General features: G+C 31.5%; 4 protein-coding genes, 1 long non-coding RNA gene and 1 pseudogene across 16 annotated transcripts in view; 2 read left to right on the forward strand and 4 right to left on the reverse strand.

Annotated features, from left to right (window-relative positions):
- Positions 1–3,432: 3,432 nt before the first annotated feature.
- LOC145187661 (solute carrier family 35 member G1-like) lies at positions 3,433–100,744 on the reverse strand. 8 transcript variants are annotated; one of them, XM_090100189.1, is made up of 9 exons: positions 100,538–100,732; positions 43,213–43,225; positions 42,835–42,957; positions 24,315–24,394; positions 21,842–21,904; positions 19,181–19,259; positions 5,838–6,047; positions 5,417–5,646; positions 3,433–4,275 (listed from the first exon to the last, which is right to left on the reverse strand). In XM_090100189.1, the coding sequence occupies exons 1-9, from the start codon at positions 100,610–100,612 to the stop codon at positions 3,994–3,996; spliced, it is 1,155 nt and encodes a 384-aa protein (XP_089956315.1). In that variant the 5' UTR covers positions 100,613–100,732; the 3' UTR covers positions 3,433–3,993. The 8 variants fall into 8 exon arrangements, with proteins under 8 accessions (XP_089956315.1, XP_089956316.1, XP_089956319.1 ...); XM_090100190.1 differs by lacking the exon at positions 43,213–43,225 and having other exon boundaries at positions 100,534–100,744; XM_090100193.1 differs by lacking the exons at positions 3,433–4,275; positions 5,417–5,646; positions 5,838–6,047; ... (3 more) ...; positions 42,835–42,957; positions 43,213–43,225 and adding exons at positions 92,108–94,783; positions 96,173–96,241; positions 99,244–99,313 and having other exon boundaries at positions 100,538–100,653.
- On the forward strand, positions 82,274–82,694 carry LOC149883374 (uncharacterized). Its single transcript, XR_016444535.1, has 2 exons — positions 82,274–82,454; positions 82,538–82,694. It is a non-coding gene; the product is annotated as an uncharacterized LOC149883374 (long non-coding RNA).
- Positions 82,910–83,920, reverse strand: LOC149883375 (E3 SUMO-protein ligase ZBED1-like). The gene has a single exon (XM_090101209.1). It carries the CDS (start codon positions 83,867–83,869, stop codon positions 83,138–83,140), a length of 732 nt encoding a protein of 243 aa, XP_089957335.1. The 5' UTR covers positions 83,870–83,920; the 3' UTR covers positions 82,910–83,137.
- A 7,718-nt stretch (positions 100,745–108,462) lies between the features above and the next one.
- On the reverse strand, positions 108,463–127,161 carry LOC149883376 (uncharacterized). Of its 2 annotated transcripts, XM_090100300.1 has the most exons (6): positions 126,871–127,161; positions 122,728–122,740; positions 122,366–122,488; positions 121,750–121,829; positions 109,546–109,608; positions 108,463–108,970 (listed from the first exon to the last, which is right to left on the reverse strand). In XM_090100300.1, exons 1-6 carry the CDS (start codon positions 126,943–126,945, stop codon positions 108,875–108,877), a joined length of 450 nt encoding a protein of 149 aa, XP_089956426.1. In that variant the 5' UTR covers positions 126,946–127,161; the 3' UTR covers positions 108,463–108,874. The 2 variants fall into 2 exon arrangements, with proteins under 2 accessions (XP_089956426.1, XP_089956428.1); XM_090100302.1 differs by lacking the exons at positions 109,546–109,608; positions 121,750–121,829.
- On the forward strand, positions 116,636–119,553 carry LOC145192017 (uncharacterized; annotated as a pseudogene). Its single transcript, XR_016456293.1, has one exon. The product of XR_016456293.1 is annotated as an uncharacterized LOC145192017 (transcript).
- Positions 127,162–142,481: 15,320 nt separating the features above from the next.
- The window catches only part of LOC149883377 (uncharacterized), a 38,429-nt gene continuing 36,731 nt past the window's right edge, over positions 142,482–144,179 (reverse strand). Inside the window, exon 9 of one of the 3 annotated variants that reach the window (XM_090065526.1) lies at positions 142,482–142,963. In XM_090065526.1, coding sequence (XP_089921652.1) covers positions 142,955–142,963 — 9 coding nt within the window. In that variant the 3' untranslated portion in view covers positions 142,482–142,954. Of the gene's footprint in view, positions 142,964–143,980 lie in introns of those variants that run through there. The other 2 variants (XM_090065521.1, XM_090065520.1) reach the window with 2 other exon arrangements.

Raw genomic sequence — 144,179 nt, forward strand, 5'->3', positions numbered from 1 at the left:
TACAATGACGGAACGTATGGAATTCAGGCGGTGTCAAGAAAAATATCCTCCTGAAAAAACCTCCTAGGAAAAATGCCTAAATAGTTTTTTTTATATACTTAGATACGCTTTACTGTCATTTTATCATTGTATCAGCTTTTTTCCTGATACCGCTTTTAATGTGTAAATTTTAAAATTTATTTGTTGCTTTTTTATTTTTGTTTTATCGAATGATTTTTTTGGAATTAGTGCACAGAATGTACATATACATCGACTGATTGTTAAGGTGAGTTTCCACTCATCCGTTTTAGCTGAGGGAAAAGGAAAGGGATCGGAAAATTAATCACGTGAGCAATTTGGAATTTAATTTTGAAAATTAATCACTGCGCATGCTCACATAATTAATTTTCCCATCCCTTTTCCTTTCCCGTAGCTAAAATGATGAGTAGAAATTCACCTTAAGGGAGAACGTGCACAAAATAGTACACACAACAACTGACGGTAAGGACTAGGGGAGGCAGTCTTTTAATTTAAACAAAAGTTTGTTGTTTTTTTTTTTTGGATTGGAGGAGGGATTTTTTCGTGGGGAATTTTTTGTCAGGGGGATATTTAGGTGAGGTTCTCGGGTTTCTTTCTTAAACCAGTTTAGAAATAGCCTAAACATAGTAGTAAGGAGAAGACGCATTTACCCTGGGAGGCACCCATTTCGGAAGAAAAGATTCTTTGAAAGGCAAATTTATTAGTAGTTTTTTTTAAGGTTTTATATATAAATTTTTTTATTATCTAAAAACTAAGGAGGGACACTAAATATAATAAGGGCATATAAAACAGATTATAATAAGGGCATTAAAACTGGGCTGCATTTAAGGTTTCTCGCAACAAACATATCGATAAAATGACAATAGATATCTCTCCAAAAACATTTTTATGATTACGGCTTTCACAAGAGAGGTGGATTTACATCAAAGATGCCGCAGAAATCAGCGAGCTTTGCCAGTTTCAGACAAACTTGTATATATATATATATATATATATACACAAGAGATTGATTCCGAAACTTTTGATTCAAATTTGTTTTTGAAATTATCAGTTAAGTTCTTGTTTACACTTAGGTATGTTTACTCTTTTACCCGTATTTTCCTGGTTGTTTTTAAAAGTAGCGCAGTTTTTCGCTTTTGAAAGAAGCATTTCTAAGATGTTTTTAATGATTTGCTGAAGTGTTGGCTGCTTTGTAAAAGCTTTCTTCTAGCTCCAATCCAAAAGCTCCAATCAAATCTTCCGATAACATTAACGATAATCAATTTGTTTTTGTCTCGAAAAAATTTGTTTAGTAAACAACAAACGCATTTTAGTCGCTAAATCAGAGTAAATCAGAGAAGAAAAAGAGAGAGAGAGAGAGAGAGAGAAAAGAAAAGAAAAATGGAAGAAAAAAAAAACCCACACACACACAACACTATTAATAAAGAAGTTATCAAACAAATTGCATCAAAAAGTTTGATTAAAGATATTTTTATGATTTACTTAAAGCTAAGATTAGCAATTGAACTTATGTCAAGAGAGGACGGGGCAGGAGTTGCTATGCCTTTTGTAAGAGTTAGAATATGAGCTCTTTATTCTTTATCTTATGTAAAAAAAATTTTTTTGCCTCTTGAAAGATTTTTTTATGTAAAAGTTTTTTTGCTCTAACGTTTGCCTCTTGAAAGATTTTTCTAACATTTTTCTGAATTTATTTCTGTTAAAATAAATCATAAAAGTTGTTAACATTTTCTGATCAGCTCCTTTGTGCCGACCGCGATGATATTATCGCGACCGTATTATCCGTGTAATCGAATACAACGGAATAATACGAATACAACGGAATACCGTGGGCGTATAAGAGATGGAAGTACAACATTCTTGTTTTTTTTTTTGCGAACCATGCTCGTTGCGCATTCTTACAAATCTTTTGTTTTAAACAATAGAAATTAAATTATATTAAAGTCTGTCGGATTCGTCGAAAATATTTGGTCTCGTCTAACCAGTCACATCAACTTCCTTTTACTTATTAAAGATAATAGCAATAAAACCAAGTTTTAAGCTTGATTTTATACAGATAGACATTCTTAATATCTAAAGAAATAACGCTAATGATGATATAGAAATTGAGATCATTTACTTAACTACTTTAGTACATGTATAACTAGAGATATAATAAATAATACAAAATATCAACTAGTTTTGTAGCTACCTAGAGCACAATGGTTTCATGTCCAGGGAACTTCTCCATCTACTATATTGGTGTAGACTTCCAGTTTATGAGTATTATAGAGTCTTCTATGTTTATGTTTAACAACAAAATAATGCATAGTGGAATATATATTATGGAGCTTATAGAGTAGTCGAGGCAAAAAATGGCGACATCGAAAAAAATACTAAAAAATACACAAAATTAAGACCGGTGAATGAAGGACCAAGGAATTGAATAAAACCAGATCTTGAAAAAAAATTTTATTTAAGCCTTTTTATATTTCGCTATATTTTTTTATTCATTTTAAAATTATCCTTACAGGTCTATTTTATCATTGACAGACTTTGTTTACACAAAAAATATTCCCTAATTTACAAATGATTATCTTGAAAAAATGATGAAAATCTGTTCGTGCCGACAACTAAGTTCTTTTACCTTGGTGTAACTTGTTTAGTAATTTGTCGTCGCGTGAAGCAGTTACTTTATCCTGAACAGTCTTATTAAACAAATGCCATAAAAGTTTAAACTGATACCACGTGATCAGAGTTTCTGTTTTAAAAATGTGGGCAGCCATTTTAATAGATTTTTTTTGTTGATGGGTAAAAATTTGGAGTTTGTCTGAAACTGGCAAAGCTCGCTGATTTCTGCGGCATCTTTGATGTAAAACAATAAGTTGCACGTCCATCTTTTATACGTCCATGGGAATACAAGCATGTATCTAGTGCGGGCCACAGAATACAGTTTGTGAGAATCAGTATACAGCATTTTTTTTTACCTTCATGTTCAAAATAAGGGCTAATAATCTTTATAGCTTCAGAAAGTCTGATTTTTCGTGTATTAGTTACAGGATATTAAAAAATAATAATAAAAAGAACAAATTCGAACGAATTCAATATATCTATATTTGCTCCGTAATAATTTTTGAAAATAAAGAAAATAATCAAATATAAAATAGAAAGTTTATTTTTGGTTTTTTTAAATTGATTTATAATTCAGCATTAATATTAACAAAGAATTTTAGTTGAAAATCAGTTGTTTTATTATCAACAATGTATTGGCATCAACCAAACTATTGATACCTCCAGTTTCTTTTTATGTGGGATCATACGTCACTTTTCTATTTATCAACAGTAGTTTATGTGAATAATATAAGTAGTTGTTAAGCGAGTAATCGAGTCGAAACATCGAATTAATAAAATGTGAAAAGTACTTAGCAAATATATACATATTTTATTTTTACCATCATTTTTTTCTTTCGTGAAAGTTCTGCTGTCCAATTTTTACAGGTGTCGGTAATACCGCATAGAATATTAAAAGCTCGAATGCGCCAATATTCACAACGTAAATTATTTTTGAAAATGAAGAAAATCAATCAAACATAGAATACAATTATATAAAACAAATTCTTTATTATAAAGTGATAATAGAGGATTTTTTTGTTTGAAGAATTCACAAATCAAATTTTGGAAAGTATTATAAAATGTTGATTGAACATCAAACTACATGGGTTGGGTAATGATGCTGCTGCTGTAATAATAAGGGCGAGCAGCCAAAAATTCATTATCCTCTCGCAGATTATGTAAATTTTAACAACCGTAAACTAAACATACACTAAATTACACGATGCCATAACTCCTTCGATTCAAACTTAAAATTTTTATACAGTCCAAAATTGCTTTATCTTTTATCTTGAGCAGAAAGTGTTGTTCCAAACATCGCCAAATGGCGGGAATACACTTAAAAATGTTCAACTTGGTGTAGTATGGTAAAAATTTCAACCAGATTTTTCAAGTCTTTAAATTTTTAAAGGTAATCCTAGGGGGGGGAATGTCTAGCACGTAACCTAGAAGTTCAATCCAATCCGTATCTAAGTTGTCGTAAGTCTTTGGAAGGCGAAAATGTGCTCGACCATTAAACTCAGCAGGAATTTCTTTTTTTTTAACTCCATCAAGTAAAACAGCAAGCTGAAAAGAATGTTGACAGCTGTTATACAACATTGTTTTTATCAAGTTAACTTCGGTGTTGACCTTGCAAAATTTATCTTCAGTACCTTTCAATGTTTTTATTGCCTAAATCAAAAAGTATATAAACATATTTAAAAATTCTTTTTTTAGAAACTGCTGCATAAAATCAGCAACATTTGTAATTCAAATGTTGCTGATTTTATGCGTAAGTGACGTCGCGCAGGGTTTAAATTAAAAGGAAATTAGAATAAGTGGGAATCGTGCGCATTACGTGCGGTTTTACATGGGTTTACGTGCACATTACATTTTATCTCAAAGTAACTCACGCCAGTTTTTCGTTGCGCCGATAACAGTTCGCATTTTTCAACGAATAGAAAATTATACACTATTTTTTTCGCATTGTCCAGCAAAGAGGAAATTAAAGTTAGCTCCTAGAAAGCTGCCTGCTGATGGCAAAACTATATATACCTAAGTACCGCTGTATTTTAAAGCCTCAAGCTCTCCTCAAAATGGAATGGGAAAATTAGTTTTCATTTGATAAAATTATCCGCGCTTTTCAAACCCATGCACTCACGCAGTATATGGTCGAGTTTGAATAACCTGACCCCTAAATCAGAGAAGAAAAATTGCAAAAAACTTAATACTGAACTAAAATATTTAAAACTTTAGTTTTTATAAATATAAAGTTTTTAGTAAATTAAAGTTTAAACAGTACCAACAATCTCAAAGCGTCGCTAGGAAACTTGGTAGCGGTGGCAACGACATGTCAACTAAGAGAGATTTGGTCCTTAAAATTATTAATTCAAATTAAAACCTTAACTCTCTGATCAAGAAATATTGGCTTTATTACAAAACTATGGATTGCAATATTCTTTACCACTGTGCATTGGTAAATTCTTTCCCATAATGGATAGTTTCATTCCACTGTACATCGTGGCAATTAAAAAGACAATTTTCAATTAAGCTTAGCCTCACAAGCCTTCTTGAATTTACTTTTCTATTTCCAAAACAACGAATACTTAAAATCAAGAAGCTCTAAATATTTAAAAGTAGCCTATGATACGAATTGTTTAATATATTTATAATTATTATATTTATAATTTTTCTTTCTTTCTTTTTTTTTTTTTATTATTACATATTTTCAAATATTTAATGAGAAAACTGCCATAGTAACAAACGAGGATAAAAAATAGAAATGAGGATAAATACAAATGAAGAAAAGATAAATAATGAAAACAAAACAAACTTTTAAATACGATGGAGAAAAGATCATGATGATCTTGTCAGCAGCTGGTAAGTTTTCTGGGATCCATATGGATAGGCCTCCACTATCAATTATTGGATTTTGATCACAAAGATCAATACAAACCTTGATATTTGGAAAAGACTGAAGATGTCTTGATAAAGACAATACTTTTTCTATCTCTCCTTTTTTTGACGCGCAGTGAGAAATGTATACAGCTCTATCTTTGATTTCTAAATTCATATTAAATTTTTAAAATATAACATAAATATGGCAGTAATTATTTCCAGTTAAATAGTAAAATGTAAATCAAAGGACATCTTTTTCTTATCTGTTATTGTAAAAAAAGTCATCAAAGTGAAAATTTATGTATTTAAATGCTTTTAATAACCTCAAGTAAAATTGGTTCAAAAAATTCACCCACCATAGGAGGGAATTTCTGGCACCTCCTTATGAAAACAATTACGTCTGACTTTCAAAATGATAAACACAGTAGTAAGAGCTGTAATAAAGCCCAATACAGCCAAAATCACGACAAACGTTTTGTCTTGATGATTTGCTTTAGTGCTCGGAAGTTGCGGTGGTTTCGTTTGATATTGTTTTACGTCAATATCTTCCAAATCGCCGACATTATCTTAAGAGTTCAAAAAATATTTTATTTACAAACTAGAAATTTTTAAAATCGTTTATTAAAGAAAACATTCAACTGTGTGGCCCTAATGAATTCTTATTTTCTATTTCTTTTGCTGAACCAACTCATGGTGCTATTTTCATTTTAAAACTATTTTTTTTTATTGAAGATTACAGAAAATTGCCTAAATGAAAAAATATTGTAACCATTAAAAAGGCAAAAGGCATATTATAAGAGAAATTTTAAAATTACATAGAAATTTGAAAATAAAACTATAGTTGAATCCCGTTAACTCGGACCCTGGATAAGTCGGACTTTTACTAAGTTGGACGGAATTTCAATTCCCCTTGAACATTCTCTATCAACTTACTGTAAAATCATCCGCTTAAGTCGTACCATGGTTAAGTCGGACCATTCTCTAACTCGTACTGTATTTTGAGGTCCCTTCGGCAAAAAAAACTTCGCTCAACTAGGACTTTTATTTTGAATTTGCATATAAGTGCGTGTAATAACAAAACTTCCAATACTTCAAATAAACTTCCAACACTCAATAAAAATAAAGTTGAAGAAGAAACTCAAGAAGAACAAAAAAACGAAATGTCTGATGAAACGGTGACAAAGCCAACGACTGAAGAAGTTCGTAAAGCAATTGATACCCTTCTTAATTTTTCGATATTTACTCAAAGAGTAGTGAAATTGGAAAAGTAGCTTTGAACACTTCATAGCTGTTTGAAAAAGAATTGTCACTAAAACAAACATCAATTTTGGACTTTTTTCGTTTATAGTATATATTATATTTGCAAAAATATATATTTCACATAAGATTATATTGTTCAATATATGTGTAGGGGAGACCGGGGCTAGTTGTAACAAGGGTAAGTTGCAACATTGCGGTTTAAAGAATGGTTTTTATATACTTTTCCTAAATTTTTCCTAAATATTATAAATATAACTTTAACACGTCAGCTGTAAAAAACTTACAGTTATTAAATAAAAATTTCAAAAGTTGTTGATATTTTTTTTCTTTCGATATAAAATTCTAATTTTTGTTTTTAAAATTTTTTTGGGTTTTACTTTAAACTTTGAAGTATATGACGATAATAAAGTAATGGTAAGTTAAAAAAAACTTTTTCAAACACGAAAAGCTAAAAAAAATAGATTTTTTTAATATAAATAATTATATACAATGATTAGAGTGATTATGATGCCTATGGGGTTAGTTGCATCAAATTGCTTGGGGTAAATTGAGTCATACATTAGCTGCGGTTTTGTTAATTTTACGCTTTTTTCTAATTTTTTCTAAGATGATAGACGTTTATTTTATATAACAGCGTAACAATAAACGAAAACAAAAGTTTTATGATAAGATAAGTTTACATAAATTGTATATGTATATAATATATATGAAGCATAAATATATATGTATATATATTTATGTATTACATATTATGTATCTATACATGTATCTTATATATATATTATGTATAAATTTATATATATAAATTTATACATATTATACATATAACATACATGTATAGAAACGTAATATATAAAACATAAATATAAACACATATGCTTCATTTATATTATATACATATACAACTTATATAAAATTATCTTCATCATAAAATTTTTGTTTTAAATTTATATATATATATATAAATATATATTTATATATATATATATATATATATATATATATATATATATATATATATATATATATATATATATATATATATATATTTCAAAAACAGTTTTTAGTTTACTAAACAACTCAGGTCATATGTGAAAAGTAGCATAATAAATTTTATTGCAGCTCAAGGAAAATACTACTTTCTTTTATTGTAATTATAAAATTTTTGTTGTCAAATAGAAATTACAGATTAACTGGTAATTTTTCTGTGAACTCTGCAAGGCTTATTCTTTTAGAGTATTATGTTGCAACTTACCCCGTTCACTGTTGCAACTTGCCCCGATGCGGGGTAATTTGCAACATCTTTTTTTTCACTTTTGTTTCACTATTGCGGAATAACTAAGTTTTATATTATATTTATCAATGTTGGTTTAATATGTCACTAAGATCTATTTTATAACTCTGAAAAAAAAATTTGAAAAATGTTAAAGTTTAAGGAGATAAATGCAGTTTTTTAAATTTTGTTGCAACTAGCCCCGGTCTCCCCTACATAATATTTATATATTGAGGAACATTCGATAAGTCTCAAAATCTCAATAAGTCAGACATTTTCAAAAAGTCCGACTTAACGAGAGCTTTGCTAAATCAGACATTCGCTAAGTTGGACAAAAAAATATATACCCCTTCAGAATCTGAGTTAACTGGATTCTACTGTATTATCAATTTATTTTTTAACATTTTAAATTCAATTTAAACTTAAGTGTGAAATAACAAACAATAAATAAAAAGACAATAAATAATAAATAAAAAGACAATAAATAATAAATAAAAAGACAATAAATAATAAATAAAAAGACAATAAATAATAAATAAAAAGACAATAAATAATAAATAAAAAGACAATAAATAATAAATAAAAAGACAATAAATAATAAATAAAAAGACAATAAATAATAACTAAAAAGACAATAAATAATAAATAACAAAGGAAAAAAATATATTATCAATGTTAGATTGGATAGGTAATTAGAATAAAAAGTAATTAACAAGAATAATAAAAAATAAATTAATAAAAAATTTTAATTAATAAATTATATATTTAATTAATAAAAAATTATTAAATAATAAATTAATATAAAGAAATTATTAGAATAATAATTCAATAAAAAAAAAAAAAAAAAAAAAAATTCATAAAGCTATTTATTAGTGAAATTGGCATTAGTATGGTAATTATGCAACTAAATGCAAAAACACGTCACAAAAGAATGAATCGAGTTGCGATCTTTGTTCAAGTGTGATTATGCTGTCAAAAGGTTCATTAACCAGTCTCTAAACATATTAGAGTTAAATATGGAAAAAATATTAGAAATAATCCAAAAATGTTGAGAGTGCATAATAAAAAAAAAATTGAAAATAATGTGTTGATACTTTATGAAGCAAAAAAACATTGAAAGAAATAGTTTCAGATGGAGGATCCTGGTGGAAGTTTAATACCAGCTACTACTCGAAAGAAGATGATTCGTGAATTGTTCACCAGAAATAGATTCAAACAACTATCAAATGTGAAAGACTTCATGAAATTAATACACAATAATTTTAATTGAGAATAAAAATGATATTTGATGAGTATTCTACAATAGGAAGTTGACGATTTATAGGAATCAACTAACACAGTGTTAAGTATTGTTTATCTTCTAAATTGTCTTAGAAAAAAATTTGTATAGAAAATAATTCCTATACACTTTTAAAACATATGGTCTATTGAATTTTCTAGAAAAAAAATTTATAGAACTTTTGCAGAACTTCTATAGCAAAAACTAAAAATATTCTTTTAAATTCCTACAGGCCATGTGATTCAAAAGTGAAATCTATAGAATTTTTAAAGAAACTTCTAGAACAAGTAAAATTGATATAGAACTGCAATCTATAATATAAAAATAAACCTCTGTTTATCAGTCCATTTGTTTGTTCTTTATGCAAATCCACACCTAAGGACCAATCTGCACTAAACTTTACAGGTGAGGCATTTTCACCCCAAGTGCAAAGTTTAGCGCAGAGAATTTAGACCAGGTTCATCCCACCATGAACTTCATATTTAGGGTGCTTACAGCAAAAACCAAGATCTAGCCCCCTCCAACCGCCTCAAGGCAACTATGTGAGGATTGATCCCAAATGAGCTGAAATTTTTCACATTAGGGTAACAATACTCCTTGATTTCAATGGTGACATCCCTTTACTGACCATGGATATCCTTAAGTCAGTGCCCTAGTCCTGTAGGACTACAAGTTTTTGAATAACAGTAAAGAAACACTTATACAAAATCTTGTATATCTTCAAAACAAAAAGAGATACATTTTTTATTTCACAAACACCCATAAAATGTCCCATTTTACTTTATACTAGCTAGAATACCTAGCACTTTGCACTGGGTATTCCAGCTAGTATAAGCTATATGTAAATTCTATGGAATTTCAATCAAGCATTTTTAGAAATACCATATACCATGTCATAAATGTTAAACATAAGTTTGAAAAATTAATAAAAAATAGTGAGCAGTAAAAAAAAGTAGTTGTTAAAAAAAAAAAATTAAAAAAATGATAAAAAATTAGATGGCTTTTTGAAAACAGCCATTTTTCTGAAACCCCAGAAATATTTTAATGATAGCTCAGATTTTTATAACTTTAAAATGCATCATGGAAATGCTTTGTGTTGCATAGAGCTGACTTAATATTTGTTCATTTGATCACAATAGCTTCACAATAGGATTAAATATGGTGATCAACTCAACCTAGGTTTTAAGTTTATTAATGCTATTCTATCTTTAAGCTTTACCTATGTTAGCTGTGTATTGAGGACCCTCACTATTTTGGAACTGTTGCCATTCATCTTGACACCACAATCATAGGAAGGCAGTTGTAAGGTTAAACTATGAGGGAAGGACATTGCATTTAGAAATGTTATAAGATGAAAAGTGCAATGAACTGTTTGTTGCATTTAAAAAAAGCTTTCTTTCCGTAGAAGCTTTCATTGATGTCATAAAAGTTTTCGAAGAGGATAAAAGAGGATTAAAGTTCATTTGAGTTAAAACCAAGACCAGAACAAAGACCATTACTTTAACCTAAATCTGAGACAGCCTTTTGGTTAAACCTTTTTAATGTTGAGACTGAGGCCTCTGCTAGCACAAATACCACCACTGCATCTCCACATAGTTATGAGACTTAAGATATTGAAAAGACAACTTTTTGAAAATTAGAAATGAATGCATATAAAATGCTTCAAATATTAACTACTTCTCTATCATATTAACAAATTGAGTACCATGAGCAATTGTGATCACATTTTACTCCAGAGTGATCCCATGATTAGTTTGTTGATTCAATGTAATCAATATTTTGATCCTCATTTTTCTCAAAATGAAAGTGATACATAAAATAAAAAAAATTAAATAAAAAAAACAAAATGAAAATAATAAAATAAAAATAATAAAATAAAAATAATAAAATAAAAAAAAGTAAAATAAAAATAATAAAATAAAAATAATAAAATAAAAAAAAGTAAAATAAAAATAATAAAATGAAAATAATAAAATAAAAATAACAAAATAAAATAAAAATAATAAAATAAAAAAAAATAAAATAAAAAAAATAAAATAAAAAAAATTAAATTAAAGAAATTTAAACAGAATCATTTTATTTATTATTTTCAAATTTGTGAATCGACCCTTTAACACGTTCACTGCCGAGCTATTTTAAACTATGCGTTATAGCTTTGCCGACCCATAATGTCTGCAATGATTAATTTTTGCCGAGGCTGTTTTGCGTGGTTTCAATCTCATTGAGAACTTGAAAGTTGTAATTGAGAAACGTAAGATGTAATTGAGAAATACAACATGTAATTTAGAAGTTGCAATATGTAATTTAGAACATGGAAGATGTAATTAAGAAACGAAAGATGTAATTTAGAAGATGAAAGTTGTAATTGAGAAAAGTTTATAATATATATTTCAAATTACATATTACGATTTCTTATTTACATGTTGGGTTTCTTAATTACATATGCGACTTCTAAATTACATGTTGTATTTCTCAATTACATCTTACTTTTTTTAATTACAATTTTCAAGTTCTCAATTACATCTTGAAAAGGTGTAGTAATGTGGCTTATTTGATGCATTTTTATTATAAATAGTGTTTCAATTTTTTTATACATGCACATGCACATTGGCAGTTTTCATGAGTAAAAAAGGTAACTTATATTTCGTTTTCTTTATACTAAATTGTTGTGTTTTTTTTAGACTAGAAGCTAAAATATATTTGATAAATACATTATACTGTATGTTATTAAAAATGTGAAAAATAACTTGAAATACACAACAAGATGTTTTTTAATACATTAAAAGACATTTTAGTGTGCACTTTAAATTTTTTACACAGTATACTAAATAATGTGTTTTATAGATGATTAATTTCTTTTTTTATAAATAGATAATTTATAAATTTATCTATCTCCTATTAGCTCAACACAGATATTCCACAATTGGGTCAGCACATATGATAATGGAAAATTGTGAGGACAGTGAAGATGATGATATTCAAGATTCGGATTCATTTTTTGCTTATACTACTACCTCTTCAAGCTTGACTGCATCAGAATCAGATTCTGAAGATAATAACACTTAAGAAAGTGATGACAATCAGTTAACAGACGTTCATCTAGCAGCCACTGCAGAAGATTTTATTAATGCCGCCGAAAAGAGCTAAAACAACGGGTGGTCCATCTAGAAATTCAAACCAATGGAAAGATGAGCCGAATATTGTAAAACAAATTCAATTTACTGCCGATCCTGGTTTGAAGATAAATCAATAAACATACATTTGTGGTACTTTAAGAACTGACCGAAAGTCAAATCCAAAAGAGTGTACAAAAGCAAAACTGAAACAGGGAGACGTTATAAGCAGAAGCAGAGTGGGTGTAGTGGTTGCTAAATAGAACAACAAAAGAGACGTGCTAATAATTGGCAACTTGCATTCGTTGCAAATGATTGAAGTGACAAACAGGAAAGGAGAGAAGAAAACGAAACCCAACATTATTAAAGATTACAATCATACATTGGAACGCAAAAAAAGCCGCGTTTTGCGTTTGCGTTCCGAAATAAAAACTCACACGCAAACTCAAACGCATTTGACGCAATTTATTGCGTTTACTTACGTAAACGTAAACGCAATTCACGCCAATAACTGCGTTTACGCACGCATTTAATACGCAACTTACGCATATAAAATGTTTTTATAAACGTAACTCAAACGCAAACTTGACTCAAACGCGACATACCTAATCTATTTTAAAAAATGTGTCTTTTTAAGAAAACGCGAATTGTTAAGTAGATACTTTTTACTTTTTAACTCAAAGATATATAACTTTTTATTTAAACCGTTATTATCAAAATTATTGTTATTATTGAAACTATTGCATTATATATTCATTTTATTTTTGTGCTTTTCAAGTTCAAAAAATATATTATCTTTATATGATAAGTTTACATTTCACTATCTGAGTCATCGTCGTCCGAAAAATCATTTGAACTTTCAAGAAGTTTTAAGTTTACTTTTAGCAATGAGCGACTGATAATCAGATCAGCATTCATGTTGCCTCGTCTCTTTTCACATTCAAAACCAGAAGTACTAAAATATCTCTCTATAAAAGCTGCTGCTGATGGAATATTTAGTAAGATGACAAATAGCTTTCGTAACATTGGCATTTTAGAATTTTTTGAACCAAAAATCATAAGAAGGATACACAGATATAGCAAGTCCTTTCTCTTCGATTTGCTTAAAAAAGTAAAGTTTTTCTTTTTCGATTTCCAGTAAATAAAGTTGTAAATTAGGCTGCCGAGCTTCTGGGCAATAGTTATCATCTAGCATAAATCCGCTGAGCGAATCAGTTTGCTGATCATTTGAACTCAATCATTCTTTCGCTTGTGTAAGCTCACATCCTGGTTGCGATTCTAAAGCACTTTGATAAATATTGCGTGGCGTAAAGAATTTCAGGACTTCGTGTAGCTTTTCTACTGCTCCTAAACAATTTTGGGTTGTGATACAAACTTTAATATAATAAATTTATATATAAAAGTAGTTAAATTTATAAATTAGGTTTTGAAGAACTATTTTTTAAACTAAATTTTAAAACTTTTTATTTGTCTTAATTAAATAATATAATCTAATAACTAAATACCTTTAACAATAAATTGACAATCAGGTCTAAAGAACCATAATTTAAGCTTTGAGATATTCAACAGTGATGCTACTAAATAAATTCCTGAGTTAAGTTTGCACTGAAACTTTAATTTTAAAAGAAGAAATTAACAAGTTAGCAAATTCTTTTCCAATTTCTTGTAATTCTATTCTACTCCATTTTGAAATTATAATAGTCAATGCAGGCAAAACATCAGCAATCGATGAAAGATTCTTTTGTACAATTAAGTTGAACTGGTATGCGGGAAGAAGGATTTGTAGGTATAGTTCAATCTTATCTAATTCGATTGGGCATTGATTTTCCGAATCGAATGCATTTCTTTTGTAAGCACTTTGAAAACTTTGTAACATTAGGAAAGCAGCTGACCAATGAATTCCATCACAACTTGTTTGTAATTTAGCTTCATTTTTTATGTGGTATTGAACGCTATTTATAGAATGATTTATGCTTCTTGCGTACTTTGAAAGCGTCGCAAGAAAACGACACATATTTTTGTTTCTTAATAGCGTTTCTTAATAGCGATATTTGTTTTATGAGCTGCACAGAAAAACCGCGGTAGTTTCGATGTTCCCAATTCAATTTCAAGATCTTTTATTAGCTCAGCACTATGAAGATCGTATTCGTTATCTTCGTTAAAGTCATTAGTGATGTTTACTTCCTCAGCTATTTTGGCTAACTGAATAACATTTGTAAAAGTAAGCTTCCTTGATTCAGTTAATATCACTTTAAGATGTTCATCAGAGGTTTGAATTTCAATACTTAAGACTTCATCTTCACATATTTTTAGCTGCTCATTTTCTGCTTCTTCAATATAAAGGGCAACCTCTTGGTTCAGCAATGGATCATCTTCATATGCGCTATCGCCACCTTTCGTCTCTTCAACTCTATCTTCTTGAGACTTTTCAAATAATTGCTTAAACAGTCTGACAAATGAGCTCCCTTCATCACATGTAAGTCGCTGTTAAATAAATAACTTAAGTAATCAATAAATTCATTGTGTTTACAGTAATTAAAGCAATAAAATTTTAAAAAACTTACCATTTATTTTTGATTTATTGAAGGTCAAGGTATTTATAATCTTTTCAATCCCTAATTTAATATTTTCTGCATTGAGACGTTCCGTCATCTGTTCCATACCAATAATGATGATTTCTTTTTTTAAATCACTGTTCGTTAATGTTGCACCAACTGAAATAAAGTCCAACATTTTCAGGAGATGTCCATATATCACTAAATAAAGTGACAACCAGGGCATCGTCTAATTTTTCTTTAATTATGTTTGATAATTTTGCCATCGTTTCTGGTATCAAATTTTCTCTAAAACTTTTTGCACAAGGAAGTGGAACTTTCACTAGTTTCCTCAAAAAAGGATTAATCGCAAAAGGATTAAATGCATTAATCGAGCAGTTTGATGTATAAAGAACTTGATAGCGTTCAAAGTATCGGCATCTAGCACGTTTCGCTTTTTATTTGATTTGTTTAGTGTGTCGTATGAGTCAAACCATTTACCCAAAATGTCGTGATATTTTCTTTGTAAATGCTTCTTAATGTTGGATGTTCGACCAATACGAGCTGTAAACTATTGATTACACAATATGCAGAAAAACTCAACATCATTTTGTGATTTATTTATTTGAGTATCAGATGTAGTGAAATGAAGATACAAAGTATACTCCTAAGATATATAAAAATCATGCGCTACATTGTTCTTAATAACATTTTAGATCTAAGAAAAAGTAATTTAAATACCCGTTCAGTTAAATTTACAATAAACTTCTTTTTCGGAAAAATGTTTCTTTGAACAAAATCTTGCATTTTGTTGATCAAATTACACGAGTCTTTAGATAAATTTGCCAAAAGACTATTACCCTGAAACCTTAATCTCGGGTCTTGCTGAATAGGAGGAATAGAAATATTGGAAACTGAAGTATTATTTGAAGACTTTCCCGATAATGATGTCAACGCAGCACTTGTTGTCTGCATAGTAATTTCGTCGTTTTTATAGGATTTACAGATCTTGTTCTTTTTGAAATTGCTTCTCCAGATCTAGATGCAGACGAACTTTGAGATAAATAAGGTTGCAATTGCAACTGTTGTGATCGCAATATTTCTTCTTCATGTCGTTTTTTTGAACAAGACTTTATGATATCCTCATGATAGATCTTACTCTTGCGAAATTGATGTGTCATATTAAATTAGATATTTATGAAACAATTAAGTAAAACTTGGTTTTGTTTCCTAAACTAATTTTTTTTTATACTTTTATGTATAAGCTGCATATCATAAGGAAATGTCTATAGGAACTTCTTTATGCTATAAGGAAATGTCATTAGACATATCCCTTAAAAGAAATTATTACGTGTTTAACATGTTTTTAGGTCATTTTATAACGAATTTAAAAAATAATTATTAATTAAATTTGTTAAAAATGATATTTAATTTCTCATTATAATGGCTCCTTTTAAAATGAGTGTAATATGTTTTTAAATTGAGTGAATATAGCCAGATTTTTATAATAATTGAAATGAGCTTACCAGTTAAAGGTATTAAGCTATACTTTTTTCTAAAAATAGTTTTGATTAAAGTAATAGTACGGTACACAACTGAGTATGATTGCGTTCAATTTGTGAGCGGAAAATGAGTTTTCCTTTGTTTTAAGCAATTTTTAAAGTGTGCGCATGCGCTGACCAATCGCAAAGTGTTTTTGTGGTTGATTGCCCGTTTAAAGCGATCCTTTTTATATATAAAATGAAAAAACATACAATGGGACAATTATTCAAAGGAATTAATTGCCCATGGCTGGGAAAAGATCTACAAAACAAAAAAAAGTTATAATCTAAAAAAAAAATATAACAAATAGAATAACATAGTATTTAGTAAAAAGAGGAAAATGGCCTTTTATGCGTCAGGTAAAACGCCCTGTATATATTTAGTTTTAATATTTATGTTTTGTTTCAAAAGAAATAAACTTGTTGGGGGTAAAACGTCCTGTGATTAGTGTTAAAAAGTTTTTAACACTAAATAATCACAGGACGTTTTACCCCCAACATAAAAGGGCATTTTTCTTCATCCAAAACTAGCTAATTGCAAATAAACTAGTTTTATTGATTGAGTTTTAAAATTTTTAAAATTAGGAATATTGTGGAATAAATTACCCACAAAACAAATATTTCTTTACTATAATCACACAAATAATACAACTAATTTTCTGTAACTTTTAGTGGGGCAAGATGTTCCTAAAGTCAAGTCCCTTGTGCATTTGTGAGACCTAGGTAAATTAATAATGTTAACTTTATAGACATCTTGCCCCACCCTATCCTAAACTTGAAAAAATAAGAAATCAAAAGAAGAGAATAAAAACAATTGTTAAAAAAAAAAAGAAATGTAAAAATAAACTGTAAGGTGCAACGAACGAAGGGAGAGAAGACTGAGTCAAAGTAAGTAACTATATATGCTATATATACACGATATATATACAACATATATATGCTATATGTATACACGATCTTTCTTATTGTAAATTTTATGATACGCCAAAGGAAATGGAATATATATATATATATATATATATATATATATATATATATATATATATATATATATATATATATATATATATAATATGCGTATGTTCCGTTTCAGTTACGTTTGTAAACGCAATTATACGCGTAAGTTGCGTTTGAGTTACGTTTATAAACGCATTTTATATGCGTAAGTTGCGTATTAAATGCGTGCGTAAACGCAGTTATTTGCGTAAATTGCATTTACGTTTACGTAAGTAAACGCAATAAATTGCGTCAAATGCATTTGAGTTTGCGTGTGAGTTTTTATTTCGGAACGCAAACGCAAAACGCAGCTTTTTTTGCGTTCCAATGTATGATTACAATCAATGTATGTCAGGAGTAGATAGGGCGGAACAAATGGTATCATATTATGATTGCCTAAAGAAGACAATTAGATGGTATAAAAAAGTAGCACTTCATCTCTTTGATACTTTTTTGTTTAATGGTTACTGTCTAAACAGCAAATATGGAGTAGATAAAACAATTTCCTTGTTAAAGTTTAGAGAATTAGTTGTTAAGGCTTTATTGGGTGAAAGTTTGAATGAAATTGTGCCTTGAATCATCAATAATAGCTTCTACTACTTGTCTTCAATACCACCGAATGAAAAGAAAAAATTCCCAACCAAACCATGTCAAGTCTGCTCTAAAATAAAACGTAAAGAAACACGATATGAATGTGCTGTTTGTGAAAATAGACCTCCGTTATGTATTAGCGAATGTTTTAGAATGTATCATTTAACAGAATAGGTTTACACTTGAATTTTCATGAAATAAAATTAAATCAATATCAATGTTTTATTTTTATCTGTTTTAAGCTATTTCTGTCTTTATCCGCATTTTTTGTTAGGTTCCCTGGATTTTTAAAATAAAAACTTGAATGTAATATTTTCTGAAATCAAATGTGAAGCTAAGAAAAAAAAAAAAAAAAAAGAACAGACAAAGCCTGTCATGCACAAATGTTATTTGAAATAAGTTAGTATAACTACGAGTTTTCTCGTAGTTGGCAGGCTCATGACGCCAGCTTACTACGAGTATTCTCGTAGTTGGCAAATAAATGACGCCAACTTACTACGAGTATACTCGTAGTTGGCAAATAAATGACGCCAACTTACTACGAGTATACTCGTAGTTGGCAGCGAAAGTGTTAAATGCATTAACTATGATACATAGGTTACTAAGTTACAATATTCTCAAATATTTGGAAAATAGTTAGAAAAATCAATATTGTTTTTAGATTTTAATATTGAGTTTAGATTTTAGGGGTTTGGAACTTTATGCCAAATTATGAAAAGCATGCTGTAAGTGACATGATAATGGCTACTGCATATATACTGCAGAATTTTACCACCATTGCAGTTGAATGGGGATTTATTTATGTTACATGAAAATATTACAGCAAACTTACACATGTTCGGGGAAGGATGGTGAGAAACAAAACATGTGATTGAAAAAACACGGAATAAAGTATTTTTGAGATGTTTGCAAAAATTTTAATTCTTAGTTGCACTACTTATTCAGTCAATAACTGGTATCAAGTAACATGATTAATAAGAAAATTTCTTTTATTTAATTCCTTCAGTCAAACTTTATTTTGACCTATGAAATAAAAAGTGATCAGTTCTTATGCTTGAATAAAAAATTAAGTTTTACTTTTCATACAAAATTTATATTTTACATTTTCATACCTCTTCCACATTTCTTTCCATTAACTAAAAGCTGAAAATTTGGAGTGATCAGGCCGGGTGCTATTGGGTAGGCAACAATCTGAAAAAATTTAAGGTATAAATAAATAAATCAGAAATACTTCATGGGTTCTGAAACCATGACAATTTATAGGCATTTCAGTAAACATTTTCTAAAAGAGAATAAAATGTCACTAAACTTTTTAATTACTATTAACCCAAACATTTTGGTGGTCTTACAAATTGTTTTATTTACTCCAGAAAAACTTTTGTTCCTTTGCTCCTGTGATTTTGGAAATTAGAGTGTCTATACAAATGATTTTTTATAATCAATTAGAACTAATTTCAAAATAATCACTATTTATTGATACTTTTTTTAAATTTATTTATTAAAAAAAAAATTAATTTTTTAAAGAATATTTATTTAGGAAGCATCTCTTTCTTACTGCGAATCAATCTGACATATATGTTGAGCTTATAATTTTTTTTACCATTAAAGCCTTGCTGAAATTGTTGAAATTCCTTACATCAGAAAGTACTCAATATACTGAAAACTAAGTACTAGTAATTTTAAAAAATTTTACCAAAAAATGATGAAGCTTGAAAATATTATACATACATACATACATACATACATACATACATACATACATACATACATACATACATACATACATACATACATACATACATACATACATACATACATACATACATACATACATACATACATACATACATACATACATACATACATACATACATACATACATACATACATACATACATAGTTTATTATGTTTACAATTTTTGTCATTACAGATCTTAAAATATATTAAATGGAATACATAACTGGGGAAAACATTTACATAGTAATTTTTCATGAATCTATTTATACATTTATATGAATTTCATGGCTAATTTCTATAGCTGCACTTATTATTTCATTGGATATATAATAAAATACTTAATTTGCTGAACATTTTGTACATTTTATTAGTTAAACATCCAGCACGTTTGAAAGTCTGAAACATTCTTTTGGGTACACTTCAGACCAGATTCTTTAGAATATCCATTTCAAAACTCTTCCAGGCTTCCAAAATTGAAAACTTTACTTCAGCAATGCTATTAAATTGCTTTTTGTCAGTATAAATGCATCTTACAATAGTCCCTAGATATTTTCTACAAGATTTGATCCAGTTTACCAGCTGGCCACAGCATCAAATCAATTTTCTGACTGTTAAACCAGTATTTTGTAGTCTAACTAGTGTGAGTACCAACCTTATCTTATCGGAACATGAACTTATCTTACTGGAACATGAATTTTTTATGATAGGACTTTGCTTAGAATGGAACCAAACAGTTCTTCAGAACCTTGATATAATCTAAAGAGCTCATCTTACAGGATGCAAACGCCAAATTAAGTTTGCCTGTCACAAAGCTATGGGTGGAAAAATATTCATGTTCCTTCCGCAGATCTCTCCAACAGTCTGTAAACCCGTTGGGACAATCCAAATTAAACTTCTTTTCATCTGAAAACCTGCAGTTCAGCAAAATAAATTGAATTTTTAGATGTTGCAAAAAATTCAACCAGTTGTTTTGTTTATTTGTTCTATATTTAAAAAATAACAAAAAATTACCATATCCAACTGACAGGCCAAGTTCAGTTAAGCAAATTCTAAACATCTCTGAGTATGGGAATTAGATTTGGTCAAACAATATTAGAACTAGTGTGTAAAGCCTTTTGCATTGTTCCCTTACAAACCAGTAAGTTCAGTATAGGCTTGATCTTAAGCAGCGATATTGTTTTTTTTAAATTTAAAGCTAGTTTCACAATATTTTACCTGTCTCTAGCTGTTAGGATTGATTTTTTTGGCTCCCAGTTGTTTTTAATATAATTTTTTGAATCTTTTAAGTAATTTCTTACCACCTTATCAGATCTACTAAGCCTACATGTGATTTCTCTGATTTGCACCACTTCCTGTAAATCCAATACACTTCATTTTGACATTATGCATTATGAATCAATTTACTTAAAGTTATCCACATAAATTTAGGTTATTAAACAAACACTTCCTGTGCAGAAAAAAAACACTCAAAATGTTGAAAACTTATCTATATGACATGTATAACAAACACACAAGAAAGAAAACTTATCTATATGACATGTATAACAAACACACAAGAAAAAAAACTTATCTACATGACATGTATAACAAACACGCAAGAAAGAAAACTTATCTATATGACATGAATAACAAACACACAAGAAATAAACTTAAAAACAGCACATGCTCAACCAATACAAGCAAATTATTGTTCCATACATTATTTGAATATGGTTGTAGTGTGTGTGTGTGTGTGTGTGTGTGTGTGTGTGTGTGTGTATTGTTTAAGAAGGTAATAAGGGTTATCTTTACCAGGCATACCATAACAAAACAGATTACATTTTAGAGAACACTATTTGAGTAGGATAATCATCATTTATACAATCCACATCATCATACTTCCGTAGTTTAAATTTGAAGATCGTTGGAAAGCATAAACAATAAAAAATTTTTCTGTTCGTTTTCACTTCACTTAAGTTTTATTAACTAATCAACTTTGTGAAGAAAATATTTGAAGTTTTATAAACTTTTAAAACAAAAAACAATTCAAACTTACAAAAAAATCAATTAGTTCTCTTTTATATCCTATTTCAGGCATAAAATGAAATTGAGTGGTGTCCTGAAAATAAAACATTTAAAGCATCAATAGAGAAATTTAAAATAATAGGATCTATTGAAGTTTACAATCAACTTTATTAAACTATGCTTATACATTAAAGTGAGCTGAAAAAATACTTATTTGGAAGACTAAAAAGCAGTGAAAAATATATAAAGAGGTTTATATCTCGCGGTCAAGCATGTGCTATAAAGTTTACGAAATATTGGAAAAACTATAATTTTTACAATATTTTTTAACATTTTAAAATTATCCTTTTCCCAAATAATAGCTCAAACTCTTACAAGAAAATAATGTTCAAATATTTCTTAAATCTATCAACATCTTCTGATCCTGTATTGTCTTCATAGTTTTTTGAAAAATTTGAGAAAATTTACTGATAAAAGTAGATTAAAGGAAAAAAATGCTAAAATGCTTTTTTGTTTTTTTTTTGGTTTTCATTATTTAATACAAATTTAAATATTTAAAAAAAATTTTTTTTAGACCATTAGTAATATTTATAAACAGATTTATATATTGAAGAAACTAAATTTTAGTGTGAAGAAATCATAGTTACATGAATCTCCATTAAGTCATTCATAGCTAAAGGAAAAAATTTATTAAAATATATTCATGGGTGAAGCTAGAGATGGTTTGTGGGTGAAGTTAGAAAGGGTTGACCTTGACAGCAGGGTGTTGGTAAAACCACCCCAAGTCTCAGCTCCTCAAACTTTTCCAGAGGCTTCTGTCACAAGTTTTACACATCATTCAACAATTTGTGTGAACTTGGAATGTCTTGAATGTTATATTCTAATTAGGGACAACTCACTTTAAATATATAATTTTATCTCATCCTTACTAATATTTTTTAATAACAGGGAAAAATTTTTTTAATCATTGGGGAAGAAAATCACAGTCCATTAAGTTAATTACTACTTAGTATCCTAGAATCTTGAAGTTATGTTTTGGTGGCATGAATAATAGTTGTGGATAACATTTTCCTGTAAACTTTTTCAAACTTTTATCAAGGTGGAACCAAAAGAATTAAATTTTTTTTTCAAAAGTATGAAAAAATCTCAATACCCCATTTTATGTAGTTAAATTACTATAAAAAAATATCTCAATACCCCATTTTATGTAATTAAATTACTTTAAAAAAATCCACCACTTATTATTTTCATAAAAATCAAATAATGAGATCAAAATTTACTCATGTAAATAATGAGTTTTTACCCTGAAATGTCTTCCATTAAAACAAGTCATTGAAAAAATATCAAAACTTCTTGAAATTTTCAAAATCCAGTCTTCACTAACATGATTATGCTTTGAGCAAACAAAAAATAAAAAAAGATTTGTCAACTTTACAACACCCATTTCTCTCAATCTGAGAAAATATTAATTCAAGTACACGTAAAAAAGACACTGAATAGCCTTATTCTTTGTTAAATTTTTGAAAAGTGCTTTCCTCAAAATACTTTACGTAATTCAAACTAATACCGTTCACACTTTTCTATTCACTGATCTATAATCACCTAGTTAGATTCTGATCTATTGCATTCTTGAAGAACAAAACCTTATGTTCCAATTGTACTCAGTTCATGAAATTTTGAAAAACTGGATAGGACTCATTTTCTATGAAAGAAAATGTCTCAATGTCTATAATTGTAATACAATCAAAACGCTCAAAGCTGCAATACAACAATACAAAAAGAGCCAACTTTCGATAAAAAAAAAAAAAAATCCAGGGGTTATAATTAGATGATCACTTTCAGAAAACATAATATTTTCATTTAGGGTTTTGGTAGCAAACCTTTTCCATTTTCTTGCTCATAAACTATTGCTTTTTTTCAGAATCAATTTCAAGCAAAGATAGCTCTCATAACTTAAATAGATTATGGTATTTTAAACTGAAAGGTAATAAAAACTAATGGTTAAATCTTGATATAATTTTAAAGTTAAAATATTTATGTTGGAGCCTTAAAGTTAAAAATACTTTTATGGTTTTTAAAGTAAATAAAGAGGATAAAGGAAGGTTGTTAATGAAAACTATAAACCTTGATCAGTTTTTAAGACAGAGATATTTTGCAAAAGCATCTGTAAGATCCTTGCTACATTCTCAGAACTCTAAATCCATTTTATTAAAAGGTAAATTTTGTTTAAATATAGAACATTTTGGTCCTCAATAATATTTTTTTGTGATTTTCAAATAATTCCAAAAATGAGCACATGCATGACTGTAAGATATAATTAACAATTAAATAACAATTTTGTTAACTCTTTTACTTCTTTTTCTCTTTGTCTTGCAAATTTGCAACTTTTCACCAGTAATTTGACTTGAAAATAAAAATTTGCATTTTTTCAGGCTACCCTATTATATATATATATAAGGTGGAAAAATAAGCAATTTTAAAGTAATAAATTTTTATTTATTTACATTTTTTAGAAATATACATTGTGTTTCACCATCAATAGGGTATGCAGCAAACAACAAATTTTTGACTGTGTTATTGCCAACTTAAAAAGAAACTCATTAAAAAGTATATACAAATATTTTTTGCTTTGTTTTCAGCTGTATTCTTACAAAAAAAAAAAATTCACTGACAACAAATGTATTATGTTATATATCATTGCCTCAAAGCAAGAATGCACTATTTATTTCTTTATCAGTTGATTTTTTTTAATCAATTTCTATATTAGAGCATAAAACCACTCAGTTCCATATAAATTTTAAGGCAGAAATGCACCAATTATTGTATTTACATTAACTGATACTACTAGAATAAGCGGATTCTGGCGCATTGATACTTTTCTATACTTAAGGAATTCAAGATGGCGTCGTTTTTTTTTACTATGTGTAATCGTGTTCTGAGTTATATTTAATGAATTTGAAGATGGTGTAGTGTTTTTTGCGTGATAAAATGATAGTGTGATTGTATTAAGCGATGAATATGAGTTGAAATTGTTTTTTTTGCGATGAATATTAGATGAAGCTTTATGCTTCAGAGTTGTGTATGGGTTGATCATAGGCGAAGAGTTTAGTCCATAAAATTAAAACAAGGTTGAATGCCTATCGTCATGTCGTCATGTTGATGTGTCTTTTGTCGTCATCAGAGCCGAAGAGTTTATCATACTCCAAAAAATTAAAACAAGGTTTTAGTTTGTAGTGTCCAAGGGCTAGCGTGTGAATGCCGTCTTGTAAGATGTGTCTTTTGTCGTCGTTAGCGCTGAGTGCGACTTTGTTGATTTCTTCGGTGTAGACATCGTGATGACGTGATCGGAAGACGTTCATGGTGGTGAGTTTTTCTTGTTTAGTCATTAAGCAGTCGTAGTAGTTTTGATGAGTGATGTGATTTTTAACAATGCACTTCTTAACACCTTTGCATTTTTTATGTTCTTGATCATCTATTTCTTCAGGGATGTAGTAAGAGTAGAGTTTGGGTCGAAGACCAATAAACTGCGTGATTTGCTTTCCAGCGGTTTCATCTTTGAACTTGCCAATGATCTTTTTATTTTCGCCTACTTTGAATCCAGCGTTTTGAATGGCGGGATGATCTTTAGGAAAGTCGCTCGTGTCAAATTTTTCAAGTACGTCATCAGCAATGTCTTGATAAAAATCATCTGTTTTGATTTCGTAAATGAGCGAGTCAGTGTCAGTAATGAGTAGTTTTGCACGATCGTCGTATTTAGGCTTCATGTAGTCGTAATGATCTTCAAACATGAGTGTTTTGCTTATGTCTAGGACGCTCATTCCCAAGTAAACAGGCTTGTTGTAAAAGAGTTTTATTTTCTTCATGTGAACTGCGATTAGGTTTTCATCAAAAATGGTATTTTTCTCATAATTAGGTTTTTTGGATAATTGTAAGACTTCTTTTCTCGTGGTGATAAGCCTAACATCAACATGCTTTCGAATATTCTCCATGGTTTTTCCAAAGACGGAGTTGTTCATGAGCTTAAAAAATTCTTTTTCAAATTCGTTATTAGCTTTTGTTCTTAATTGAGTGTTGAGATCAATGTATGATTTCATGAAAGGTTCTTCTTCAAAGGTGATACCACGATGAATTTTGGTGGTGACAAGTCCTAACCGTTCATATAGTTTTAGGTTTTCATGGTGAATGACGTACTTTTCTTTGTTGTTTAAATTGGGAACAAGCTTGTCTACTTTTCCAATGGTTAGTCTTTCAGGAGCTAAAGGATAGTCGTTGTGTAAATCGTGAAGCTCTTTAGGATAGGTTAAATCGACTTCGAGAATGCAAGGTATGGATTTCCAATTGGAGAGTTCATCCTCAGTCATCCATCTGAATCCTCTAACAGGAAGAGGTTTACACATAGCCCATCCATATAAATTGTTAGCGTCTAAATACTGAATGAATGTAGATGGTTTTGAAGGATCATAATCACTCATGTATTTGTTATTAGCAGTTCCAAGTCGATTGGAGATCATGCATATTCCACCGCGTATACCTTTTTCTATCATAGTGAGCATATCAATATCAGTTAACAATTCCAAGTTAATTTTAGTTTTCTTTAACTTAGCATCCCAACCCAAACCGGGGGAGGTATAATACCAAGGAGGGTCAAGACTGTAATAGGTATAACACACGTCACTGAAATGTTCAAATACATCTGCAAGCATCAGTACATCAGAGACGTTATACAGCTCGTGATAATCTCTAAAGATTCTGCATTGAAACACGTCATAAACCTATTGCGCATGTGCATAGTCTTCAGAGCTTATTTCCTCATCATTCAGTTTAGAGTAAAAGGCTTCGATAGGAGGCAATTGCATTTCGGAAAACTTTTCAATCGAGTCCACCCATTCGTAAGGGTAAATGCCTTTTCTTAATAGCAAATCTCGTTTTGCTCCGCTGTGGAATGAATTTAAGTTTTTGCACATGATGTCTCCTTTTTTAGATTTTCTATGAGCGCAATCTTCACAATTGTCTTTACATTTGCATTTTTTACCTTTCTTAACCATACAGTCCTTTTTGCATGTTTTTGGATCTAATTTTGAGCACTCCTCACACAAATCTTTAACAAGGTTGTCAGTTAAATCTTTTAAAGAGCTTGACATGAACCTGTAGCTGTCAATAAACCTCAATTCTTTCCATACTTCCTTACGTCTGCCTTTCTTATTAGTAAATTCTCTCACTTTGATTTTTTTAGAGAAGCTGATGTATTTTTCTTCGTTATTAGGTATACAAGTGATCTTTCCACCTAATTTCTTGATGAACAAATGGCTGTCATAGCCAGATAAATTATGGAAAATGACTGGTATGAATTTTGGAATTTTTCAACTTGAACTACATTTCTTATGAGCAGCTCCACGATACTTTCCGGTCAAAGGGCAATGGTCTGAGACTTTATCACTACCAAAGTCTTTTTCGCAAATGTGACATAGGGTTGCATCCTCAAAATTCTTTTTATCCTCATCAGTTTCCACTTTCTTTTTTACTATATCAATCTTGTTGAAAATCTTTATAAGATCAGCTTCAAGACTGGTTATAAATTTTTGAGCTACGTCATCCTCATCGCTTTCTGCTATGTATGTAAAAGGTTTTTCTTTATAAAGACTTTCGTCAAAGCATTTGATATAATAGCAGAAGGAGCTTGGAACGTGCTTTTGGTGTTGTTTGGTGTATGATTCTTTCAAATTCGGTGTGCAAGTGTTGATAGGTTTGGTGAAACTTTCAAAGTCTGCATATACAACATACGGAACTCTCATGGATCTCTTGTAGTTTTTAAACTGAACGGTTGTTCCTTCTTTAGGAAGTTCAATTCTTACTGATATGTTATCATAACAATAAGGTTGATGCTGTTGAAGCTTTTCTTCCTGGTCATAACCTTGCAAGCAATTTCGGCAATAATGTTGTTTTCTTTTTGTTTTTGATGTTTGCGTAGACATAAATCGACTCAAACTTTTAATGAGACAGTAATGGTTATTGCTTTCGTTTGAAATATACATCAAGTCAACACAGTGCTTTCGATCTATAAATTTAGATATTTGCAAAGGGTAAGGTGTTTCATTTTCATACCCAAAGACGTTCACGCTGATGTCAGGATTATTTTTCTCAAACTTTTCGACTTGAGACACCTTCACAGGAAATTCTATTCCTTTCCAATGGAGCTCTTCTGATTTTAGAATCAATTCTTCATCAATTCTTTCGTTGTCTCTATTTTTCATATTCAAAGCTCGAGTGACTGCCCATTTAAAGCATTGATTGTCCTTGTTTTCCATGTTGATAACTGCCTTTTTATTTTTTAAGATAGGAGACAGCTCCATGTAAGAAGAACCGCTGAGAGGTTCGTAATCAGTAAAGTTAATGTCTATTCTTAAAATCTTTGATAGGGTACGATTAGATCCTAACGCATTGTATTTGTTGTTACTCTCCAAGACTTTTTCTTCCATTTCACCCATGAGCGTTCTTACATCTGTAGCTGCTAGAATAATCTCTGATCTTGATGAAAAGGTTGCTTCCCTAGTCACTTCTTCACCAGTGATGATGCTTACAGATTTCATTTCACACGTTAAAATAATTCTTACCTTTGTGTTTCTTTCTCCTTCCATGGTTTGAATGGCTGACTCTCTCACCAAATTAAAAAAGGATGCAATGTCTTGATATCGAGAAGATGGCTAGTAAGAAAATTGTCTCACAGCTCGCTCCGCTGAATGTTCAGTCATTTTAAACTTTACTGTAAATGGTTTTGACTTGGGATGTTTATACACTGTTCTTAATACAAGCGATTTGATAGACTTTATCTTTTTATCGATTTGTTCCACTGATTCGCTTACATTCTTCTTGACTATTTCAGGAACGTAGGGTTCTATCCATTCTTTAATATCATTAAACTTATTTGCAACATAGGACGTCACACTTTTTGCAAAGGTCTCTGTGGAATGACTGGTTTTGGTATAATGACAGGTTTTAAATCTGAAACAGGCTCATCAAGAATCTGTCTTTGCAAATGAATTGGTTTCGGAGCAATAGGAGGTTTTACAACAGCAGGTCTTGGTGGAATGATCGTTGGTTTAGGAGCAATGACAGGTCTCACAACAACTGGCAAAGGTCTCGCCTCAGTCGTTCGTCTACGAGGAGCAGCAGGCGCAGCGACACGAGGAGCAGCAGGCTGCAAAACCATTATAAGTTCCTCCTTTTTCATTTTATAATACCCTTTTATTTTTTGCCCTTTAGCAATTTCTTTTAATTCTTTCACCGTTTTGTTTTCCATTTTAATAACGTAAGATTTTTATTTATATCATTTTCAAATTTTTAAATTCAATATATAAAAGAATTTAAAAACTTCTCACGCTAAAAAATCTCATATCTGTATCCATCCACTACTTTTCCATTTCGTCTCGCAAAGTACTGCCAACCATGTCCAGTCTTTTTCTTTGATTCATAAGCAGACTTGTATTCTACCACCTCACCAGTATCAACATGAGTTATTCTCAAACCTAAAGGATTGTTTCTAATTAAACCAAGTCTCGCATATTTAGGATCAAGAGGTTTCTTTTCTTTTTTCTCATTTTTTCTAGGTCTTCCAACAGGTCTCACCTCTTTCGAGTTTTCCAAAAATGCATCTTTACTAATCAAGTTGTTTTCAACCGCAAGCATCATAAGTGACATTTTATTGTCAGACGTTTTGGAAACACCATTTTCTTTTAACAAATTTTTCAAAAGCTTTCTTGTGTAAGACATCTTTTATTATGCTAAGATTTTATTTAAATCAAATTCGATTTTTTCATTTCTGACATCTGTAGTATTTTAAAGTTTTCATACACAATGTCTTTGGAACCGAGTGAATGATTTAAAATTGCGCTTTTTAGATTTCCAGAAATCTTTTTTTTCTCCTCGAAATCGCAATCCAAACCAAGCACATACTTGTCAATCATTCTTAGCTTTTCTTCTTTAGACAAGCCTTTCCAATTACTGAGATGCTCTTTGATTTTCTTTTCCATTCGTGAATATTCTGTCACACCACCCCATAAAAGTCGGTAAAGCTTGTCTCTCTCTTCATCACTGTACTCTTTTGGAATATTAAAATCTCCGTTTTCAGTGACGTAAACAGATTCGCAAAACACACCTGTTTTTCCAAAAGCAAGAAGCTCAAGATGTCTTTTTTTATTTGCGTCAGTCTCTTTTATACTGCATTCTAGAAAAAACGGAAAAAACTGTTTCATTTTATTCTTCTTGTAGCCGATTTAGATCTATTTTGGATTAATGAAAATCTAAAGATTTTTAAGATCTATTTTGGATTAATGAAAATCCTTTTTCGGTCTACCCACTGGTCGCTCTTCCTTCACGTCTTTAATCCATTCGTTTTTATCAATCAAGTTGTTTTCAACCGCAAGCATCATGAGCGACATTTTATTGTTTGACGTTTTAGAAATTCCGTTTTCTTTCAGTAATTTTTTCAAATCCTTTTTCGTATATCTCATTTTTTATCAAAAAAAAATATTATTTTGAAGGACATCAATAAATTCGAAGAATTCATGTGGATGCTCTGCACCTAATAAACAGTATTCATTCTGCTTCCATCTGATTTAAGTCTAAGCAATTTATCGGAAATGAGGACAGCAAAGGCTTGAGTGTTTGCAGGAACGTTTGCATTGAATGTAGCTTTTATTTGTACATCTATCACTGAAGTTTTTAACCTCTCAGCTTGCTTGCTTACATCAAAAACAAAAAGAGGACAAATGTATCTATAATTTAAGGCAGACAAATTGGGTTGAGCTATAATTTCGTTGGTTCCATAAAGTCTATTGTCAAACTTACATGCGTCTCTATAAGCTCTTGAGTATTTGTTGTTATTAAAGTCTAAATTGTAATCGACAGCAGGATACCTTTCACTGTTTAAAGTAACGTACATGTTTTTCAAGTCGCAGTGATCAAAGACTGAAGGATTTAATTCTTGATTTCCAGATTTATTGGTTTGGAATCCAACAATGACATACCTCGGTCTTTCACTGGCAGATCTTGCGCTTAACCTCCAACTAAAGTTGTTTGATACAGGAACAGCGATGGTATCACATTGTCTAGATCTGAACGAAAATGGAACATCTACTTTTGATTCAATGATTTTGTAAAGATTGTTACTAGTTACAACAGAGGGTGTGACATGAGGCATAAACAAAGACAATTTAGTCAAATCCACTTTTCCTGCAGCTGTTGCAGCTGTTCTAAAAATAGCATCACTATCGCTCTTTTCTCACAAGAGCAAGTGTAGGCATAAATCCATAGAGCACTTTATCGTAATCGTCGCAAAATCCAAAAATGTGCTTTAAAGGAATGCAGAACGAAAACGTTCCTTTTTCTTCAGGCTGTGCAATGATGTAATTTTGTCTTTGCTTAAATCCAGTGTTGTTGACAAGATCTGCTAAAGCTGTTACGTCTCTTTGCCACAGCTGGTTCATACCCTCTGAAATTTGAAACTCTACTGGATATTTGAGGTATCCAATCATGGTCGTAGCGTGTCCAGGATCGTAAATGGTTTCCACCTCTTGATTCGACAACTGATAAGAAATCTGACTGAACATGTGCATGATACCATTGTTAACCATAGTAACGACGTCTGTATCAGCGTAGGAAGTTCCATCCGCTTTTAAAAGTCTTCCTTCAACCAAAAGGTAAGCCTCAGATGGAAGCGTAAACAAATCTTGCTGCTCAATATTGATTCTTATTTCTCCATCCACGTTTAGATTCTTATTCACTGGTTCGTATTCATGAAACTCAAATCTCTCAATTTCTTCATCAACAATAATCTCTTCTGTAAAATTTAAAACATCGGAATTTGCCATTTTTATATGTCGAAGAAAAAAAATTTTTTGGATCCTCATGCAATCAAAAGCCCATTTCCTTTTACCAGGTCTTGTATTCTTATCGCTTTGTTCTTCGACAATCCTGATCCAAGCATAGAATATTCATCTATAACTGGTGCGCTTTGAGTTGTTTTTCTGTTAACAATGCTTGAAATAATTTCTCTGCTTTTAAGGCTAAGATCATTCTTTGCAGCTTCATGTGGTTTTGGAGTTCCAGTCTTGGAATACAATTTCTCAATGGTCTTTTTACCTTTATCAATAGCCACATCTCTAGCAGTGGAAATGGCTGTAGAAGCTAGCTCTTTTCCTGCAGATTTAGTAGCCATGATTGCTTCTCTTCCCAGTTCAGTTTTTGCAATTTTATTAGCCAAAGTAGATGCTGCTCTTGAAGCGCTTGAAGCTGCTGCTCTTCTCAAGAAATTCTTAAGCGTGTCAATTACCCCACTTCCACCTACAATATGCTTCTTAACATATCTATTTCTATAAACAATCATTTTTATTTCCATAGATTTTTTTTAATTTCATATCGATATACGCGATCATAGCCTTGTACTCGTCTTTATTAATCCTATTCTGTCTCAACAGCTCATCGCAAATGGAAACAGCCACATTTCTCGACTCTTTATTTCCAGCATGCCATGCAGCGATACTATAATCACACCATGACCTTTTTTACCCTTTTTATTTATCATGAATTTTTCCCAAATAGGCTTTAAAATCGTAACGTATTTTTCAGCTCTCGAAGCTTTTGGTCTGTTTGGATTTACATCAGATTCCATTGCTTGAGTGTTAATAAATATATCTTCATAATTTTTAAGGTCTTCATCAGTGTACTTGGTTTTATCAGGTTTCGACCTTGAAATTAGTTCCCAAAGTCCTATTGTTCCATTATACTTTTCTCCACCAATAATGACATCGTTTTCATCGATGGTTACTTCTTCTTTACCGATATGCAATTTTCCACCTTCTGCATGAATTCTAAAAACTCTATCGCATAATTCTTTTTTCGATGCATATTTAGCCATGTAGTAACTCGCAATACCTCCTAAATTCATTCTTTTAATTGACGACGGCTCGCTTTCTGGATAAGTCAAAGCTAGTGGAGTGTTTTCAACCTCTGTGTATGCGGTACTCTTTAGTTCGTTTTGCATCTTTTCATTGCTTTCAATCAGAGGCTTGTAAAGCTTGCTCAAATCAGTCTGAAGATTAGCATCATAAATATTTTCATTCAAACTATCTTGATATATTCTTTTTCTTCTTTCAACAAATTCTCTCACAATTTCATCCCTCTTGTTTGGGTCTAGTATTTTAAAAAAGGACATTTTTTAAAACACAAGAAAAAAACTTAAACGCAAAATTATCTATGTTTTTTAAATTAGTTTTTCTTAGATTCTTTGAATCCGTTGAAAAATCTTTAATTTTTCTTAAACATATTATTGAACGCTTTTATTGCATCTTCTCTTCCTTTTTGGATCAACGACTCTTTGGTTATCTCGTCAATGTTGATTTTTGTTTTAGTTCTTATTTCTTTCATCAAGCTCTTAAACTTTTGAAGCTCGTCTAAAATCAATTCATACTCTGAATCGCTCACAACGTTGTCTACTAAAGCCTTTGAAATGTGACTGTTGACGGTGTTCAATTTTGACCCAACACTTTAATCTTTTCATGCTTCTCCGCTTTTAATGCTAGTTTTTTGTTGACTTGCCCTCCTACAATGGATAAAAACCCCATTCCAATAGCTACACCTTCACACGCAATCGCAACAGTGGCAGCAGCGATGGTGCTCAAAGTTCCAATTCCAACAACTCCAAGTGCAACACCACCTGCTTGCAACGTAGTGTCTACAAAAGAAATGATTCTGAAAGCGCGATGGTACTTTTTGCTCATATGTACTCTCTTTTTCCTCTCGTTGTCCATCTCTTTTTGGATTTCACTTATTTTCTGAAGACGGTAATTGTGTCCTTCATCTGCAGGAGCTGTTGGAAGAACTGGGTAAATTTTAGATTTAGCATCGTAATTGTATTCCATTTTTATATTAAGCGAAAAAAAATATTTTTTTTCACTCATTAATGAAATTGACAAAGCATAAACTTTCCCCTTTTTTAATAATGACATCTGACTTGCTGTTATTGTAAATTTCCATGATCACATTATCCACCGACTCTGATATTATGATGCTGTGATTGAAATAATCTAGTTTTGATTTTAGGCTTTCCCTCAAATTCACTAAAGCTAATCCGCTTTTAAGTTTTATTCCAAACATAAAAGTTATTTTCTGATGGCTTAACCGATTTAGTGTGATGTCTTTTTGAGCAAATATTTCATATCTAGTTCCTACTTTTGAGGGAGGATTTCTTCAAATACTTGTCGAATAAAATAAATGATTTATTACACGTCTTTCGATCATAATGAAAATATTTTTTATATACATTAGTTTCCATTTTATTACAAAAAAATTATTTTTTATGCGTAATAATAGACTTGTCCGAGAAGAAGGTAGTAGCTACCAGATTAACCGACTTGAATTCAATTTTCAATTCTTCAAAAAGAATTAAAAATCTAAATGTTTAAGCAACAGAAGCAAATACTCTATATTTATCCTTATGAAAACCTTTACGCAATGCTTCAATCTTTAATCTATTTCTTTTCTCCTCCTCCTCATCAATGTATTCTAGGCTTTCATCTTCGCTTTCTTCTTCGCTTTCATATCCATTCCACAAATACCTTATACTCTCATACGTTTCATTATCGATTTCCTCTTCTACAATGAATTCTTCTACGATGTATACTTCTTCATCACGAAGTATATACCTTGCATTCAATCTATTAATTTCATCTCCATCGATTTCATCTACATATTCTTCATCTTCTTCGCTTTCATATCCATTCCACAAATACCTTAAACTCTTAAGCGTTTCATCTACATTGATTTCATCTTCGCTTTCATCATCTTCGCTTTCATCATCTTCGCTTTCATCATCTTCGCTTTCATCATCTTCGCTTCATCATCTTCGCTATCATCATCTTCGCTATCATAACGATTAAGCCTTAAACTATATCTATAATCTTCTCTTAAATCTTCAAACATTTCAAGCATATCATCAGTTAATTCATCTTGTAAATCTAACATATCTCTTTCAAGTCTATCCAGATCTCTTTCAAGACTATACAGATCTTTCCACGGTATGTTTTGTCCCATTGAACTCATTAGTTCTTCCATTGCATTCATTCGTTCTATTATTTCACTCTGTCTCATCTTCAGTTTATATATCAATAGAAATTTATTTAAGTCATTTTCAAAAATTTTTTTTCATCCGTACATTAGGCGTAATAATAGACTTGTCCGAGAAGAAGGTAAAAGCTTCCAGATTGACCGACTTGAGCATCACCAGAGTTGAGCGTGACAACGAGTCTTCTACCAGCTGCGACAGTAGGCATAGAATCTGCTTCTCCAAAATTTCTGTAAAAAGAAATGGTGGTGGCTGAGCCGATGGATGAAGTGGATTGATACAACAGTCCAGTCGATTTGTTGTTAAACGATGTCACATTTGCTCCATTCCACGACGATAAGTAAAAATCTTCTAATCCAGAAGAGGAAAAGAAGCATGTGCTATCACCATCATAACCAGGAAAGTAGGTGTAATTGTTGGTGTTGAATGAAGTCCAAGGAGTTAGAACGGTTCCGTTGCCTGGAGGTAAATTTCCATCATACATTCTAACTCTAGACTCCCACCAGTTTCCAGAAGCCAATGATGTGCATCCTGATGTATTTCAACGACAAACCATTTCCTTTTCCGTTGCTGTTCAGCAAAACGTATTCGCTACCGTAAGTGGTGTTCAAATATTGAAACGTTCTGCAGTACAGCTTGTAAAGAGGGATGGTCGCAGGAATAGAAGCAAGTGTGGAAATAAAAGGTTGAATCCAATACGTGATGGTGGTGTTATTTCTGTTCACCAGTTGAATGGAGATGTCGTTTCTGAAAGGCATGTCCAACGTGAAATATCCTCCCAAGGAAGTGGTGTTATACATGTTGCATCCTTGCAAAGAATTGGCGTAAAAAGCTCCTCCCAAAGGAGAAAAAAGCAAATCAGTAGCGAGACCGGTAGCATCCACTCCGATTCCGTCAGTCACTTCTATATAGTTCCCCACATTGATCTCTCCGTCTGTAAAGATTCGAATGAAAACTTGACCTCGAACATTCGTGCCAGAGGCGCTGTATAAAGCCAGCCACAATCTTCTCAGCACACCAGATTTTCCAGAAAACGCAAACACAGGAGAAGTTGTTAACGCTGCTACCGTCTGAGACTTGAATCCTAAACTGGTGAAACTAGAGCTTGGAACGACACTGGTCAGACTTGATTTTTGCAACAGCAAGTCAACATAATTTTTTGTCGCTCCATCTTGTGCGTTGGTTGGATCAAGCACGTTAATTAATTTGTGCGAGTTCAAATCCAAATCTGTTACACCTACGGTCGTTCCACCTGAAGCATGCGTGCCTACGTAATTTTTCGTAGCTGAATCTGAAGCTGATGTAGGTTCAGCTAAATTAATCAATTTATGAGCTGCCATGTTAATGTCTACGTAAGAAATATTATTATAAGCAACTTTGGTGTCTACATACCCTTTTGTTGCAGCGTCTTTTAAATTGGTAGGATCGGAAACGTTGATCAACTTGTGAGAGTTCATGTCGATTATTCCCGTGATCGTACTAGATCCGTCTGTTTTAACACACTGACTCGTACTTACATCCACGTAATTTTTTGTAGCAGCGTTATGCAAATTAGTTGGTTCGTTCAAATTGATCGCCTTGTGAAAATTTAAATCCAAATCTGCAGCTCCAATCACAGCGCCAGTTCCTCCTGACGCATGCGTGTCCACATAATTTTTTGTAGCTGCATCGTGTGCGTTAGTGGGTTCACCCAAGTTGATTATTTTATGAGAGTTGTAATCCAAATCTGCAGTGATGGTGCTGTTTCCATCTGTTCTGACATAGAGGTCACCTGTTATAGCTGATGATGAAGAAGGATCATAAAAATACCTTCCCAATTCAGTACTACCAAATTTGTCAATCATTTTATATAGACACGACTTTTTTTTCACCAAAGTGTGTTAACAACGCTTTGAAAGTCATCACCTTCCTGTAATTTTTTCAAGACGTAAAGACACAAGTGACCGCAATAAGAAGTGTTACCAAATTGAACCCTTTCGCTGTTGTAAAAGACTGGACTTTTTAAATAATCAATGAGCTCTACAAGAGGAGGTTGAGCATAAGAGTCAAAGCTGTACTTTTTATCCCCGTCTTTATACCAGCACACCCAATGAAATCCATCTGTGCTAGAATCTCCTATGTTGACAATTCCACATTCTTTTTTCATTGTCTTTTTTGGTAAATCATCCCTCACAAAAACACCTCTAAAGTTTTTAATTTTGAGCTTTTTAACAGCATCTATTAATTGAAAGTTGGTTAGAGGTTTGTTCGGTAGTACAATTCCTTCAACGTTGATCATTTTTTAAAATTCAGAAAAATTTTAAAAATTAGAAGAATTCCATGGAGTTTACATTTCATCATCCGATTCTACTTCCCCTAAATCCAATCCTTCACCCATGATGCTATGAGAAAAAGTTGCATTTTTCACTATGACGGCTTCTACCAGCTTGACTTGAATAGACACAATAGAAGGACCTATATACACCCCCTCAATTCTAAGTCCTCCAATGGCATAACATTTTTGATTGAGGAAATTATGTCCAGAAGATTTGACTAAATTTCTATTACTACGTTCTCCTTTGATACCATTTTGTATATCAATATCTGTTTTCTTTCTATGAAATACAGAAGTAATTAGTATTTCGTCTTCATTATTTTTAGTAAACGTCTTTGCATAAAACACTGGCGCTAATTCAGAATGACCATCTTTATATTTTAAAATACTCAATTCGTTTGAATTAATTTGCTTTTTTCTTCCTCCTTTTTTAAGTTTGGCTGACAATTTATCCACTTCACCTCTAATAAACAAAGTAATCTTTTCCATTGTGCTAATAAACTTTTCTTCTTCTTCTGTCTTTCCCTTTTTAGCATCAAAGCAAACAAAGGACATGGAATAACTAGTCAATTTTTGTGTTGCTGGATCTTTATTCTCGCATACGCCATACGAAAATAATATAGGTGTTCGTAATACAAGAGGACCATCTCCAGTTGGATAAGAATATTTTACTGGTACTTTTTGATATACGACTGGTTTTGTTGCCGCGTAAATTTCTCCAACTGATAATTTGCTCTCATCAAAACTTTCAATTGTAATAAAACTCATTTCTTTTCTATATACAAGAAAATTATTTAACTCAAAATCAAAAAATTTTTTTCACTGTATTATTTGCTTGTGAATTTTTAACACCTAATCCGAATTTGGCTTTGGCTTTGATGATAGGCTCAATGATTTTTCGCTCGCTTATTTCTCTCTGAGTAGGGTTTTGTATAGAGTTCATTTCTTCAAGCATCATTCGATCTGCTAAATTTCTGTTTTGCTTGTCGTTAAAATACTTGTAAGCTAAATCATGGTGATATGCTGCATTGTCTACTCTATCCACCGGTTTGCTCCACTCTTGATACATGTCTGTGGAAGTGAGTCTTTTGTCTAAATTGGTGCCAGGTCCAGCAAAGTTAATACCTGGAACGTGCATTTCTCCTGGAAACTTTGCCCATGGAAGCTTTATTTTGTTTGAGAGTTTGTTGATCGATTCCACCAAGTCTCCTCCGCTAAGCGCATGCGCAGAAACAAACTTGCATTTAGTCGTTCTGCAGATGACGCAAGTTCCTTTAAGCATATTTCTATTGCTTTTGCTTATAGCATGGTGCAAGTTGTTCGTTTCAGTTATTCTTTTACATTTAACGCAATACATTTTTTATATTCAACATAATAAAAAATGGAAGTGATTGATTTGTCATGGAATGTAAATAAAAGCAAAAGAAAAAACAACAAACTTTTGCCTAGAAGTATACGCGGGATCATTATTGGAAAATCAGGTTGTGGTAAAACAACGCTGCTACTCAATTTACTTTTAAGACATGGATGGCTAGACTATAATCATTTGCAAGTCTTTGGAAAATCTCTTTTCCAACCAGAATATAAAATATTAAAAAACTCGTTCGAGAAGAAATTACCGAAAGAGGTTATTCTTGATTTGTTTAACATTCAAAGCAAAATTGAACAATTAAACGTGAGTCCTGAATGTGTTATTGATGAAATTTCAAAAAAATGGAATAACACAGAGGATATGGAATGTCAATTTTTTGAAACTGCTGACGATGTGCCTGAACCAGAAGATCTTGATTCATCCAAAAACAATTTAATGATCTTTGATGATTTACAATTGACCAAACAAAACAAGTGTGAAAAATATTATATCCGAGGAAGACATTCTAACGTCGACTGCTTTTACCTCGCTCAAAATTATTTTATGCTACCTAGACAAACCATCCGAGAAAACGCTAATTTCATTTGCTTGTTTCCTCAAGACTCGAAAAACATTAACCACATTTACCAAGATCATGTTTCAAGCGATATGAAAATAGAAGAGTTTAAAAAGTTTTGTAAATATTGCTGGTCTCAACCTCATGGATTTGCAGTCATTGATTTATCCTCAAAAAAGGATTGTGGAAAATATCGAAGCGGATTTGACAATTTTTATTTTCCCAACTCTATATAAAAAGATGAGCGGATTTTATCTCCTTGCAAAAGCAAAAAAAGAAACTCCAACCGTAAAAAACAGCGTCATCCAAACTGAGTTTGACAACCCTATCGAATTCGAACCTAATAAAAAGTATGAAATGGCTCTTGTTGGTTTTGACACTGTTCACAGTTACACCAACATCAATTCTACAAATAATATTTTCAGATACAGTCCCAACGCCGGTTCAAACAGCTACACCATTTACATCGAAGAAGGAGCGTATGAAATTAGTGAGATTAATGATTATCTTCAAAATGAAATGAAAAAACAAGTTGGAAACTTGTATAGAGCGGATGGTGTTGTTATCGATGCAAACCTAACCACTTTAAGATCTACACTGAAATTTGGAAAACCTGGATCTACAACAAAATATTGGGTGGATCTTAACGTGAATAACAGTTTAGCCACTGTTCTTGGATTTAACAAAGCAGAATATACCTATGTAGAGAAAAAGGAAGATCCAACAGATCCAAATAAAGTCACAAGTTATATTGACTATTACGAGTCTGAAGCACTTTCGAGAATAGACGATGTGACCATCATTAGAATCACAAACGATGTTATCGGATCATCTTATGATAACGGAAAAAGAACATCTGACATTTACTCTTTTCATCCTGACTCTCCTCCAGGCTATAAAATTAGCGAAAAACCTTTCCACTTGATATACTTACCCATCATGGTGGGTAGAATTTCAAGAAAGGAAACAAGAATTGTAGATCAAAACGGAAATTTAATCGACTTTAGAGGTGAAGACATTATCCTCAGATTTCACGTTGGAGAAAGAATAATCTCTGTGCTTCAAGACCTTTTTACGAGCAGCGCAGTACAACGATAATTTTTTTCTTTTATTTAAAAAATGAGCTACCAAAAAGTAAAAATAAACATTTCACAAAGTCAATCTGACAAAATAAAAAAAGCAATTCAAGAAAAGACTGATGTCAATATAAGACTATCCCATTCAGATCTAGAAGGTGAACATATTCTCGCTATCACTAATGCGCAATTGAACAAAATTAGAAAAGCCTATGAAACTGGAAAAGGGGTCACTCTTAAACTGAGCAAAAAACAATTATCATACAACTCGACCATTGAAGGCGGATTCATCGGAGCTCTTCTACCGTTATTAGGTATGATAGGCAGCACTCTTGCCACAAAGGTTGTTCCTGCTCTAGCTACTGGATTGTTAGCAGGTGTAGGTTCTTCTGCTGGCTCTGCTATGGTTGATAAAATTGCTGGAAGAGGAATCGTTTACTTGAAAAAGAATGGAAATGGAATGAAAATGACTGCTGCAGGATCAGGAATCTTTTTAAGACCTTGGGTAAAACCTACTATTGGAGAAGGACTCTTTGTTAAAAATGGAAAAGGCTATCAATCTATTGGAGCTGGATTATTGCTCGGACCCAACTCACCCTTCTCAAGCATCCCTTTTTTAAATTTAATTTTGTAAATTATACAAAGAAAAAAAAACTTTTTAAAATGACTTAAATAAATTTTTTCTTGCTATAAAAAAAATGACATACTCCTTTAAAATTTTTGACGCTGAAACAAACAGATACGAAAAATACGTATTCAAAAATTATGACCATTATATCAGAACCCGTATGCGCTTAGATAAAGGTTTCAAAGAATCCAATACTCAACTAAAAAATGATTGAAGAACTAGAATATAATTTTATATATTTTCACTGATATATAAAATTTATAAGATCTTTGGAATAACTTGACAAGGTTGGAAATAAAAATCAGAGAAAATACACTTTTACCGTTCCAATCTCTCCTATCGATGAAATCATCAACGACTCCCCCATATACACATCCAACACGCTTGAAAAAGAAACTATTTTTAAAACTCGATACAACTGCTCAGACCGACGCACTAAATCTATCTTCAATTCATCTTCAGTTTCTTCTCCAAACTTAAAACTCTCAGTAAATACACCGCATGTCTCCATTGAAAATATCAACACCCCTTTCTCTAAACACACTCTAAATTCAGAGGCCGGCTTTATCATCTTACACATATCTCTAAACCTCAAAGCCGAAATTCTTCTCTTTGTCTGAAAAGAATAGCGCTCACTCAAACTCACGTTTTGAACGCTTTCTATCACCACCTTAATATTATACACAAACTGGTCTAAAGATCTCACGGCGATTTCCAAACTTCCTACATTCAAAATTGATAATGTCAACTCGCAACTACTTTTTACCGTTTTAAACACCTTGCTTATATAACTCTCAACACCTACATACAACGGTCCTCAAAATCAAACACGTACTCGTCAAACCGATCTGCTAAAAGCTCTACTTCAAACATTAAATTTATCGTTGTTTTTGTTTTCACACAAATTCCTTCTTTACTTATCTTCAAACACACCATCCTCATATTATTGAACAAAAGATCAAACAACGCTTTCATCTCATCTGCATGCTTTGTTCTCGCTAAAAACATTTTTTTAATTCCATAAGAAATTTATTTAACTTAATTTTATAAATCTTAATCATCATGACGACATGACGATAGGCATTCAACCTTGTTTTAATTTTATGGACTAAACTCTTCGCCTATGATCAACCCATACACAACTCTGAAGCATAAAGCTTCATCTAATATTCATCGCAAAAAAAACAATTTCAACTCATATTCATCGCTTAATACAATCACACTATCATTTTATCACGCAAAAAACACTACACCATCTTCAAATTCATTAAATATAACTCAGAACACGATTACACATAGTAAAAAAAAACGACGCCATCTTGAATTCCTTAAGTATAGAAAAGTATCAATGCGCCAGAATCCGCTTATTCTAGTAGTATTGATTATTAAAAAAAACTCTAAATATTTCTTTTGCATTGAGTGTTTAAGTTTTATTTATCCTTTTAATGTTTATTTTCACATTTTCTCTACTAAACAAAAAAAACCAAGATGGTGTGTCCTTACTTTTAGGTAACAATATGATATAAACCATTACCATTATATTGTTTTAGATACATTTTTGTTTCAAAAACTTCAACAGCCTATATTGCTGTTATGGTTGGTTTTTTATTTACATTTCCTAAATGCTGTTTGAAACTTTGAACCAAGCTGCTTAATAATTTCTTTTTAATTTGAAAGAATTACCTTTTTAATTACAACAATAATATAAAAATACAAACAGTTTCCTCGTTTAATATAAGACATATTTAAAGGCATGCAAGAATTAAACTGGAATCAAGAAGTGAAGATAAGTTCAATTGAATTTGGTGCCAGCTGAATAATTTTTATTTTTTAAAGTTTTTATTTTAACTTTATTCTAAAAAAAGAATTATATTGGGTACTAAAGTGCAATCGGGATATTTGTAATGGGATGTTTACGTTGGAAAATCTCAAATAAAAAGTTCGCATAAAAACAAACTTACAAAAAGGATTTCCCCATTGAAATAAGGGATAAGGTTCTTTGTACAGTTCGCAAGACACTCTTAAAGTTTCAAACATCAATTGTCCAAATGCATTTGAATTTTCAAGGGATCCAGGGCATTGCTCTGAATATAAGAAGATGCAGCAACCAGGTAATAGTTAAGTAAAATGTTGTCTACGTTAACATAACCTTTTTTTAAACTTTAGTTTTATTTTTTGAAACCAAAAGAATTTAATGTAAATTATTTGAAATTATAAACACAAAAATAATTTAAATGTTTTGAAACTATGAATTAAACATAAAAAGGGTAGAAAGTGAACAAATAAAATAAGTTGAAACAAATGAAGGAAATACTCTTCTAGGTACTAAAAATACTTACCAAATCTGTAATCCTAAACAAAAAAACATAAAGAATTAATTTTAAAAATATTATAAGGTGGAATAACATTTTCAACAAAAAATAACATTGCGTAACTTTCAGTAAAAAGCCTATGAACAAAAGCTTTTATTTGTCAATATTTTAATTGGGCAGTGGTCTGATGGGATCTTAAGCACTCTTAAGTGGCGATGCAGCAGTGGTATGAATCGCTGTTGCATAGATTGAAAAACTGTATCATGCTTTTTCAGGTAACGAATGGTCCTTTTTCATCATTTGAAATTGAGGCAGAGTTTGTTTAAATATAAACTGAGTTTTGCCTCATGTATAACCTACTTTTTATTATTATATTTATGAGACATAAGTTTCATTTTGTTTTTGAATTTGGATATATCTTTTGACAGAGGGAAAATAACTTGACTTGTACTATCATTTTTTATATTGACTAAATTCTTATTTTAAATCATCAAAGGTGCATCTTTGAAATAATTTCTGCATCAACACCAATAGGTGTTGTGAAGAAAATTTTGAATATATAAGTTTATATGTCCTAGATACAATATTTCACACATCGAATTATGGAAATGCAAGACAGTCAAAGTTTAAGGTGGACATATGTATACAATCACAAGAAAGATCACTCCAACTCACATTAAGGCCGGAAGTCATGTGGCAAACTCCTTTTCTTTACTTGTTTCAACACTAACCTTAATATTAATTTTTCTGACCAAAAAAATAAATATTAGGGTTTTTGTTGAATACAATTGTTTTTGTATTCAAACATTGGTGCACTGTATGTATGCCATCCATATTGTCTAGAACAATGTGTAAATTTTGGCTGACGCTTATTCATCAATGCTTCATCATCATCATCATCATCATCATCATCATCATCATCATCATCATCATCATCATCATCATCATCATCATCATCATCATCATCATCATCATCATCATCATCATCATCATCATCATCATCATCATCATATCATCATCATCATCATCATCATCATCATCATCATCATCATCATCATCATCATCATCATCATCATCATCATCATCATCATCATCATCATCATCATCATCATCATCATCATCATCATCATCATCATCATCATCATCAGCAGCAGCAGCAGCAGCAGCAGCAGCAGCAGTATCATCATCTGAAATTTGTATAAAAAGAGTTCTTCTTCACAACGGCTATGTCCCCGTTCGTTCGTTCGTTCGTTCGTTCGTTCGTTCGTTCGTTCGTTCGTTCGTTCGTTCGTTCGTTCGTTCGTTCGTTCGTTCGTTCGTTCGTTCGTTCGTTTGTTTGTTCGTTCATATCCTTATCTGTCTCCGAAACTTAAAGGAAGTTCTTCATTGTATCCAATATGTTGATCACAAATGGGCTATCTGTGCTGACTTCAAAATTATTGTCATTTTGATAGGGATACAATTAGAATACATGAAATTATGCTGTTTTATTTGTCTGTGGGATAGTTGAAATCGTACGCGCGGAAAGATAGGCCACTGTGTCGAGTCTCAACACAGCCAAATTTTTTTTTAGTTGATAGGAAAAAGGCAATATTGCCATCTTTACACATAAAACTAGTTTTGATGAAGCTGCTGGTAAAGGCCCTTGATAAGAAAAATGCGACCTTCAAAATCCTTATTAAAAAAACGCCTTTCGTTTAGCTTAGCAAAAATCAAGGATAGAATTTTCGTGGGATCCGACACAAATCAGCAACTTAATGACAACACCTTTCAGCAAACATTGGATAACATTCAATTGGTGCAACATGTATACTGCTCGAGAATTACGGCCAACGCACGAAGCTCTTGGATTTAAGATGTTCCTTAAAGTCCATTTCCTGATGTCACACATCGACTTTTACCTTGCTAATATGGGTAGTGGTAGAGATGAGCACGGTAAATGGTTTCACCAGGATATTTCTATTAAAGAAAAACCGAAAAAAGGCAAATGGTCACAAAGAAAGGACCTGTACATGAATAATGTATAACTAATGATTTTGTGAACTAAAATATCTTGTTTTACAGCCATTTGACGTACGCAACATTGACAAATGCGATATTGATAATTCCAATTTTTATGGCAACACAACTTTTGAATATAAAGACGCAATTCAGTTACGAATATGGTTGGAAGCCACATTCAAAAGATGATTTACCAACTTTTAAACATGAATAAAGTAAGTGTTACTCATATGATGACTGCAACACTGGTGGCTAAAATAATTTAACTATGGTAGATTATAGAAAAGCTGTTGCATACAACAAGAGATTAGGAACTAAGTTGAAGACCGAGATGACCCAAATGAACTATCCTGAAAATCATATTGTGAAATTTGTCACAATAAATTTTTATTACAGAAAAATATTATACACAGATATAATAAGACAATTATGACTTTGATCTATCATATTATAGTCTGATTGTCTTGAAGGTTTTAACCTCAAAATATTGCAAGTTTTTGGGTTTAAAGTTGCGATTTGAAGACCAGAAAATGATCAAAGATGAGTTTACTAAAAATTTGACGAATTTAATAAAAACCTGAGATAAAATTTCAACCTAAAATTGCGTTGAAATTAACAACTATAAAACGTGTGACAGGTTCTGTTGAAGAGGAAGGGTGCTTGGAACAATGGTAGTTGGTATAATAAATAATCTTAGATTGAGATTAAGGTAACATATAAGGTACCTATAGACAGGACCTAAACATTTGCCTTCATTCTTAACTGGACGGATACACATATTGGAAGAGTTTTTAAAACAATCCAAATGCGAGTTTTTAATTGAGAACTTAAAACAATTATATATAATTACTTACGTGAGCGGAATATCTCGCATAATATTTATGAATGTCAGAGTCACCCAAAAACTTTGTCTTATCCCGTATGAAACTATTCCTATTAGTTGATTCAAAACTAATTAAATTGTCGAGAACAAATATGGTTTTGGTTACTGAGTATAAGTCCAAATGTGAAATAACGGTCACATGAACTTCTGATTTTTCAGAAAATTAGAATTACGATTTAGAATCTTGTGTACTGTGATAATCTGTACTGTGATAAGAGTGGCTTAAGCGCCAATAATAGATGTGCAGTGTTTGGCAGCTCAACGAATGTCTATTCCCTTTCCCGGAAAAAACCTCATAAAAACGTTTAACCTTTTTAACCGGAAAACAATCGTGGGTTTTAAATTCTCTCTTATTTGCTATTGTTACTTATTTCAGTGAAATGTAAGTAACGATGACTGGGCAACAATTTTGTTGTTTTCAGTCTGAAAATTGTAAAACAGGCTGAACATTGACAACTTTGTAATATCAGTTATTGGCGGTGATCACTAGCAAATGAAGTTATGTCATATATATTTGTATGTATTTGTTTCAATTGCGAATAACTCAAGAAACTTATATCGCAGCGAACCACCAAGCGCTCGTCGGAAAGGTGGCAGTTCAAGCGTTGCTTCGCGTGTCTAAATATCAAAATTCGTCCGGTTCATTCGTCTGGTTGAAAAGATGTTTGCATCTCTTCAAAATTCTCTTAATTAAATTAAATTATTTTCAAAAAGTCTGTAAAAACCACATGATTTAGTAGATCAAACGACAGAAGTTCTTCCCCGATGGCATCATGGTGAAAATGGCGAAACGTTACCGATGATAATGAAGCATATTCGGTTTAAACAAATTAATACTGTAAGAAAACCAGTTGAATTTTAAAAAAAACTTCTGAGAGCCAATATTTTAGAGTATACGTTTAATATTTTGCAACTGATGTCTTAAATTTTTAATTAAAGAAGATAAATATTCGATATCTTTAAAAAACATTTATCTTTACCCCAGACTTTTTATTTACCAAAGGTTTTTTCCCCTCCCATCAGTACTATATAATCTAATTATTCTAAATATTTAAAGTTTTAACAAAAGTGGATGGTGGACCTTGGATGGTGGACCTTGGATGGTGGACCTTGGATGGTGGACCTTGGATGGTGGACCTTTTGATGGTGGACCTTGGATGGTGGACCTTTGGTGGTGGACCGGGATTAAACCTTTCCATTTTATGTCATGTTTGTAATTAGTGAAAGATTTAAATCATCATAAATATTTTTTCCAAACATTTCAATTCTCTGGAATATCTTTGTAAGAAAAGAAGGCGTTTAAAACTGTTAAAAATTTAAACCCTTCTATTGAATTCTTTTATTAAATCTCAGATTAAAATATTTTATACTATCAAATATTTAACGCTTATAAAGGAATACCATCTGTCAAGGTAAGGGCTTGCAAACCAAATCGGCGACCATTTCGTCAGAATTTAAAATTACAATTTCAGGCTTCTTTTTTCATCAATTTTCTTGAAACTTTTAATTTACACACATGAACATAAGTACAAATAAACTATTCAATGTAGCATCCCTTAGCTTTAATGGCTTCAACCCTGGACCTGAAGGAGGTGCAGGCATTCACAATGAACTCCTTTTATATCGAAGCAATGTTCTCCTTGATGGCGTTTACTAGAGATGCCTTGGTATTATGAGCACATCGGTTTGTTTGTGCTCCATACAAAGTAGTCCATGGGGTTCAAGTCAGGACTGTTTGGAAGCCACCAATCCTTGCTGACAAAGTTGTAGTAATGCTCAGCCAGTTAATTCAGAAATCTGTCGACACTTTGTATGGGACAGAGCCTTGCTGGCATACCCGCGGCCTGTAACAAGCAACATGTTGGATCCAGGGCATAACTGTCTCCGCCATAACCTTCAGATAGACGTTGATGTTCACCCTCAGGCCCTTCTCGAAAATGTGCGGCGGTATGACATCACTCTCACTTGAAACTAGAGATGGGAAACGAACCGAACCCGAACCGAACGAACCAAACTAAAACCTTATCTACGATAGAACCGAACCAAACCCGAACTTTAGTTGCTACCAAACCGAACCGAACCCGAACTTTAAAACTTTTGGTAACGAACCGAATCAAAACAACTGTCCTTACCCTAACCAAGCCAAATAGAGGTTTGAAAAAGTGAAAATTTTGCAATTCGCACATCACTACAATACATAACATAATACATAACCTAATGCATGGCATACCGCGAGTTTAGAATTATTTTGTTCTATCTCTCATTTTAAGTGTTGGGAGAAAATGAGTTAGTAATTTTAGTAAGTAATAATTACTTTTAAAATGTATATTATTTTTTAAATTTTTTTCTAAATAACTTGTTTAAATCAAAATTATTTAAAGCACAAGTTATTATTTCTTTAAAAACTAAGCTAAAATTTTAAGTAATTTTTACTTTTAGAAAGAAATCAAAAACTTTAGTGATTGCGGTCATTCAGATCAGCTGCCTCCTTCAAAGAAGAATAAAGTTGACCCTGAATCGTATGATTTGCTGGCAGACTTTAAAACAGCTGCCACTGCATTGTCTATGGCCGACAGTAATGACTCAAGACATGACAAATACTTGGCACTGCCCGTGACAGCGTGTGATGCATTACAATTCTGGAAAAACAATGACCGTGAACATAAGCTTTTGACGATGGTATTGATTGGTAGAAAGTTGTTGGCTATTCCTGCTGCAAGTACTGCCAGTGAAAGAGTGTTTTCAGTGTGTGGGGTGACGATGAGTGAGCGTAGTGCTCGCCTAAACCCAGAAACATTGGAAATGCTGATCTTTCTCAAATACAGCATGCAGCCCTGATTACTAGACTGACAGTTACTGGTATTACTTAGTAGAACACACATATAACCTTTTGAAAATAGTGATCGAATATCACAATAATCGGTAACGTTTTGAGGTAAAAGAAGCAAAATAGTAACAAAGTGTAAACTAAAACTGCCATAAATCTTTAACCAGTAAACGAATCCGACTGAAACTTTATCCAATCTTTGGTGGGGCTATAGGCAACATTTGCACCAATTTTTATAAAAAATTTGTGCAAATTATCAAAAAGTGGTTTTAATTCTAAAGGTGTTTTTATTGGCGCAATACGTCCTAACTTCACTCAATTTGAACATTCAAATGAACTTATTTTTCGCGGACAAAATAAAAAGATTTCAAAATTTGCATGACAGGGTACCTTGATGAGTATGACTACTATAAAAAGCGGGTTCTGGCTCATTGACATTTTTGCGCAGACTCATTGACATTTTTGCGCATTATCATTTTTGCTTAGGATTTTTTTTGCGCATTTTCATAATGAGATGACATTATGAAAAAAGGGTGTGAATGACTTATTCTTTGTAGTAGTTCAAGTATGGAAAAAGATGTTTATATTTTTCTCTTCGCGTTTCTCTAATTCTTTGTGCATGTTGTTTTTGTCGTTGTTCTTCAAATCCATGTCGTAGTAAGAGTTTAGTATTGGTATGAATGGGTAAGGTATTTAATTTTTTAATTTTATTAATATAATTTTCATCAATTCTTTTTTTGTGATTCTCATCGTGGAATTGTATGGCCAATCTGTGTAATTCTGGGTCAAAAGTGTTTATTTCCTGTAGTTCGCTGTAAAGGAATTCCTCAAATTCTTCTTGTTCTGTAATACTCATTGTTATTTTTTATATGAAAAGAAATTTATTTAAGTCATTTTAAAAAAGTTTTTTTCACTGTACATTAGGCTCATGGAAATTCTTCGATTTTTTAAGCGTAATAATAGACTTGTCCTAGAAGAAGGTAAAAGCTTCCGGATTGACCGACTTGAGCATCACCAGAGTTGAGCGTGACAACGAGTCTTCTACCAGCTGCAACAGTAGGCATAGAATCTGCTTCTCCAAAATTTCTGTAAAAAGAGATGGTGGTGGTGGAACCGATGGATGAAGTGGATTGATACAAAAGTCCAGTCGATTTGTTGTTGAAGGAAGTTAAATTTGAGCCGTTCCATGACGACAAGTAAAAATCTTCTAATCCAGAAGAGGAAAAGAAGCATGTGCTGTCACCGTCATATCCTGGAAAATACGTGTAATTGTTGGTGTTGTACGGTGTCCAAGGAGTGAGAACAGCGCCGTTACCTGGTGGTAAATTCCCATCGTACATTCTAACTCTTGATTCCCACCAGTTTCCAGAAGCGCCAATGATGTGCATCCTGATGTATTTCAACGAGACACCATTTCCTTTCCCGCTGGTGTTCATCAAAACGTATTCGCTATCATAAGCGGTATTCATATATCGAAACGTTCTGCAGTACAGCTTGTAAAGAGGGATGGTTGCAGGAATGGAAGCAAGTGTGGAAATGAACGGTTGAATCCAGTAAGTGATGGCAGTAGCATTTCTGTTGACGAGTTGAATGGAGATGTCGTTTCTGAAAGGCATGTCTAATGTGAAATATCCTCCCAAGGAAGTGGTGTTATACATGTTACATCCCTGCAAAGAATTGGCGTAAAAAGCTCCTCCCAATGGTGAAAAAAGCAAATCGGTAGCAAGTCCTGTTTGATCCACTCCAATTCCTTCCGTTGTTTCTGCATAATTCCCTACATTGATTTCTCCGTCAGTAAAGATTCGAATAAAAACTTGACCTGGAATATTCGTACCAGAGGAGCTGTATAAAGCCAGCCACAATCTTCTCAGCACACCAGATTTTCCAGAAAACGCAAACACAGGAGAAGTGGTTAGCGCTGCCACTGTCTGAGACTTTAAGCCTAAACTGGTAAAACTGGATCCTGGAACGACACTGGTCAAACTCGATTTTTGCAACAACAAGTCTACATAATTCTTTGTTGATCCATCCTGTGAGTTGGTTGGATCAGTCACGTTGATCAATTTGTGTGAATTCAAATCCAAATCTGCTACACCTACAGTCGTTCCACCTGAAGCATGCGTGTCCACGTAATTTTTCGTAGCCGAATCTGAAGCTGATGTAGGTTCAGCTAAATTAGTTAATTTGTGTGACGTCATGTTAATGTCGGTGTATGAAATAGCGTTGTAAGAGACTTTGGTGTCTACATACCCTTTTGTCGCTGCATCTTTTAAAGCGGTGGGGTCGGAAACGTTGATCAACTTGTGTGAGTTCATGTCGATGATCCCTGTGATCGTGCTGGATCCATCTGTTTTAACACATAGACTCGAACTCACATCGACATAATTTTTAGTGGCGGCGTCATGAAGATTAGTTGGTTCGTTCAAATTGATTGCCTTGTGAAAGTTCAAATCCAAATCTGCAGTTCCCACTACAGTTCCAGTACCACCTGTCACGTGATTGTCTACGTAATTTTTCGTAGCGGCATCGTGTGCGTTGGTGGGTTCACCCAGGTTGATGATTTTATGAGAGTTGTAATCCAAATCTGCAGTGATGGTGCTCGATCCGTCCGTTTTAATATAAACGTTGCTGGCTGAGTCTGATGCAACACTATCAAAATAAACACTGATTTCGCTTCTGTTGAATTTGTCAATCATTTTTTAATGGGGTAAAAATTTTTTTAGATCTTTTAGATCTGTTGAAAATTCTTCGAATTTTTTAAATGAGTAAAACTTTTAAAAAATCACCAAAGGGTGTTGACAACGTCTTGAAAGCTGCCTCCCTCTTCGCATTTTTTCAAGACGTAAAGACACAAGTGTCCACAATAAGACGTGTTTCCAAATTGTACCCTTTCACTGTTGTAAAAGACAGGACTTTTCAAATAGTCAACGAGCTCGACGAGAGGTGGTTGAGCGTAAGAGTCAAAGCTGAATTTTTTATCACCGTCTTTGAACCAACACACCCAATGAAACCCATCTGTGCTCGAATCCCCTGTGTTAACAATTCCACATTCTTTTTTTCTTGGCTTTTTTGGCAACGCGTCTCTGACAAAAACTCCTCTAAAGTTTTTTATTTTTAGTTTTTTTGCTGCTTCCATCAACTGAATAGTGGATAAAGCCTCGTTTGGTAAAACAATTCCCTCCACATTTATTTTTTTGTTTCTCATTTTTTTATTTTGTTATTTTTTTAAATCTTTCATTTTTGTTACTCGTCTTTATCACTTACCTTTTTGTATCCGCGATTATCCCTCTGCACTCTTCGATCAACCTTTTTGTCTTACCTGAAATTTCTTTGTTTTCCTCGATTATCTTTCTGCACTCTGCGATCAACCTTTTTGCCTCTGTCTTTGGTTCTGGTTCTTCCTCTACACCGTGTTCTTCCTCTACACCGTGTTCTTCCTCTGTCTCTGTCGATTTTTTAAATTTGTAGTGACCATAAGCCAACGTGTGTATTCCATCTTCCAAAATGACTCTTTTGTCATCGTTAGAGCTGAGTGCGACTTTGTTGATTTCTTCGGTGTAGACATCGTGATGATGAGATCGTAAGACATTCATTTTTCTGAGCTGTTCTTCTTTAGTCATTAAGCATTCTTTATAATCTTGATGAGTGATGTGCTTTTCAACAACACATTTCTGAATTCCTTTACATTTTTTGTGTTCTTCTTTTTCATTAAAGACCTCATAAGAGTAGAGCTTAGGACGAAGCCCAACAAACTCTTTAATTTGCTTACCACCTGTTTCATCCTTAAACTTACCGATGACCTTTTTATTTTTAAACCCAACGTCAAATGCAAAGTTTTGAACGGCAGGATGATCTTTAGGAAAGTCGCTCGTGTCAAACTTGCTTTCAACGTCATCAGCAATGTCTTTGTAAAAGTCTTCCGTTTCTATTTCATAAAAGAGCGAATCAGTATCAGTCATGAGTAATTTCAGCTTATCCCCGTATTTAGGTTTCATGTAGTCGTAGTGATGTTCATACATGAGGGTTTTGCTGATGTCTAGGATGCTCATTCCCAAGAAAACAGGTTTGTCGTAAAAAACAAATGTCTTTTCCATGTGAACCGCGATTAAGTTTTCATCAAAAATGGTGTTTCGTTTATATTTAATTTTTTTAGATAATTTTATAGCTTCTTTTCTCGTGGTAATGAGTCTAACATCAACGCGTTTTAGAATATTCTCCATGGTTTTCCCAAAGACAGAGTTGTTCATGAGTTTGAAAAATTCTTTATCAGATTCGTTTGTAGCTTCTTTTCTCTTATCGGTGTTGAGATCAATGTACTTTTTCATGAAAGGTTCTTCTTCAAAGGTGATACCTCGATGAATTTTTGTAGTGATCAACCCCATTCGTTCATAGAGTTTTAGGTTTTCATGGTGAATAACATATTTTTCTTTGTTGTTTAAATTGGGAACTAACTTTTCCACTTTTCCAACAAGCATTCTTTCAGGAGCTAAAGGGTAATCATTGTGTAAATCGTGAAGACTTTCAGGATAATCTAAATCAACTTCGAGAATGCAAGGCATGGATTTCCAATTTAAAAGTTCATCCTCAGTCATCCATCTAAATCCTCTAACTGGAAGAGGTTTGCTCATAGCATATCCATAAAGATTATTGGCGTCTAAATATTGAAGGAATTTCGAAGGTTCTGAAGGTTTATAATCATCACTCATGTATTTGTTGTTAGCAGTTCCATGTCGATTGGAGATCATGCAGATTCCACCGCGTATTCCTTTTCGAATCATGTTGAGCATATCAATATCGGTTATAAGCTCTATTACAACTTCAGTTTTCTTTAGCATAGCATCCCAAGCCAAACCAGGGGAGGTGTAATACCAAGCAGGATCAAGACTGTAATGTTTCATACAAGTGTCTCTAAAAGTTTCAAAGACATCTGTCAGTATCAACACATCCGACACGTTGTACAAATCGTGATAATCTCTGAACGTTTTGCATTGAAACGTATTCCAAACCTTTTGCGCATGCGCGTATTCTTCGTCGCTTATCCCCTCGTGTCTAAGTTTTGAGAAAAACGCTTCTTTTGGTGGTAATTGCGTTTCTTGAAATTTATCGAATCCGTCCACCCAATCGTAAGGGTACACGCCTTTTTTACAAAGCAAATTAAATTTTTCACCTTCAAAATGTAATGCAAGGCTTTTAAACTGCTCTGGCTTTAAATTTTTAGACAAAGTATCCAAACTGGAGGAAAGGAATTTAAAGCTGTCGATGAACCTCAATTCAATTTTTTTGTTTTTTGGTTTTCCATCTTTTCCAATGTACTCTCCCACTTTGATTTTTTTCGAGAAACTGATATATTTTTCTTCATTGTTGGGTATACAAGTGATCTTTCCACCTAATCTCTTAATGAACAAATGAGTGTCGTAACCAGACAAGTTATGAAAAACAACCGGAATGAATTTTGGAACTTGATATTTTTTATTGCAATCGTCGTGAGCCGCTCCTCGATATTTTCCAGTAAAATGACAGTGATCGTGTACTTTGTCGTCTTTGAGATTTTTATTGCAAATGTGGCAAACTGTTGCTGATTTGAAATTAATTTCGTCCTCTTCCGTCAAAACCATCTTTTTTTTCTCGATTTTTCCAAAAAGTTCTTTTATTGCGCTTTCCAAATTTTCAACAAAAAATTGAGCCACGTCTTGGTTCTCGTTTGACGATACGGAAATGACTGGATCGTGCTCTAAAACGGTTTCATCAAAACATTTGATGTAATAGGAAAAGGAACTTGGAATGTGTCTTTGAAACTTTTTGGCATATGAATCTTTATTATTATACTCAGTGTTGTCATCGATAGGTTTGATAAAGCTTTCAAAGTCAGCATATACGATAAATGGAACCCTCATTGACTTTCCGATGCCTTTAAACTGAAGAGTTGCACCTTTTTTAGGAAGTTCAATTCTCATTGGCGCGTTTTTATAACAATCTTCTCGATGTTTTTGAAGCTTTTCTTCTTGATCATAACATTGAAGACACCTTCTGCAAAAATGTTGTTTTCTTTTACCTTTTGATGCTGAGGAGCCGGCAAATCGACTGAAACTATTAATGAGACAGTAATGTTCTGTGTCTTCGTTTTTAATATACAGCAAATCAACATTATGCTTTCGATCGAGAAAGTCAGATACTTTCAAAGGGTTGGGTTTTTTATTTTCATACTCAAAAACGTTGATGCTAATGTCTGGATTATTTTTTTCAAACTTGCCAATATTATGGTAATTCACAGGAAACTCCATTCCTTTCCAATTCAGCTCTTTTGACTTTTCAATCAAGTCTTCATCAATTCTTTCGTTGTTTTTATTTTTCAGATTCAACGCTCTGGTAACTGACCATTTAAAGCAATGATTGTCGTTGTTTTTCATGTTGATGATTGCTTTTTTGTCTTTTAGATCGTCAGTCAGCTCAATGTAGGATCCACCGCTGAGAGGTGTGTAATCGATAAAGTTTATATCCATTCTTAAAATCTTAGATAGGATGCTATTAGAACCTAAAGCGTTGTATTTGACACTACTTTCCAAGACTTTTTCTTCCATTTCGCTCATTAACTCTCTTACATCTGTAGCTGCTAGAATAATTTCCGAGCTGGATGAAAAGCTTGCTTCACGAGTCACTTCTTCACCAGTCATCATGCTTACAGATTTCATTTTACACGTTAAAATAATTCTTACTTTTGTATTCCTTTCTCCTTCCATGGTTTGAATGGCAGACTCTCTTACCAAATTAAAAAAGGATGCAATGTCTTGATATTGAGAAGAAGGCTCGTAAGAATATAACCTAACAGTACTACCCAACGCGTGTTCAGTCAACTTGAATTTTATTTTATAAGGCTTTGGCAAGGGTTGTTTATACACTGTTTTTAATACAAGTGATTTGATAGACTGCATCTTTTTATCGATTTGTTCCGCTGATTCTCTTACCTTCTCCTTGACTATTTCAGGAACGTAGGGTTCTATCCATTCTTTAATATCATTAAACTTAGTTTTAACATACGACGCTACACTTTTTGCAGCTGTCTTCAGACTTGAAATAAATGGAGGTCTCGGTGGAATGACTGGTTTTGGTGTTATGACAGGTGTTAAATCTAAAACCGGTTCATCAAGGATGTGTTTTTGCAAATGAATTGGTTTCGGAGCAATAGGAGGCTTTACCACAGGTCTTGGTGGGATGATTGCTGGTTTCGGAGCAATAGGAGGTTTTACCACAGGTCTTGAAGGTTGCAAGACTCTTACAAGATCAGCCTTTCTCATTTTATAATACCCTCTTATTTTTTGCTCTTTAGCGATTTCTAGCAATTCTTTCAACGTTTTGTTTTCCATTTTTATTATAGCAAGAAATTTATTTAACTCAAAATCATTTTTCTAATATTTTTTATTTCTTTTCAATTCTCTGAAAAAAGAATTGAAAAAATTTTTACATTTCTCACAGACTTTTTCTTTCTAGCTTTTCCGAATTTAAAATTTCAATCTTTATTCCATCTTCCACTTTTCCATTTCGACGTTCTAAATATCTCCATCCATGTCCTGTCTTTTTCATTGCTTTGTAAAGGGATTTGTATTCAGTCACTTCCCCGGTTTCCATATTGGTTGTTTTCACAGACACAGGTTTATTTCGAATTGAAGCAAGTCTCTCGTATTTTGGATCGATCGGTTTTTTTTCCGTTTTCTCATTTTTCATTTTTATTTCTTTTTTTGGTCGACCCACTGACCTGTGTTCTTTTACACCTTTCAAAAGCGAATCTTTACTTATTAGATTATTCTCAATCGCAATCATCATCAAAGGCAACAATTTGTTTGAGGTTAATGTGATTCCATTTTCCATAAGCAAATTTTTCAGATAATTTTTTGTATATCTCATGTTTTATTTTTAAAAAGAAAAAAATTTATTTAAATCATTTTTGTTAAGAATCTCATGACGAACTTTCAAACCTAATAAACAACGTTCATGTTGGTTCCGTCGGAATCGAATTTGATCAATCTGTCTGAAATGATCACTGCAAAAATAACGGTGTTTTCTGGTACTGCTGTTCGAAATTTGAGGTTGACTACCAATTCTGCCGTTTCAGAAACAACTCTTTCTTTTTGCTTACTAATGTCTACAAAAAACAACGGAAACAAATTTTTATAATCAATCAGAGTCAAACCAGATTGACAAACAAGTTCGTTTGTACCGTAATATTTATCGTCAAAAGAGAACGCGTCAGAATGTGCCATGGTAATTTTCTTTTCTCCAAAATTCAAATCGTAATTGTAATTTGGATATTTTATTCCATTGACGGTCACGAAAAAATTGCTGACATCACAATGGTTGAAAATGGCTGGATTTACAATTTGACTGGAATTCTTGTTTGTCTGAAGTCCAAGCACGATATATCTCGGAACGCTTCTGTCTGTGATTCTTCCTAGGGTCCAAGTGAATTCTGTGAGACCAGCAGGAACGACTTGTCTTTCGACTTTGTTTGACTTATAGGCTACTGGGACGGAAATTTTACTCGCCATTAATTTCAAGAATTCGGATTTCTTCGAAACATCCAACTCAATTCTAGGCATAAAAAGTCTGAATTTTTTAAGATCGATCATTCCTGCAGCAACAGTCTCGGCTCTGTAAATGGCGTCGTCGTATTCTTTTTTTGTGAAGGTAATGATGTGTCTGAAGCCATAAACAACTTTGTCGTAAGTTTCGCAAAAACCAAAAATGTGTTTTAATGGTATCTTGAACGAAAATGCACCAATGGATGTCGTGTCTGCAAACAAGTGGTCTCGCCTTACAACAAACCCTGGATTTCCAGTGGCGCTTGAATTGTCTTTATACCACATTTGCTTCAAACCATCTGCAAGCTGAAAACTAAAAGGGTATTTCAACAATCCAAGCATGGTTGTTCCTTGACCTGGATACATGACTCTTTCCACTTGTTGTCCTGATAAATCATAGGTGACATCATTAAACAAATACATGATGGCGTTGTTCACCAGAGCAATGTTGTCTGTTGCTGTGTATGCAGTTCCATCTGCTTTTTTGAGAACCCCTTCAACGAGGATGTAAGCCTCTGATGGTACTGTTTGCACAGATTGACAATCAATCTCAAAAACGATCGATCCTGAAGAATTTAAATCGAGGTTTGTTGGGAGGTACTCGAAAAAATCAACTTTTTCAATTCCAGTGTCATACTCTGGCATTTCATCAACTCTTAATCTATCGGTGTTTATCATTTTTAAAATGAGAAAAAAAAATTTATGTCATTTTTGATTCGTTAAAATAATCAAGCAATCAAAAGCCCGCTCCCCATTTTAACGAGATCTTGGATTCTAGCCGCGTTCTTTTTCGTCATTTTCTTTTTCACTTGAATGGAAGAACCAAACATTTTTTTATGCAGCTCTTCCATTGGATTAATATACGGATCAGTCTTTGCCGCTTCGTTTACATTCGTGGTGAGTAGTTGGTTTGGATTCACTGTTCCTGTCTTGGCGTAAACTTTTTCAAGCGCTTTTTTTCCTTTGTCGATGGCAACGTCTTTAGCAGTGGATATAGCTGAATAGGCTAATTCTTTTCCAGCTGATTTGGCGGCTGTGATTGCTTCTCTTCCAATTTCGCTTGCTGCTGCTTTTCTCAATAAATGAAGAGACGATCGTGAAGCGTTTGAAGCTGCCATTCTCCTCAAAAAATTTTTAATCGCGTCCATGATTCCTCCACCTCCAACGACGTTCTTTTTAAAATATCTTCTGTTGTTCACAATGAGCATTTTTTTAAAATGAGAAAATATTTTTTTAAATCCTTTGGATTCATTGAAATCTACGATTTCTTAAATCTGTTCTCACGACTCGATGTATTTTTGAATCGCTCTGTATTCTTCTTTGTTTATTTCCCCCTGTCTCAAAAGCTCGTCACAAATGGCAACGGCTTCGTTTCTCGATGCTATATTTCCAGCATGTCCTGCAGCAATACTCAATTGAAGTTTTTCCACCAACGCATTAGGATCGCTCGGAAGGATAATCAAACCATGACCTTTTTTTTCTTTAAGTTTGTTTTCAATAGGTATGATGAATTTATTGTATTTCTCAACCTCTGTTGCTTTAGGCTTGTTGTGTCTCGCATCCGACTTTACAGCCTCACTCTCTACTAAAATTTTCAAGTAATTAAATACATCTTCTGCTGTCACGTTTTCTGAAACGTTTGGATTGGTCATCAACTCCCAAAGACCTTTGGTTCCTTCATACCTTTCGCCTCCAACAATCATATCGTTTCCTTCAAACATCACCCCCATTTTTCCAATCGTATATTGACCATCGCTTTTGCTCAATTCAAACTTGTTCTTAAAGCTTCTTTTAAATTCAGCTCTTGCGTTCAGATCAAACAACTGATCATCCTCAGGAAAAATAGACGACTCTAAAGGCGCTTCTTGCTTGATGCTCTCCTCCTCGTTTTTAACCTCGTTTTTAACCTCGGATTTTATCTTTTTGAACGTCTTCTCATTGCTCTCAATAAGAGGCTTAAAAAACTTGCTCAAATCAGTCTGATAATTTGCATCTGAAATGTTGGTGTTGAGACTCTCATTATAAAGCTTTTCTCTATTAGCTCTATATTCTCTCAAAATCTCATCTCGCTTTTCAGGATCTTGTATTCTAAAAAAAGACATTTTTTAGAATACGGAGAAAAAAAACTTAAAACAAAAACTCGATTGCGTTTACTCTTTTAGATTAGTTTTTCTTAGATCCTTTGGATTCATGGAAATCTACGATTTCTTAAATCCGCGTGCGGATCCATGGAAAAATATTAATTTTTCTTAAACAAGTTGTTGAATGCTTTTATCGCGTCTTCTCTTCCTTTTTGGATCAACGACTCTTTAGTCAATTCGTCAATGACGCTTTTTGTCTTGGTTCGGATTTCTTCAGTCATAGTTTTGAATTTTTGAAGCTCGCTGAGAATGAGTTCGTACTCGGAATCACTCACAAATCCATCCATAAGAGATTTTGAAATGTGGTCGCTAATCGTATTCAATTTTGACTCGGAAAGAACTTTCAATTTTTCGTGCTTTTCAGCCTTTAACATCATTTTTTTGTTCTGATGATTTCCGAAAATGGATAAAGCTCCCAATACAACAGCAACCCCTTCACACGCAATCGAAACTGGAGTGGCAACGACGGTTGATAAAAGTGCAATCCCTGTAACCCCTAAACCAATGCATACCGTTTGTAATCCGTCGTCGGTGAAACGAATTATTTTTGCCGCTCGATGGTATTTTTTACTCAAAGCCATTCGTTTCACTTTTTCATCCTCTATTTCTTTTTGGATCTCGCTTATTTTTTGAAGCCGGTAAATATGCCCTCCATCTGATGGTGCCGTTGGAAGAACTGGATAAATTTTTTCAGTGTTTTTGATTATCTCCATCTTTTTAACAAAGACACATTTTTTTTAATTCGAATCGATGTAGTTTATTTTACAAAGCTTTTCACCTTTTTTAACGATGACTTCCTGGTTGTTATAATTGTGTATGGTCATAACTATTTCATCCACAGACTCGGAAAAAATAGCATCGTTTTTGAAATAATTCAATTGGTTGCTTATTTTATCCATCAAAGTGACGACAGCAATTCCTTTGTCTAATTGTAAACCTACAGACAACGATATCTGCTTGTGAGATACAGGAGGAAATTTAATGTCTTGTTGAGCAAAAATCTCGTGCTGCCTGTTGATGTTGAAATAGGTAGGATAATCCAACTTTTTCTTTGTTACAATAATATTTTTCATATTTTTTCGTTCCAACTCTTTGACTCTATCCTCTAAATGGCTCAGCTGGAAATTAAAATTGTGAATCTCTACTGAGGCGCTGTTTTTTAACAACTTGTGTGGGGCATGCATTTTTAATATGAAAATAAAATGTTTTAAGTCGTTTTATTTTCAGTTTTTGTGCTTTACATTTCCTCGTCTGATTCTTTTACCTCTAAATCCAAGTTTTCACACATCATGATGCTATGAGGTAAAGATGCATTTTTTACGATGATGGCTTCGGACAGTTTAACTTGAATAGACACAATCGAAGGGCCAATATATACCCCCTCAATTCTAAGTCCTCCAATAGCGTAACATCGTTGATTGATAAAATCATGTCCAGAAGATAAGACCAAATTTTTATTATGACGTTCTCCTTTGACTCCATTTTTTATATCAAGAGCTGTTTTCTTTCTATGAAATGTAGAAGTAATGAATATTTCGTCTTCAGATTCATGAAAATTCTTCGAATTTTTAGTTATATACATTTTAGCATAAAAGACTGGCGCTGCATCAGCATTGTCAGCTTTATATTTTAAAATACTCAATTCGTCTGAATTAATTTGCTTTTTTCTTCCTCCTTTTTTAAGTTTGGATGACAATTTATCTACTTCACCTCTAATAAACAAAGTAATCTTTTCCATTGTGCTAATAAACTTTTCTTCTTCTTCAGTTTTACCCTTTTTAGCATCAAAGCAAACAAAGGACATGGAATATCCAGTCAATTTTTGTGTTACCGGATCTTTATTTTCACACACACCATACGAAAATAATGTAGGTGTTCGTAATACAAGAGGACCATCTCCAGTTGGATAAGAATATTTTACTGGCACTTTTTGATAGACTACTGGTTTTGTTGCTGCGTAAATTTCTCCAACTGATAATGTGCTCTCATCAAAATTTTCCATTGTAATAAAATTCATTTCTTTTCTATATACAAGATTTTTATTTAACTCAAAAATTTTTTTTCTTGCCATACAAAACGACGCGTCTATTTTTGCAAACTTAACAATTCATTATTATCTACCCATGAGTTGAACGAGTCTGGATATCCCAACCATTTGACTAAAGATCTGTTCTTTTGCTTTCGAATGACTTTTTCAATTCTAAATATGTCTTGATTGGTCTTTTGCATTTCTTGTTCATAAAATGTACCTTTAATTTCTTCACCGTTAACATCAGCGATTTTATACGTGGATGGATTCGTATGCTGAACATTTAACACGGTAAAAACCTCTTCAGTCCATCTCGGTGTATACCCCTTTTCAAAATGAGACTTCTTTTTTACGATCCTCACTTTGTCTCCCATTGAAAATTTTGGTCCTGCTCTTTCTGTTTGCGTATTTCCATTCAGGTTCATCCAAACCCTATATTTATTCTTTTTATCGCTAGCTTCCACTGGAGTCATTTTGATAGAAGAGTGTTTGGTGTGGTTGTAATTTTTCACCATTTCATCTAATACGTCAATGTATTTATGAGTGTTGTTGGCTGAAAAATATTTAAACATTCTCTCTTTCATCGTTCTGTTCCATCGTTCAACAACAGAACTTTTTTCCTCGTTTTCAGTGGAATACAATTGCACTCCCAACGCTTGTACATGCTTGTTATAAAACTCTTTACCTTTGTCCACCCACATCTTTGTACACCTTCTCTCCTCAAATATTTTGCTTAGAGCGTTAGCTACATCAACTCCAGTTTTACTCTTTAACGGAACGATCCATCCATACTTTGAAAACACGTCGATCATCATGAGCAAATATTTTACCCCGTTGTTGAATTTTGAAAACGATTGCATGTCAACCAAATCTGCAGCCCATATTTCATCCATGTCGTTCACAAACACTTTTCTTCTTTTAAAATGATGAATGACTGGTTTATGAAGCTCGTTTGCAAGTTGATCCGTCCATTTCAGGTTCTCCGGTGGTTTTTTTTTGCAGATACACCTAATCCGAATTTAGCTTTGGCTTTGATGATGGGAGTGATCAGTTTTCTTTCGTTTATTTCTCTCTGAGTAGGGTTTGGAATGGAGTTCATTTCTTCAAGCATCATTTGATCTGCCAAATTTCTGCTTTGAACGTCGTTTAAATATTTATAAGCTAAATCATGATGGTATGCTGCATTGTCCACTCGGTCTACCGGTTTGCTCCACTCTTGATACATGTCTGTGGATGTAAGTCTTTTGTCCAAGTTTGTGCCAGGTCCTGCAAAATTCATTCCTGGAATGTGCATTTCTCCTGGAAATTTTGCCCATGGAAGCTTTATTTTTTTTGAAAAATTGTTAATCGTTTCCACCAAGTCTCCTCCTTTTGCCGTATGCGAAGATGATCCTTTGAGCGCATGCGAAGAAACAAACTTACATTTGGTTGTTCCGCAAACGTTGCAAGCACCTTTAACCATATGCCGGTTGTTTTTTGTGATTTCGTTTCTCAAATGATTCGTTTCTGTTTTCCTTTTGCATTTAACACAGTACATTTTTTTATTTAAAAAAAAATTTTTAAACTAAAAATGGAAGTGTCTGATTTGTCATGGAATATTGGAAAAATCAAAAGAAACAACAACAAGCTTTTACCGAGAAGCATTCGAGGAATCATCGTTGGAAAATCCGGATGTGGAAAAACAACGTTGCTTCTCAATTTATTGCTCAGACCTGGATGGTTGGATTATAACCATTTGCAAGTTTTTGGAAAATCTCTTTTCCAACCCGAGTACAAAATACTAAAAAGTTCGTTCGAAAAAAAATTACCAAAAAAAATAATTCTCGACTTGTTCAAGGTGCAAACCGAAATTGAAAAATTGAAACTAGATCCTGAATGTGTTATCAACGATCTTTCAAAAAATTTTTCCGAAACCGAGGGTATGGAGTGTGAATTTTTTGAAACGGCTGACGATGTGCCTAATCCTGAAGATCTTGATTCATCCAAAAACAATTTAATGATCTTTGACGATTTGCAACTTACCAAACAAAACAAATGTGAAAAATATTACATCCGAGGAAGACACTCTAACGTCGACTGCTTTTACCTCGCTCAAAATTATTTCATGCTCCCAAGACAAACGATCAGAGAAAACACCAATTTTATCTGTCTCTTCCCTCAAGACTTAAAAAACGTTAACCACATTTATCGAGACCACGTTTCTAGCGATATGGAAAAAAAAGAGTTTGAAAAGTTTTGCAGCCATTGTTGGTCTGAACCTCACGGATTTGCGGTGATTGATTTGTCTTCAAAAAAGGACAATGGAAAATATCGAAGCGGATTTGACACTTTTTATTTTCCAAAAGAAACCATTTAAATATGTCTGAATCCGAAGAATCTAAAATTTCACTTGTGAAATTCCATGAATCCGAAGGATTTAAAAAAAAATGTTACATAATAAAAAAATGTCAGGCATAACCATCGACGTGGACGGAAGTTCCAACGTAATCATAACAGAATTTTTAGACAAAATCGTTTTTGAAAAAGAAAAAACTTATGAAATGGCTTTTCTAGGGCTTGAGACGTACAACAGCTTTCCAAACATCATCAGCAAAAACAATTCTTTCCGGTATAGCATGAACAACGGAAGGAATTGGGAAAATGTCACCATTCCAGACGGGAGCTACGACATTAAAGACATCAACAATTATTTACAAAAGGTCGTCTCAAACACAATAAAAAATTATGCGTCTCAAAGCGCTAGCTACGTCACAGCAAATAAAATCAGCTACTCTCCCGATAACATAAAAATCGGATCCAATTTAAACACTTTAAAATCAACCATCACACTTGGAATGAATTATTTGATGGATTTGAATGTGGAAAACAGCATCGCCTCAGTTTTAGGATTTACAAAAAGACAATTGGATCCTAATTCCGAATATGAGTCTGACGATATTGTTAGAATTTCAAGCATCAACACGATCAGAATCCTCAACAACGTCATCGGGTCGTCTTACGTCAACGGATCCCAACTCAATTGCATCTACTCTTTTTATCCAGCTGTTGGTCCTGGTTTTAAAATCATCGAAAGGCCAACTCATTTGACTTACCTCCCTATCAAAGTCCCAGAAATTTCCACAATGATCACTCGCGTTGTCGATCAAAATGGAAATTTGGTTGATTTTCGTGGAGAGGAGATTACGATCCGTTATCACATTCGAGAAGTGAAATAAATATTTTTTCTCACATTTAAAAATGAGCAAATATGTTAGTGTTAAATTAAATGTGCCTCAGGGACAGATTGAAAAAATAAAAAAATCAATGATAACAGGTAAACCTGTGAGCATCCGTATTTCAAAAGATGATTTTAACGGAAACGACGTTTTACTTGTAACACAAAATCAACATCGAAAACTTTTGGACGCTCTACATCGAGGAGTTGGAGTCACCATTAAAATGAGCAAAACCCAATTGGAACATAACGCAAATGTGAAAGGAGGATTTATTGGAGCTCTTCTACCTTTATTGGGTATGTTGGGTAGTACACTTGCAACAAGAGTAGTTCCAGCTCTTGCCACCGGATTGTTAGCAGGTGTAGGATCTTCTGCAGGTTCTGCTATGGTTGATAAAATTGCAGGAAGAGGTATCGTTTATTTGAAAAAGAATGGAAATGGAATGAAAATGGGAACGCACAGAGGAAACGGATTATTTTTAACACCCTGGCCTAAAGGAGGATCATTCAAAGACGGAGTTTACGTTAAAAGCGGAAGAGGATATGAATCTATCGGAGCTGGTTTGCTTCTCGGACCAAACTCTCCATTCTCAAGCATCCCTTTTTTAAATTTAATTTTGTAAATTATACAGTGAAAAAAAACTTTTTTAAAATGACTTAAATAAATTTCTTTTCATATAAAAAATAACAATGAGTATTACAGAACAAGAAGAATTTGAGGAATTCCTTTACAGCGAACTACAGGAAATAAACACTTTTGACCCAGAATTACACAGATTGGCCATACAATTCCACGATGAGAATCACAAAAAAAGAATTGATGAAAATTATATTAATAAAATTAAAAAATTAAATACCTTACCCATTCATACCAATACTAAACTCTTACTACGACATGGATTTGAAGAACAACGACAAAAACAACATGCACAAAGAATTAGAGAAACGCGAAGAGAAAAATATAAACATCTTTTTCCATACTTGAACTACTACAAAGAATAAGTCATTCACACCCTTTTTTCATAATGTCATCTCATTATGAAAATGCGCAAAAAAAATCCTAAGCAAAAATGATAATGCGCAAAAATGTCAATGAGTCTGCGCAAAAATGTCAATGAGCCAGAACCCGCTTTTTATAGTAGTAGTATGTTATCATTCCATGTAAGAGGCGTTCTTGGGTCAGCTAGGTTGGCATTATCATGATGCATCATAACCGTAAAAAATAATTACTGGAAATAACTCGCAAAAAATATTTTCCAACTTGATGGAAGTTTTTTATGTTTAATGTTTACTGAAACTGAAACAATCAAGCTTAGTTTTTAAGGTTCTATTGAAAAATGGAACCTTAAAAACTGAATTTGATTGGAATTTATTTAGTTAAGTTAAACATAAATAAATATAAGTATAAGCTAGCGTATATCTGAGCATTTAGCAAAAAAAAAATTGTATTTAGTTATCTTAACCATAAGTTGCTTTTAAAAAAAAAAGTGTAAAAAATAAAGTTCATTTAAACTAGACAATACTTAATACTTAAACTAGACAATACCTTTAATCTCTTAAATTTCAAAATCATTATAAATTTTGCTTATAATACGAATGAAATTAATGTGAGGTTTCGTAAAATTAACAATTTATGCTGTTTACCGTTATTGCAGCACAACATCCAGCTGCAAATATTCAGCTAAGATGGTTAAAAAATATCTGATAATGTTTGATGTTCATTCAGTTTATTTCTTGAATTTCATTCCATGTATAATCGAATGGCATCTTTTATAGCCTTTTCTCGACCTTGTCAAAATGTAGAAAGCATATAATGACCTGACGGTATGATGAGAAATTTGATCTCAAAATTTCCTGTTCTTAAAAATTGAGCAGATAAAGCTTTTAGCATGAGTGTATTATATTAGTTACAGGGTATACTTTTCTGTGCAAAAAAGAAGAAAAAATCCATTACAAAAATACTAAAAAACTGTGTGGCATACTCATAACATTTTTCTAAATCATTGAATTGGAAGACAACCTTTGAAAATTATCCATTTTGCATGAAATTTAACATTGAACTATTTTTTCATGAACTTTACAATATTGTAATTAAAATTCATTTTTAAAAAGACACTCAAATTTAAGTAAGATATTCTTGTCGGTTATTTTCTAAAGAAGAAAATTTCAAAATGTTTTCATTAAAAACTATTTTACATATTTTTTTTAATAAAAAAAAAAAAATGTGTATGTATTTTTAGCATACTTTAAAATAGATTTAATGTTATTCTATTTATGTATGTTGAATACAATAAATATATTTTTAGTTAATAAAGAAAGTTATGATAAACATAAACAAAAAAAGTTATACTTTTTAGTTTTAAAAATAATTCACATATCCTTTACAGATTTTACGGACCAAATTCTGAATTATAAATACGAAAAAGTTTTTAACAGTATTTTATCTTGATTGTATAATAAATCATCATAAATTCACTTGATGATTTATCTCAGTTACACAAACTGTATATACTATTTTATATAAATATACTCATAAGATTAGTAAAATATTGGTTACATGAACTAATACTTGATAAAAAAATAGATTATCTGTAAAACCAGCTTGACAACTATCGAACTTCTTTTATGATTAGCAAAAAAAATTAAAATTTAAAAAATTTTTACTATCTTTTTTGTTATCAATTCTTTTTTTCTGTTATTTTTTTTTTGGTAATTATAAATTCTATAAATATCTTGTGATAAAAAATACCAAAAAAAATTAAAGTATAAGTGACGTCATAACATGGTTCGTTGTCCCGTATGCAATTCAAAACACTTTTGACATTCGAAATGAAAACTAGAGAGTTAAAGCTCATTAACTATTTCATTAAACTTGGAAAAGTATTTATAGTTAAGATTATTTAAAACTTTCAAACTATCATTTGCAATTGATCTTTAGTGAGCTTCCTAGTTATATGGGATTCATGCGGCAAGCTTGTGGTTGGAAATGAACCTTGACTAAAAGATTTGCAAACCTTCTTCTGAAACTATAAATTCAGAAAAGAAACTTTTATCTGTCCCGGGCTTTTTCTGTAACAGGTTTTAGCTGTTTTTTCAAAAATCTTTGAGCCATAAAAATAATCTTAGAGCTTATCATAAATAGCACGAAAACAATCTTAAATTTCCTCAACCAAGAGTTCTAAAGTTGAGTTGTTGTGAACTTACCAAAACCATCAAATCAAGACGCGAGAAACCGCCTATCTTATCATGCTAAAAAATCTAAGACGCGAATGCTTTCTGTTGCTCTAATGGCTCGACAACTTTCTGTTTGAAAGCAAACGTTAAAATATATGAAGGAGGATTCATCTTTATCAAAAAAAAAACAAAAACTCATTTCTAATTAAAAGTCTGAAAGTTTAAATTTAACAAAATGGTCCTTTGAAATGTTTAAATGAAAAATACATTTTATGGAATTAAATTGTTTTTTCTAAAGTAAAGAAACGATTCTTGTTTTTTAGTCAATCTCAGCCAAATTGAAATTATTTTGAGAAAGAATTCATAAATTTCTAATATATTTTTATCTATTTTAACAATGGCAAACATAATAAGATATACAGTTTTCTTTTAATTTCATCTGGTTTCGTATAAGATGAGATTTCTCAATTATAACAATGAACCGCAAATAAACTTCAAACTTTATCTGACTTTAGGCATCAGATTGCCCCACAGAAAGTGTCTAGAGCTGATAAATTCAGTGACCGAGCATTTCAATTAAAATCAACGTATTGGGAGATAGTATCAGTAGATAATGTAGCAATTCACATATTATTTCACAAGAAGTGTGGACAGTAGCATCATTCTATTGAAGCCATTATTCTACAGTCCCAATCAATTCCTTTTGGGTACCAAAAGATGTTCATCTAATTGACTGTAACGAGAGCCGTTGACTACAACTGCCTTACCTCTGTCATCTTCAAAAAAAGATCGGTACAACGATGAATTGTGATCATATTCCGTACTCTACAGTGACCTTACGCAGATGGAAAAGCCATATTTTAGATTCAAATTTGTAAAAGTCTACTGTTCCATTTAGCTAAAAATGATTTATTCTATCAAAATCTGGATTCTAATTACGCAGAGATAGAACCACTTTGAAGTATTTCTTAAGTTTTTGATGGTTATTTAATATCTTATCTTGAATTAATTTTATCTTATATGGAAATAAATCTAGGTTTGACCGCATGATTCGGTCCAGTGATAATCTTTAAAGAATCAGCTGTTACATTCTTCTTTCTATTGATGTTTCTGGATCTTCTTACACTTTTTAGGCTAACGCTCAATATACTCTAATGATCGAAATTTCCATAGTCTTTCTGTTTGTAAGTTATCAAACGTTGCCTTTGTTTCTTCGAATTAAGTAACCAGTTATCGGTTTGTTGATAGTAAAAATGTGTTTCGTCCTGGAAATCATCGTCGAAGTTCTACTTCTATTGCTATAATTAAATTATTGTTTCGTGCATACATTAATATTATTGCAGCAAAATATTATGGAATGTAACTATCAATTTAAAACGTTTTTCAGTTATTCTTCATGTATCTAAAAATAATGTGCTGAAAAAAAAGACAATTTGTAGAACTCTACAATATTTGCAAAAAACAAAGACGCCTCTGTTTCAGGATCGTTTAAATCTTTTAATAGCCTCACAAATTTATTAAAAAAAAATTTTTTTTGCAAAAAATATTTTGAAGGAACTTCTTTTTCTCATTCAATGAAAACACCAATTTTCCATTCCTTCTCTATTTTAAAACAATATTACAGATTTTTTTTTTAAAAAAAGATCATAATACCTTTTTTCCGACTGGTCGAAGACGTTCGACTGGTCGAAGACGTCCGACTGGTCGAAGACCGGGTATAAGTAATTAGTTTTATATTCCAAATGATGTCGGGAAAATATATAGCAACAAGTTGTTTTCGTTGGTCCAACTACCATCATGAGTAAAAAAAAAAAAGACGTTAATAATTAAGATCAATAAGACCTAAGAAAATGCATCAATAGTTTTCTAGACTCTTAAATTGCTCTGAGATTTGAACTAAATTTTTAAAAACTGTTAAGTGTTGAAGTATTATTAAGACTTTTTTTGGTGAGAGTTGACAGCAAGAGAAAAATTTGAAACCTTTTTTTTCATTTATTTTGCATTATTTTAATTTTGAACTTTCTGTTTAACAAGTTGGCTGTATCTACAATATAAAGAGAGGTGAAATATACCACAAGCTAACGGAAGTTTTTTATAATAATATTCAAAAATGTCATTTTAATAAAAACATAAGTTAATTTTATGTTTTCAAATTCTATTCTTTGCAATTTACCTATTTCATTTCCTCTTATTGTTTAAGTTAACCTCAGTGATTGGGGATCATGGGAAGCATGTTCAGCATCATGCCAGCTAAACTTTAATTCACCTACTCGTACCAGAAGTCGCATTTGTGATGAGCATCTTTTGGAAGCACTTGTACTGGTCAGATCCTATCAAGCGTTGAAAACTGCAATGTGGAAGTTCTTTGTCCAGGTTTGTATCTGTCAAATTACTCTCTTTTATAAGTTTTTTTCTAATTCTAATAAAGTTTCCTTTTTCCTATATCTAATGAAACAAAAACATGACTTCTCAAAGGAACATTAACAGCATGGAGTAGTTGGGGTGTTTGTTCAGACGTTTGTAACGCAGTTGGTGATGGACCATATAAGATCAGAGAGCGATTTTGTGTTGGGTATTCTACATGGAACCCCAACTTTCTTGGATGTGTTGGTGCGAGTAGGACTGAGCAACAGCTATGCAATCAGTATGTTGGTTGTCTAGGCATGGGATTTTATACTTTAGCTTCATTCTTTTTTATACATATTGTTTAAATAAAACACAAAGTTTACAATATCCTTTACAATAACAGCTTCTCACCAAAAGGAATCTTGTATTCAACAGGTTTTTACTCTTTATGGAGTGCGTGGAGTGCATGCTCTGAAAGTTGTCAGTCTAATCCCATTGTTTCACCATTTCAAACTCATTCAAGAACATGTCAAGGAGACACATTAAATGCCGGTTGTATTGGATCAAGTTTGGGAACTAAAGCCTGTAATGTGGGAGTGTTGTGTCAAGGTGCTTTTTGTTTTTAATAGAGTCATGAATCTATTATAAGTTTATAATATTTCATTGGACTTAGTTTAATTGGTTGCTTCTTTGCATGAGTGTTACTGTTGTCAGTGTTATCAAATATCATATAGCTTAATCCTTTTATCGTTTCATGTTTTATCGTTAAATGGTGGATCAAAGAAAAATGTTCAAAATTGTTTTTAAACAATTTTTGCTGATTTTATCTCAGTTCTTTGTCTTGAAATTGGATTTTCAATGTTTTTATTAATATTTTCAATTCTCTTACATTACGTTCTCTTTTTTAATTGCAAATTATAAAAAATTCATCTTATTCTGTCTTTTTTTTATCTCAATACAAATAATACAAATAATATAATGATATAGTAATGCAATAAATATTCAAATTAGAATCTTTTTCCTTTAACTTTTACCAATTTAAAAAGAGTTTATAAATGTTATATATTTTTTTAAAATATTTGATATTGCAACTGTTTGAGTTTTCTCCTTGATATTTTTTTATTTTCAGAAGACAGATATGTTACTTTGAAGAGAGTCTATAAAATTGCCACTAGGCTGAGAAGAAAAGGATGTTATTTTCTTCATAAGAAGTGTTCTTCCTGAAAATTTGTAAAATTAAAAGCTTTGATGATAAATCTGGTGTTCAATGTCCTTTTTCATGTAGCTGGTAATACGACCAAATGGAATGTTACGAAAATGAATTTAAATTTTATGTGTAGCGATTACAGCTTTTAATAAATGTCAATATTGTTAACATGTTAGAATTTGAGAGTATATTTTTAGCAATCCATTGGCATATTTTGTTGAAACAACAAAATTAAAAGATATTGTGAATTTTTTGGAACAATGACGCAGTGGATCACTTTGCAGAAATTTCTCCCAAAATATAATTATTTTCAAATGACTCCGATTTGTTATAACATGGAACATGTTTATTAACTGAAACATTTGTGTCAATATAGTATAAAAAAGGCAATATAATCACTGATTGTAAACGTAAACTCAATTTATGATTGTTTTTTTTCTAATATTTATGTATCTCTTATACCAATTATATAGCTATAATACCTTTGTAAACTGAAATTTATCAAACTTCAGAATGGGAAAACTGATCGAAAGAATGCAGAATAAAATAAAAAGTAACCTTGCACTGCAAATATGAGCTCATTATTTTAAATGTTTTAAGAACCTATTAGTTTCTCACTCAATCTATAATCCCTTTTTGGTAAATATTGTCTTTAATAAACTTAAAAAGATTAAGAAAACTTTCCTTAAATGAAGATTTTTATTTTTTGCAAGGATGAAATATTAACAATATAGCGATTAGAAAAAATCGCCATTTAAAAACTTTTTTTTAAATTGTAAACAATACTACACTGAAACTCATATCTCAAAAAGGTCTTTTTATTAGCAACATCTTGTCACCAATCACCAGTCATTAGATAAAACAACATAATAACTAAAATCATAGACAAAATGTTCAACAGCGGCCTCGCTACATCATATCTATCAATACCAGGATTACTATCAAAAAATTAGATGAAGATAAAAAGAGACCTAAAAGAACACTGCGTTGTTCAAGTCGCACTCCCCTAAAAAACCAGCATAACAATGAGTATTTAGCAAATATGTAAAAATTATATTTGTTGTTCAATTCTAGAGTAAATATTATATTTACTTATGAGAACAACTCTAAAAAATCTCTTTGTTGTTATATAAATTAATCTAAATAAAAAAAAGTTTTGAGTGTGCGACTTACGAAACCAGTGTCCTAAGTGGTACCAACTATGTCCTAAGAGGTACTGGATAGGACTAGCATAGTTCTCGATGCTGTCGTCCTCATAAACTCAGCCCACTTTGCGTTGTGGGATTCAAACAATAAGTCGTGGCGAAAAATGCGACCAGAAAATTGCATATGCCATGTAAGCTTTAAATTCTATGACACTGATAATCTTAGGTTGCGTCACCAAAGCTATACTCGTATTCGATTCATGCGACCTCTAGGGCCACTCTCAATATTTCTGCTGAATCAATTTGCTACGTACCAGAGAGCTAGACCCACCAAGACAGCTACTGAACCGCCCATGACTATAGCGTTGAGTTCTGCATGGTGTTCATCTGATGACTTACCTGTGGGTAGCTCGAAGTTTGGATTTTAACACCGGTATCAGTTTTTTTTATCTCCTGTGTCTGGCTTAATCAGATTTTTTAGCATCCTGCGCGCTGGCTGAAGACCCAAACATGCTTCCACGAGCTGCCAGCTGAACTGACAGAACACACACGATGTAACCCCTTACACTTTCTGAGGTCTTAAACCTGCTTTAATTTGCCCTTCTGTGATTTCTGGAACATGACCAGCAGCCATGCTTATGGTGAAATACTCACCAGTTCTTCCGTCCTGCACAAGTCTGCGCATGTTCTATCGCCAAGACCATGATTGTAGTCCCAACCCCACTAGGAGGCCTAATTCTTTCCCAACTGAACTCGCCCATGATTGCCAGAGGATCCTCGCGTGGAACCTATATAGTGCTCTAATGAAAGGACTGCTACAGTAGAGCATGGCCATCCAAACCTCACATCCAGCCTTAGTTATACTCATCTCAAAGTCTATTACGATTGGATAGATGATCTTGTTCGGTGGGTTGCGCCACTTATCTGGAGTGCAAGAATATTTTGCGCGGAATAAGAAGTCAGGATTCACATAGACCAGTGAAGACTAGACGTCTTCAATTGTCAGACCCCAGCAAGTCCTTTATCGCGTATCTGTGCGAACTGGCTTTTCAAGCCTCCCTGTAATATTTTTATCCAAGCTTTAACATCAACGTATTTTTTTAAGTTTCTTGAAGATTTTTATGTTCCTGTTTAATGTTGCGAAACCTCTTTCCGACATCCTCCTTCTCGATCATCTGGATTTTTCACTCAATCCTCTTTATTTCCTTCTCAGCTAAATCTTTTTTAATATTCTTGTTATCTATAAGCTGCCCCATTCTTTTCAGCTTGATTGAGGCTTTTTCTATTAGATAAGTCATAAATCTCACATCCCTGAGTGACCCGGAGATTCTTTCGAGTTTTTTTGAGACTCAATTTGCGCTCTCCTGGTTAGGATAGATGATTTCATGCATCGTTTCTTCTAGAGAGTTTAAGATACCTTTTGGTAAATGTGGATATTTATCTAGAGCCGCTTTAACTTTGTTCATATCTCTGCATAGTTTTTCCGAATCATAAAACTTAAATTTCTGTGTTCCTATTTTTATACGCGACAGCTATAAAACCTTTCTTCCTACTCAAAATTTAATCGTAATTGAGTTCAAATATAATTGAACCCTTTTTCTTACCATCCTTTATTACAAATTCTCCTTTCACATAGCCAGGATAGATAGATGTTTGAAGTAACATGTCGCTGCCTCGCCGGCACTATTCGCTCACTTCTCCCGTGACAAATATGGTCTCTAGCGAGTTATTCGCTTAATGGGCGGGGTTTGATAATTGGTATGCACGTACACGCCAGTTCCTTGCTATAGAGTTTTATAGTACAAGCTTGGAAAAGCAGTTACTGACATAATTATAAATATAACTCGAATCTCGTCTTGAGCTGCATCTGTTGATGTGAACGTGTTCATCGTGATCTAGGCTAAAGCAAAGTTTGAAGAGGGTCGCTTTATATGATTGTCTTCTTGAGAGACATCATTCAGAGACTACTACACATCTAGCCTCATCTCACGCAACATTTCGACCACCGTCAAAACTTTCCACAAGGCGCTGAAGCCCCAGAGCGTTGGACTTACCTCAGGTGGTCTAAAAAACCTGGCCGAGGGCTCTAAATTGAGCTAGAGTCTAAGCCCAAAACCCTGAGGGTGAGCTAAAACTACCATTATAAATCTACTAGTGTGATTGGATCTTTTTTTCTCTTCATTTGTTATTTTACATTGTCTTTATTCGCACTTGACGTAATTTCGACAACTGGAGTTACGCTTGTAGGCTTCCCTTTATTATATTTGAAATCGGCCATAATATATTTAAATGATGTTTAATTTGGTTTAATGTTGAAGGACTTTTGATATGATCCCCAGTTGCTTATTATTCTTGCCCATCCAAAAGAAGTCGTAACTTCTTTTTGATGGGCAAGAATAATAAGCAACTTGATATAACTTGATATAGTTGATAAAATGACCTAATCATTCAACAAAAAGATACTATTTATCCGTTTTTAGAACATCTAAACAGTGTTTCCGTTGGAGCACCAATTTTAAGCAATCGTTCATCCGTGCATATTTAAATATAGGCGGCATGAATTCATAGGCGGCATGAATTGAAGGTGGGTGTTGTTAAATGTGGCATTTGTAATCTAACTATTGTTATCATTGTTAATGGATATTTTATTGGTGCGTGCTCTCCACAGACCTCTTTTTTATTATATACTCTGTTGGTGGAGCAGCTTAGACACTCTTGTATTTTATTCTAGCTTAAATACATAATCTCTCCAAAGGATCAGTTTTCAATCCTCGAGATTTTACATGGCGCCTGATGAAAAGCTATGATGAGTTACCGAATTAAAAGATTAAAGAAAGAAGTTTATCAAGTGTTAAGAAAAATGTAAGTTGTTGAATCTTGAAGTAAGTGGAGTATGTTATTTGTGATATGTTTGGGAAGATTTATTTTGATAGATTTAGAATTTAATTGTTAAAGGTGTTGATTGTGACGAAAATTCGATTTTTTTCTGAGTTTTTGTGCATATTTATTTAAAAATGGCCGCTGCGTTAGGAGGAAAAGTAGCGAGAAGGAGAGCGTTACGAGTAAGTTTTGGAAATTTTTTGAGAAAAATAAGAGAGGAGTTAGAGAGTAAGGAGTTTAACTCAAATAAATAAAAGCCAAATAAATAGCTTTCAAAAATATTTTAAGCGTGAGTTACGAGATATTAAACAATATTGATGAAGAAATATTAAATAATTTAGATCAAGAGGATATTGAAAATAACGTTAGTGAGAGTGAAAGAGTAGTTGAGTGTTATCATGAGTTGATGGAGTGACACTAAAATTAAAAGTATAAAAATAAATGAATCAGATAAAGATTTTATTAAAAGTTTAAATAAACCTAAGTGTATTTTACCTAAGTTAAAATTGCCAATTTAAATGGGAATCCCTTAGATAGGGTTTCTGGGATCAATTTAGTTTATCAATTCATAGGCATGAAGGTTTAAGTTATATTAGATCAATTTAACTATCTAAAAAAACATTTGTCTGGCCAGGCACTGGCTGCTATTTCAGAAAATTATAGAGGCAATTGAAATCTTAAATAAACAGATATGGGAATACACAAGTTCTAGTTTCAGCTCATATGGATTCTTTATTAAAGATAAAAAAAAATTAAAGAATTCAATGATCTAGAAGAACAAAAAAACTTTATAATGATATAGAGAGCTATATACGTAATCTGAGATCCCTAAATATAGAAGTAAGAAGCTATGGCTGTTTGTTAATTCCTATCCTTAAGGAGAAACTGCTAGATGAAATTTTAATTTTAATTTCTAAAAAGTTTGCTAGAGAGTTGTGGACTATACATAGCCTTTTAAAATATTACAATGAAGAATTACAAGCTTAGGAGTGTTGTGCTAAATATGTTTTAAAATCAAGTTAAGATAAAAATTAACATAAAAACTTGAAATACAATTCCTTAAACAAAAATGCATTTCAAAGTTATTCTTATAGCTATAGAAACAAAAACAATTTTACAACATCAAGTTTTCATACACAAAATAAAAGAGCACCAGAACGAAGAATTTTACAATGTGTGTTTTGTTTAGAAAACCATAAGCCTTCTAATTGTTTAAAAGTTACGAATTTGGATTCAAGAGTTGATATTCTAAAAAGCAAAAGAGATGTTTCATCTATTTAAAATTAGGTCATACATCAAAAGTTTTTCATTCTAACTATTCATGTTTTAAATGCATTTCTATTTGCAATAAGAAGCAAGTCCAAACTAGTGCAACTCTCGTAGGTGTGTCTGATACTATTTTGCTAGAGACAGTAAAAGCAAAGTTTTTTAATTCAGAGAGTGAGCATGGAACATTCAGAATATTATTTGATAGCGGTTGTCAGAGGTCTTATGTTACCAAAGATATATGTGAATAAATGAAATTAAAATTAACAAGACAAGAAGCTATAATATTAAAAACATTTGGTCAACCTAATAATTCCAGGTTTAAAAAGCTCGATGCTGTTTAACTTAAGGCAAAATATTGAAATGCTAATTTGTATGTGTATGTCGAGGCTCTATGTGTGACAGTTATTTGTAGCCCTTTGTAGAGGCAAGAGATATATAGAAGGTGGTGACAGAATATAGGAAGGTGTGAAAAATATTAACTGTCCAAATGCAATAAATGAAAAAAGGAGACATGATTTACTATAAAAATATTTCACAGCATCCACAAAAAGGAGTACAAGATTATATTTTTAATAAGATTTTTATAGTAACAGTCCATTTTAAAAATGATCTTGTTGGGGTATTACAGAGAAATGCTCTAACTTTAACAGCGTGTACAACTGATTTTATTGTTAGATAAAATTATCCGCATAACTTTAAACCACACAATTCTTGTCCTTCTTCCGCAATTGGAATTAAAGACGAAACTAAAGACGCAATTAAGGAAAAAATTAAAGCATGGGCGTATAAGAGTGGATGTGCAACTTATTATTATAGTTTAAACTTTTTGTATAAGTTTAAACTTTTGTAGCATTTGTTTAATACGACTGTTCATGATAAAGTAACGACTTCATGTGTTGACAAATTACTAAACAAATTACTCCAAGGTAAAGGAAATTAGTTGTCGGCACGAACAGATTTTATAGTTTTTTCAAGATAAACATTTGTAAATTTGAGTACTTTTTTCGCGTAAAAAAAGTCTGTCAATGATAAAATAGACCTGTAAGGATAATTTTAAAATGACTAAAAAAAGTATAGCGAAATATAAAAAAGCTTAAAATTTTTTGTCAATATCTGTTTTCAATAGTCTTTTTGACCCGTCATTCACCAGACTTTTTTATAATTTATTTGATAATGCAAAACCTTTTAAAAAGTTATTCAAATTTTTAATTATCTTGCAAAATGCGGCTAGATATTTCATGTTTTCGTTTTTCATATTTCATATATTATTTCATTTTTCATAAAAAGCACATAATAACCCATAAGTTTTTGTCAAATAAAGGTTAGTTTACATATAGCTGGTAAATCATATTATGTTATTATTAAATAATAATACACGTCTTTTAAACTGTCTTTAAGACAACTTAAATGCGACAGTTGTAAGACGTTTTAAATAAGACAGCCAACAGTGTTTCATTTTAGACCAGTTTAAGACAACTTTAAGATGTCTTAAATAGGACAACTTAAAGACGATTTTAATTAGACGACTAAAAGTGTTTCATTTGAGACCAATTTAAAACATCTTTAATACCAATTTCAAGTCGTCTTGGTTTTGTCTTTAAGACGACTTGTTGTTGGGTGGGAAACGTCCATGATTAAAGACATCTTAAACTGGTTATTCCGACAGACATCGTGTTAAGATGTCTTAAGGACGTCTTAAACTGGTTGTCGGAAGACGTCTTTATGAGGTGTGGAAAGGCCATCTTAAACACGTCTTTAACTAGTTGCAGACGTCTAGACGAGTTAAAGATAAGTTTCATACCTCTTAAAGTCGATTTATGTTTGGTGGGACCTTTGTTTTGGCAGCCAAAAAAAATACTCTCACAGCAACACTCGTCTTAACTCTAAGATAAGCAACAGGACAATATATCTCTCTTGAGCTATCACAAAATCCATGCAACTCTGCTGAAATTATTCTCTCCTCTACTCTAATAAAAGCAAATCTATTCGCTCTTAAAACACTCAACTCTTCAGCATTTCTCAACAATTCTTTACACTAAAACTCAATCTCTCCATTCACAATGGATCGTAAATTGATGCTAAAATTTTTGAGGTATTTCTTTTTGTTGTTTTAAGTTTGCGTGACATTTTTATAAAGTAAAGTTTTATAAAGTAAGTACTGTCATCAAGATTGCTTATTTCATTTTTTTGTTTTCTTATTTTTTATTATTTTCTCATTAAAATCAAAATAGTTTTGTAATTCTTTGCTGTTTGTTTTCCATTTCATTAAATTAAAACCACTTTCAGACACCTGCTTTTGATTTTTTTAAAAACTCTTTACCGTTCGTTACACTTTCCGTTGCAGATGTGACATCATCATAGAATAAATCTTCAAGGAATCTTTTTACAAACTTGCAATTAGGTTTTTCATATTTTTTAAAGTGATGTCTTATTGTTCGACTTAATAAAATGGGGCTACTAGTCAGGCCAAATACTACTCTTAAAAACCTATAAACAATCAATTCTGAGTCTTGTTCTGCGTCAACATTTTTATACCAGAGAAATCTTAAATAATCTTTATGCTCACCAGAAGTTTCTACATTTTAGAAAACTTGTTAAACATCTGCTAATATAAAACATCTGCTAATATAAGTTTAACATCTGCTCATATAATTTAATCGGAATCGCAGTAGCACATCAAATATTTTGGTTAATAGATTTAGCCCTGAATAAAGACAATCATTCAAGGACAATCCATTGTTAGAACAGGAAGCGTCAATTACTGCTCTTATCTTAGTGGTTTCCTTATCTTTTTTTACAACTGGCCTGTGTGCTAGGTAGTGTGTTTTTCCTGATTTCTTTGCGATTTCATTTTCAGGAACTCTTTCAATAATTTTATTTTATGGTAAAAAACAGACCCTACCAATAAGTCAATATAAAAATATTTGGAACCATCATCATAATCAGGTAGAATTAACTTTGAAATATGTGGGAAATTTTTGACTCTTGCCATACTGGATATTATTCTTGTGAAAGGGGCATATTTCTGCCTTGACAATATGCAAAAGTCCAACTAATAATTCAAAAGAATTTTCAATTATATCCGTAAAGTTTCTATAGCTAGGTTATTATGAGCACATATTTTACAGATTTCTGAAAAACTAATCGAACTTCCCACCCAACATAAGACGACTTTAAGACGTATGTAACTTGTCTTTAACTCGTCTAGACGTCTACAACTAGTTAAAGACGTGTTTAAGACGGCTTTTCAACACCTCATTAAGACATCTTCCAACAACCAGTTTAAGATATCCTTAAGACATCTTAACAAGACGTCTTTCGGAATAACCAGTTTAAGACATCCGTGAGACATCTTGACAAGACATCTGTCGGAACAACAAGTTTAAGACGTCCTTAAGATATCTTAATAAGACGTCTCTCGGAATAACCAGTTTAAGACTTCTTTCGGAATAACCAGTTTAAGATGTCTTTCAGAATAACCAGTTTAAGACATCCGTGAGACATCTTGACAAGACGTCTGTCGGAACAACAAGTTTATGACGTCCGCAAGCCTTCTTAACAAGACGTTTGTCGGAACAACCAGTTTAAGATGTCCTTAAGACATCTTAACAAGACGTCTTTTTGAATAAGCAGCTTAAGATGTCTTTAATCGTGGAAGTATTAGAGATGGACGTGCAAAATTTTTGTTTTTTTGCAAACCATGCTAGTTGCGCATTCTTAAAAATCTATTGTTATAAACAATAATATTTTAAGAAATAACGCGGATGGTGAAAAGAAATTGAGATCATTTACTTGAATACATTTTTAACTTGAGAGGTAATAGTTAATACGAATTATGAAGAAGTTTTGTAGCTACCTAGAGCACAATGGCTCCATGTTTAGTGAACTACTCCATCTACCATATCGCTGCATTCATCTGGTTTATGAATATTAATGAATTTTCTATTTGGGCTTGCTCCATTAGACTTTATAGTCCTTAGTTTAAGTCCAATGGATTCTATATCGTATGTATATATATATATATATATATATATATATATATATATATATATATATATATATATATATATATATATATATATATATATATATATATATATATATATATATGTTTGACAACAGGAAAATATACAGTTAAGGATAAATGACTTATACATAAAATGAATATAAATACAAGAAAGAAAAAATAATTTGTCACAGTTTTAAAGAATTTAGCAAAACCAGTTTATGGCAAACCGCAAGAATAACTTAGTATTTAACATTAACATAACATGATTTACCAGCTATATATAAACTAAATTTTATTTGACAAAAACTAATGGGTTATTATGTGCTTTTTATAATAAATGAAATAATATATGAAATATGAAAAACGAAAACATGAAATATCTGGCGCATTTTGCAAGATAATTATAAATTTGAATAACTTTTTAAAAGATTTTGCATTATCAAATAAGTTAAAAAATACCCATTAGAAAACGCACCTACCAATAAACAACTCACAGTGGAATATATATTGGGGAGCTTATAGAGTAGTCGACGCAAAAAATGGCGGCATATGGGAAAAAATCTTAAAAAATACATAAATTTAAGGCTGGTGAACGAAGGACCAAGGAGTTGAATGAAACCAGATCTTGACAAAAAATTATATTTAAGCTTTTTTATGTTTCGCTATACTTTTCTTAGTCATTTTAAAATTTTTTTTACAGGTCTATTTTATCATTGACAGACTTTGTTTACACGAAAAAACTTGTCCAAATTTACAAATGTTTATCTTTAAAAAATGATAAAATCTGTTCGTGCCGACAACTAATTTCCTTTACCTTGGAGTAATTTGTTTAATAATTTGTCAACACGTGAAGTAGTTACTTTATCCTGAACAGTCTTATTAAACAAATACTATGAAAGTTTAAACTAATACTAAAAGTTTAAACTAAAATAATAAGTTGCACGTCCATCTCTTATACGTCCATGCTTTAATTCCTTCCTTAATTGAGTCTTTAATTACGTCTTTAATTCCAATTGCGGAAGAATGACAAGAATTGTATGGTTTATAAAGTTATGCGGACAACTTTATCTGACAATAAAATCAGTTGTACACACTGTTAAAGTTAGAGCTTTTTTCTGTGATGCCCCAGGAAGATCATTTTTAAAATGGACTGCTGCGCTCATACTGGATATTATTCTTGTGAAAGAGGCGCTATCAAAGGTTCTTAGGAAGGAAGGGTAGTGTTTAATGAAGAACAAAAATTTTGCAAGCGGACAGACTACGATTTTAGCTGCCAGTCGTATAAGCAACATTAGAAATATGTCTCCTCTTATAGCTGCTGGTTTTAAATGCGTTTTTCCGGATTTCTGTCTCGGCAATATGCAAAAGACCAACTAATAATTCCAAAAAATTTTGAATTATTTCGTTAAGGTCCTATGGCTAGATTATTACAAGCACATATTTTACAGATTTCTGAGAAACTAATCGAATTTAGAAATTAGATTGTTCACTAATGATTAATTTCAACATGGATCTACAGAGAGGTGGAAAGAGAAGTTTTAAAGAAACCCACCTTTACAAATGTGTAATTGGTAAGTGTCTTCGAATTGCTGCTTTCCAAAAAAACAATGATTTTCTTGACCTATTATTTTTTTTATTAATTTTCTCTTTTTAGCGACTGTTCGAGCGACATATCCAAAAGAATTGGAGAAGACTGTCCATAAATTTATTCAGAACATGTTAAAAACGCACCAGCATTACTAAAATCTTATTAAAAATATAATCATGTACTCTTTTTTGTGGATGCTGTGAAATATTTCTATAGTAAATCATGTCTTTTCTTTTCATTTATTGCATTTTGATAGTTCATATTTTTCACACCTTCCTATATTCAGTCACCACCTTCCAGTCTCTTTCTAACACAATATAAAAATATATATTTATATTGTATTGGAAGGAGACTAGAAGGTAATATATATATATATATATATATATATATATATATATATATATATATATATATATATATATATATATATTAGGGCTGGTACTGATTAATTTTTTTTTGTTCGATTAATCGTCTAAAATTTTAATCGATTAATCGATTAATTTCGATTAATTCTGAAGTCGACAGAATAACCTGCTTTTCACCACTGGTGAGGTGAAGTTGTTATCGGTAAACGTTAACTAACTACAGTATTCACAAACGTTAACAAACAAGACACTTAATGCCTGCTATACTGTATTCAGTTTAATTGACAAGTACAAGTAGGCATCACTTTAGCCAGTCACGTAAACAAACGAGGACGTTAACGTTTTCTGGAAGTAGACAAGATCGCAGTTTGTTGACAATGTACCCTGACGAACTAAACAGTCTTTCACAAGGAACAGAAGTGGCAGGTACACACAGAATTGTCTGCATAAAACTGCTCAGGTTAGGGTAACGATGCCTGTTCAGTTGCCACCACATGAGGGGATTCTCAGTTTCTGGAATTACACCTTCTTCTTGATATCGTGTAAGCTCAGCCAGTGAGCCATATACTGTTTGTGATTCATCTGATGAGGATTGCGATTCCGAGTCGCTGACCAACAGAGTAAGTTTCAGTTTCTTACGCACAGGTTCTGATGCCTCGCCAGTGCTGGTAGTAGTTTCACGTTCAGCTCTCTGTCTTTGGTTACAGTACACCCGAAATGCATTAGAAAGTATTGTCCAAACTGCTTCACGTTTCTCTCTTGAGAGACAGCCGAGTTTCTTGTAACGTGGGTCTAATGCCACAGTCATTTGCAACGTTGGCAATGCATCAATGTTTTCAATGCGACCTGAGAAGTCATTTAGTGTTGCAGATTTGAAACGTGCTATATACCCTGGATCGTCATCATTAACCCGCAGAAGTCTGCGCAAAAATGCTTCAAACGGAAGTACAGCCGAACATGTAGCATACTGTTCACTACCAATATACTCAGTAGCATCTGCAAGTGGACCCAATACCGAGACAAATTTTGACATTTTCTCCCAGTCCAACTCCCTTAGTTTATCTCCAGTGTAATTCTCGGGATGGTCAATATTATACTGCCTAATGGCATCTTTCACTTCCAGCAATCTGGCTAACATTAGGTAGGTACTGTTCCACCGCGTAGCTACATCCTGCTGCAATTTGTGAAACTTCACATCGTCAGACCTGTTAGAGGTACTGGCTTGGCTGGCCTTTAGCTCTGATGTATTCCTTGAACTGCGCTTAAAATGTCCAACTAGGTGTCGACATTTAGCCAGAATAGTAGATGAATCAGCTGCTTTCAAACCTGCTAGTATGCTCAGTTGAAGACAGTGTGCAATACACGGTATATGGCTGTAATCCGTCCGTCCTATAGCAGCAACCATATTTCGTGCACTGTCCGTTACGAGACAGCTAATTTTTTCAGCAATGTTCCACGTTGCGGCAAACTCTTCATAGAAACTGGCAACATTATCAGCAGTGTGCCTTTCTTCAACATTTATGCAAGCTAAAGCGACAGACGTCAGTTTCCACTCAGAATCAATCCAATGACCTGTTATCCCACAGTACGATTCATTGTTTGTGGAGGTCCAAAAGTCAGTAGTTAGAGCAATACTATGAATGCATTCTAGAGCTTTCTTGTGCTCATTCAACTTCTCATTGTACATCTCTCCAATGACAGTGTCGATTGTACGGCGACTGGGCAAAGTATAAGTCTTGTTTTGAAGGGCAATACGAAGCACCGCCTCTAGTCCAGCATCTTCTACAATTGCTGTTGGACGTCCAGAACTGGCAATCCAATGAGCTATTGCCACCTTCAGGTCGGCTGAGACCTTTTCACTGACAGGCTTGTTTGACTGACACGTAAATAAATTGGTGATTGATTTTATCTGATGGGTCATCTTACGTTCACTGTCGACAACCTGTTGATATTTCAGAGGATGCTTGTGCTGAAGGTGATAAGTCAGCGATGTGTTTGAGCCACGGAAAGCAAACTGTTTATTGCAGTGAACGCAGTATATTTTGTCACCTTCGTCTACTTTACCATCAGCATTCAACTTGAAAACAAAATGCTTGCTTAACTTTCCAGTTAAATGTTTGACAGAAACGTTGCTTTCATTAGTTGCCGCAGCCATATTTGCAAAATAAACTTTTTTTACTTTAGAAACGGATATAGAAATGTAAGATAATATTCCCAGGTCAGTAAGTATTTTAAAATATGACAAAATTTTTAGTCGAGATTTTCAAGATACGCGCTTTCAAAATTAATTTTATATTTATCGAATTCTATTGAAAAATTCTAAATTTAATACTCTTTTTTGTCATGGCTAATGACTTTGAAACAATTGATTTTTAAAAATTGTGTTTAGACCTTTTTAAAACTTTTAAAACTGAAAATAACTTCTTTGCAAATGATTTATATGAAAACGATATATTTTTTTTATAAATTTTTATGCTTAACATTTATCAAATTAACAGATATCAAAATATATTGTTCATGCTAAAATTTAAATAAGGCCAAGTACCATACCACTTCACAAATAATTTCTTTATAAATAACGTTAATAAATATAATATAAGAGAAACAGGTAATCTTGAGTTTATTCTAATTGAAGAATATTAAAGTTAACTTTAATATTCGAGTAGTTTTAATACAACTAGTTGTACTTAATATATAATATATTACCTATATTGAACATAATATATATTATTCACTTGTAAGGGCTTCGTGATAAGATCAGTACGATCTTCTTGAAGTACTGTCTGTACTATTTTAATTATAATTATAATCTCGTTTATATATTTTGACTAAGGAAACTTGTAAATATTACTATTATAAATTACGAAACTTGTAAATATATATATGTACGGCAAAAAAAAAAAATAAGTAACGGAAAACCGGCAAAAATTAAAAGATTAAAATAAAGAAATTTTAATCGATTATATATATATATATATATATATATATATATATATATATATATATATATATATATATATATATATATATATATATACATACACACACACGTCTTTTTAAGCCGTCATTAATACGTGTTAAATAAGGCAACTTTAAGACGTCTTAGATAAGACGACTTACTGTGTTTCATTTGAGACCAGTTTAAGCCATCTTCAATACGTGTTAAATAAGACAACTTTAAGTCATTTTATACAAGACGACTTACTATGTTTCATTTGAGACCAGTTTAAGAAAACTTTAAGATGTTTTAAATAAGGTAACTTTAAGACGTCTTAGATAAGACGATTTACTGTGTTTCATTTGAGACCAGTTTAAGACAACTCTAAGATGTCTTAAATAAGGCAACTTTAAGACGTCTTAGATAAGACGACTTACTGTGTTTCATTTGAGACCAGCTTAAGACATTTTTAAGACCAATTTCAAGACGTCTTCGATTTGTCTTTAAGACGACTTGTTGTTGGGTGGGTTAGAAATTAGATTGTTCGCTAATGACAAATTTCAACATGGATTGACAGAGAGGCGGAAAGATAAGTTTTAAAGAAACCCACCTTTATAAATGTGTAATTAGTAAGTGTCTTTTAACGCAACTCATCAAGAGAAGAATCAGAGAAGACTCCATAAATTTCTTCAGAACATGTTTAAAAACGCAACAGCATTACGAAAATCTTATCAAAAATATAATCTTTTACTCCTTTTTGTGGATGCTTTGAAATATTTTTATAGTAAGTCATGTCTCCTTTTTTCTTTTAATGCATTTGGACAGTTAATATTTTTCACACCTTCCTATATTCTATCACCACCTTCCAGTCTCTTTCCAATACAATATAAATAAATATATTTATATTGTATCGGAAGGAGACTGGAATATATATATATATATATATATATATATATATATATATATATATATATATATATATATATATATATATATATATATATATATATATATATATATATATATATATATATATACACACTGTGTGACAAAACTTATTGTACACTTTAAAAAAATTACTAACTCTTAATTTAGAATAAAAGAAATGCAAGGAACAAGTTAAAAACTGAATAAAAACTATTTGATTTATAATTATTTAAACAAAAATTGAAAAAACAGAACAAGAAAAAAATTTTATTTTAATATCTTGATGAAAAAGCAAGAAAAGTAACAAAAAGGTGACAAAAGTTGATAAATATTATGGGAACTAAATTTATATTTTAGTATCGTGTATTTTGTCCTTTAGCTTTTACAACAGCAGCAAGACGTCTTGGCATCGATTCAACCAGTTTTTTTGTAATAGACGGATCGATTGATTCCCACGTCTTTACAATTTGGACTTTTAATTGTTCAATGGTGTTTACACCTTTTCTATCTATTTGTCTATCGATTTCATCCCATAAATGTTCTATTACATTCAAATCAGGGCTTTGAGGTGGATGATTTTGTATGTCCCAACCTTTTTTTCCATAAATTCCATCACATCTTTGGCCTTATGTTTGGGATCGTTATCTTGAAGAAAAACGAAGTCATCACCAATACCAAGATTACGTGCTGATTGTTCAACATTTTCTTTAATAATACGTTTATAATAATGTTTATCCATATTTCCTATAAATAAATATTAACTTTCCAACACCTGCTGCCGACATACATCCCCAAACCATTACTGATCCATTTCCGTGTTTAAATGTTCGGACTGTAGTTCCATTTTCTAAGCAATTTTTTGATGAACTCCATACACGAATTCTACCATCAGATCTTTTTACATTAAATTTAGACTCATCTGTCCATAAGACTTTATTCCAGATCGAGTCTGGCATATTAATGTACGTTTTAGCATAGTTTAATCGAAGCTTACAATTTTTATCACTAATACAAGGAACCTTTCTTGGAACGCGACTCACTATTCCTTGTCTTTTAAGACTTCGAATGACTGTTTTTGGACTAATTTTAACCCCCAAATCGTTTTCTATTTTGCAAGCTAAAGTTTTGGCACTTACAAAACGATTTTTCTTGATTGTGGAAGCTAAGCTTCGTTCAGCACGCTTATTCAGTTTTTTTGGACGACCACTTCGGGGCAAATCAGCTAATTTTCTTGTTTTTTTGAACTTGTTAATAATTGAAGATACTGTGGATTTTTTAGAATCAACAATTTTTGCAATACAATTTAACGATTTTCCTTCATTCCAATGCTTAACTATTAGCTTATGAATTTCTACAGTGGTCTTAACCCGTTTCGAGCTCATTTTACTTTTTTTTAACCAAAAAATTCATTTAAAACAATTGAAAATAATCTTAAAGTGTTTATAGTTTACTTTATTTTCAAAAATGTATGAAAAATGGTGGACATAACGGTTTGGAGTTAAATAAATATTAGTGTACGCCAAGTGTACGATAACTTTTGTCATCATCTTTAATGTACTTTTTTCAAATTTTGAGCCTAATTTTAATTTTATTTCAATATAAATTCCAAAAAATTCATAAATTAACAAAATAAATACTATTAAAAAAAAATTATAAATAATTTTCATTAAATATAGCAGAAAAATTGTGTCTATATTGAATTTTTTTTTTTTTCTTAGCGTACGATAACTTTTGTTACACAGTGTGTATATATATATATATATATATATATATATATATATATATATATATATATATATATATATATATATATATATATATATATATATATATATACACGTCTTTTTAAGCCGTCATTAATACGTGTTAAATAAGACAACTTTAAGACGTTTTAAATATTAATCATTTGAGACCAGCTTAGGCTGCCTTTAATACGTTTTAAATAAGGCAACTTTAAGACGTTTTGGTTAAGACAACTTACAGTGTTTCATTTTAGACCAGTTTAAGACAACTTTAAGATGTCTTAAATAAGACAACTTTAAGACGTCTTAGATAAGACAGTTTACTGTGTTTCATTTGAGACCAGTTTAAGACATCTTTAAGACTAATTTCAAGACATCTTCAATTTGTCTTTAAGACGATTTGTTGTTGGGTGGGGTAGCGCCATTAAGAGAGTTGTCTGTTCCTCGGGTAGAACTGTTGGGTTGTTTGCTGTTGAGCAATTTAGTAGAAGAAGTGAAACGAGTAATAGAGAATTGAGTAATTATTAGTAATGTTAGTTTTTGGACAGATTCAGAAGTGGCTTTGCATTGGATTAAAGGGAAAGAGAAAACTTGGAAACCTCGAGTGGAAAATTGTGTAGTTTTTTAATTGATTAGGAAAGAGGTTGAGAGAAAGAAATGGAGGCATGTAGCAGGATTGGAGAGTCCAGCAGATATTTCTATTTGTATGTTTTGTTTTAAACAATTGAGTGATAGTTGGTTATCTGGACCTAAATTTTTATGTAAGGAGGAGGTTGAAGAAGGGCTGTTTAATAGTAAGAATAGTTTGAATGTGAATGAAGTTCTAATTGAGTCGAAAGGTGTAGATAGGATAAATGAGAGTAGTGCAAATTTGGTTGAGGCTGCGAATAGTGCTAATATTGGTGTTCCGATAGACATTAAAAAGTATAGCACATTGAACAGACTTTTAATGGTAACTGGCTATGTGAATAGATTTCCAAGTAATTTGATAAAACAATTAAGAAGAACAATGGAATAATTAAAGAAAATATGTTTACACTTGATGATAATGATATGGCATTTTATTTATGGCTATTAGTTGAACAGTTTTATTTACGAAATCAAGATAACTAGAAGAAGCTAAGTTCATCCCTGAAGTTGTTCACTGGCGAACAAAACATACTGCGATTAAAAGGACGATTCGGAAATTCGATACTAAGTTATAATGAAAAATATCCGATTATTTTACGTGATGGAATACATAGCTATTTTACGGTGTTAATTATTCGTGACGCCCATGAACGTGTCATGCATCATGGCATTGAAATGACATTAAGTCAAGTTAGAGCAAAGTTTCGGATTGTTAAAGGAAGAAAAACTGCCAAGAATGTTCTGCGTAAGTGTGTTATTTGCAAGAAGATTAGTGGAAAAACAATGCTACCTCCCCCAACTCCTGACTTAACTGATTATCGAGTAAATGTTTTCATGTTTTTGTTTCAAAAACTGATGCTGTATCTAAGGTTTACGTCTTGATTTTGACCTATGCGTCTAGCCGTGCTGCTCATCTGTAATAAACTCCTGACATGAAGACCCCTGATTTCCTCCGAGCACTCAAACGCTTTATTGCACGCAGGGGCATACCTGATAGCATTACTAGTGACAATTTTAAAACATTTAAATCTATTGAAGTAAAGAAGTTTTGTTTAAATAGTAAGATTAATTAAAAATTCATCCTACCTGCTTCTCCTTGGTGGAGAGGATTTTATGACAGATCGGTACGATCGGTTAAGACACTACTAAATTTTTAATTACACACCCTGGTTTTTATAATTGTTGTGTAAACATTACTTTACAAATTGTTTAGTTTTTTAATGTTAGTATATCACATCAAGTATTTTCAGATAAATAAAGAGAAATAAAGAGAAATGAAAACGCAAAGACTAACCTCTGCAAAATATATTTACATCAACTGGCCATTATGGATAAGCGCGGCGGAAATGTACTTACATTGACTGACAGTAAGAAGGCAGTATTTTCATTATTTTAAAATTGAAAAAAAAGTTGAGCTCATAAAACTCTCTTTTAAATTAGTTTTTAGAAAATAACAGTTCAGTTAGGAGTTACTATTAAAATTTATATAAAGTTATTTTAATGCTGATAGAAACAAGTAATTTAAACGCAATGTAGCAGTAATTAGTTTTATGGGTTAGTTGACATTTAGTCAAACTGAATATTAGTAGAGTTAACCTGCCGATAGAAATTCGGCATATTAGTGGTTCGCTTGTTTTTCGGCTAGATCGCAGTAAGTTTTAATTAATAATGTTCTTCATGATTACGTCAAACCAATGCGACGTAGTGTTCTTGTAAAAAATCTTCCATTCTAATTTGTTTGAAGATGTTTAACACTAAAATAAATGAGCCGTATTTTGTTTACAACAATACGGTAACATTTAGTATAAATTATAATACTTTATACAGCATTTTCAATTAATACAAATTAGAGCTCTGGTTGAAAAAAAAATCTTTCTATGCACTATCCATCAAATAATTCAATCTTTTATTGTTGAATGTTCTATTCTAAGTACTGTACACACCAATAAATAATTGAATTTCAAGGGGTTTTTAAACGAATTTGGTCATGAGTTGGAAATAAGTGAAGTTTTTTTTACTTAACCTCTCTTAGTTTAACCAATTAGTTTTTAAGGTCAAGGCATGAACGTGCAGGTGATATTCTTACATCCAAAGCAAAGTATAAAGTAGAATAGTTTATAGCAGGACAATACTTTAGGTTAGAAAATGGCCTGCATCTGTGCAAATAGCTTAACCATGCTGCCCTAAATCACATATACTATACAACACATAAAGTAATCGTTTTGATAAATGTTTTGATAAGTTTGAAATGATCAATGAAATAAATACTTTTCATTTTACTTATGCTATCTATTTTTAACAAAGTTTTTTTTATCAGGAAGTGCAAATACGCCATTTTCAGGTTTAATTTTCCATTCTTCAGTTATGGCTGATTTCAATGTATTAAATACTTCAGCTGCTTTATCTAAAAAATATGAATTAGGAACCAATGTAAAAATCTGAATCACTTTCTTTCTGTGTGCAGTTTTTTTGTTTTTCTTGCATTAAGAATATCTACTTATCTAAGTATTAGGTTTTCTTCCATTGGGCACTTGGTTTTCTTTCGATATTCAACATTGGGCACTTCAGTAACATCACTTCTCAAATCTTTGGCATTATAGATAGCTAATAACTTTTTGACATGACATCAGAAATTTGAATTAACTTTCTTTTATCTAAAGAAATTTTTGCATATTGTGAAATTCTATAAATTTTGCTGGTGATTCATCTTTTATGTCAAAACTGCAGTTTTCATGCTCTTATTCTCGTACAGCTTCTTTTCATCAAAAAAATATTTGTTCCAGAGAGTCATGTATTGGATGTAGTAAATGTATTTTTTGTAAAAAGTAGCAGCACAATTTGTAACAAAACTTATGGTTTTATCATTCATATTGGTTTTATGCCTTTTAAATGGGTCAAGGCAATTCTTTTGGGAATTAGCAAATCTGTTAAGTAAAAGTTGCTCATAATGAAATGAGATTTTAACTTAGCAAGGTCGTATATTAGTTAAACAAATATTTTACGAGTAATATTCGTTCTTTTTAGGAATAATCGTTTAATTAATATTTTTCGTTTTATATTCTTACAGGATTATTCGTTCATATACGTATCATAATATTCGTACGAATATTAGTCTAACAAATAAAAAAATCCTTATATGAATACTTTTTACAAATATATTTGTTATGCTGATGATTATTCTATAATATTAGCTACACTTACTCTTTACACTTAATATTCTATATTACACTTAATATTCTATAATATTAGCTACACTTACTCCTTTAAGCTGAATTCCTTGCCACTTTTTTACTACTTTTTTTACTACTCTTTGGCTTTAAAATTTCTTGCTAAAGGATATTGGTAAATTTTTTATCAAATTTGATAAAATTAGCCGAGCCCCATCGCCAACGTCAAGGCAATCCTAATTTTTGGTTATAAAAAACAGCTATTTATTAGAATATTTCACATGAATAATTACTGACGTTATTTTCGAATCATTAGCTACACTTACTCATTTATCAGGTAAGAACTGCTATATACAATATTCAAAGTTAAGCGAATATATTCGCACAAGAATATTTTTTGGTTCAAGCAAATAAAATTTGTTCCTGACTATTTTTAACATTAACATCTAATATTAATAATCCAATATGGTGAAAAAATAAACACTTTTTATCATGTTTTGAGGCTTTTTGTTGCAAAAATTATTAAATGAACATATAAACATTTAAGTAAAAAATTGCTTTCCTCTTTTTTCTATAAAAGCATAACTTATAAAAATTAAAAGATATTAGAAAACACTGCATAAACAGCACAAATGTATACATAATACACACAATTAAAAAAAAGGAATTAAAAAAAAAATTAAATAAACAACAAAAATAATCAACATTAGAAAAAATAAAAATAGAAGCATATTTTGCTTTACTATAAAAAAAGCATTAAATTTATTTCTAAAGTTTATTTCGTCAATAAAAAGTTTTTCTCTTCTTCCTCAACTTGTATCTGATTTTTATTAGCACATGCATGACCACAACATTCGTTGCAACAGTATTGTTGCAAATTGAATAGTCTATGTATGATCAAAACACTTGTGGCGCCTAAAATAACAATGGTGCCTAATAAAGCGGTAGGAGATGGCAGTTTATTAGTTAACAAGTACTGCAATAGGAATGCATAAATAAAATTGCAGTTACGAATCAAAACAAGTGGTCCTGAATCCTCCAACTGCAGTGATTCACTCATCAACATTAATCCAACATATTCAACAAAACCAATAACTGCAATTATATACCAATGCTCTGCCTTTATTTGGTGATATAAAACTTGATCATGCTTTACAGCAATTCCAATTGGAGCAATAACAACTCCAAGTAAACTTGGGTAAAATACTGTAAAAGTCAGATCAACCTTTAAACCATTTAGTTTATTTGAAATAAAATATAAGCTTAAACATAATGCGGCTAACAAAGCATACATGCATCCCGGTAAATATTGAGAGTTTTTGTATTTTGATAAATTAACAATGTGATTATTTAACTGATTTATAGTAGAATGTTTAGGTTGTGAAAAAATCAAATCGGGTTTTGATATAACTACAACACCAAAAAAGCTTACACACCCACAAAGTAACTCTATGACACCACAACCTTTATGCAATAATAAGAAACTGAAAAAGACTGTGAACACAGGAGAAGTAAATTGAACAATAGTTGCATCTGCTACAGGTATTAATTGGAGAGATAGGTAAAAAAAAATATTACTTGAAACCTCGGCAACTCCCATAATAAACAACTTAAATAAATTTATCTTCTTATCACCATATGGGTGAACTTTTCTGGATATCATAAAAACTATTGAGAATATAAGCTGAAAAGCACGTCTATATAAAAGCATTTCAAACGACGAAAAAGCTTTGTATTCATTGTGAATGAACTGCACAAGAACATTCCCAAGTGTTATAAATAAACCAGCACAAGCCATCAGACAAAATCCGGTGATACGATGATTCTTTTCATCACTAAGTAACTGGCTAGTTAGTCCAGGCATTTTAATTTCAAATTGTAAAAAATCTATGCTATATTCTCCATGTGATTATTATACTAATAACCGTACTGTATTCTATATAACCGTACACTATATTTTCCATGTGATTACTATACTCTGTAAAGCCTATTGTTTTATCCTTTTGACACAAAAAGAATAAAACAATAGGCTTTACAGAGTTTCTAAATCTGTTTTTAAGTAAGTAGGTTATGAGTATAATAATCAGCGTTTAAATGTTTATCAAATGATTGATCAGTGTTTATAAAGAAAATATTCCAGGAAATATTTGCAGTAAAAGGAACTATGGAACATCAATAAGAAAAAAGATAACGGAATATTTAAGCTGTGGAGCTGCAACAATTGGTCTTACAAAACTTTTACAATATCAATATTGTTTTCATATTTACACTTGTTTTCTTCTCCTCAGCTTCTCGGCAGCAAGTCGCTTGTTGTTTTCTTTTAACGACCTCCATTTTCGATTGTTCTTTTTAAAGCAATTTCTTTCACAAACGACTTTCGGTTTGAAAGAACCAACCTTAAAACAACGAAAGAATTTGCAACTTTCCTTGCCATTTTGGTTTGCGAACCGGCAGTCGCAACAAGGTAAATACTGTTTGTGGCATTGTTTGACAACTAACCAGTTACCAGTTACCAACGGTTTTTTTAGGTTTCATTAGACAGCCTAAAGCAAAAGCGCCTTAACATCAAAAAATAAATAAATAAAATAAAAAAAAAAAAAAAAAAAAAACCAGAAGAAAAGAAAGAAGGGAAGTATTAGGTCACCAAGAAACCTGGTAACTCCATGATTATTATGCTGTGAAAAAGGTTTGCGTAAAATGTTTTGTAAAAAAGAATCATAAATGTTTCACTCAATATCAGGTTAGCGGATCTTTCTCGGTTTCATTTAATTATTATTGAATAATTGGTGTGTTTTACTTTGTTTGGATAAACATGAAATAGAACTGTGTAAAAGGTAAGTACAGTAACTCTTAACAACATTTTGAAGTGAAAATAATAAAATCTAAAGAAGATTTTGGCCAAACTTTTAAATAAATCTAAAGAAAGATTATTCTTAAATCTTGCTGTCATGTTAAAACGTAAAGATATATGTTTAAATAATATCGAACATAATATCAAAAACCTGATTTTTGACGGATACATACTGTGCTAGTTTATATTATAAAATAGCACAGAATGTACCCGCCAAAAATCGACTTGTTCGGTAGCGCCTTAAAAGTAAATCAAGCAACTTTAAAGGATGAACAGGTTAACCTCATGTTCAAACCGTATATATGCACTTAATCATGGTGCACTCTTGTGTCAATACGCCCTACTATCTTTCCTCTTTAAAGACATTTCCCTCCTCCGTCCAGAACTTTAAGAAAAGGCATATTAGAAGAGGAAATAGTAAATGCAAATCTTAAAAATCCTAATCTTAAAAGTTTTTTTAAACATAAGCATTAAATAAAATGAAACAAAAGTTGTGCATCGTCGCAAGAGATCAAAACGAACACAACCCATTACAAATGCAATATTTTTAACATTTAGACAAAAGTTAACTTAAGAGAAGCACAATCAGACTAAACATGAATGTACTGTTGAACGCATAATATTTGTTAATATTTCATTGATAAAATTTATAATTTATTGATGATATTAAATTATAGTTTAGAAACCACACACTTCTCCGTGATGTATTATATTTGAATTTAAATTTCCTCAATAATTCACATTGGTTGATTAACTGCTAAACACACAATAAAAGACAAAAACAATAACTGCATGACTTAAATTGCTAAAAACTAATTTACGTCAACTTGTATTGAACTAAATGTTTTCTCAATGAAAAACCCATATCAAAAATATTTCATAATTCAAAACGAATAAATATAAGCTGATAATCAGCTAAATGCAAACTTAGTAAGGTCTTAAAAAACAAATTCACAGCTAACACAATATCAGCTATACCAATAAACTTACCGATTGAGTCTTTATTGTAAGCCAATCCACAGAGAGGTTTTTTTTTTTTTTAAAAAAAATTATTTTTATTTAACTAAAAGATTTCACTTACCATAAAAATATATATAAAAGAATATGAGACAGTAAAGCTTAATATTGCTTGCCAACTTCTATTTCCTCTCTAAAATTAAAAACAAACTTAAAACTGCAACTTTTTAAAAGCATTTTCAAAATATGTAAATAAAAAAGATTGTGTAAAGTTTGGAACAACAACGTATGAGGATCTGAATAAAAGAACGAAAGAGCACTCTTCTCAGTAGAAAAATCAAGCGCGAAAATGCCATCGTTGATTTTCTAGATAAGAGATGAGCTTCGCTTTAAAACAAATAAAAAATACTTATCTAGTTTACTTCGATTTGTTGCATACTTCGTCTTCGAACTCAGGACGAATTAAAGAGAGGTTTGAAATTTCAACACCATCCTTTTCAAAAACTCGCCTATTTTGAAATTCTCATTTCTAACGCTTTGTGAATACACAAAACATAATTTCTCTTCCCTTTGTAAAGCGATAAGCGTGAAACCGTAGCGGCTAACACGTTAGTGCAACTAGCGGCTAACACGTTATAGCCAACTAGTACAGAATGTAAATGTCGAAAATCTACTCCTATGTTAACGTAACGGCTCGTTTGTTAACGTAATCGACTCATTTGTTATCCGTAAACCAAGCGACTTTAGAGGATAAACATAATAAAATCATGTTCAAACCATATTTTTGTACTTCATCATGGTTCATTCTAGTGTAAATAGCTCTAACCTTCTTCCTCTCTAAAAATATTTCCCTCCCCCGTCTAGACTTTTAAAGAATTGTTCCCTTATCGCATTTTGGAATCGGTAAAAGAAAAGGATAAGTTCCAATTAGAAATAAATTATTTAGGCAGCTAATCACTAAAGAAAATCTTAAAAGGATACTAAAGTTAAGTGCTGAAACATTTTACCAAAAACACCTTGCTTCCATCTTCCGTATATTGTTCTGGCATTACATCCTTCCTGACATCTACCTATTCTTGTGATAGGAAAAACTGTCCCTCTCCTCCCCCACCTAAATAAAGTCTAATATGTAGTTGTCAGATAACCTCCTTTTCACATGCACACCAAAACATAGAGGACAACTATGCAGAGTACTGAATATTTACGAAGAATGACAAATTTAAATGCTTAATTTTAAATGAGATTCAATAAAGATATAAATTAACCATTAAATAACTACCTCAAGAAAGTGATCAAAACAAAATGAAAAACTTAACCACAAAAGTTTACAAAACTTAAATCGAAATACAAAGTGGAAGTAAATCACATATTCAAATTTTCCGCATATACAATTTAAAATTCAGCATCAAATAAGTTTTGACTATTGCAAATATTTGGATGGACCCGAAGGTATAGTAAAAGAAAATGTTTTGACGGTGGTAAAATTGCAAATATTGAAACGAAAAAATTAAAAACAGACGAAAATATAAACTGCTGTCAATTAAACAGAATAATAACACAAATTGTGGTTGGTTTTTTAACTGGTGTGGTTGTCAAAAGAGCGATTGTGCGCTCATTATTATTGTAATTTATAAAGAAAAACTTTTTTAAAACATTTTTTTATCAAATTAATTCATAATTTTTGTTTTTAAAATAATATAGAACTCTCATTAACACGAATGAAATGAATCGTGTTAAGTGGATATTCATAGACAAAAACCTATTTTTAATTAACCAAAATAACAAAAACTCGAACTGACGCTCAAACTCTACTTGAGCAACAATTTGAATCACTATGGAGGCCATTGCTGACCTACTTCAACACAGAAGAGGGAAACATTTCACTATTAGCAATTGACCAACTTCAACACAGATGAGGAAAAAGTATTACTAAAAGTAGGATGAAAAAGTTTCTACTTGTTTACTTTGAAAGTTGTTTCCTGAAAGTAGTATCCAAGAGAAACATCACAACGCCAGTGAAATTTACCATAACATCAGTATTACAACAACCTCTGTTTTAAAAAAACCAAAAAGAACTTCAACTGAAGCAATATGAGAATAGTTTTGATGTCCAAATAATTAAACGTTTTGAAAATAATCTTTTGTAACAAGATTAACGGGCAGCCTTGTTAAAACACCTTTGATTCTGATTGTCAATCAAAAATCAATCAAAAAACAATCTTTTGATAGCGCGATTGAATCCCAAGTGTCTTCGGTGGATGTTGACAAAGAGAACATTGAGCATTTAAACAAGTTAAATTGTTTATGGGACAACAGCTGACTCATTAGTTATAATGGATTTTTTATTATTTCTTTCAAATTAGTTCTTTTGGAATTGGACTTAGACAACACATTTAAATAAACGGGGGACCAACAGTGAAATTTGAATTGTTTTTAAGAGATCCAACAAGCTTCCGACTTGTCACGATAATTACTTAAAAGTTGAATTATCGGCATACTTTTCAAAGCTATCTTTATTAAGTAGTGGAGTACTTTAAGGATGACTCAAATACAATTCGAAATTGCAACTGAGTTGCAACTGAATTGCAACTGAATTGCAACTGAATTGCAACTGAATTGCAACTGAATTGCAACTGAATTGCAACTGAATTGCAACTGAATTGCAACTGAATTGCAACTGAATTGCAACTGAATTGCACATTTTAGTATTATATATCCTCTGAAGAAGAATGATAACAAGTTAATATTACTATTAATATTTAAATTTTTTTATTTGCAACAACAATTGCTAAATAAAACCAGCTAAAATTACTCAAAAAAATTTTGAAAACACAGTATCATGTTTAATAAATATAAAATGGATATTATTTTCTACATCAAAGCTTAAAACAATCGAAAAAAACAAAAATCAATTTAAACATTGCCTTTTACTTCACTGAACGAAAAGTATAAAAATATGATTAAGCTAAATCAATAACTAGCGTACTAGTTAACAGTTACAGATAAAGAGCGACGAAGTATCGTTTTACGATGAGTCGATTAATCGTTTTCGATGCATTGAACAACTCATGGTGTTCAATGCATCGAACCCAATCAGTTTTTTCGATACATCACTTAATTGAACAAAATTTTACCTAAACAGTTTACGATGCGTTATATAAAAAATATGATATAAAATAGTATAAAATTACTTACATCAGTTTCTTCGATTTCCAATTATGTTCCTTACTATGTCTTTACATTTCACATGAGAAAAAGCATCTAACTAACAAATAAAATAAGTCGTAGATTGTCCAGCTGAATCGTTATCTGTGTTCAGAAAGTTACTGCTTTAATGTTTTGTGCATTTTAACTGCAGCTATTAGCAAATGCATTGTTTTTTGAACTTTTGAAGTTTTGCAGTATAAAAGAATTGCAAATTATTTCAAATTATTTACAATGCTTTAGCTACTTTATATTACTTTAATTTATTTGTGTTTTATTTGTGGAAGCAAAGCTTTGTAACTGTGCTTAAGACCGAACTGAACCGAGCTCGAACATTAGATATAACCAAACCGAACCGGACCCGAACTTTAAAAAAAGGGTTCGATTCCCATCTCTACTTGAAACCACACCAAACACCATCACGGTTGCTAGAAAATTCGTTTTATTTATGCAAGGCATTTCCCGATGATGAAAATTTGATTTCATTATGCGAGTCTTGTCCCGATGGTTTTATCAAGACCAGATGATATTATGCATCTGATCTTGATAAAAATTCTTCTCGTCAGAGAAAAATCAGATCACGTTGGGTTCCTTTGGGTGCTTCAGTTTGTTGAGGAGCCTAATCAATTTCAGCAGTCACCAACCTTCTCACCGAGAATTTGGCCGGTCTGCATTCAATAAGATCAAATCTTCAAATCTTCCAAAACCCACAGTCTGATTGCATTAGCACTGCACTTAAACTCATTAGCCATCGATACTAATGACGTTGCCGGGTTTATGTCCACCATTTGTTGCATTTTTTCGACAAATTTGCGAGTTATCACTGTAGATTTTCTCCGTATTTTTGTGAGTGATAACGGCCCTTAATGGGTTCTTGGTTTCCAAAAGTATTTTCCTAATCTTTAAGACCGTCCTTATTGGTATTCCAATGATAACTTTAACTTTACAATTTTAAATTTGGAGGTTGTTGTATACAAGTATCAGGATCACGGTGGTCCGTCATACTTCCTCAGTAAAAAAAAAGGCGCAAAAACAAAGCTTTCATGATGCTGACGATACAACTGAATGCTCAGTAGATATCAACAGCTTTTGCCGCCTAAATTCAAAAGAATTTAGGCGCGCGAATTTTGAGTAAACAAAACAAGAATTGCGCGCTTATTTGGTTTGCAAGCCCTGTAATTTTTATATTTATTATCGATAAATATAAATCATCTTTCCACTTCTAAACTTTTTTAAGAAAGTGAAGATATCAATTATTTAAATAATTGTTAAGTGAAATACCTACCTGACCAACAGTCGGCATCAAAAAATGCATTAACAACAATAATGCTATTTTACAGAGTTGAGTTCGGTTCGCCATATTTTTGTTATCAACATGTCGCCAATTTGTTTTGAGTGTTTATTCATTTTGTGCTTTTTTATTTGATTTAAAGCGTATCGTTGATGTTATTTGCATGCGCTCACAGTTTGATGAAGCTACAAAAAAGTGTTTACTCAGCAAACGTTCTACGAAACAGGATGTTTGCTTAATACGTCAGTGATCCTCTCATAAAATGATGAACTTCTAATTTTATCATGTTCAGCACGATTAAAAGAATTCGAGAGCTATTTGCATAGCGTGAATTAAAACTACGCGTCATGAAATGTGACTAACCCAATTTAGTTGTAATTAAGGTTTATCGACTACTATCGACTTTAAAACTAGCATGTAGCATTACCGAAGGTACAGCAATGCATGCTAGGAAGCATTAAGTTTCCTTAAGATTAATGTTGAGAAGTTACACATTACTATGGAGCAGGTTGAATAGCAATTTTAAAGTTTGAAGATTATGTCGTGCTAAATTTAATCTTCCCCCTTTCTGACACAAAACTCAACACCCAATTGAAGCAAATTTTTCTTCTGTCCTGTAAAGTGTGGGTGTCACCGAGAAAAACAGATATTGCTTTTATCAACAGTTCTTTCTAAGCAAGAACAATCAAAGTTTGCTGGTATTTAATTGCTGAGCATGTGAATAGCAACCTCAGAAGATTTATTCAGAATAGTTGTCTAATGCTTTTTAGTGACAAAAATTTCAGTTGCAGGGCACGAAACAAATTTAGTAGAGAAAAAATCAAATTAAGAACCACCGAGAGAAATAAAAAGAGTGGATTTGATCGTGTAAGTTATCGGAAGATAGTGAAATGGTAGCTGATAAAAATTTAACAAAACTGTTTAAAATTTGTTTAATCATAGGATTTTCTCAGAAACACTTCTTTCAAAAGCGAAAAACCACGCATTCTTTAAAAACCACTATTAAATAAGTACGTAAGTGTAAATAGAGCTTAAGAGTAAACATACTTAAGCGTAAACAAGCACGCGCAGGTCGGAGTAAAACTTGCGACGCAATACTGACATTTTTATCAAAAAATTATTTTGAATATAATTCTTGGAATCACCTCTTTTGTGATGAATCTGCTTGACAGAGCAAAGATTTCTAATCCGAAGATTTATTCTTTAAACTGACATAACACATTAGTTATTTGTTAGCTTATAAAAATCTTTTCAAACACGTTGCTGTTTTATTGGGAGGCAACTTTTTAATGAAATGTGACTCGAAGTGAACAGTCTAGTTCGTGAACCATTTAGAAAAAACTACTTGATCACTATAAAGAGTTACTTTCCGACAATTAAAAGGTTTTTAGGCTAAAACCACTATAAAATAGGGAGAATGAACCCGTGTTGCTCTCATATCGTTCTTTTTACTTTCGTAATGGGTGTCAAAAGTGGACAACGCATACTTAAATGATAAATGCATCGTTCAGTGCAACTGAGCATTACTCAGTGCAACTGTGCATTGTAATTACAAAGTCATCATCAATTAAGTTTAAAAAAATGACTTTTTAAATTTCTTTCCCATTTCCTTGAAAAAAATATTTAAAGAAAACAAAATTTAAATATTTTTAGAAGCCTATAATAAATGTATATATATATATATATATATATATATATATATATATATATATATATATATATATATATATATATATATATATATATATATTTTGTGCATACTTTAAGAAATTTAGTGAGAAAGTTTCCATAACAGCAAATGAGGATAGAATAAATTTGGACAAGAATAAATCTAAATGAAAATAAAATAAATAATTACAACAAATTCAAGTATACATTCAAGTAAAATAAAAAAATGCAGTTTGTAATCATTATGTGATCCAGATTGATAAATGTCTCAAAAAACTGAATTTTGATTCAACCGATTAATACAAATCTTGACATTTGAGAAAGACTACATTTTTTCTTCCTTTTAATATATATATATATATATATATATATATATATATATATATATATATATATATATATATATATATATATATATATATATATATATATATATGTGTGTGTGTGTGTATGTATATATCGACGCGTAGCAAGAGTTGAATACAAATCTGTCTTTGATCTCTATATCCAAAATGATTTATAAAATCATAATTTAATGGTGAAATGTTTAAAACTAATATTAAATAATTTTTTTTCTTCTTATTTTAAACCAAAAATCACCTTCAAATTATCTGGATGACAAACGGAACTTGCGTTCATTTTTTATTTCTTTTGCTAAACCATTGTAAAAAAAATTATTTTTATTAATAGGGTTAATCATACTTAATGTGATATTGCAAAAGTATATAGTGTTATCATGATCGGTGTGGAAACCACTTAAAAATGATTTGTTGAAAACGATACATTTGTTGACCAAAAGTACACCCCCTGAAAGTGCACCCCGTGACAAAAGTAAACTTAAGAAAGTGATGACAAATTTATTCTAATAATTTTAAAAGATTGATTCAAATATATGCTGCCGAAGCTGATCTCAGTAAATACCGGAAGACGTCGAATAAATTTCAAACGCATATCGTGCGGCAAAAAAACTTCTTATAAGAGCTGTAAGTAAATGTAATCATTAAATATTTGCGCAAATGCACAAATAGTAGGGAATCAACTAATTTGAGCTGTTTAATCAGATTGTTTCTTTTCGTTTTTTATCTGATCGTTTCTGATCTGATCGTTTCTGATCTGATCGTTTCTGATCTGATCGTTTCTGATCTGATCATCGAAAGTAAAAAAAGACGTCTTAAGAGTAATGAATTTGTCATCACAATCACCGGATATAAATTCCTACAAGCTACTTTGAGATCGGTAAGTGCAAAAAATGCTTAATGCGAAAGAAAAAAATATGTGGGCCATCTTAAAGTTGAATCACTGCAAAAACTGGCTAAAGGGTACGAAGAAATTGCAAAGCAATAATCATCAAGCCGTGTGGTGGCTTCTTTAATAAAAACACTATAAAACAACTTTTTTTTTTCAGCTTATTCTCTTCTTAACAAATGTTTGAAAGGTTCATAAATTATACGGCATCTTTTATTATCTTCAATTATTATAGATATAAACAACAAACCCCACATTTTTCAAATTTGGTTTCAAAAATAAAAAGCAAAAAGTTACAATAAACCAAAATAAAACACAAAAAGGCAACCAATATTTAAAAATTCCTCTACGTTGCTTTTTTCAAATGTCGTATTTCTTTTGCGTTAATTTTATTAAACTGTTGCAAAATATAAATGGTAATTTTGGGTTACAGGAAATTAGCTAATAAATTTTGGATAAAATTAGTTTCAGTTTTTTAGCTACCTAATTTTTTCCTATACTTAACTATGTGAAGTGCCTGGACAAGAACATGGTATTGTTGGAACTACCACTATTTCTTTCCACACATTAATCATTTTAGCCGGTGGAAGTCAGAGAGGTCATTTAATTCATGTACATCAATTTTTTTTGTAGTTGGAGAAAAGATAATTAATCTTTATAAATATTCGGTTACATTTTTTAAAGTTCTTTGAAAAAAAGAATTTAAAGTTTTTGTGATGCACTAACTTTTTTGAATTAATCGTAGACATAAAAAGCAGCTGTAAGGTCCAAAGTTTCTTATGCTGCTCATTCTGAGAAAATATTTTCAACATGTAAAAAAATATCCTTCTGTGATAACATTCAGACTGCGAGAGAACAAGTTGCAATTACAAATACGGTGAATGCGTAATGAGCATTTAGAAATTGTCACACAAAAAAAATATTTTCTATCTCTAGAAGCTTTAATTGGTGGCTCAAACAATTTGGAAAATACTGAAGGAAAATCGAACCTTTAACAAAATTACAACAAGCATTGTATCCAAGATAACCATTCTTCTTTGCTTTGCAACAGCTTTTAGCTCGGATTACAGATATTTGCTGCCGATGCAGTTTACGGCAAATTTAAGGTAAAGAAATCAAACCACGTAGATTATGGGATAAAAATATTCGAAACTCGTTTGAAACAAAAGTAATCCGAAAAAACAATTAATTTTGATTCGAATTGTTTTGTTGGTTTCACAATTTTTCAATTTTTGAAAAATTGGAGCTTTATTCATCAGGAGATTTTTAGCGATGAGCTTAATATCGTGTGTCCTAAATGAAAATTGTACAATTTCAAAATTAAAGATTTTCACATCTACTTATTCAATTTACTTCATTTTTTACCAATTATTCATGAAACATCAACTAAAAAATGAAATGAGGCATAAGGTTTATAAGATTTTTGATTCAAAGTTGTAATTTTTGCCTTAAATACTAGCCTTTATGTGTTGCAAAAGTTTCTTGCATGAAAATAAAGTTAGTATATCACCGGCTTTAGCTGAAAAAACGTAACATTCCAATCTAACTGCGACAGATCGGAAATTTGTTCTAAATTAAATAAATTGGCTGAAGTATACATAAAATTGTTGGGAATCTGCCCTAAGTAAATCAAAGATAAAATTTATTCTCAAAATGCATAATAAGATGAGGAGGAAAAATAAAAAAACTATATACATTATCTTTAAGTTTTTACCCGACTCAAACATAAAATATTCGAACGAAGAAAAGAGCGAGTCAACCAAAACAGACATGTCCAATGACACACATGTCCAATGACAAGAAAATTGAATAAGTCCCACCATTATTGTTTGAAACTGTTATCGCAAACACGACTGAAAACGCAATGATATGAGTTTAATTAGTAAAGTTCTAGAAAGTTCTGTAGCCATTCTGAGACAAAAACTAATAAAAAGAAAACTTGTAAAACCTGTTTTAGAATACCATGACTCCAAGAAGTTATTGCGAGGGGCGGGTTTTTACAATTAATGTTTATCTTTGTTTAGTGTAATTTAGAGATTTGATGCATTTTTGTGAGAAAAGAATGAGTTTTTGGTAAAATTTTGATAAAATGATTTACGTTAAGAAGATTTTATGAAAAAAAAGTTTTGATGAAATGATTTATTTTAAGAAGATTTTATAAGAAAAGAATTTTGAAGATTTAAAGAAAATTTAATGAGAAGAGTTTATGGAAATTTTAAGGTTGAGAATGTTTATTAAGAAAAAATAAGTAAGAGAAAAAAACTAGTTGTATTTTTATTTTTCTAGTTTTTATTACTTTATGTTATTTACTGTTAATGAAAGTCTGACGCTCCTACCGCACTTCTACCATAACTACGCTACACACTGACAAACCTACCTCACACTCTATCACCTATCATACCTGCACCGCTACTCTCACATCGCTGTTGTCACTATCTCTGTCCCACACTTCTGCACCAAATCTTTAAATTAAACTAAACAAAGATAAACATTTATTAATTTTGAAAACCACATTTTCACAAGAGCTCAATTAACTTACGTTACTCAATGCTACTTAAAGAGCAGATATGATTAAACTTACTTTAAAACTTGATATTTAATGTAACTCAGAATGGAAGTAATTCGCTTATATAGTTTGTATTTTATATTTTTCATATTTTTATATTTCACTTATGTAGTTTATATTTTATATTTTTATATTATGATGATGTGGAAGAAATTTTATACAATTTATTATGAAATATGTCTTTTAAAAATGCCAACAGGGGGTTTGGCGATTTGACAAACCAAAAAAGCTGTGTGATTACTTTAACACAATACAGCATTTGTTTTAACTATTAGTTGTTTTTTTTTTTAAATTATTGTTTTTGTAGTTCCTAAACATTTTAGCATTTGAAAACAGGGCCGTGGTTAGGCTCCCCCACACTCCAGCGATTTATGGGGTTGTTTTTTAAATATATGGAGCTTTTTTTTAAGTTGTAACTAATAAGGGATATTTTTTGAAGATTTAATTGGCCATAATACTACGGGGTTGTAAAGTATTTTTCAAATGGGACTCAGTGATATAGTTAATTGATGCCTTTTTCTTGTTCCAGCGATTGATTTTGTTTACATAATTGTAAATTGTTTATATTCTTAAACAAAAGCAATCAAATCTTATTTGGTTTTTAATTTGCTTTAAAATGTCAAAACGTTAGTTGTAATGTTTTAAAACACTGACTAGTTCTTTGTTTTTGTTTCAGAGTTTTCATACAGTTAGAATAAAATGGTCTGCATTTTACAATCATTTTCTAAACTTCGAATTAATATTCAGCGTGGTTCTTGTTAATAGCGTTAAAGTGGCTGTTGCTATTCAGCGTGGTTGTTAACAACAATCATGAGAACCAAAATGAAAATTATTTGGGTGTATAAACCTTTACTAGAAAGTCTATCGGCCTCTCATGCCCCTGAAAAAAATCGATTTTTAATCAAATAATTTATACTTACTTGATTTATAATTTTTGCAAAACTTTTTGAAAGGTCCATGTTTTTGAAAGGTCCAAACATATTTGATAATGCGTTAAACGAATTGTGAAAAATGTTTAGGGACTTTAGAGTTGATTAACGGCTTTAATTGAATTTTTTCCAATAATTAAAGCTATTACAAAAACAGAATATTTTAATAATATTTAACGGAATATTTTTTTCCTAAATATAATTTTTTGCGATAGAATTGCTTTGCTGTCATTATGAGATTTTCACTCTCCGCATAAAAATATACCTTTTTTTGGAAAAATGCATTTTGCACTAATTAATATTTAGATTGCTTAATTATGTAAAAACAAACTTTAAATTTTCTTCCATTTTTTTAGGCGACAGGAAGCGAAAATTTGCTCCCCCCCTACCCTCTTTGGCGGCCGACGCCAGTTGAGAAGGGGAAACCACTGAAGACAACCTTTAAATCTTCTTGCATACAAAATAATTTCTGACGGCATCCGATAGTGGCTTTCACCTCTCGATTGAAGCCGGCTTCCAAAATATTTTCTAGCTGCGGCCGCCAATCGGAAGGCAGAAGCTACTGTAGGAAGAGGCAAAAATATTTTAGGAGGCGGACGGCAATATTTTGCACCTCCAAAAAGAGTTTGTGTTTTGGTATAACGTTACTTTACCGCCGGAAGGGATTATTAACGCTGATGCATTATATCACCATAAAAAGTAATGTTTGATCAAAAAGCGAAATATAAAGGAAGTTTTCGAAAAAGTGCGCTCCTTCGGAAAAGTGACGTAGTCAAGGATTGGCATGGATGGGAACCAACCGACCATGTTTATTAAACTAACCCCCCAATTACAAAACTCCTCCACAAAAACGGTCCGCATACATGCAGAATAATTCGTAACATTATCACGCAGAAGTACCCAGAAGCAGGCAATTCTCCTTAATACGTTGTTTTTCTTACCAATCAGTATGTTAATACAACATAAAATGACTTTGTTACTTGATAAAAGTAAATAAAATTACTTACTTTTTACTTACTAAGTATAGTATTTCAATGATAAAAATTTACATTTACTTGTAATGGTAACTAGTTTTTTTTTCAAATAGTTTTTATATAAGTTGCCTACATTAATTTTTGTTACTTTTACGCATAAAAGTAATTTCACATTACGATGCAGTATTCTCTTACATTTTAAAGTAAATATGACTTTTTTAAAATCTGATATTTACTTAAGATCACTTTCAAAAATAATTTACTTTTACATGTAAAAAGTAAATTACATTTCGACACAAACTATTTGTATAAGTATAAATCTAAATTACTTTTTAAAGTAAATTGCTTTCACATGGCTTATTTTTAAAAGTAATTTACAAAAAGTAAATAACTCTTTTATGTAAACTACTTTTACTTACAATAAAAAACTAATGCATTTTTAATAAGTTTTTAATAAGTTACGCATTTTTAAAATTAACTTTATGCAAGCAATTTTAAAAAAATGTAATATAATGTTATTTTTGAAAAAATGAATTACTTTAAAATGTAAATATATTTCATAACTTAATCTAAGTTATGTAAAGTAATTTTTTTTTAACAGTAATTTTTTTACATCAAAAAAAGTAAAAGTGCCGTCCCTACATAAGACAAAGAAGAAAAAGGGCTCATATTCTAACTCTTACAAAAGGCATAGCAACTTCTCTCCCGTCCTCTCTTGACACGAGTGCAATTGCTAAAATCTTCGCTTTAAGTAAATCATAAAAAATATCCATCCTTTGATCAAACCTTTTTATGCAATTTTGTTTCATTACTTCTTTATTAATAGTTTTGTGTATGTCTGTATTTTTTTTTCTTTCATTTTTCTTTTCTTTTTTCTTTCTCTCTCTCTCTCTTTTCTTCTCTGATTCACCATGAGTACTCGTTTGATTAATATTCTTGCGCAAGCAATTCAGAAAATCAATTGCAACTGCTTGAATATCGGCAGCATTTTATTTGTGACGTTTCCAAAGCATTTTTCTTGTAGTATGCTTCCTAACTTTTTTGCCTGTCAAAATATTTTTTTGCCAGTCAAAATATTCATTCAAACCAATTAACTTTTAACAAAGCTCATTAATATCACCGAGCCCTGTTAACGAATTAACGAGCTGCTTTAAAATTTACAGATATGTAAAAGCAAACTAAGAATGTTAAACCATACAAAAAAAATAATTTTTACACAAAAATTTTAAAAAGTTTAAAATAAAGAATTTATGATCATAAAAACATTTAAAAAAAAAAAAAAATCCATTAAAAACTTATAAAAACGATAAAAAAAGCTGTTCTCACAAAGACTTTTCCATTAAAGAGAAGATATTGTGAGAACAGCTTTTCTTCCTTAATTGTTTTAACATTAAAGCCTTGTTTTACCATTAAAACCTTGTTGCCTAATTTTCATTATTTAAATTGGTAGATACTTACATTGATTTGACGAATTGATGATGATAGATATTTGGAAAACATTTCTAATAAAATGTTTTCCGTTCATTTTCACTTCATATAAATTACATTGATTATTCAGCTTTGTGAAGAAAATATTTGAAGTTTATTCACATTTTAAAACAAAAAACAATTCAAACTTACAAAAAAGTCAATTAGTTCACTTGTATATCCTATTTCAGGCGTAAAGTGAAATTCAGTTGCATTCTGAAAATAAAACATATGAAGCATCAATAGAGAAATTTAAAATAAATGGACCTGTTGCAGTTTTCAATGCACATTATTTAACAATGCTTATACATTAAGGTGAGCTGAATAAAGTACTAATAAAGAGGTTTATATCTTGCAGTCAAGCATGCGCTATTAAGTTTACCAAAACTTGGAAAAGCTATAACTCTTACAATCATTTTTAACATTTTAAAGTCATGTTCTTCCCAAATATAACATTTCAAATTCACACAAGAAAATAATGTTTAAATATTTTAAAAATCTATCACAATCTTCCGATCGTGAATTTTATAGTTTTTTGAAAAATTTTAAGAAATTTACTGATAAAAGTGCTTTTAAGGGAAAACATGGTAGAATGTTTTTTTTGTTTTGGTTTGGTTTTCATTATTGAACATAAAATGAGTATTTAAAAAAAAACTGTTTTTTATCAATAGCAGTATTTATAAACAGGTTTATTTATTGAAGAAAAGTTTAAGTGTGAAGAGGTCTTACTGAAATGAATCTCCATTGAGTCATTCAAAGCTAAAGGGAAAAAATTATTAAAATCTGTTAATGGTTCGTGTTTGAAAATAGCAATGGTTGATCTTGACAGTAGAGTGTTGATAAAACCATTCCAAATCTCTGCTTCAAAAACTGTTTCAGAGGCTTCTTTCACGAGGTTTACTGATTATTCAGCAATCTATTTGTACTTGGAACGTTTTGAATATTATATTCTAATTAGGGACAAGTCACTTTAAATATAAGCTTTAATCTTTTCCTTAACAATAACTTTCAGTAATTGGAAAAAAATAAATCTCAATACATCAAGTTAATTACTTCTTAGTAATCTAGAGCCTTGAAGTTATGTTTTGGCGGCATGTATAATAGTTTCGGAAAAACTTTTTCTGTTAACTTTTTTAAACTTTAATCAAGGTGGAACCTAAAGAATGAAATTTTTTTTTAAAAGTATGAAAACATCTAAATACCCGTTTAAATAATTAAATTTTTATATAAAAATCCACCAAACATAATTTTCACAAAATTCATTTAATGGTATCATTTTTTACTCATGTAAATAATGTGCTTTTACCCTGAAGAATAAATGTCTTCCAAAAATGCAAACCAATCAAAAATGATCAAAACTTCATGAAAATTTGAAAATCTATTCTTCGCAAACATTATTACGTTTTAAGAAAATAAAAAAAAAAAAAAGAAATTCACCAAATTTATAACGCATAATAATTTTCTCTCAATATGAGAAAAAATTTATTCAAATGTATGCAAAGATAACACTGAATTACCTTATTCTTTTTTATAATTTTTAAAAGTGCTTTGCTCAAAACACTTTAAATTTGTCAAAACAATATAATTTACACTTTCAGCTTAAAAGCTTTTTCCAATTAATAGCTATCTACTCAACAGTTAACCTATCAACAGTTATTTAATCTACAGTTATCCACTCTACAGTTATCCAATCAACACTTATCCAATCAATAGTTATCCTTGTTAAGAAACAAAAAAAATTCAGAAAAATGAAAGGCAGAAAAAACCATATGGAAAAAGTAAAAAAAACGAAATCAAATGATAAATATCTTAAAAAAACAAAATAAAACTTCTCAAAGCATGTTTCTCTTTCCTTAAGTTCATTTTTATTGTTAAAACTATGATGAAGAAAGGTTTTTCCGTCTATGTTCTAATGAGTTAGTTCTCCCTTTTAGCTCATAAAACAGCCTGTTCACTCAGATTATTTGGTGTACTGAATATTTAATTTTCTGAGTTATTTGTTTATAAGATTGCGATTGTCTATCAGGCTTATAAAACCACTATCATACCCTGGCCCTATCACATTATAAAACGAGAGCAGATACAACAGCAACTTTGACATTACTTCCAACCTATTTTCTATTTGGCACCATTTCCGTGTTAAATTGTTTGTTAACTCATTGATACTTTTTGTCTTAGAGTGTAAAACTTTTTCAGCGGTACATCACTAACAAGACCTTTTTGATAAAATATACGAGCAATAAGATTAGAAACAACTTTAATAATATTAAATTTTCCCTTATGCTCTATTGATTTTCTCACTTGTATTTTCACCAAGAATCAAAGCTATTTTGAAAGAGTTGATGGCACACTTTTAAAGTTTGGCTTTTCTGTAGCACGCTTTAAGACTGAATCATCTAGATAATTTTGTTCACCTAATTGCATAAAAGCTTCTCTAATTGACTCATGTGCAGTTAGCACAACGGCATTGTGTAATTCACTGCTGATGTCGTAATATATTATCTGACTAACTTGCAGCAGCATATTCTTGCAGGAAAGAAAAACTTTTGTCAAACTTAAAATCTTGACTGTTCTTCCTAAAGACAGTAATTTTTCATTTGTTGATTTCAAAACTATTTCTCCCAGAAATATGTTATGATCTAATATCACATAAGTAGATTGTAATTTACTGCACTTTAGAAGAACAAAACTTTATGTTCAATTGGCACTCAGAACATAAAACTTTTGAAAAAAATGGACAGGAGCTATCTTCTTTAAGAAAAAACATCCTAAATGTCTATAATTGTAATACGATCCGAATGCTTAAAACTGCAACACAACTATACAAAAGGAGACAACTTTCTATAAAAAAAAAGCGATATCCAGGTAATACAATTAGGTTAACACTTTCAGAAAATATAATGCTTTCATTTACCGTTATGGTGGCAAACCTTTTCCATTTTTTAGCTCATTGTTGAGAATGATAACTACGTAATTATGTAATACAAATTACGTAAGTGCGTTCATGTGGAACGCATTATAAAAAACGTGCATAAAAATAGGAAAGAAGGAATTTAAAAGAGATTAGAATTCGCGTTATATTAAAGTTGTATAAAAATATCATTATTGACTTATCTTAAAATAATATATATAATCAAACATATAAAAGGGTTATATTGCTTAAGCGGATCACAACAATTGGCGACGAAGATAAAAACATGGCAAAAGCAATTAGTAATTTACCAGGTATAGAACAATTTATTATAAACGAAAATGATACAACAAATATAGATAAACGCTGGGAAATATGGAGAGAAGATTTTGAGCTATATATATTGGCGACAGGAGTTACGCAAGAGGCGCAAAAAAAGGCATTATTGTTGCACTTAGCTGGAAAAGATATAAAAGAAATATACAAAACTCTAAAAGGAAACGATACTGATCAATACAATGCAATGTGTGAAAAACTCGATCAATATTTTAAACCAAAAAAAAACATTACGTATGAACGATATATTTTTAAGAACATAAAACAAAATGAAGAGGAGAGTACTGTGAGCTTTGTTACTCGGTTAAGAAAACAAGCCGAATATTGTGCGTTTTCAGATGTCGCTGAGGCAGTAAAGGATCAATTTACATCGGAATGTCATTCTGTGAAACTCAAGCAAAAACTTCTCAAGGATAGAGAAATAAACATTGATAAATGTGTTGAAATTGGTCGCAACATGGAAATATCAAAACAACAAGCAAAAGAAATGTCAAATAAGAAAACAAATCAATCCACAGAGGAGATTGACGTGGTAGATCATTTAAAAAAATTAACTATTTCCAGAAGACAAAAACAAGCAACAGATTTAAAATCAGGAAGTAATCAAAGTGAAAATATAGGTAAAAGAGAAAATGACTTGTTATGTTTTCGATGTGGCGAAAAATATTTTATTGGACATCAAAAAGAGTGCAAAGCTAATGGGAAAACATGCTATAAATGTCAAAAGAAAAATCATTTAGCCATTTGTTGCAGAAGTTTTTCAAAAACACCTTACAGGACAATTCAGCAAGTTAAAGAGATAAATAATAAAAACAAAAGTGAAAGCAGCTCAGAAAATGAATTAGAGGAAGCGCTTGCCCTAACATTTAGTTCAAAACAAAGAGGGCAATCCTATAAAACAAAATCAATAAATGTGCTGGTAGAAAATGTTATAATAAAAATGGTTATTGACTCAGGTTCTAGTGTGAATTTGATTGACAAAAACACTTTTGAAAGGATTAAAAACCACAATCCAAACTTATTACTAAAAAAATCATCAACAGTAATATTTCCCTATGCTTCAACGCCTCTAAAGTTGATAGGTTGTTTAAAGGCTGAAATTGAAACAAAAAACAAAATAACTACCAACAAAATCTATGTTGTAAATAAAAATAATGCTGGAAATATCATGGGAATTGAAACAGCAAAGGAGCTGAATATTTTAAAAATTGATGAAAATGGAAACTTTATGCTCAACAAAGATAATGGTGTAAATACAGTGGCTAAATCAAATGAAACCAAGCAGCACTTTAATGTGTGTAAAAGTATTGATGATGAAATTAAATCTCCACTAAATCAAAAAGATAATAGTTTGCGTTATTTTGATGCAAATTGTAAAGTGACTTTGAAATTCAAAAATGATTTGTTAAAGTTGATTGCAGATTATGAAGATATATTCAAAGGACATGGTAAGCTAAAAAACTTTCAATGCAAACTGCATGTAGATGAAAACATACAACCAATTGCACAAAATTTACGTCGCTATCCTTATCACCTTCGAAAAGATATTCGAGCAGAACTAAGGCGTCTTGAAGAGGCTGACATTATTGAAAAGGTTGAAGGACCGCAAGAATGGATTAGTAATTTTGTAATTGTACCAAAAGCAAATAAAACGGTACGATTATGTCTTGATGCTAGAACCATCAACAAAGCAATTAAACGCGAAAGATACCCAATACCTACATTGGATTCCATAATAGATGAGATGTACGGTTCAAAAATATTTGCTAAGTTAGACATGAAAGAAGCTTATACTCAGTTAGAGTTAGATGCCGAGTCCAGAAAGATCACAAATTTTCAAACAGAGGAGGGAGTTTATAGACACAAAAGATTAGTATATGGTATTAACAATTCATTCGAGATTTTTCAAAAAACTATGGAACAAAGTTATGGTAAAATAGATGGAGTAAAGTTTATTAGTGATGATATTATAATATATGCATCAAATGAACAAGATTTGTTAAGGAAGTTAGAATTATTGTTTATCAAAACACGTGCATTAGGTTTAAAGCTAAATAAAAAAAAGTGTATTTTTGCTCAAAAGAAGATAAAATTTTTTGGTATTGAAATATCCAAAAATGGTATTAATCCTGATCCAAACAAATTAGAGGCTATCAAGAATGCAAGACCACCAACAACCTTAAGTGAGCTTCGTAGTTTCCTGGGTTTATGCACATATGTGTCAAGATTTATTAAAGACTTTAGTGAAAAAACAACAGCATTACGTGAACTATTAAAAAAAAATACAAAATTTAAGTGGGTCAAAAAACATAATGATGCTTTCAATATGCTTAAACATGAGTTATCAAGTGAATCAGTGTTGGCTTTTTATGATCCGCACAAAGAAGTACAGTTAATTACTGATGCAAGTAATCATGCTATAGGAGGAATACTCTTACAAAAAGAAGGTATTGGAATTAAACCAATCTGCTACATAAGTAGGTCACTGACAGCAGCTGAGTTAAAATATAGCATTACAGAAAAGGAAGCTCTTGCTTTGGTATGGGCAATTGAAAAATTACATTTGTATCTGTATGGAAAAAACTTTAAGGTCGTAGTGGACCACAAACCGCTCAAGTTTATTTTTTCATCCAGTTCTAAAATAAATGCACGCATTGCAAGATGGCAAATCAAATTGCAGGCATATGATTTTGACATAATATATAAGAAGGGAGAAGAGAACATTGCAGACTTTATATCCAGAAACTGTATCCCAAATGAGGTACCCAATGAGTCAGATGAAAATGAAGTGGCGGCTTATGTAAACTTTTTAGTGACAAAAATGACACCCAAATCAATATCAATTGAAGATATAAAAATGGAGACAGCAAGAGACATCAGTTTAGTTGCAGTAAAGAATGCATTAGTGTCTGGTAAAGGGCATGACAACCCAATACTGGAACCATATCGTAGATTTCAAAATGAGTTAACTGATCATGAGGGGATTATATTAAGAGAAACAAGAATTGTCTTACCAAAGTCTCTTTGTAATTTCGGAAAGTTCTAGAACATTTGATGACGTTAGGGATTTAATAGCTTTAATAGATTTACCAATAAGAATTGTAAATATGTGTTTGTGGTGATTTATGACGGTTTGTGGAAGGATATTTTGGGAAAAGCATGGGGTATATATAAAGGAGAAAATTTGTAAAAAAGGGAGAGTTAGTTAGAAGAGAAAATTATTGCTATTTAGTGACTTGTTGATTGCGAGAAAAAACTACAAGCTAGCCGGGCCATGGAACCAAGTATGAGATTGTTTGATATGTTTGAAACGTATGATGGCACTTCGGATGCTGCTGTTTGGATTCAACGAACAAAAGTGATTGCTGAAATTCAGAACTTAAAGCTTGAACTACTTTTTCCGATTCTTCTCAGAGAAGCTGCTTATGCAGTGTACGATGCTTTAACCGCGGAAGTCAAAAAAGATGTAGTGGAAGTCGAGCGTGTGTTATTAGCGGCGTTTTCTATAGATGCCTACACTGCATATGAACTATTCACAAAACGAAAATTATGTGATGAAGAAAAAGTTGACGTGTTTTTAGCTGATTTAAGACGATTAGCCTATCTAGCTAAATTACCAGAGGAGTCTGTGCGTTTGGCGTTTGTTGTGGGTTTGCCAGAAGTCTTATCATCAAGATTTCGAGCCGTAATGGACCCGATTGATAAAATGTTACCCAGAGTGAGAGCTGCTATGAACTGTGCAAATGTGATTGACAGTGATGCTGTTGGCGCTGTGTCTAGACGCCATGCTACAAAAACTGCGTTAGTGTGTTACAACTGTAAAGGTTTGAATCACATTGCAAAGAACTGTTCGCTTGCGAAGAGCTTGTCTCCGAAGACTGTTAGATGTTTTAAATGTGGTGAGGAAGGACACATTGCATCGAAATGCTGGAAGCTGCAGGGAAACGATTGCAGGAGCGAGGTATCTGCGCTACCTCGCTCCTGAACATCGGTTGAATGAGCGCATTATCTGTTATTCGTTTGAAAGTTAACGGTATGGTTGCGACAGCGTTAGTAGACACAGGGTGTTCGAAGACAATTTTGAATAAAAAATTCCTTCCCAGAAGTCAATGTAGGTACTCAAACTCTCAAAAGGTAGTAACGTTTGAAGGAAAGGTTCATCAGTGCACTGGGTCAGCGGTCGTGATTCTTGAGGTTGATGGCATTAAAGCACGTGATCAGGTTATTTTAGTGGATTTCCAACCGTTTGGAGTCGATATGATGCTTGGAATGAGTTCCATTAAGTTACTAGGAGGAGTATCCATCTCTCCTTTGGGAAAAGCGAAGTTCGGATTAAGTTACTGTGGAGCAACGGCTTTGAACAAGAACAAAGTCAAGAAAATCGAAATAAAAAAGAAAGATCATGAAGCAGTTTTTAATGGTGCTGAATGGAGAGTCAAATGGAAATGGAGAGATGGAGAAGGCCCCAACCGATTGTATAATAAAGTGGCACAGTACGGAATTCCACAATACGCTAGAGCAGACTATGAAAACGAACTACAGGAATGGATTGATCGGAAATGGCTGTTAGAGTACAACGAAAATGAATTGGGGCCGCCCAAAGGGCAGATTCCGTTAATGGCTGTCATTCAGAGAAACAAAGACAACAAAATCCGACCTGTTCTAGACTGGAGAGAAGCTAACGATTTAATTGAGGCATACACGAGAGATGCAGATGTGTGTGTCGAAAAGCTTAGAGAATGGAGAAGGATGGGTAACAAACCAGCAATCATCGATTTACGCAAGGCTTATCTTCAACTAAAAACTGATAAATCTCTTTGGCCGTTCCAAACAGTGGTGTTTCGAAATAAAAGGTATTGCTTGACACGACTTGGTTTCGGATTGAATGTTGCGCCAATAATCATGAAATCCGTTGTGAGTGCCGTCATTGATCAAGACGAATTAGTGAAGAGGGGAACGTCCGCTTATGTAGACGACATTTTCGTAGACGAAAGTGTGGTGAGTCTTGATTATGTCAAGAGGCATTTTTTGAAATATGGTTTAGAGAGTAAAGATGGTGAGCAGATTGATGATAATGGAGTTCGTGTGTTAGGATTGTGTGTGCGCAAGGTTGGTAACAAACTGATGTGGTCCAGAGGGAATCGAGTTGATGCTATCTCGCAAAAGGTAACCAGGAGAGTTGTGTTTTCAATCTGTGGACAGTTGGTAGGACATTTACCCGTGTGTGGTTGGTTGCGAGTGATTTGTAGTCTCTTGAAGAGGAAAGCTGTCAGTCTGACGACGGGTTGGGACGATGATGTTTGTGATGAGAACGTTAAGTGGGTGCTTCAGGAAGTATTTGCTGAGGTGGAACGCTGCGAGCCTGCTTGTGGTGATTGGGCTGTGCGTGGTGATGAGGGAAAAGTGTGGGTTGATGCCAGTTCTTTAGCGATTGGTGCTCTTATTCAAGTTGGGGAGACTACTGTGGAGGATGCAACATGGCTGCGAAAAGAAACGTCTGATGTTCATATAAACATGGCAGAACTAGACGCTGTGATACGGGGAATGAATATGGCTCTGATGTGGAAGCTGAAGAAAGTGACTGTTTTTACCGATTCCGTGACTGTGTACCACTGGGTTTCTGACGCCCTTACGGGAAAATCAAGGTTGAGATCAAAAGCGACGGGGGAAATGCTGATTCGAAGAAGACTGAGCGTGTTGCAACAACTAATTGAAGAATACGATGTTAGCGTCGAGGTGAAACTCATTCCTTCTAAAGATAATTTGGCCGACGCATTAACTAGAGTTCGCAGCAGATGGCTCAACAAACTGACTGTGCCAGAGTGTCGGAATAGTTGCATGGGAGTCGCAGCTACGAAGGCTGAAGCTATTTCCAATATACACAAAAGAACTGGACATTTTGGAGTGAATCGAACGTTAAACTTTGTTCGTAAAACAATTCCGACTGCTACTGAAAACGATGTTCGAAGTGTGATAAAAAATTGCGAACCATGTCAGTCAATAGATCCAGCGCCAATACGGTGGGAAAAAGGAAAATTGGATGTTAAAGGAAACTGGGAGAGATTGGCCATGGATATCACGCATTATGGCACTGACAAGTTTTTGAGTCTAATTGATTGTGGACCTTCAAAATACGCGTTGTGGCGACAATTATCGAGCTCATACGGAAGTGTTGCCATAGTCCGAATACTCCGTCTTGTTTTTTGTGAACGTGGAGCACCGTCGAGATATTAACTGACAATGAGCCAACATTTAAGACTAAAGAGATAAGGAGTTTCCTTGATAGTTGGGGAGTGCAAATTAGATATAGAGCCGCTTATTATCCTGAAGGAAATGGAATTGTGGAAAGAAACCACCGTACGATCAAGAGAATAGCAGAACGATCAAAAATGTCGATACCGGAAGCACTATATTGGTACAATGTCTCAGCCGACAAAAATGGTGCAAGCCCGATGGGCAAAATATACAGCTACCCCATTGGTGTGAAAGGATTGAAAAAAGAGAATCTTCCTGCACGAAATGTCCTGAACGAGAGATTTCGAATTGGCGATAAAGTCTGGCTGAAACCACCAAATGCGAGGTGCCATACAAAGTGGCAACCAGCTACGGTAACTCGGAATGTGTTAAACCAAACCGTAGAAGTGAACGGCATTCCGCGTCATGTGAAACATGTTAGACCTCGAACTGATACTCAGCCCTACATTATCCCTGATGAGGAAGTAGAGATGAATGTTGAAACTGATCAAGTGGACGCTGAAAACCAAGGAGATCCAATTAAAGATGTATTAGAGACGAACGAGGAAAATATCGACGCTGAAGATAGACCCCAAGAAATCGACATGCTTTTGCGACGGAGTGGTCGGGAACGGCGCATGCCTTCGAAATACCTTGATTACTATTTGGATGATCCGTAAGGATCAAGGAGGAGTGTAATTTCGGAAAGTTCTAGAACATTTGATGACGTTAGGGATTTAATAGCTTTAATAGATTTACCAATAAGAATTGTAAATATGTGTTTGTGGTGATTTATGACGGTTTGTGGAAGGATATTTTGGGAAAAGCATGGGGTATATATAAAGGAGAAAATTTGTAAAAAAGGGAGAGTTAGTTAGAAGAGAAAATTATTGCTATTTAGTGACTTGTTGATTGCGAGAAAAAACTACACTCTTCAAAAAAGAGCTTTACAAATTGCACATGAAGGACATTTAAGTGTTGAAAAATGCAAAGGATTATTGCGTCAAAAAGTGTATTGGACCACTATGAATAGTGATATTGAATCACATATTGAAAAATGTCTTGGATGTCAGGCCAACTCACGCATGCCAGGTCCTGAACCAATTAAAATGTCAATTTTACCAGAACATGTTTGGGATGAATTAGCGATGGATTTATTTGGACCATTACCATCAGAAGAGTATTTATTTGTTATAGAAGATATATATTCCAGATACCCATTTGTTGACATAATGAAAATCACAACAGCACCAAGTATCATAAATAAACTAGAAAGACTGTTTTCTATATTTGGTTATCCTAACAAAATAAGAAGTGACAATGGTCCACCATTTCAAAGTGAGGCTTTAAAATTGTATTTTGAAAATGCTGATATAAAGCATATTAAAATAACACCGCGATACCCGCAAGCAAACGGTATAGTAGAAAGATTCATGCAAGTAATAGCGAAAACAATAAAAACAACTCACTTTATGGGCAGAAACTGGAGAGAGGAACTTCAATGTATGCTTCGAAATTATAGATGTGCTCCTCATGCTATAACCGGAAAACCACCAGCCACATTGTTATTCAATAGAAACATCAAAAATAAATTTCCTTCAATAATAGTTGAGAAATCACCATACGATAAAGAAGTGATAGAGAGTCAAGATAAAAAGAATGCAAAAGTAAAAAAATACTTTGATGAGAAACACAACGCAAAGGAGAGATATGATGTTAAAGTAGGAGACCAGGTTCTCGTAAAACGTCATGAACGTGGAGGAAAACTAGATTCAAAATATCTAAACAAGAAATACATAGTTAAAGAAAGAAGGCAAAGTTTAGTTATTGTAGTAGATGAAGAAGGAAACGAGTTGGCGCGTAACATACAATTTATAAAAAAGATTTTAAAACCTGATGAGTTTATACAAAAGGAAATGCAAGTTAATGATAACGAAAGAACAAAAGCTGATAGAAAATCGTATCCCAAGCGAAATCATAGACCTGTGAAATTTTATCATTAAGTATCAAGATCTACTAATCTGATAAGAAAAGTCTTTCCCAAACAGGGGGAACTGTTGAGAATGATAACTACGTAATTATGTAATACAAATTACGTGAGTGAGTTCATGTGGAACGCATTATAAAAAACGTGCATAAAAATAGGAAAGAAGGACTTTAAAAGAGATTAGAATTCGCGTTATATTAAAGTTGTATAAAAATATCATTATTGACTTATCTTAAAATAATATATATAATCAAACATATAAAAGGGTTATATTGCTTAAGCGGATCACAACACTCATAAACTATTGCCTTTTTTCACAACCAATTTCAAGCAAAGATAGCTTTCTTTACTTGTATAGGTTATGTTATACTTAACTGAAAGATAATAAAAACTAATGGTTAAATCTTGATATGATTTTAAAGTTAATGCACCTTTTCTTTAGGAGCTTTAAAGTTAAAAACACTTTTTTGGTTTTTAAAACGTAAATTAAAGAATAAATAAAAAGGATTAAGGAAGGTTGCCGATGAAAACCAGAAACCTTGATCAGTTTCCGAGACAGATATTTTGCAAGAGCATCTATAAGAACCCTGCTACAACCCGTTTTACAAGAAGGTAAAGTTTGTTTGAATGTAGAAAATTTTGGTCATGAAACAAATTTCTTATAAAAAAGATGCCTTAATTATTCGAAATTTTTTTTTTTTCTAATTTTCAAAAAGTTGCTGAAAAGAGTACATGTATGACTGGAAGATATAATACAAATTTATTAACTTTTTTACTTCTAATAAAAACTTGCATTTTTTCAGGCCACCCCATTCAACAGTTGTAGTTTTTCTCTGAAGATGGAAAAATTACAAGATTTAATAAAAGTAATAAAATTTTAATTAATTACAATTTCTAGAAATATGCAGAGTGTTTCACCATCAATTGGGTATGCAGCAAACAACCAATTTTTGACTGTATTATTACCAACTAAAAAAGAAACTCATTAAAAAGGTATATAAAAATGTTTTTTGATTTGTTTTCATCAATTATTTAAAGAAAAAATCACTGAATTTAAATGTATTTGGCTAAAGTTTTAGTTATCTTTTCAAAGTTTATTTCGACATTTTCTCCACGAAACAAAAAAATCAAGAAGGGGTGTCTTTACTTATAAGTAACAAAATTTAAATATGAAAAACAAGTGACGGCCTTTATATCGTTTTATATGTGTTTTTGACGCAAAAACTTCAACAATTTAAATCGCCGATATTATTGGCTTTTTATTTACAATTCCTAAATGCAGTTTGAAATTTTGAACGAAGCTGCTAGATACATCTTTTTTCCATATTAAAAGATTTACCTTTTTACTTAAAATAAATTTTTTTTTTTATTTTTCAAATTTTTTATTTTATTTTTATACTAAAAAAAAATTATTGGTTTCTAAAGTGCAATCGGGTTAATTGTTATTTGATATTTACTTTAAAAAATCTTAAAAAAAATAAAAATTTACAAAAAAACAAACTTACAATAAGGATTTGCCCATTGAAAGATGAGATAAGGTTCTTTTTTCACTTTGCAAGTAACTCTTAACGTTTTTAACATCGACGGTCCCAATACGCTTGAGTTTTCTGTGAATCCTGGGCATTTCTCTGAATAGAACCAGGGAACAATTTAGTAAAATGTTGTCTGCTTGAACTTCAACTTTTTTTAAATGGTAGTTTTGGTTTTCAAAATCGAAAGAACTTTACATAAATTATTTTAAATTATAACATAAAAATAATTAAAATGTTTTGAAGTTATGATTTAAACATTACAATAAAAGGTAGAAAGTGAACAAAGAAGTTGAAAAAAATCAAGGAAATACTCTTTTAGGTAACAAAATACTTACTGAATCTGTAATCCTAAACAAAAAAAACATGAAGAATTATAATAATAATTTAAGGTGGAATAATAATTTAAACAAAACATAACATTTCACAACTTTCTGTAAAAAGCCTTTTTAAGTAAAAAGCTTTTATTTCTCAATATTTTGATTGGGAAGTTGCCTGATGATTTTGTTTCTTTAACTTTGTTACATCTTTTGACTTGAGGAAAGTAACTTGACTTAAATTCATCACTGTAATATCATTTTTTATAGTGACTAAATCTCTACTCATTTCAGATCAGCAAAGGTGCATTTTTGAAATATTTTCTGGATCAACACCAATATCAGTTGTAAAAAAATTTAAATAAATAATTTAATATGATTTTCCTAGATGCAATATTCCACATATCAATTTAAGAAAATGCATGACAGTCAAAGTTTAGGGCTGATATATGAATACAATTACAAGAAAGATTCAATAGGCAGGCGATTGAAGTTGAAATTTGGTTTTTCAATATAGTAATAGTAATAGTAGTTAATGCTGTTGAGATAAAGCGCCAGGCAATATCTATGACAGCCGATATATATTAATTATTGTTCAGTTTTAAATAACAAAGTGTTAATAATAAGCTTTCTTGATTTTCGTCATATAAACTAAGAATCAATTTTATAATAAAAATAAATCAGTTTTCAGATTCAATGTTTATTCTGCAACAGTTTTTTAATTATAAATATTATTTTGCAGCCTATTTGTAAACTTTAATAACCAGTGGAGTCACATGACAAACACTTTTATATAAACATAATAACAGATGTGTAAAGAAGAAATCCCAGAAAATGTTAACTATTAGAGAAGTTTATAAAATGAGAGGAAAAACGACATCACGGCTACAAAAACAATAACACTGTACGACGACCAAAAACTTTCACGAAAGGCAATATGTGCTCAAATTTTAAGTCGATAATGCTGATTTCTGTGACTCATTTACCCAGCAGCTTTTACACTGCCTGCAGCATTTTTTCAAATCACATTATGCATGGCCGGAATTCATGTGGAAAACTCCTTTTCTTTACTGGTCTAAAGAGTAAGATGTATACTTTATTTTTTGATTCAAATATTGGTGCATGGTATGTGCGCCATCCATAATGTCTAGAACAACGTGTACACACGTATGTTTGTAAGAACCTTTATGTGTCTGCGTTTGCGTCTTTCAATCATACTTTCAAGTTTTGAAGAGATTGCTTGGGCTTATTCATCAAGGCTTCTGAAGTAAGCATAAAAACATATCCCTCTTCACAACGGCAACGTCCCCATTTGTTCGTTCGTTTGTTCGTTCATGTCCCTATCTGCCTTAATTGCTTATTTGGTTATGATGACGGAAATTTGCCAAAACTTAAAAGAAGTTCTTAATTGTATCCAATATGTTGATCAAAAATGGGCAATCTATTCTATGTTCAAAATTATTTTTATTCTGATAGAGATACAATTGGAATACATTAAATTATACTGTTTAGACAATTTACCAACTTTTAACAATGAAAAAAATGAGTCATAAGAAAATGATGACTGAACTGCTTATGGCTAAAATAATACAACTTTGGTAGATTAAAGAAAAACTGTTGCATGAAACAAGAGATTAGGAACTAAGATTAATGCCAAAATGACCCTAAAGAACTGTCCTGAAAATCATGCTCGTCAAATGTCACAATATATAGAAAAGTAATAATCTCTTTTACACAGATAAGATAGGATATTTATCAAATATGATATTGATCAATCATATTATATACTTATTGTCTAAACGTTTTAGCCTCAAAATATTGAAATAAATTGGGTTTAAAGTAGCGATTTGAAGACCAAAAAGTGATCAAAGACGAGTTTACTAAAAATTCTACGAGTTCAATTTTTAGTAAACTCGTCTTTGATCACTTTTTGGTCTTCAAATAAAAAAGTTAAACCAAAAATTGCGTTGAAATTAAACAATACAAAAAGTGCGGCAGGTTCTTTTTAAGAGGAAAGGTGCTTGAGACAATTATAGTTGGTATAATAAATCTTAGATTGAAATTAAGGTTACATGTATGGTACCAATAGACAGAATCTAAACATTTGCCTTCTTTTTTTACTGGACGAATACACCTATTTGGGGAGATTTTAAAATAATTCAAATGCGAGTCTTTGTAATTATGAACTTTGATAGCCTAGTGAACTGTGATAATCTAGTGTACAGTGACAAAAGTGGCTTAAGTGCCAATAATAGATACGCCAAGTCAGCAGTTCAAAGAATGTCTATTCCCTTTCCCGTAAAAAAACAATTTAACTAAACAACTTAAAATAGATTATACAATGCATAATTCTTATTTAAAAAAAAAAAGCTTAATCTTTCAAACCGGAAAACAACTGCGATTTTTAAATTCTCTCTAGTTTGCCACTGTAACTTTTTCAGCCAAATGTAAGTCACGATGACTGGGCAGAAATATTGTTGCTTTCATTCTGAAAATTATAAAAACATGCGAAACATTAACAACTTTGTAATTTCAGTTGTTGGCAGTGACCAATAAAAAATGAGGTTGTGATATATATTTGTATGTTTTTGGTTCAATTTCAAATAACTCAAGAAAGTTATATTGCAGCGAACCACCGAGCGCTCGTCGGAAAGGTAAAAGTTCAAGCGTTACTTTGCGCGTCTAAATTTTAAAATTTTTGCAGTGGTTGAAAAAATGTTTGCATCTCAGCAAAAATCTCTAAATTGAATAACAATATTTTCAAAAAGTCTGTGAAAAGTAATAGATTTAGTAGATCAATCAGAAACAACAGAAGTTCTTTGCCGATGGCATAATGACGAAAATGGCGAAACGTTACCGATTATAATGAAGTATGTTTGGTTAAAACAAGTTCATATTGTAATAAAACCAATTGAAATTTACTAAAAATTGCTACAAACAAAAAATTTCCGAGACCCAATCTTTTAGAGTATACGCTTAACATATGCAACTCCAAAATTTTTTAACTAAAAAAAGATAAATATACGTTATCTTCAAACAACATTTTTCTTTACCCCAGACTTTTTATTTACCTAAGGTTATTCTCCTGCCATCAGTTGCACTAATATAACTTAATTGTTTAAAATATTTTACATACCTAAAGTTTTAACGGAAGTTGTGGTTATTAACTGGACTCCTGGTTATGAAATGTTAACAGATAATGACCTTTTTTAGTTACCAGAATTTGGAGGGTGGACCGGGATTAAACCTTGACTGCTTGAAAGCCAGGTGTCCTGGCTAAAAAAGTTGTAGCAATGCTCAGCAAGCCGATTCAGAAATCTATTCGACACGTGGTAGGGACTTAGCTTTTCTGTTTTCATTTGTTTTCATTTTGCGAGGTTTGCGCCGAAGCATCATGGCAATCTTACGGTTTCTCTGTCTATTATGCAACTGGTCTTGATAAAAATTCCTCTCATTAGAGAAAAACCATATATTGTTGGCTCCCTTGGGTGCTTCAGTTTGAAGAGGAATCTGATCAATATCAGCAGCCTCCCATCTTTGACCTTCTCTTCAAGCATTTAGCCAGTATGCACTTAATAAGATCAAACCTTCAAACCCTAAAAAATCCGCTATCTGATTGTTTTACCACTGCACTTCAACTCAATAGCCATCAATTCTCATGACCTTGCCGGGTTTATGTTCACCATTTGTTGCACTTTTTCAACAAATTTGTGAGTTTTTACTCTCTTGGTTTCCTCCATACTTTTGTGAGTGAAAATGGCCTGTGGGTTCTTGGTCTCCAGAAGTGCTTTCCTAATCTTTAGGACCTTCTTTATTGGCTCTCTAATGGTATTTGTAACCTCACGGTTTAAAGTTTTAAGGCTATTGTTCGTAAATATCAAGGTCACGTTCGTTCTTCCTCAGTAAAAAAAAGGCGCTAGAACACAGCTGACTACATAACTAAATGCTCAGTGGATGTAAACAACTTTTGGCGCCTAAATTCAAAAGAATTAAAGCGCGCAAACTTTAAGTAAATAAAACAAGAATAGAGCGTCGATTTGGTACAAGCCCAGTAGTTTTTATATTTATTATAGATAAATATAAAGCATCTTTCTGCTTTTTTTAAGTATGTTAGCAATATGAAGACATTTATTTATTTAAGTAAATGATAAGTGAAACACCTACCTGACCAACAGTCGGCAGCAAAAAATGCATCAACAGCAAAATTGCTATTTTACAGAGTTGAATTAGGTCCGCCATTATTTCGTTACAAACTTGCCCCCAATTAATTTTGAGTGTATTTTTCAATTTGTGTTTTTTTATTTAAATTAAAGCGTATAGTTGACGTTATTTGTATGCGCTGACATATTGATGAAGCTGCAATAAGTATTTACTCAGCAAACGTTCTACGAAACAAGATGTTTAATAAATACGTCAGTGATCATCTCATAAGATAATGAACTTCAAATTTATCATATTCAGCGTAATCAAAAGAATTTAAGAACTATTTGTATTACGTAAACTTAAACTACGCGTCATGAAAACGAAGTGTGACTTACCAGTGGTTGTAATTAAGGTTTATCGACTACTCTAAAAAAACTAGCATATAGCATTTCCTAACCTACAGCATTAAGCTACCGTTAGATTAATGTTTAGAAGTTTCACATTACTTTAAAGCAGGTTGAATAGGAATTTTAAATCTTGAAGAAAAACTTATTTTCTTTTCCCATATCTGAAACAAAATTAAACACCGATTAAAGCAAGGTTTTCTAATATGCCTATAAAGTGTAGGTGTCACCGCAAAAAACTGATATTGCTATAATATTCACTTCCTTTCAAACAAGAACAATCTGTTTGCTGGAATTTGATTGCTGAGCATGTGAATAATAACCTCAGAAGATTTATTCAAAACAGTTTTCTAATACTTTTTAGTGATAAAAATCTGAGTTACTGGGTACGAAACTAGTTTAGCAGAGAAAAAATCAAGCTAAGAACTATCCAGAGAAATAAATAGAGTGGTTTTTATCGTGCAAGTTATCGAAAGATAGTGTACTCCTCACATTAATGGTCGCTGAGAAAAATTTAACAAAACTGCTGAAAGTTTATTCAACACTACAATTAGTCGTAGGAACTTCTTAGATACACTTCTTTTAAAAACCAAAAACCACTCATCCATTAAAAACCATGAGTAAAATAAATACGAAAGTGCAAGAAGACCATAAGAGTAAACATACTGACGCATAAACAAACACGCATATGTTGGAGTTAAACTTGTGACAATACTAACACCATAAAAAAATTATTTTTAATTTAATTTTTGGAATCACTTCTTAAGTGATGAATCTGCTCTACTGAGTAAACATTTTAATCCGGAGATTTTTTCATTAAACTGACACAACATATTAGTTATTCGTTAAGTTATAAAAATCTTTTCATAAACGTTGCAGTATTATTGGGACGCATCTTTTTAATAAAATATGGCTCGAAATGAACAGTCTAGTTTTTGAAATTTACTTGATCACTATTAAGATTTACTTTCCGACAATGAAAGGTTTTCAGGCTAAAATCACTATAAAGTAGGGAACCTGAACCCGTGTTGTCCTCATATCGTTCTTTTAGGTTCGTAATGGATATATAAACACAGTATGTGGACAACTTATGATAAATGCATTATTCAATTTAATTGAGCATTGTAATGACGAAGTATCAACAATTAAGTTAAGAAAATGACTTATTGAGTTTTTTTTCCCATTTCTTTGAAACGAATATTTAAAGTAATGAAATTTTAAATGTTTATAGAAGCCTACAATATATATGTAAATATATATATATATATATATATATATATATATATATATATATATATATATATATATATATATAAAATGACGCATATTTCTATGAATTTAGGGAGAAAGTTGCTATTAAAACAAATAAGGGTAGAATAAATAGGAACATAAATAAATCCTAATGAAAGTACGATAAACAATTATGTCAAATTCAAATAGACCTTCAAGTTTAATGAAAAGATGCAGTTTGTAATCTTTATTTGATCCAGATTGATAAATATCCACAATCAACAACTGAATTTTGAATCCACCGATTTATTGAAATCTTGGCATTTTAAAAAGATAATTTTTTTTCTTCCTTTTAACATAAATGTAAATATTTTTGACGCGCAGCAAGAATATAATAGAAACCTGTCTTTGATCTTTGCATCCAAAAGGAATTACAAAATCATAATTTAAATATGGCAATTTTTACTTTCAATTTAGTGGTGAAATATTTAAAATTATTAAATATTTGTTAAATTTTTTTTTTTTTTTTCTTGTTTTTTATCCAGAAATCACATGCAAGTATTTGGGTGACCATTTGGATGACGGAACTTCCGTTTATTTTTATTCCTTTTGCTGAACCAAGGCAAAAAGTTTATATTTGTTAGTCACCAAAGAATGTTAAATGAAAAAGGAAAAAAAAATGGATTAAAAGAAGAGGAATAAACGGGGACGAATGAAGGGGGAACGAAGAGGAAGTGGAATAGTGAGGGTGCAATTTTGAATTATGGCTAAAGTCATCAACCATAAAAATAATTTTTATTTTCATAAACCCTTATTTCAGTAAGGTTAACAAGGTCTGGGTGGCCATGAAATAACACTGCATACTGTAACAATTCTTATTTGCATATGTAACAATCACTGCATACTGTAACAATTCTTATTTGCATATGCTCTTCGTGCCATTATCCCACAAAGACTTTCAATAGTGTTTAGTTTCAAATTAATTTTAGTCAAATTTTCTTACTGGCTACAAAAAGAATATCCATATTTCTTAAATCTAGGTCATTTCATAACTTATTTGCAGTTTTGAATAGGGGTTAACTTCCATTTAGTACATGCAGCATTTTGTGAGTTCAGTTTAGATGAAAAGATAGTATTAATTTTTAAAGGAGTGAAATGAACCCCATTCTAAAAAGAACAAATTAAGTTCATTTTATCAAGGTTATCATAATCTGTTTTTTGGAAAAACATGAAAATAATAGAAATAGTAGTGACTTTTTGTTAGAAACTTATACAAAACAAAAACAAAACATAAAATGGTGAAAAAATTTAAAGGAATATATAACAAAACTTGCTCTAAATACGCTCCACGACTTACTTATCTAAAGGTTTGGCAAATGCTATCTTAAATTTCCCTCAAAAAGCTTCAAGATGTTCAAGATTTATCAAGATTGCCTCAATTATTTTGTGGAACTAGAACAATATTATCTGTTTTGTTTGCGAAAGATTTGGTTTTTTGAGTTTTTCTTTTTTTTTGCCCATTTTAATCACTTTTTAGATTTTTTAAAAAAGCCCCATTTTCAAATATATTTGGCGTTTTCAGGTCAGTTTTTGTTTTACACTATGTTTTTGTATAAGCACATTAACTCTGGACGTCTAGACTTGAGTCAATTCTTTAACTTTGTAAATTACTTTAAAAACAAACCAAATTTGTTATGAACACTAAACCTTGACTGCGAGATTTTAACATTAAAATAGATACCACTTTATGCGGATTGTTATTTCAGATAATGTTTTTTCAATGTTATTACAGTTACATTATTGCACTAAAAATAATCATCACATTAGAATTACGCATCTCGTTGTTTACATATATTTGCTTTATCATAATTTAAAAATGTAATTTTAATATAATAGTGTGGGGTCTAATTTCGCTTCATTTCAAATCTACTAAAAGTTTTCGCCGCTCACCAAAACTGTAAGCTTTTAATGCAAATCCCATAAAAATAATAGTAAATGATAATTTTTTTAAACAGTTGTTTAAAAAAGTTCGTATTGGTTAATATTTTAAAGTTTTTTTTCAGTTTTTTTTACTATCAACGGCTAAATTCTATCAAAAAATGATTTTATTTTGCATAGAAGCAGGTCATACTTAAAGTGATATTGAAAATGTACATTGTGTTATCATGACCAGTGTGGAAACCATTTTAAAATGGTTTGCTGAAAACGATACATTTGTTAACTGAAAGTGCTCCCCCTGACAAAAGCAAACTAAAAAAAGTGATGACATACTTGTTCTAATCATTTTCAAAGATCGATTCAAGAAGATGTCGCCAAAGCTGATCTCAATAAATACCTTTAGACGTCGAAAAAGCCATGTGTAGGAAGTGGATTACTCATATAAGTTATTACCATCTAGATACTGTATATATGTTGATTGTTTACTTTTGTCATACTTTTCACTCATTTACTTATTAGAAGAAGCTCCTAATCTATTAGATACCATACTAATTCCACCTCTTATTCCTTGGTTTATCATCAATTTCATATTATAATCATTCAGCAACTCTAATTTTATTTCAGTTTTCTTTAATGATGCATCCCAAGCTAATCCAGGTGATGTGTAGCACTAAGCAGGGTATAATTTATATTAATTAATACAAACATCTCTAAAATTTTCAAACGTATCAGCTATTAAAAGAACATCTGAAATATTGTACAAATCATGTTAATCTCTAAATGTTTTACAATTAAACACGCTCCATACAGCTTGTGCATGTGAGTAATCATTTTAATTCAACAATTAAAATGATTTAACAATTAAATCTTCATCGTTTAACTTTAAAAAGAACGATCCTTTTGGTGGTAATTGAATCTCAGTAAATTTATTAATAGAATCAACCCAATCACATGGGTACACACCTTTTCTTATTAACAAATCTAATTTTTTACCTGAATAAAATTTTCCAATATTTTTACATTGATGTTTTAGGAAATTCTTTGATAAACTATTTAAATTAAAAGATATAAATCAATAACTATCTATAAAACGTATTTCACACTTAATTTTAACACTTTTATATTCTTTATTTATAAAATCACCAACTTTAATTTCTCTAGAAAAGCTAATTTACTTTTCTTCATTGTTTGGTATACAGCTCAATTTTCCTCCTGATATTTTCTTTATAAACAAGTGGCTATCATAACCAAATAAATTGTGAAGTATAACTGGAAAGAATCTTGCAATTTTATGATTCAAATTACAATCTTTATGAGGAGCACCTCTTTACTTTCTAGTAATATGGCTGTGGTGGCGTACTTTATCTTTTTTAAGATCTTCTCCACAAATGTGACATGTCATTGAAGCATTAAATTCATTATTATTTTCAGTAGTGTATTTTATACTTTTTGGAGATTTAAACATATCGCAAATCATCTTAATATCTTCTTCTAAGCGTTCAACAATTTTTTGCGCAACATCATTTGTTTCATTACTTGCAATAAATGTGACTGGACTGCTTTGATAAATCATATTCATCAAAACAGTTAATATAATGACAAAGTGTACTTGGAATATGCCTTTGATATTAATTAGTATATGAGTTACTAGGATTTGGTGTACAAATCTTAATTGGTTTGATAAAACTTTCAAAATCAGCATATACCACAAATGGTACTCTCATTGATCTATTTTGGTTATTGAATTGTATTTTTAAATTTGGTTTTGGAAGTTCAATACTTACTGAATTATGTGTTTCATAATGATAGATAATCATAGATAATGATTCGTTAGAATCAAACCCTAATAAGTAATCTCTACAATAGTGAATAGGACATTTATTCTTCGATTTTTGTGAAGATAGTTATTTGCTTAAACTTTTTGTTAAACAATAGTAATTAGTTTCACAATTTGAAATTTATAATAAATCTATTACATATTGACGGTTATTGTTTTTAAACACGCGCAAAATATTGACAGATGAGTTTTCATAACCAAATAGATTAACATTTATATCTGTACTGTTCTTCTCAAATTGTGTAATTTGGTTTAATTATACCGGAAAATCAATTTTTTCCCATTTTATTTTATTAGATTGTCTTCTAAGCTCCTTATCTACTCTTTCAGGATGATTATTTGTTTGATTTAATGCTCTTGTGACACACCACTTAAAATACTCATCTTTATTAATTATGACCTTTTTAGTTGCTAAGTTTTTATCAAATGAAATCTATGCTTTAATAGGATTATAATCAAACACATTGATATCCATCTTTTTAGTAGAAACAAACCTCCAATTTGATCCTAACTGTTGAAATGATGAAAAATTTTCCAAAATTCTATTCTTTGACCTTTGGTAAAAATCTTCTAAATCTGTTGACATTTATACAACCTCATTCCTAGCAACAAATAGAGCAGTTGCAGAATTAGTTTCTCCTGTTTTAATATCAGTGCGCTCCATTTCACAATAAAGAACTATATAAACATTTGTTTTTCTATTTTCATTTAGTGTTTTAATTGCACTTTTTTTAGCAGAACTCATAAATGATAAAACGGTATTTTGATAATGACAAAACCATTTTCGCCTGTAGCTGTAAATTTCTTTGTAGCATCACAAACAGATGATTGTGTTAATTTAAGTTCTATTTCATTTTCAAATCCAAGTTTATAGCACGGCTCAAAAACTTTAGATTTTATTGTTTCAATTTTTTATTGAATGTTCTTTTAATTATATCAGGAATATATAACATCATCCAATCTGCTATAGAATTTAAGTAATTTTGTTTGAAGCAGACTTTATCTGTCTTGAAATATTAAATACTTTTTTTGAAGCAGACTTTATCTTTGTTAAAATATAATTGTAAAAGGTGTAAAAGGTGTAGGAGTTAAAATTGGTGAAGTGATAACATTTGGAATCAGTTCATCAAATATATTTTGTAATAAACTCTGTTTCATTAATGCAGATTATAACGGTGTGAGTTCGATTGATATAGATTGTTGCTCTCTTACTAGATTGCTATTTCCCATATTATAGTAATGTTTTACTCTTCGCTCTTTTGCGAATTGTTGTAATTCTCTGGGACTTTGTTTTCCATTTTTTTATAAAGCAAGATTTTTTTTTATTTTTTCAAAAGCTTCATTTTTCTTGTTTTTAAAATATTTACACTTTTTTTGAAAATATTTCATACAAATTTTTCTAACTAAGGTTTTTCCTATTATTTTCTTTTCATCATTTAATTTTTCAGAATTTAATGTTTCTATTTTAAAGCCATTATCCACTTTTCCATCTCGTAATTCAAGATATCTCCATCCATGCTTAGTTTCTCGCATAGCACAATATAATCATTTATATATTTTATTTTCTCCTGTGCTTTGTTAGTTAGTTTAATTCTAATTGCTTTTAACCTTTCATATTTTGGATCTTTTTTTTTTTTCTTGTTTTACTTCGTTTGTATCACAATTGTTTTTAGGTCTTCCAACTGGCCTCTTTTCTTGTCCTACTTTTGCTTTAGAAATAACATTTTCTATTTATTAAATCGCTATCCACAGCAACCATTATCAAAGTCATTAGATTGTATAATGTTTAAAAAATGCTATTTTCTTCCAACAAATTTTTTAAATTTTTCTTCGTACATTTTATATTTTTATCATGTTATGAAAAAAAATATGAAATTTCAAAAAAATAATAAACAATATTCAATTTATTTCCGTCTGATTGAAATTGCAACAATCTATCAGATATTAAAACAGCAAATGCCTCAGTATCTGCTGGAACAGCCGTATTAAATGTTGCTTTGATTTGTACATCTACTACTGACGATTTTAATCTTTCGGACTGCTTGCTAATATCAAATACCATAAGTCGGCATAAATCCTTATAGTCTGAAGGAGTTATGTTGCTTTGTGTAACCAAATCATTAATTTTTTCACTAAACACAGATGCATCTCCATAAGCTCTTGAGTATTGTTTATTTGGAAATGATAAATTATAACCAACAGCAGGATATCTTCCCTGATTATGCATAATGTACATATTTTCCAAGAACAAACTGCTTTTTTTTTCCACGTTTGTTAAAGTTTTTTACACACTCAAATGCCAGTGTTCGAAAAGTTTTGATCTACACTACCAGCATTATTTAGTGCAATAAAAAAAAGACCGGAAATATTTGGCACAGGCTTTAAAATTTTTTCTGAAGAATATATACCTCGGGGGAAATGCATGTATTAAAAGTTGTTAACCATCGCAAACCATCGCAAGGTAACACTGAATCAAATAAAAACTTACCGTATGTTATTGAACTAAGGAATTCTCATTTACTTCACAGAATTAGCCGGTTTGTAATAAAACTCATAATAGTAAAAATGATTTTAAAGCATGAGGTCTCAGTTGCCGCCTTAGTTTTTTCCCTACCACAAGCCGCTGAGAGTGGCTTTTGTTTTTAATTATTTTGATCACAAGCCGCTGGTAGCGGCTTTCTGATGTGCATTATTATTTATCATGTTTTGAACATTAGTGCTAATTTATGACTCATTTGACTGATTTATTCAAAAAGTGTGCTTTATTCTCTGCATTATTGATAAATTGTAACAGCCATATTGTATAAATTATAGCAAAATATTACATAACAAAGTTTATGATTTTTTGAACCGGTATCAAAATGAAATTGTCGAAAAAAATGTACAGTGCCAATGAACCCTCTAAATAATGCTTGAATGATTAAATGAAGATCATAGTGAATCAGAAAGTTAGTCTAAAAGTTGTTTTAGCTCAGAAGATTTAGAGTATTCAATTATGGAAGAAACTAACTCGTCCCCTTTGATTATCAAAGGTGAGACTTCTTCCACAGAAGCTGCTCCTATAAGTAAAAGAAAAAGAAAGTTTAAGGCTGGTATATTTGCTAATTGTGATAATTTTGATTCATGGATACTTCTTGGAGAAGATTACAATAATAGTCCAACACATTCGTTTAGATTTTCCCCTTATAAAAGACTAGGAGTCCATGCAAATCTTAATAAAAACTCAACTATTTTAGACTGTTTTAAAGAACTTTTAAGTGACAAAGTTCAAGATGCATTATTAGGATTTATTAATTCTTTTGCCTCTTACAAAATGCAGATAAATAGTCCGTGTTTAAGTTCATATATATTTTCTTCTTGAAACCCAATTGATAAATATAATCTTGTTAAGTTTATTGGTGTTATGGTTGCAATGGGATTAGATAAAAGACCCTTAATTAAAGACTATTGCTCTCTAACTGATATACATCACAGTCCTTGGTATAACTCTATCTTTCCAAGAAATAGATTTGAAGCAATATAACATACAATGCTTTATGTTGCTCCATCTCAAGAAAGCCGTGCAAAATAAAAAGTTGAACCATTTAAAAAAAACTCTTATTGCAAGTTATCAAAAAGCATTTTATCCATACAAAGATGTTTTTGTTGATAAAATGGTCATTAAATTTAAGGGAAGATGGAAAAATAAACAATGTAACCCTAACAAACCAAGCAAATACCATAATAAAACGCTTTTTTTGTGTGACAGTGCAACTGGTTATGCCTTAAACGTCCTTACCAACTTTGGAAGTGATGCATCTTATAACACTGATACATGTGGAATGGAAAAATCAGAAAAAATTTTTGAATACTTATACCTCTTGGAAAGAATAGCCATGTTTTTGATGAAAGATTTTACATTTCATTACACTGGAACCTTACAAACAAATGGCAAGAATTTTCCAAATAATATTAAGTTCCAAAAAGGTTGTAGAACAAAACATCTACAAACAAATTATTATCGCAGTGTACCTGGAATTCTACTTGTTTAGTGGCAAGATAAGAAAGCTAAAAAACCAGTAGTAGCTGTTTCTAAGTTTGAAAAAAATGTTGTTGCAGTATCTTTTTGTCACAAAGGAGTCAGGAAAATACCAGAAATTATTCACCGATTTAATCTAAGAATGAATAGTTATGTATGTTTAAACTAATCTGTTTCATACTACAGTAATCTAGATAGAAAGACAGTTAAGTGGTGAAAAAATTTTTAATTGGCTGATAGAATTAACTCAAGCTAACTCTTACATATTATATCTGTTAACTCGTCCACATAATTCAAAAAGAATTACTGTAAAAAAATTTATAAAGAATCTTTATTGAAGAACTAGTTAATTCTTGAATTACCATGATGCCTGATAATTCTACTCTTTTAAAAAGTGTTTGACAAGTTTCAAATCCAATTTAAAAAAGATTCCAAAATTCAAGACATTTAATTAAATATGTTGAAAGCGATAGAAATTGCATAGTCAGTAGTACTCCGATCAAAAGAAAGCGCACAAATTTTATATGTTCTGGCAGCAGTAATGAACCTCATTTGCCTTCTAAAGATTGTTTTTTGATTTACCATCCCAGATAATATTTTTTATAATTGGAAGTGTTTGAAAACATTTTTTTTTTAAGCACATTCTACAAATTATTTGATTTTTTTCTTTTTTAATTTTCTAAATTCAGCTCTTTAAACAAATAATGATGTTTTTGAACTCCTTGCATTTTTCAGTATAAAATGTTGTGTATTTAACTTTTATATATTTAAAGAGAATTTTTCTTTAGCTTTCTTTATATATATAGTTTGTTATGGTTTCGAAATTTTTTATTAATTGAATTTCTATTAGTTTTGAATAATAGAAAAAAACTGCGGTAGTGAAACAGTTAGCATTTTTGCATGGCAGTAAAATCAACAGCAGTAGCTATATTTTATTCAAAAAAAAAAAGGCGATGCGACCTTTGTGAACACAAGTTTAAATCAATCAATGTATAAGAAATCAAAAAATCAGCAAAAAAAAATTCTATGCAAAAACATTTTTTTTCTATTTCTTATTCTACATTCAATTAAATGTATGATTATTTTAATTTCGCTTAAAAATAATTTAGAAATTTAATACTTATCATATACTTTGAAAGGATTTTAACTAAAACGAGATTTTTTTAAAACCTTGAAAAAACCCTAAAAAGTTTAAATATGAAAAATCACTAAAAAATGTACAAAATCCTTTTTGCCCTAGGCGATGCATAGTGCGCCGGGGATCATCGATTGAAAAAAGTTTTGAAGAAAAAAGACTTTTTTGCTTTTGTAGATTTTGCGTTCGTCAGGCGCGTCCCCAGTAATATGATTGTGCAAATCTTTCAAGCTTTCGTCAACGTCCATAACTCAATTTCCGGAAACGACGTAAATCTTTAAATCATTCAGTAGAAGGTGTTTGATTTCCACGGGATGACACACTTCCATGCCGAAGGAGGAAAAATTCCATCAGAGTGTTGTTAGCTATCGACATATGTTTTTCAAAAATTGACGGACGTTCCCACGAGCAAAATAATCATGGCTCTCATCTTCGACGTTCTTCTTTTTCTTACGAAGGAGTTTTGACATAGAGACGTTGTCTTTGCCAAACGCTTTTTCTCAAGTTTTTAAACAAATCAAAAACAGAACTCAAATTTACTTTTTATTTTTCAATTCTGGTGTTTTGTTTATTAATTTTGTATTTGTCGGTTAGGGCAAGGTGTTCAATTTCTGAACGTGTGATGCGTCTTTGCCTTCTTATTTCTCTTTGTTCCCTTTCAAAAATACTCTTTTTCGTGTTGTTGCCCGCCTTCATTTCATTTCGCGACATTGTTTCCGATTTGGAGAGTTTTTTAATATTAAAAAGTGGGAGATTTTTATTCGGCACGATTTTATATAGAAATGCTGGTTGCTGTTTTATTCTTTGACTTACGGAAAAGATTAAAACGAGATGAGTGTTTTGGCCAAGCTCATGCAGAGTAATTGAAATCACATTCGCCATTGATATTGACGGAAACGTAAACCTTCTATTTTTTCGAAAAAATGCCAAGTGGTTGCTTTCTTTTGTTTTGTTGTCCAGCAAATCGACGATGGAGTATAATAAATCTCCCGCCGGACGGAAAGTCGCTTCGAACATGCAGTAAATCGAAGTGCTGGCGTTTAACGCCAGCATAATCTTTTAGAGGAACGCTGCACTATGCGTCGCGCTGATAGAAAAAAAGGAAATAGCCTTATAACTAGAGAACTATTTAACATTTTGAAGTAATTTTTTTAACAAAGCATCAATTATGAGATATTGTTTGTTTATACATATATTTATAAAAAAAAGTCCGGTCTTTTTTAAAACCGGTTTCATTCCGGTTTTTTAGTTGGTTTATCCGGACTAATTTGATTTTTGATTAAAAAGATATAAAACCGATAGTTTTTGATATTTTAAACTCTAAATCTGATATATCAATTTATCTTTTTTAGGGGTTACAGGCATTTTTAGTCTCCAACTTACATTTTCATGTTAAATAAAAAAGGAAATAGCAGAAATATTTTATTATAAATAAAAGTGAAATAAATACTCCAGAAGTTCCATTCCCCTCAAATGCAGAATCAAGGTTCTGATGCTAAAATAGGTTTTTAACAATATGTGGCTATGAGAATAGCCTTTTTTTAAAAGTTGCTTATCAATTACAGCTGCATGGTTTAATGATGCTTCCTTGATTTCTTTTCTTAACATGAACCATTACTCTTTGACTTCCTAAAATTATTTAACAACAAACACTAAAATTTTAAAAAGTTTTGTTATTGAAAAAAATAGTATAGTTTAAGATATAAACTATCTATTATAGAAATTATCTATCAAATTCTAATTTTAACAATTTTACATTCAAGAAAAAACTGTATTCACTGTAATAAATGTATATAATTGAAATATAATTAAAATTTTCATTCTAAACATGTCTCAGCAATCTTTATGTGGAGCAAATTTAATATCTACAACAAGCCTTTAAGAATTGCACTATGCATCACTAAGTAGAAATAGGACTTTAGACACATCTTTGAGGAAAACAAAAACATGGCAAAATTGAGTCAATTTGAGGCCAATTGATGCAACTTTTCCTCAAACATAAAAGTTTGGGATTCTTATGCTTCAACTTTTCTAACAATTAGTTTTTTTTTTTTTTTTTCAAGCATAAAAAAACATGCTGTGTTGATTATGTGAAAAGATCTCAAAAATATCAGATTGGCTACCACCAGCACCTAAAATGTATCATTAATAAAATTAAACGATAACATTAAATATTTAAATTTAAGATATACATAGCTTTCTCCAATATTTACCTTAAGAACAGTTATCAGCTTAATCTTCTTGCAGTATAGCCTTAATACCTCTTGCATTTTGTTTTTCTTACAGTATAGGTACATATCAGATGTCATAAATAAATAATTAGCTGTATCCCTAGTATTTTCAGCAAAAGAAGTTAAACGTGCATGACGTACTCATGCAGTTTTGTTGGCTTTGTTCCTGGCTTCAATGGCACTCTCAGACAAAGAACCTATTGGATACTTAAAATATTTAATAAAAGAAACACCATGAACTACCATTCTATGCAAAGACTGTGACATTGGAATGGTTTTTAAAAACTGATCATTAGAAATGAGACCAAACAGACATTCAGATTTCTGCTTGAAAATTTTCACATCCGGTCTTGCTGTTGTACTATTCATATCAATGAGCAGGTCCCTAAATAGTTTCATCATAGTGGTATTCTTCCAGTCACAGATGGATTATTAAAGAATTTTCGTGCAACATTGCCAGTGTTTGATGTACAACTTCCCTTCCTGACAAAAGATACCCTTATTTTTAATTGTTTTTTGAATAAGTGCTGGAGTTTTTTTTTTGTTTTCAATAAATTCTTGGCCATTTTTTGCTGCTATTTTTCTTCCTTGTTTCACTGCTGGAAGTTTGCAAGCAGTATTAAAAAAAAACTAACTCCATGCTGAATATCCACAATTGAAGATTTCAATATATTCCAAGTTTCAATATATTTTTGTCTGCATTTTTATCTTTATTCCAAATGGTTTCCAAATTAAACTCCTTAGGACTTGCTTGACATACATGACAGCACTGAGATGCAATATTTTTTAAAGCATTTTTGATACCACAGCATTAAGTGTTTTACCATCATTCATTGTGGTATAAATAGTTGACAAACTTCAATTTATAACAAAAGTATTGTCATGAAGTATAAGTTTACTTTTAATATTCTCTAAAGACAAAATTTCATTTTGTAAATGTTCAAACTTCTCTTGAATAAAACTAGCAGTCTCTTTGGAAAAACAAAACATAAGATGACGGGTTGCATCTGGACTATTTGGATTACAATTTTTCCATAGTATCTTTTTTCCACTTCTAATCTCCAACAGTACAAACACTTTACTATACACAGTGTAATCATCCACACCTTTCTTCATAGTTACTGCATTCTGAAACTCAGATTGGTCACTCTGACCATCACCACCCACTTTGCAAATAACATGTTATCACGTTCCTCCTGTGCTAAAACTTTAATAGAATTATCTTCATACTCCAAAAGATACTCAAACTCTCTAGAAACTGAATGTTTGATCATATTGAAGAGACTATATTTTACTTCAGTTTCTGAATATTTCACCTGCTCTGGAAATGTATGTGTTAAAAGTTGACGATGAGTGAATCAAGCCATTTTGATAATTTATAAAAACCATCGCAAGGTAAAACTGAATCAAATAAAAACTTACCGTATGTTATTGAACTTCGGAATTTTCATTTACTTCACAGAATTTAGTCGGTTTTTAATAAAACTCACAGAAGTAAAAATAATTTTAAAGCATGAGGTCACAGAGGTCGCCTCAATTTTTTTGCATGGCAGTAAAGTCGATTTGCAGTGGCTATATTTTATTTAAAAAAAACGAGGCGACCTCTGTGACCACATGCTTAAATTAATCAATGTTTAAGAAATCAAAAAATCAGCAAAAAAATGCTATTCAAAAACCTTTTTTTTCTATTTCTTGTTTTACATTCAATTAAATACATTATTATTTTAATTTCGCATAAAAATAATATAGAAATTCTACACTTATCATATATTTTGAAAGGATTTTAACAAAAAAGCGAGTTTTTTAAAACCTTAAAAAAACCCTTAAGATGTCAAAAGTTTAAAAAAACTAAAAATGATTTTTTTTTTATAGAGAATTAAAAATTGAATGCAAAAAGAAAAAACTTAAAAAGTTTAAATATGAAAAATCACTAAAAAATATGTATAAAATCCTATTTCCGCTTAGCGATGCATAGTGCGCTGTGAAAAACCGTCAGTGTCCAAACCGTGAAGCAACTTGCACGTGCAAAAAATCAAATGCTGTTCGCTTTTCAAACACAGAGTACTGATCTCGTCAAAGAGGACTATCACTTTGATTTATCTCTTTTTTTAATGTATTGCACGCCGAAAACTTCCAAACTCAACAAAGAAATGCCCAATATTTCATGGTCCAACCGTACCAAGCAGTCCACAACCGTCAAATACACCACTTGCACGCGATTTTAATCCGATTTCTTGATGCATTGTTAAGCCTCGAGTTGCAGTGGCAAAATCTGTCTGCCCTGCAAGACAAAAAGCATGTCCGCGTCCAGATCATTGCCGTCTTTGATCAGGTTCAGGGCCTGAGTCGTTTTTCCGCATTTAGTGGGTCCAACCAAAATGATGTTTTTGGATGGGCGTCCAAACGAGGTTCAAAATTATCGTTTTTTGATTTTTTGACACAATTAAAAAGATCTTTGTTGGTGTAGCAGGCAACGAATCCCTTTTTTTTTCAACAAACAAAGCAAAAAGTAATCTTATTATTCTACTTTTTTGTTTTGTTTCTTCCTGTTTTTCTTCATTGCCTTCCCCGCCGTCGGTTTTAATTTTGTGGATGGTTTTGTCTCTTTCTTGTTTCTTTTTGATCACTTCATTAATCATGCCGTTCATCATTTTAAAAGCGACAAAAGTGATTGAAACAACTTTGCACAAACAAATCAGTTTTAACATTTCTTTTTATTTTCATTATGCATTTTCTACATAAATTTTATTTTCAAAAAATAAAACTATAAACACTACTTTTAAAAATTAGGTACGGTGTGACTTTTGATCATGCGCCGACTGTTTTGATAAATCAACCACACCTGAACAATTTTTTCTTCGCATTTGTTCAACGCCGCAATTTGCTTGTTGCTGCGCCGTTTTTTTATGTTTCTGGCGCATTTTTCCTCAATGCTAGAATGGGTTCCAACCGACACTGATTGCGAATTTCTCTTATAAATCCGTCGCAAAACCCCTACAGCTAGCGTATCCTTTTGATGATGAAATGCAGTTGATGTTGGATTGCATGCGATTTTGAATGATCTTTTTCATTCCGTTCGGCGAGTTGATCTCTTACGCTTAATCGTCAAACTAAAGCGCCGTTATATTCATTCCTTTGGCCGTGGTATTTTTGCTTTTTCTTGTTTTTGACGAGGTTCTTTTTTAAAAAATAGCATTTCGGAGCCAGGGTTACCGCTTCTTGAATGCCCCAGGGTGAAGATACTTCTTCTTGAAAGTAGTTGGCATTTTTAGCGTGACTGCCGTGGAATCGATGATCGGTTTTCACCAAATTTCAAAGAACCTAAACCAATTGGTGATAAAGTTAGGATAACTAAAAAGAAGTCAAATTTTGAAAACGGTTACACACCTAGATGGACTGAGGAGGTTTTTACAGTATCAAAAATTCAGTACACAAATCCACCAACGTATAAGAAAACTGACAATAATGGTGAAGAAATACAAGGTACTTTTTATGAACAGGTGTTGCAAAAAACTAGTCATAAAATAAATAATTGAAAAAAAAATAAATAAATAAATAGAATTGAAAAAATTATTCGTAAACAAAAAAACAAATCATTAGTAAAGTGGTAAGGCTATCCAGATTCATTCAACTCATTGGTTGATAATAAAGAGTTGATAAATTTGTAAAAATAGTAGATTCTTTATAATATATGCGCAAGTTGGTCAATCTGGAAACTTTTATTTACTGCTAGGAGAGGTGTACTTTTGCGCATAAATTTATGCATAGCATGACATGAAAAATATTGAATCGACTTAAATAAACACGCGATATTTAAAGTGGATATTTCTTTCTCTCTTTTTTAATGGCCAACCATTAAAAAGTAAAACAGAATATCTGACAAGAAGGTTGACTTATGGGAGAAATAAGGAAATGAGCCAGAAACAGAATGCTGTAATTTAATTATGATTGGAATTATGGTCGAAAAAAAAAGTTAGCACGAATCCTGCACTGAAATGAGCTAGAATCAGCCTTTCCTAGCAGTGTTTAATATTCTTGCTTTTACATAACTGTAAATTTTAAAGCAACTCGTAAATTCTTTAACCATATACAGGACTCGGTGATATGACACTGCGAAATATAAGCATACATCTCGTGCAGGCCACAGAAAACAGTTTGTAAGAATCAGTATACGGCATATTTTTTTTCTTTCACCATCATGTTCAAAATAAGAGATTTTTAAGGCCTAATAATCTTTCATAACTTCAGAAAGTCTGATTTTTCGCGTATTAGTTACACGATACAGGAAATATAAAAACAAAAACAAAACAAAACAACAAGTTTGAATAAATTAAATATTCGCTCCGAAAATTTTTTTTGAGAATAAAAGCAAAAATAATCAAATAGAAAATAGAAAACTTATCTTTGGTTTTTTTAAATTGATTTATAATTCAGCATGAATATTTACAAAGCATCATTTTTGAGAAAAATAAAATATATTTTGAAGATTACTAACCTACGCAGCTTGGGTGATATTGCTGCAATGAGTGGTGTGGAC

This window comes from Hydra viridissima, unplaced genomic scaffold, assembly GCF_058129835.1.
Source record: "Hydra viridissima isolate aposymbiotic clone 2 unplaced genomic scaffold, HvirCarnegie_v1 scaffold_10, whole genome shotgun sequence".
In the NCBI taxonomy this organism is placed as follows: Eukaryota; Metazoa; Cnidaria; class Hydrozoa; order Anthoathecata; family Hydridae; genus Hydra; species Hydra viridissima.

What these genes read in the sequence shown, in the direction of transcription:
- LOC149883375 (XM_090101209.1), bottom strand. Translation starts at nt 83,869, where the DNA reads ATGTCAAAATTTGTCTCGGTATTGGGTCCACTTGCAGATGCTACTGAG.
- LOC145187661 (XM_090100189.1), bottom strand. Translation starts at nt 100,612, where the DNA reads ATGGCGAACCGAACTCAACTCTGTAAAATAGCATTATTGTTGTTAATG. An exon ending in GAGAACTAATTGATTTTTTT is followed by an intron (nt 19,260 to 21,841) that starts GTAAGTTTGAAT and finishes AAATTTTTTCAG; the next exon opens with ATTGTTGCCTACCCAATAGC. An exon ending in TTTCTCCATCGTATTTAAAA is followed by an intron (nt 4,276 to 5,416) that starts GTTTGTTTTGTT and finishes TTTTTGATTTAG; the next exon opens with GCAATAAAAACATTGAAAGG.
- LOC149883376 (XM_090100300.1), bottom strand. Translation starts at nt 126,945, where the DNA reads ATGGCGGACCTAATTCAACTCTGTAAAATAGCAATTTTGCTGTTGATG. An exon ending in TCAATGGGCAAATCCTTATT is followed by an intron (nt 121,830 to 122,365) that starts GTAAGTTTGTTT and finishes TTTCTTTTTTAG; the next exon opens with TTGGTAATAATACAGTCAAA. An exon ending in GTGAACTAATTGACTTTTTT is followed by an intron (nt 108,971 to 109,545) that starts GTAAGTTTGAAT and finishes ATATTTTGACAG; the next exon opens with GCAAAAAAGTTAGGAAGCAT.